The following is a 140,366-nucleotide window of genomic DNA, read 5'->3' on the forward strand; positions in this document are numbered from 1 at the left end:
CTGGTCAGGACCATTGGCCAGACTCTACTTCTGGGATAATCTATTGCTCCTTGGGGGAGCCCCACTCAACCAGAGGAAGTCTCTGGTTCTTCTGGGAGTGTGATGTGGTAGAACGTACCCGGCTTCGGGATAGGACAGACCCTTTAGGATCCCGGCTTCATGGCTTCCAAGCTGCGAGATCTCAGTTTTCCCGTCGGTAAAATGGGAATAATACCACTTCCTAGTGAGGTTGTGTCATGATTAAGTAATTTATGCAGAGAGAGGAATTGCAGACATACCATGGTCACGTGAAATATCAGTTCCCTCCTCTCTTTTCTCTGTCCCCCAGTCCCTCTGCTTAACAATTTATTCCAGGAGCGTCTCTCTACGAGGGGTGATGCTCCTGTGCAGGGGGCCTGCTACCTTGATGGAACCCCCTCCCCAGCGACAGCCCCAGTCCATTCCTCTGCAGCGAGTTTTACAGCCAAGCAGCCTCCCTGGTCCCTTGTGGGGGGACAGTGGAGAAGGAGCCTTATGGTATTTAGAGATGGGGCTTTGGGAGGTAATTAGGTTAGATGAGGTCACGATGATGGAACCCCCATGATGGGATTAATGTCCTTGTGAAAGACACACCAGAGAGCTTGTTTTCTCTCCGTGAGAAGACATCCACAGGCCAGGGAGACGACTCCCATCAGAACCCGACCACCCTGGTACCCTGATCTCAGACTTCCAGCCTCCATGACTGTGAGAAAATAAACTTCTGTTGTTTAAGCCACTCAGTCTATGGTATTTTGTTACGGCAGTGGAGCAGACAGCCTTCCAAACTGTTCCTCTGGAAGCTTCTGCCTTGCACGGCGGGAGCTACCCTCCAGTGTAGCTACAGGACTTCCCTTCCTGCTGGAGGCTGGGGCCCAGAACCCTTGGATGGAGGAGAAGCACCCTTCTTAGGAAGAAGTTGCTTGTCATTCGGCAGACGTTGGGGATGGTGGAGGGACAGGAACTGACTGGGTCACAGCCCTTGACAGGTGGTGGCCTCTTAGGATTGAGAGCAAGGCCCTAGGTCCCTTCTGAGCCAGGGCGAGTCTAAGTGTCTTTGGGCAGGGATTGGGTTTTTTTCTTCCAAGAGCCAGTTGCAAATTCTGTTCCTGCTGAGACCCTGAGGGCCTCTCAGAGGCTTAGGGAGGACAGCCACCTACCCTGACCCAACAGGGGTCTTCTCCAGCCTGGGGGGCTTCACTGATCCCTGCAGCTTTCACAAGGACCCCCAGAGAGTGGTTGGATTCCAGTTGGTTGCCTTCAGCTCCCCCCTCCCCCTCCCCCAGGCCCTGTCATCCCCTGGCCTCTGTGGACTCGGGGGTGGGGGCTGGGGGTGTGGGCAGGCTGTACCCCGGCACACTGTGTCCTGGGGGAAGTTGTTCCCCACCCGGACGTGGCCGAATCAGCTCTGTCCCTCCCCGAAAAGATGCTCTCTTTGTTGTTAAACTTACTTTTGTCTTGTCTGAGCTGATTTATGCTTATTTTCTTCTTTGGCTGGCCTCTGAGCAGGGACAGGGAAGGGGAACAAAACAAGGGGAAAGGATTTGCTCCCATTGTGTCCACACAGTGCCCATCTTCTTTGTGTGTTTGAAATGTCTGGGAGTCTGAGCTTTGAAAGCTTGTCTTAAATGGTCTAATTGCGCGATCTCAATCCTGGCGTGGTGCCTCGAATTTGGCTTTTTGTGGATTTGGCTTGGGAGGGGCAATTGGGGGGTGGGGACACTGTGGGCTGCCTAACTGGTGGATATTTTCAGCAAATCAAAGTCTGTTTTTCTGGGGCGATTCTGTTCTCCCTCATCGACTTCCTGACCTGTTGTCTCTGATCTTGTCACTTTCCTTGGTCTCTAGGACCTAGCATAAGGCCACCGCTGTGCTGCTGAATTATCGACAGGGCCAGCACAGTCCTGACAGGGTTCCCCGGGGACCCAAACCAGGAACACCTGGCCCAGCCCTCTTCACAGCTCCTGTCTGTGCTGGACATTGGGTGCCACGTATCAGCAGTTCCCAACCCGGGGTCCCCATGACGCTCCAAAAGTTTTTCTTTACACGCTTCAGTCGAAATTGGCCAAACGCAGAAACAGACACCAGAATCCAGCTGGCTTCGATTAAGCCAGACACTAAAAAGATTTGTGCTAATGTAAAACAATACCTTTCTGGGGCGCCTGGGTGGCTCGGTAGGTTAAGCCTTCAACTTCAGGTCATGATCTCGCGGTTCACGGGTTCAAGCCCCGTGTTGGGCTCTGTGTTGACAGCTCAGAGCCTGGAGCCTGCTTCAGACTCTGTGTCTCCCTCTCTCTCTGCCTGTCTCCTGCTCACACTGTCTCTCTCTCTCTCTCTCTCAAAAATAAACATTAAAACAAATTTAAAACAATACCTTTATTTTCACTAAAATTGCGTTGTTTTGGAAACTAGAATTTTTTTCACTACAAAATGTTACTTAACGGTAATGTGCAATAGTTTATCGCATTGACTATTTTTAAAGAGTTAAACAAAAATTCACATTTCTCAGTTAGTTTCTCACACAGTAACTATTGATCAATATCATGCATGGAAACACAGTTCTTGGGATCTTCAATAATTTTTAAGAAGGTAAAGGGATTCTGGGGCAAAACGTTTGAGAACCGCGGACATAATTAATATCATATAATTATCCAGCCACTTATCTGGGAAGCAGTATTACCCCCATTTCACAGATGGAAAAGTGAAGCCCCTGGCAAATGACCGGCTCATGGTTTCACAGTAAGTGGTTGAATTGGGATTTTGAAAAAAATTCGGACTTAAAAACAACTGTTCATATATACTAACTGTGAAACAAAATTGGAAAATGAAAAAAGTGTAACCCACTTATAAGTCAGCCATGCAATATTTTGGAACATTCCCTTCGTCTCCAAACTTAATTTATATAGTTTGGATCATCACGGTCGGCAGAGGATTTGAACCCAGAGCTGGGTCAGGGCGACAGGCTGAGATTGTGTCTCCTGGCCGAGGCGGAGGGCAGCTCCCTGTGCGGCAGGGGGTCCTGCCCGTGCGCCCTCCTGTCTCGAGAGCGTCCGGGAGCAGGACCCGTAGATTGTGTGTTCAGGCTGAGCTGTGTCCCTCCAAAGTTGGTGTGTGGGAGCCCTGAGCCCCAGTGCCTCGGACTGTGCGTCTGGAGACAGGGCCTGGAGGAGGTCAATGAGCTAAGACGAGGTTGGATGGGGGGCCTCCTGCTCTCTGTCTGGTGTCCTTAAAGGAGGCGACTCTGGGAAACACTAGGGGTGCGTGTGGTCCCAGGAGAGGCCCCGTGAGGACGTGGTGAGAAGGTGGCCCCTGCAAACCAGGGAGAGAGGCCTCGGAAGAGACCCACCCTGCCCCCGCCTGGATCTCAGACATGCAGCCAGGATGTGAGAGTGTAACTGTTTGGCTAGCGACCCCCTGCCCCTGCCCGGTCTGTCCTGCTTTGTGTGGCCGCCCCAGCAAACACACTGAGTCTGATCCCCTCCATGGGTGGGGCCTTCGGACGAGCGGGGCTCTTTCCCTGTGGGGGATCTGTGGGGTGATGGCCACGATGTCACCAGAAGCCGCAGGGGCCCGATCTTAGAACCCCTGCCCAGTGGGTTCCGCCTGCTTGGGGCCGGGGTCACCCCCTTTGCCCTGGGCTCAAGGTGCCAGGAAGCAGCTCAGAGCCTTCCAGGGGGCCTGGGAGCGGGTCCGCCCCCGTGAGAAAGCTCTGACCCGGTGGAAATGGCTCTTCTTCTGGCCTAGACCCCTGTTACCCAGTTACCACCGAAGAGCTCAGCCCGGCTTTGCAGGTGCCGTGACACTAACACCTGGGTCTGGAATGAGCGGAAAGCAGAGGGCCAGTCCAGGCCATCCCCCTCCCTTGCTGACTCCCAGCCTCTCAAGGACACGCGGAGACAGGCGCGGTCGGGCATCATCCCTGGCTCCCGGTCCTGCCTCCTTAATGGCCTCATTGACCTGAGCGTCCTTCCCGCCCGCTGGTTATCGCGTTGAGCTAACGTTCACTGCTTCCCTCTTATGTCCACACTTCCGCGCCCCCGTGCTCCTGACAACCCACTCCCATCGGCTTTGACCTTGGGTGGCTGGCCCTGTCAGTGCCGTCTCACACACGTGGGCTCTTGCTTCTTAAAGCCCCCAAGTTTCCTGGGTTTCCCTACTGGCCATGCCCTCCTCCCTCCCGCCCCCCAGCCCTGCTCTGTAGGACTTTCTGCGATGGGCGGGGGGGTGGGAGTTGCCCCCCCGTGCGCAGGGCAGTGAGGGAGCCCGGAGCCCGCACCCACTTACTGGGGTTTCTTTTCTCTTTCATTTTAATTAATTTAAATGTAAATAGCCACAGCGGCTGTTGGCCACCCCGGTTATGGACAGCGCTGCCCAAGGGGTCTTCAGACATCTGCTGCCGCCTTCCAGATCTCCACTCCCTGCTCTGACACCTGCCCCGGCCTCCAGAACCACCTCAGGCTGCCTTCCAGACAGCCCAGCAGGGTCCCTGGCAGGTGGATGGGCTTTACCAGGCCCAAACTCTGGCTCTCGCTGCCCCTTCTCAGCTACGGCACCCCACGCACCACCCGGCTCAACCCCCAGGCTCACCTGAACCTGACCTCTGTCCGGCTCAACTTTGGGCTCCCAGTCAATATACTTGACTGGCTCCGGGCTGGGTCAAGTTCATACTCTCTCTCCCTCTCTGCACCCCTGCTGGCTTGGCTCTGCTCTCACTGCCTCAGGACACTCCCCCTTCTCTCGCCTGTTGCCCTCTTTTGGGCAGAGGGTAGAAGGAAGGAGGGGGGAGCTCCTGAGTGAGAGAGGTGGACATCACATCATCCGTGTCCCAAGCTGACGTTGGGACTTGCTGCTCGTGCCGTGTCCTGCAAGGGGGTCCCTCTCTGCTCCATCACTTGGCCTGGCCCCACCCCTACCGGAAGCGTTCTTGGGAATATTTCCTGTTAGACCCAGTGGGGCCAGGGGCTTAGATTCGTTCTCTGATATCTGTAGGTTTTGGACACCCCCTCCCGTAGCTCAGGGAGCAAATCCAGCTGTTCTCGGGGAACGTGGCTGATCTGCCCTTACCGGGTTGGAGCAGGTGGCCAGCTGTCCTCTCTTGGAGGGAGGAGGGAGTGTACTTTGACGGGGGGCCATCCAGAGGCTTCAGGACAGGGTCACCTTGATCCAGGTCTGTCCGGAGCCAAAAGTGAGGACTGGGCTGGAGTCTGCCTACTTCCGCCGTCCCCTCCCTCCCCTTATGACAGAGCCCCATAGCGGCAAACCCAAACTTCTCTGTGAGCACAGTCCCACCCTAATTATAAGGCAGGAGAGCGCCTGCTCTCGTCAGCCCTGACATTAATTTCTCTAATTACAGCTGAGCTTCCGAGCAGTATTTCCCCCCTTAATCTGCTTAATGCAGACACACACTCCCCCTCCTCCCAATCCCCCCTTTCCTTGGCTTCTAACTTTAACCCCTTTGCTGCTGGGGGGCAGTTTTCTGAGTGGGCACCTGTCATGGGCTGAATTGTGCCCCCCTCCCTGGATTCACATGTTGAAGCCTTAACCCCCCCCCCCCCCCGCCCGGCACCTCGGGATGTGACTGTATTTGGAGATGGGTCGTTGAAGAGGTGACTGAGTGAAAATGAGGTCGGTGGGGCTAATCCAGTATGACGGGTGTCCTTATACGAAGAGAAGTTGGGACAAAGACAGACAAGAGGGAAGACTGCAAAGGTCCTAGGAACCAAGGAGAGAGGCCTCTGAAGAAATCCAACCCTGCCCACACCTTGACCTCAGACTTCCGGCCTCCGGAACGGAGTGAAACTAGATTTCCGTCATTTAAGCCGCCTCATCTGCAACACTTTGTTATGACAGCCCTAGGAGACGGGTCCAGCCCCAGAGGCCACTGCCTGAGAAGCTTCCCTATGAGGCAGGTGACCCAGGAGGGGTCAGGCTTCAGGACCCACCTGTGGCCAGTGGTCCAGTTGGAGCTGCCTTTTCTCCTCTGGCCTGGTCTCAAAGTGTCGGAACATCTGGGACCATCTGGAAGAGAGGGCCGGTGATGCCTCCCCGCTGGTCCATGCACGCAGGCGTGAGGTGTTCCCCGAGAGAGTGCTTGCACAGCATGTCTGTTCCTTTGCATGTCTCATGTTGGCACGTATACGAACAGGAAAGACCCATCAGGCTTCCTGATTCCGCCTTCCACCCTATGGAAGACTCAGTGTGCCCTTGCTTGTTTTATTTAAAAAAAAAAAGAATCAGGGGCGCCTGGGTGGCTCGGTCGGTGAAGCGTCCGACTTCGGCCCAGGTCATGATCTCTCGGTCTGTGAGTTCGAGCCCCGCGTCGGGCTCGGTGCTGACAGCTCAGAGCCTGGAGCCTGCTTCGGATTCTGTGTCTCCCTCTCTCTCTGCCCCTCCCCTGCTCACGCTCTGTCTCTCTCTGTCAAAAATAAACATTAAAAAAAAAGTTAAAAAATAAATAAGCTTTACTGAAGTATAGCTTTCAAAGTGACACATAAGTGTGTCAACATCGTACTCACCTCGTCACCAGCACCATAATCAAGGTATACAGTATTTTTTCCAGCCTTATTGAGGTATAATTGACAGATAAAATTGTAATATTTTTTAGAGCGTATAGTGTAGTGATTTGATACAGTGTATACACCGCGAAAGACTTCCCACCATCGAGTTAATTAACAAATCCATCACCCTTTTTATGTCAGAAGACTTAAGGGCTTCTCTCTTAGCAAATCTCAACCCTACAATACAGTATTATCAACTGTACTCACCATTGGATGCATTAGCTACGCAGACTTCACAACTTACTCGTCTTATAACTGGAAGTTTGTATGTTTCTTCCTTCCTTCCTTCCTTCCTTCCTTCCTTCCTTCCTTCCTTCCTTCCCATATTTACTTTTGAGAGAGAAAGAAAAAATAAGCGGGGGTGGGGGGGGTGGGGGAGGAACAGAGAGAGAGGGAGACACAGAATCCGAAGCAGGCTCCAGGCTCCGAGCCGTCAGCACAGAGCCCGACGCGGGGCTCGAACTCACGAACTGCGAGATCATGACCTGAGCTGAAGTAGGATGCTTAACTGACTGAGCCACCCAGGCACCCCAAATTGTCTCTTTTAAAATTACATTTAAAAAATCTCTTCCTTGGGGCGCCTGGGTGGCTCAGTCGGTTGAGCGCCGACTTCAGCTTGGGTCACGATCTCGCAGTCCGTGAGTTCGAGCCCCGCGTCGGGCTCTGGGCTGATGGCTCAGAGCCTGGAGCCTGCTTCCGGTTCTGTGTCTCCCCCTCTCTCTGCCCCTCCCCGTTCATGCTCTGTCTCTCTCTCTGTCTCAAAAATAAATAAATGTTAAAAAAAAAAAATATCTTCCTTGCTACTGAGTTGTATGAACTCCTGGTATATTTTGGATATTAACCCCTTACTGGATAGGTGGCTTGCAAATATTTCCTCCGATTCCATAGGCTGTCGTTCCCCCCTTGTTGACAGTTTCCTTCGCTGTGCGGAAGCTGTTTAATTTTTTTTTTAATGTTTATTTATTTTTGACAGAAAGAGACAGAGCATGAGCGGGGGAGGGGCAGAGAGAGAGAGGGAGACACAGAACCCAAAGGAGCTGTCAACACAGAGCCCGACGCGGGGCTCGAACCCACAGACTGCGAGATCATGGCCCGAGTTGAGGTCGGACGCTCAACCGACTGAGCCACCCAGGCGCCCCTGTGCAGAAGCTGTTTAAATTGCCGTGGTCACCCTTGCTTGTTTTTGCTTTTGCTGCCTTTCCTTTCACAGCGTGCCATTCTACGAGGATGTCAGAAAATCAATCGGTGTCTGGTCAGGGCAGGAGTGGCCGAGCTGGGCTTGTGTCCCCTTGAATGTGACTGTCCCAGACGATCTGTTCTGTGATGAGACAATGGGGGACAGAGATCGTATGGAGCTGATGGCTGAGCTCCAGCTCCCGGCAGGCCAGGTGCTTTCTGGGACTCTGAGTCATTCTGTTGCCGTCATTCCCCACGGTCACAGCCGTGCCTGCCCGGGACTCTCGTTGTTGGAGATCTTCTGAAGGTCACTGCCCAGTTGTGGTGGGCCCAGTTGTGATGCATGCCTGACATGCACTGGGTGTCAAAAGGAGAGGAGGTGAGTCTCGCCCTTGACAGTGACCCTCAAGAGAAGTCACAGGCGATGAAAGGTATTACAGAGAGGAGGGAAGGGGGTCCCGTGGAGAGGGTGGGGACAGGAGCCAGGAAGGCCTAAAGAGGATGGGCGTGGTCAGGTCCCAAGGCCTGGAGCTGCCCACAGTTACCCCGAGTGGGGAGCAGGATTTCTGCCCTGGGGCGCTTCTATCCTAACAGGGGAGAATGGCTGGGTGGCCCACAAAGAATAGACTGTCCACCCCATGCCTGACTCCTCACCGGGATGCTGAGCAGTTCTGTGAGGCCTGGATTCCCCGCAGCGTCCCTCTGAGATTCTATTCTACGTTCAGGTTCAGCCGCTGCGCCTCCCACCGGGGCAGCCCCTCCCCGTCTTCCATGACTGTTGTGCAGAAGGGGTTCTAAGTTTTCAGACCATGTATAGCCAAGGCAACCCATAAATACAGCACAAACGGATTCCTGTTTTGGATCCAGACAGTTTATATAAATACAAAAACATAAATACAAATATAAATATATAAATGTTTATTTTTTATTTTTATTAAACAAATTTTTTAATTTTTTTTATTTTTGAGAGACGGAGAGAGACAGAGCGTGAGCAGGGGAGGGGCAGAGAGAGAGGGAGACACAGAATCCGAAGCAGGCTCCAGGCTCTGAGCTGTTAGCCCAGAGGCAAATGCAGGGCTTGAACTCATGAACTATGAGATCATGCCTGAGCTGAGGTCGGGCGCTTAACCGACTGAGCCATCCAGGCATCCCACATATATATCTATTTAAGTTTATTTTGAGAAAGAGAGAGTGCGCGCGAGGGAGGGCGCAAGTGGGGGAGGGGCAGAGAGAGGGAGAGAAAGAGAGAATCCGAAGCAGGCTCCTCGCTCTCAGCACAGAGCCCGACTTGGGGCTCGAACCCACATACCCGTGAGACCATGACCTGAGCTGAAGTGGGATGCTTAACCGACTGAGCCCCCCAGGGCCCTCCCCAGACCGTTTTTACTGGCTTCCCATTTAGTCTCATTCTTTCTCCTTGGTTCCCCTGGGTTTTGGGGTCCCTGAGACCGCCCCCAGGTCTGGCGATTTGCTGGAAGCTCTCGCAGGTAGTTGTGCCCACGGCTAAGGTTTATTACAGCAAAAGGACGCACAACAGTACTGGCGAGGAGAAAGGTGTAGGCAGAGTCCGAAGACGTGTGCGTGCAGACGTCTGATGCTCTTTGCTCCCGTGAGGGGGCACCCAGAGCAAACAAAGACACAGTAATAGATGTGCTGTGCCTGTCCAGGGATACCCATCAGAGACTCAGCTCCCAAGGTTTCTGCTGGGGGCTGGTCACGTAGGCATCTATGCTGAGCACCTACCAAATTCCGGACTCCCCCAAGCAAAGCCAGTGTTCATCACAGACCACACTGTTTGGACAAACAGTGTAGGCGCGGTGAACCTTCCTTATCGGTTAGGGAAGGGAGGGATCGTTCAAGTGCCAAGTGCCCAGATGCCAGCTCCGAACCAATTCGCCAGCAGGACCTTCTTCTTCTTCTTCTTCTTTTTTTTTTTTTAATCTTTTTAATATCTATTTATTTTTGAGAGCAGGAGAGAGACAAAGTGGGAGCAGGGGAGGGGCAGAGAGAGAGGGAGACGCAATCCACGGCAGGCTCCAGGCTCCGAGCTGTCAGCGCAGAGCCCGTCACGGGGCTCGAACCCACAGACCCTGAGGTCGTGACCTGAGCCGAAGTCGGACGCTTCGCCGATGGAGCCACCCAGGCGCCCTGCCGGCAGGACCTTCTAAAGAGAGCAGCCGGGACCGAGTCAGGCCTCTCCGATGGCTAATCTCCCCTGCCCTCGTCTTCTTTCCCTAACAACTGGCCGAACCTCAGCTCCCTCTCTTCTTCCACCAGCTGTGACCCTGGCTTCCCTGCTCTTTGCCATGGAAACTTCTATTGTACCTCAGACACCGCTATTGCATGCGGACTGCAGAATCTGCCTCGAAAAGCTCCCCGTCTATCAGCCACTCTTCTCTTCCTTCCTGCCGTTAACCTGTAGCTGTATTCATAGCATACCTAGCACACTGGACACATTTTCCCGACTAATACCCCTCCACAGGCTCTTGGCTTGAGAGGCTTGGAGTCTTTCTTGAGGGAGGTTCTAGCTTGTGAGAGAAGGACCCCTTTCTGGCTGCAGACCTCTTCCAGTGCCTTCCACGAACTTCAGCTGACAGAGCCGTGGGCTCCTGTGGTCGTCATCTATTGCTGTGTTGCAAGCGGTGTGCAGAAGGGAAGGAGAGACAAGAAACTGGTAACGTAAGTTGTCTCCATGGAAGGTACTGGATGCTCCCCCGCCGGGGGGGCGGGGAGCAGGGGTGGAAGGGACACAAGGCGCTGAACACCCTTTGAGAGCCTCTTAAGTGTTGTACTGTATGCACACATCACCTTTTCAAACAACATTTTAACTGCCACAAAGGAGAGGAAGACGAGGAGGGCACGCGGAGGAGGAGGAGAAGGGGACGGGGAAGAAGAATCCACAGCAGCTGAAAGGTGGGAGCAGCCCATGTGTCCACGGGCGAATGGGTGGACAAGCGAAATGTCGTCTGTCCCCACAGTGCAACATTATCTGGCCATGAAAGAGAACAGAATTCGATACACGCTGCGATATGGATTGAACCTTGAAAACATACTGCTAAGCGGAAGGAAACCAGTCACAAAAGACCACATATGGTGTGATGATCCTACCTGTATAAAATGTCCACATCAGGCAAATCCGCGGAGACAGAAAGCAAATTAGGAGCTCCCAAAGGCTGGGGGGTTGAGGAGAGAACGGAAAGTGACTGCTTAGTGGGTGCGAGCTCTCCTTTCGGGGTGATGAAGTGTTTTGGGGACCAGAGGGAGATGGGGGTTGCGTAACCAGGTGAATGTCCTAAATGCCCCCGGACTGTATGTTTCATGTAAGTATAAAAGGCTAACTTTATATGATGTGAATTTCACTCTGATTTCAAAAAGAAAAAAAAAAACAACAAAAAAACCCATAAGCCAGAAAGAGGCAGCTCAGCAGGAAGGGCTCTCTGTCCACATACCGTGGATTCTAGAGGGACAGGAGTCCTGGGCGTCCTGGCCACGAGCACCCTGCTGTCCCGTGTCTCCGCTCATTGCCCGTTCCGCGTCTGGCTTTCCTGGGTTCCAGAAGCAAAGCGGGGGTATGTCAAGGGCACACTTCTACAGTGCAAGTTAAATGGAGCGGTACAGGGGCGCCTGGGTGGCTCCGTCGGTTGAGCGGCCGACTTCGGCTCAGGTCACGATCTCACGGTCCGTGAGTTCGAGCCCCGTGTCGGGCTCTGTGCTGACGGCTCCAAGCCTGGAGCCCGCTTCGGATTCTGTGTCTCCCTCTCTCTCTGCCCCTCCCCCACTCTCACTTTGTCTCACTCTGTCTCTCAAAAAGAAATAAATGTAAAAAAAAATTTCTTTTTTCATGTAGCGGTTACACCACAGTGGCCAAAATAGCACTCAGGGGCCGACTCCCAACAATGCCCCACAAACAACTATTTTCAAAATGCGTCAGGATATGGCCAGCTCTGCCGTCAACCTCAGGCTCGCGGGCACTTCAGGCTCGGTGGCTTGCAGCTGGGTTGTGCTGAGGGGGGCGGGGTGCCAGCATTGCTCAAGGGGCCCACGGCAAGTCTGATACTCCCTCAGGTTCCTCTGCTCGTGCCTGCTTTCTCCGAGAGACCGGAAGAAAGAACGTATTCATCTTCATGGGTTAGGCTTTTGGACTTCACTGGACCTGGTTGATAAACCGATCATATTAGGAGAACGGGGGCATCAACACCCAGTGGACAGACCCTACAAGCTGCAGGAAGCTTTCCTGCCATCAAGGTTAAGGTTCAAGCTGTTTAGGAAGACAGACGGACGACACTAGAGCCCTGGGGTCCCCAAGGATCGTATTGACTCCTCCCCTGGCCGAGGACAGAGTTACACTCAGGACACCCTGGGACAGGGCTGCATTTGATGGGCAGGCTCTGGGAGAATCCATTGCCTTGCTTTGTTCAGCTTCTAGAAGCCACCTGCTTTCCTTGCCTCGTGGTCTCTCCCTCCATCTTCAAAAGCAGCAAGGGACAGTCCGGTCTCCCTCACGTCTCATCACTCTGACACTGAGTCCCGCTGCCTCCCTCTTCTATATTTCAGGACTCTTTCGATTACATTAGGTCCAGCCAGACAATCCAGGACGATCTCCCTATTTTATGCTCAGTGGATTAACCTTAATTCCATCTGGAACCTTAATCCCCTTTGGCCGTGTTATGTGACATCATCACAGATTTCAGGGATCAGGGCGTGACCGTCTTTGGGAGACCACGATTCTGCTAACCCCACGTGCCTGCACTGACCTGTGGGACAGTGGTGCAGGGGAAACTGTCCAGAAAGAAAGGGGGGGTCTTTTTTTTTTTTAAGTTGCCCAGGTTGAGCACATTTAAGTAAAATAGCCGTGTCAACGTGGTAACGTATTTAAAATCCCTGAGTCATTTCCTGGCACATAGTAGGTGTTCAATAAACGGGATCTCATGACGATGTTGAATGAAGAGCTCACCCGTGTCTCCGGTTGCCGGGAGGGGGCCCACTTGGGAGGGTCCCCTGTCTCGTCTCCCCCCCGGCTCCCCTGCCGCCCAACCCCGATGCACACGCGCGCGTGCACACGTATGCACACGCATGCAGACACAGACGTGGGCACAGACAAGGCAGCTCACTTCCTTGCAGAGCAGGCAAAGTGCTATAGCTGTGTTCTTTCAGCTCCCACAAGCTGTGTGGCAGAATGGCCTTCTGGCATAAATAAAAATAAACCCCAGACGCTGCTTTTCAATCAGAGGATTAGCCTAAATGTTGTGAAACAGAAAGCATGAAATATGCATCGCAGAAACAGCTCTGCCGGCTCCTCGGCCTCCTTGCATGGCTCAGGGCGGCTGGCGTCCGCGTGGGGCGGCTTGTTCCCCCCCGGGGAGGCCGCTGATGATTTGTGCACAGTGTCAGTAAATGCTGTTATGACATTATTAATGCTCTGCACTCCGGCAAAGGACAATGGCCTATTGCCTCTTAATGTGCCGTCTGCTGCTGTAGACGGAGCACATTAAATGAGGATTTCAAACCCCGTGAACTGTTTGTTTCTTTTCTTCCTCTTTCCACCCGGGCCTGTCTGTGAGCTCCAGAAGCAACCTTGAAGCCTTGAACAGGTGGGGGCGGCAGTCAAGGCTCCGATATGCCCAGGAGGCTTCGGGGGGACGGGGGGGGGAGCAGCGAGGGGGCAGGGGAACTTCGGGGAACCCCTGAGTGCACGTAGGAGCGCTGACCTTCCCCCAGGGGTGTTTGCAGTGGGGGCAGGCCCCAGAGAAGTGGGGCTCGCCAGGCGGGCAGGGCTGGTGGGCTTTGCCCTCTGGTGACACCCCAGGGGACCCGGATGGCAGGCCTCCGGTGGATTTTATTGGTCTCGCCTAATGTTCTAAAAATACTGAGTTCACGTTTTACAATTATGCGACTGCTCGTGGGAAGTCCAGATTTCTGACTCTTGAAATAACCGGGTCCCTATTCACACGAGGCAACGGTGCCTGTCCCCGGGGGGACCTCCTTGGCAAGGACCCCTCCGGCCCCTTCCCACTGGGCCCCCGTAGTAGGTTGAACAGATGTGCGCCCCCCCACCCCATTCATGTCCGCCTGGAACCTCAGAACACAATTTTGTTTGGAAATAGGATCTGTGCAGATGGGATTCGTTAGGATGAGCTCATACTGTGGTAGGGGGGGCCCTAATCCAACGACTAGTGTCCTTATAAGAAGAGGAGAGGACACAGAGGGACACACACGGGGAAGGCCATGTGACGATGGGGGAGAGATTGGGCAACGCAGCTGCCAGCCAAGGGTCGCTGGCCCCCACCGGACGCCATGGGCCGGGTCCCCCCTCAGGGCCTCTGGGAGGAACCGACTCTGCCAGACCTTGATTTAGAACTTCTGGCCTCCAGAACTGTGAGAGAATCACTTGCTTTTGTGTTAAGCCCCTCATCTGGGGTAGTTTGTCATAGGAACCCTGGAGACTACTAGAGCCCCTTCCCTTCTTCGCCTGGCCCACCCCCTCGGTACTTTGAGCACGCACCCCTGCGTGCAGGTGCATCACCGGCTTCCCCCAGATCCCTTCCCCAGAGTTCTGCCCTGCCCTGCTGCCTCCCCCCTTTTCCAGACAGAGGCCCTCCAGCCTGGCCAGGGCCTCCTGATGCCCTGGGCTTCTGACCCTCCGGCCAGGCCGCAGGCCCGCGTGGAGGGCAGCGGAGGGTAGAGCCAGGAAGTGCCATATTCAGAGCCTGCACCCTGACACCCGTGTCGGGCCAGCTCGTGGTTCTGCTTGTAGCCTCGGGAGAGAAAAAGAGCGGAAAGGGGGATGCTTTTAGAATCTGGTATGACCTGCTGTGTCAGTCCTTGGATGTGCCACCCCCGCCCCCCGCCAGCAAATGTGCCCCAATTCCCGCTCCCCTAATCTCTTCCAGCTTGCTCGGGGCGACTCTGCTTCTTTCTCCGAAGGCCATGGTTCTCCCCCCCCTGGCCAGTTACGTTAACATAACCTAAAGTATTAAAAAAAAAACACAAAAAACCGGAAGGTGCCCAGGCCCCCATCTGCGGTACCGAACCGAGGCAGGGAGTTTCTGTTTTTTTACGTTCTGCAGGTGATTCTGCTGAGTCAGGGCTGAGAACCACTGGCCCGTAGGGCAGGATCTTGGCTCGGGTTCCCTGGAAGTAAATCCTCGGACAAGGACACAGGTGCCAGGAGTGTATTTCAGAGGTGACCCCAGGAACATGGACGGAAGAGTAGGGGGCGAGGCCAGGAAGGGAAGGAGGCCGGTATGGGTTGTGCTACAGAGCCGGCCAAGGCTGTGGGCAGCGGGGGGCTCAGTTTCCCTGGGGAGCGCTGGGAGCATTCCCGCCCGAGGGAGAGGGAAACGGGTATCGGTCCATTGCTCGAGGGCTGCTTCAGGGCATCGATTCGCTGGCGTTTCTGTGTTGGTCTTGTAGGTTCGAGCAGAAATAAAGCCGCATGTATTGTCAGAACCTGCCTTTCGGCCTCTAGAGGGGGATGCCCGGGGAATAGGGTGGGGGCCTCGACGGCACCCACCCCAGGTAGGCAGTAACAAGAAAAATCACAACCGCTAGGCTGTGAGGGCTCATGGCGCCAGGCAGTGGGCCGTTTACAGGCATCCAGGGGTGACTTCTCAGGTCCCCCTAAAGAGCCCGACTGAGGGACGCCTGGGTGGCTCAGTCGGTTAAGCGCCTGCCTTCGGCTCAGGTCATGATCTCACATTTGGGTTTGAGCCCCACGTCGGGCTTTCTGCTATCCGTGCAGAGCCCACTTCAGAGCCTCTGTCCCGCCCTCTCTCTGCCCTTTCCCCACTTGTGCTCTCTCTCTCTCTCTCTCAAAAAAAAAAAAAAAGAGCCTGATTGACAGCTGAGGAAACTGAGGCATGAAGAGGGTATATCTGAGGTTGCATGACCAGGAACTCGCAAACTTCCTCCTAAAGTCTACAACAGGCAGCAAGCAGGACCTTTCACACGGGTCTGTGCTGTAGGCAAGAGGCTGGCAGAAGGGGGACAGTCTGAAAGGAGGCGGCCGGGTGGTGGGGCTCAGAGAGTGTCTTTGACTGCCCCCCGCCTCCCTGCCTGGCCACAGCACGCTGTCAGATGGCAGCAAGCACTCTCCCCTGTCCGTCTCAAAGGCCACATGCGCGAGGGCAAGGCCCGGAGCCGGTGGGGAAGACCCTCTCCCACCTTGTGAGCCAAACCAGACATGGCTGTGCCCCTCCTCCCCTTCGGCCTGAAGTGCCAAAAGCCCGACCCCCAAACTTACATGAGAGGCACACAGTTGGAAGGGCCCTTTCATTACTGAGCGTGGATATGGCTTTCACCTTGCCATCCAGGGGTTAAATTCGTGCCTGGGTGTGTGGCAGGTGTGGGCCTGGCAGCGACCCGTGCCTTCAGATCGCTCTTGGGCCAGCCTGCCAGGATGCCCAAGTTTCCCCCCCTGCCACTCCCCTGCAGGGAGGCACGGTCAGCATGTCCTTGTTCAATGCAAATTTGTTACCTAGCTGAAGTCACACATTAATCCGCCAACACCAATTCATCATTGGCTTTCACATTAGCAGAGAGCAAGGCGATGAGATAATGGAACACGGGGCAGGTGAATTTTGATGAAGAAGGAGCAGGAAAAGCAGGAGCATGAGTCACTGCTGGTGAGAAATGGCTCAGAAGCGCGGCCGGCCGGGAGGTGCACTGGCAAAGGGGATGGGGCCCCAGTTGGAGGGGACCGAGGCCGGGTGCGTGAGAATAAAGGTTTTTCTCCTCTTCTACACCAGGCTGCAGAATCACTGCCAGGGATGGAAAGATTCAGGGTCATCCAGATCCTTCTAACGTGGCCCGAGGCCTTGGGCTCCTCCTGGCAGGTGCTTCCTTGTCTGTGCTGGGTCAAGGTCTGGTCTGGCAAGTGCTGTTTCTGCCTGAGTGCTTTGTCCGTTGCGGGCCTGGCTCTCGCGTCGCTGCACTGGCCTCCTGGGCCGGTAGAAGCCGCTGACCCACGCCTGTAGTGGCAAACACATCTCCAAAGTCGAGAAGTGGAGGGGGACGGGGTCGAGGGCACGTAAATGCTTTATCGAGTTGGAAAGCGCCTTGGCCAACCTCAGGTCACTCTCATTTCATAGTGGAGAAGCCGAGGCTCTGAAGTGTCCCTGATCTGCCGGCGTCGGCCACTTGTTAACGGAGCGTCTGAGACAAGAGCCCGGGTCAACACGGCGCAGCCTGGCTTCTGGGCTCAGTGGATGAGCCTAAGCGCGAGAGGCGGAGTTTGAACTTAGCTCAGTAAGCAAAGGGGGGCCGCTGCAGTTTCTGACCAGAGAGGGCCAGAGGATGGGTGAGGGCTGCAAAGCGACATCAGAGGTGGTGTGAAGGGGCCAGGACAGCAGGCCACCGGGGGAGATAGGGGCAGGGGCGGCGACTCGAGGAAGGGCCCAGGCGCCGGAGGAAGTGGGGAGGGGAAGGGGGAGGGGGTCTTCTCCCAGCGCCGACCTTTTCTGTGCTCCGCAGGAGCCCAAGCGGGGCTGGTGGCTCGCGGGATGCTCCCGAAGGCCTGGCCGGGGAGGTGGCACAGCTGGTGAGGGGAGGCGCAGGGACCCCCGCCTCCCTCCCACACCCGGCCCGGAGGGCGCGCTTCCGGGCCGCAGCCACGAGGTGGCGCCGGCGCGCCGAGGAAGCGCGGCGGCCGCTCCAGGGCCGCCCCAGCAGCGGCTCCTCCGCCTCCTCCGAGGAAACAATGCGGCGCCTCCCCGCGTAGCGCGGCGCGGGGCCGGACGCCGGACACCCGGGCGCGGGCAGCCGAGCGAGCGGGCGGCAGGGCGGGCGCGGGGCGCCCTCGCCGAGAGCCATGGGCGCGGCGCGGCGCGGGGCCGGGGAGCGGCGCGGCCCGGAGGCGCGGGGGGCCGGGACGCGGGCCCGGGGCCGCCTCTAGCCGGCACCGAGGGCGCGGGTCCGGGGATGAGGGCGCCCGCGGCGGGGAGCCCGTCTGCGCGCCGCGGCGCCGTCCCGCCCAGCGAGCGAGCCCCAGCAGGCAGACGCGCGGCCGGCGGTCGGGGAGCGCGCCGCCTCCCGGCCCTAAAAATGTGAAGCGGGGAGGGCGGAGACGCAGAGACGGCCCGGCTGGGCGCCCTCGCCGCCCTCCGGCAGCCGCGCCGCTCCCCTTCCCCGCCCGCCCAGGCCGCGCCGACCCCGAGCAGCGAAGCCGCCGAGCCCCCGCTCCCCCCCCTCCCTCCCGGCCTCGCTCAGACCCGGCTTCGGCCCGCCGCGGGTTCGCGGCCCGGACGCGGCGGGAGCAGGGCCCGGGACGGTGCGTCCGGCCTTGCCCGCGGCTCCTCGCCCAGACAAGTTTGAACAATGATCACAGTCAACCCGGATGGGAAGATAATGGTCAGAAGATGCCTGGTCACCCTGAGACCCTTTCGGTAAAGTTCTCTCCCGGCTGGCGCGGGGAGGTCTTTTTGTCCGAGGGGGCGCGGGGTAGGGGTGGGCGAGGTCGTTCCCCGCGAGGGTGCCCGTCCCAGTGGCAGAGGGCGGCGGTTCGTGTTTGTGATGGCCGGCGGGGCTGTAGAAGGGATGGGGCCGAGGTTCGGGTTCGGGTGGGGAGGGGCGTGTAATTCTGAGTCGTGTCCCGAGGTGGCGAGGACTCGGGGTGCGAGGGTGGGAACGGGGGCAGAGCGCACCCGGGTTGTGGCCCTGGGCCCGGGAAGTCGCCTCTGCCGGGGTGCCCCTTCCCCGCCCCTCAGGGTCCTTCCCACTTCTCAGACGGCCCCACCCCGGCGGCGAAGTTCTTGCGCGGTGCTGGGAGGCTTCCCCGCCCCGCGTGCGAGTCGAGCCCTGGGTCGAGTCGTCCACCTGTCCCACCGCTTTGCCCTCGTCTTCTGCTCGCGCTCCCGTTCTCGCGGCGGCGTGCGGGCCTGTCTCTAACGGGAGCTTCCCCGAGATGGAGCAAGGACACCCTCCCACCCCCCTTTCTGCTGGGAATTCGACCCTCCTTAGCGTCCGTGGAGAGTGGGTGGCAGGGGCGGCGCTGTGGAGCGCCGGGGCAGCGGGAGCCGGGACCTCTGGGAACGTGGAGGCAGGATAGAGGCGAAGACGGATCCTTTCACCCCAACCTCGGGAGGCCAAGTCTAGCTGGGGCCACGCGGGGCTGGCTGGGCTCTGTCGAACCCCTCCAGGCCCCTCCCCCCTCCCAGACCCCGGGCTCCTCTCCCTAGAGCCCGCGGAGCCCGCCTGCTGCTGGGGGTGGGGAGGAGACGCTAAGCGATGGGCGCCCAGCGGGGTCGGAGAGCCACCTTGCCCAGGGGGGCTGGGTGGCAGAGGGCGCCGAGGGAGCGGCGAGGGCGGGGCGGGGCGGTGGTCGCACTCCGGATGCGGCCACAGGTTCGGTGTGGACGCGGCTCCTTTCCGCTGGGGCAGGAGCTGGGCAGGAAGAGGCGCAGGAGGGCTGTGGGAGGGTCGGGTTTTGAGCCCCTCCCCTCCGGGCCTTTGGCCGGAGTCCCCGCCCCTTCCAGCTGGTCTCCCTCCAGCCCCCAGACGGGGAGACCTTGGCTCAGGTGTCTCCGGCCTCCCCAGCACCTCCGGCCTCTGGACGGGCTGGGCCTGTAGTGTGGAGCTAGGCAGCCTGCCTTCCCGACAGCACGGCTCATGATGGACCGCCGATGTCTGGAGGATGCGGGAGGGGAGGATCGTAGAGTTGGCGGTCCCAAGTGTAGGGCCTTGGGCAGGAGGCAGGGGGATGGCTTGACGCAAGGTTCGCGTGGGAAGCAGGGCGGGAAGTGGGCGTCCCTGGAAAGGACCTTACTCCTCCAGCGAAATCCTCGAAGGCCTGGCTGACACTGGCCGTTGAGAGGGTCCTCTCCCGGTCTCTGCCACCCCCTCCAGGTCGTCCCGCCCTCCAGGTCATGGGAAGGCCCGCCAACCGACCCGAGCTTTGGCTGGACGTTTTCTGGTGCCATTGGAGGCGGCTGCTGGAGCCAGCACCATGGACAGCGCCCACTCCCCAGAGCTCCTTCCCTCTGGGGTCCTGGCTCTTTCAGGCTTTTATCTGAAGCCAGGATTCAGAGGTGGTACTGCATAGACTCCCCTCCCTTCAAGTTCTGTTTATTCACCTAGGGTCTTCCTAGGCTACCCAGAGAGTCACAGCCAGCAGTGGAATCTTCGTGTCCCCTTCAGATGGAGGGGGGCTGGCCTCTAACCACATCACCTCTACCTGTTAATTTTTTTTTTTTTTTTTTTTACCCGTTAATTTTTAAGGCCAGGCTGGGAGCCCTGCTCCCTTTAGTTTCCCCAGAGCCCCATTCTGTAGTTACTCCTGGAATATCGTTTGAATGGATACACAGACGGACGAAACCATTTTTACTTGAATCCACCATCAATGGCCCTAGGATTGGGGTCTGGCAGAGAGAGATTCAGATGAGGTGTGTTTGGGGCGTCAGATTCTAGGCTAAAAGTTTAGATCCCTTTCTCATAGCAGGTTTGTTTGGGCCCTGGCTCTAAATACAACCCTGTAGCTGGGGAGGGGGGTTGAGGGAGCGGGAGACAATAGACTTGAGGAATCCGTCCTTGGCCTCAGGCCGGGAGACGATAGCTGATTCTTTCAGAATCTTCCTGGGTGTACAACCACCCGCCTCCTACACTGTTTCTCTGGCTGCTGTCCTGAGACCAGCCTGGCTTCATCTTGGGATCCCGGGGACCCATCCTCAAGCTTGGTGGAATGCAGTGAGGGTCCCTCAGAGGTGAGGGAGCAGTGTCTTGTGCTGGGTCGCCTGTCCTCCTGTCACCTCCAGGGGGAAGCCCCCAGGGCTTTCTCTGCTTTGGGGTTGTGCCCCCTCTCCAATTTAATCTCTAACAGCTTCATTTAAATATGGGGTGGGAATTTTGTTGTGCTTTTATTTTCTTCTGCAATTGTGTGTTTTCTTTAATGGGCCAAGTTTTAATTAAATACTGCTCTGCCAGCTTCAAATAATGAAGATTAAAATGCATGAAGCAAGTCTTGCATGGGGACGCACGCAAATGTGGAGTTGAGGGTGGCGGGTGGAGGTGAGAGGGCTGGAGGTCTCTAGCACGACTTGTGGGGCTCCCTGTGGTGAGCCTGGCCCCATATAGGATGGGGTTCCTCGCCCTGACCAGAGCGGCGGGGGTCTCCGTTTTTAGCTCTGCCAGTTCTGCAAGTCCTCTGATACATTCGAGGTCCCCGAGAAGCTGCTACCTCTGACCTCCCTGGGACTGTGCTGGTTAGCTCAGTTCTCCTGTTTGAGGCCCAGCACCTAGTACGGAAACGGCAGGAACGTGGGGCTCCCTGCTGTCCCCCTGGGGCTACCCCAGTGCCTGGCACCTGGGAACTAATCAACTATGTGTTGAAGGGACGAACAAGGGTCCTGTTTTGACCAGCTCTCCTGATCCGTGCAATAACGCGCTTCCCAGATGACACCCCGTGCTCAGGCATCCGCCTCCCTGATCGGTCAGTCCGGAAGCTGACGACTGCTATGCGCCTGCCCGGTGAAGATGTGGGTTGGGAGTAATCTGGGCCTGGAAGGTGGCCACATGGCCCTGGCCTTGTAGATCGTACCCTCTGGTAAGAATGGAGGCACACGCCACCCGCCTCGAACATGATAAGGAGGTGTTCAAGCCAGCTCATGACTGATTGCCTTGGCAAGACCTGTGTGCACAGTGCTGAGCTGAGCCCAGGTGATTGATGGGATCCAGGTGGGTTTTGTCTGGACCAATTACTTGCCCTCTGGCTGGCATCGGGTCCTGCTGTTTCCATCTATGCCCGTGCTTCTCAGACTTCAGCGCGTAGCAGGATTGCCTGGAGAGCTTGTTAAAACGTGTTGCTTGCACCACCCCCAGAGTGATTCAGTAAGCCTAGCATTGGAGCCCAAGACTTTGCATTTCTACCAATTCCAAGGTGATGCTGTTGCTGGCCTGGGGATCACACATTGAGCCTGCTTAGTGAGCCAGGCTCTGTCTGGAGTCTAGAACTTGCCGGATCTATGCCTGTATCACTGTCCCCCAGGGTTTTGCGTGAGGCTCGTGGCCAGCCCCTTGTAGTCCACTTCTCTTTATTCTGCTGTGACAAGAGACCTGGCCAGGAGCTCAGCCCCGTTTCATCCTCACATCCTCACCCATTCATTTGTACAGAGCCCTTGCTGGGTAGGGGTGCACTCCGCCGACCTGTCTCTGACCCGCCCTGTCGCTCCCTGCAGGCTCTTTGTCCTGGGTATCGGCTTCTTCTCACTGTGCTTCCTGATGACGTCTTTGGGAGGCCAGCTCTCTGCCCGGCGCCCGGGGGACTCCCCCTTCACCATCCGCACAGAAGGTATCTCGGTGGGGAAAGGTGACTTGGAAATGGGTGCAGGTGTTTGTGGGTTTGGGAGAAGGAGGCCTTTGAACCTAGCGAACTCAAGGGACTTTCTGGGTCTCCGTCCCAGGGATCCTGGCCACCTCGACTATGGATGTGTGCTTGGAAAGGGACCGTGGCTTGGGCCGCGTGACCTTGCACGCTGCTCTGGTGCCCCAGAGCTGTGATCATCAGGCTCCTTCTGGTGCAGACTCTCGGGCCAGGGAAGGGCCTTTGAGTCGGGGTCTCCCAGGCATCCGAAGGGGCTGCTTGAGTTGTTTCCTCAGTGTGTGTGTTGGGGGAGAGTGTTTCCGAATATGACGCTTGTCCCTTTGAGACACACATACTCTGTGCTTTTGACCCAGGCTGTGGCCACGGCTGAGGGGGTGGGAGGTGGGGGCCGGAGTCAGAGGGAAGACCCAGTCATGGCTCATGTGTCTTATCTCTGAACCCTTGGGACACAGTCCAGAACTTTGTGGCTCCTTGCCCACATAATACATGTGAGGGAGTGGAACAGAGGTTCAGAGCATGGGCTTTGGGGACCAGATGGACCTGGTTTGTACCCTGGCTCGTTATCCCCCAGCTGCATACGATTGGCCATGGCACTTAGCACACCTACAGAGAAGGGAAGTCATGACCGTCTTCGGGGGCTGGACTGAATGAGCTCACGGCGTTGGGGGCATGACGGGGTCATGACCAGGAAGAACCCCCAAGGATGGCCCTCCTCCCCTCTCTTCCTACTCCAGGAAGAGTGGTGAACAGTGCAGAGTCTTGCTCAGTGTTTCTTAGAGGCTCTTTTGGTGACAGTGGGCAGGAGACACGCGGGTTAGTGGGGCAGCTGAGACACATGAGGCTTCTGGAACTATTCATCGGGCTGGCTGGGTAGGCGACTCTGCAGAGATGTCTGTTTGAAGTCCACTTTCTCGCCCCGCCTCCCCCCTCCCCGCCCCGGGGCTCAGCGATGTGGCTCCCCTGTTCCCACTGGCAAATATACCCTAAGTAGAATGGGCTGTCGTCCAGGGTGGATGCTCTCAGGGGTCCTGGTTAGGCCATCTGGTGTCTCATCATTAGATTTCTTCCTTTGGTTTCACATGTACGTCTTTATATTTGCAAAAACTCCTGGCAGGAATTTCACATTTATTAGTCACTCAAACCTGGATGTACATTAACGTGTCCCAGCTCTGGCTTGCAGAGACTTGCTTCGGTCTCCCCGAGCTCCTCTTGTCTCCTCTGATAAACGGGGATCATGCCTGCGCCCCCCAGGATGGCCACCAGGAGCATTAAGATAACACGTATGAAGGGGCTCTCGCAGCGTCTGGCACAAGGCGCATGCTCGCATCCGTGTTGACTGGACGTGCTCAGTCTGAGACAGTGCAGAAAAGGTTGTCTAGGGAAGAGGGCCGAGGAGATGCTGGGATTTCTACACAGGAGATATACGTGTGAATAGGGGCTGGAAGACGGAAGGCAGGGCGCACTTGAGGGGAAGCTGGGGGGGGCGCTATGAGGTCACTGGTGGGGAGGGGGATGGATGAGTGTGAGGAGGTAGGTTGCACAGATCGCTGGTCAAGCTCCCTGGCTGCCACTCCTGGAGAGGGGGCGTGTCCGTCTGGGTGGCTGCGATAAGGGGCTTGAGGAAGTTGGGTCTCCAGAAAGGTCAGGGATCCAGGAAGGTGGCAGTTGGGGGCCGGGGGGGAGGGAGGAGGGGCGTACGCCTGAGCTCTGGTCCCCCTGCTCATCTCCCTGGCAAGGCATGGGTCCAGTGGCCCAGAGCACAAGGGGCTTGCGGGAGCCCTGCGGTGCTGTGCCTGCATTCTGCAGTTTTGCCTGCAGAGATGCTGGGAGTCCAGGGCCAGCCAGATCTGTGTCTTGGGGGTGGGCGGAGCCCTAGAGGGGAGAGGACTCGCCCAAGGTCACGCAGTTAGGTTAGAGGCATGTGTGTGTCTGCATGTGTTGTGTGTGTGCGCATTCAACTTTCTACTGGACTGTAGTGCCCCCAGACCGAACGCATCCATGCACCCAGCAGCCTAGATCAAGGAACAGAACGTGATCAGCCCCCGGAAGTGCCCTCCTGCCCCCTCCCGCGGATGACTGCCCCAGCGGTGTCAGGACCCTGACTTCTCCTAGCGCAGACGAGTTGGTCCTCTTCTTCGGACTGTCGGAGGGTGGAATTGCATGGGGGTGGGGGTGGGGGGCGGATTCTGTGTGTGCCTCTTCCTCTCAAGACTCTGTTTGTGAGAGTCGCCCGTCTCCTGGTGTGTGGCTGTCGGCATTTGTCTTCACGGCTGTCGTGCAAATTCCATTGTGTGGATGCATCATATTATGCTTATCCAAAAAAAAAAAAAAAAAAATCCTTGCATCGGTCAACAGAACCATCTGAGCCCAACTGGGGAAACAGTCTGTCCTCTCCCGGCTTGTCAAGCCTGTGAGGGCAGCGGGTCACCCCAGGACGAGGCTGGGGAGAGGTGGATGGAAAAAGGGTGTTCTCCACAAGGTGGGGGGGCTGACGGTAGCCTCGGTCGACGGTGGTCTCCCTGGGGAGGCTCCAGATACCCCTCTGGGCCAGTTTATATTTTGTGATAAAGTTTGCTATTTGGGGGATAAAAATCTCCTTCTATATGCTACGCACTCGTCTTAAGATCCTGGGGGAAGGAAGCTGGCGGGGAGCATGACTGGGAGAAGTGTAACCTAATTCCCTCTTGCTGCAAGGGGCTTGGGCCTTGGGGGGGGAGGCTTTTGGGCATGCGCCTCACCAAACCCCAGTCCCTCTTCCCTGCCTCCTGGCTCCACCTCCCCTGTCTTGTCCTCGGGAGGAACTTGCTCAAGGGGCCCCGATAGGAAGTTGTGTCCGAGGCCTCCCTCCCAGTGTTGCTGCAGATTCCCTTCCTGCTCCCCGCACCCCCAGCCAGGGTTTGAACCTGGGGAACATCAGAGAAATATTTCCTTGTTCTGTGGCTGTCTCTGGCCTCCGACCACGGTGCTAGGGGGCTGTTTCTCTCAGAGGCTGGTAATAGATGGGGGGCCAGGGAGGTCTCTTCTACCTGACACGACAGGGGGGGGGGTTCCTCCCATTTCCAGGAACCAGCTAGAAAGCGTAGGGGTGGGGACAAGAAAGGACAAGGCTGGGGGGTGGGGACAAGGGAGGATGGGAGACAGACACAAAGAGTGTGGAGGAGGGAGCGGAGGGGGCCTGGTGGGAAATCGAGCACCTCTGTCTGTATCTCCTGGCTTCCCAGCTTTCCTTATTTATGTGGAAATATGGAGACAACGCTGGGGCCTCACATTAAATACATTTCAATTTAGCCGACACCAAGAGCGGTGAGGTGACTCAGGGCAAGCCGTGGCAGGGGCTGCTCTGCTGACAGTCCCTGGGTGGGTGGTGGCGGTCAGGGGACTAGCTCCGTGCCCCGGAGCTCCTCCGCAAGTGGTGGGGAGCTGGCTGCCCAGGTCTCTGGAGCTTCTAGTCTGTGCCATTTGGAGACAAGAGGGGCCACCCTGAGTCCCCCAGGGGCTGGGGACGGTCTTGCAGTCTTGGTCTGGTCCGATGGAGGTAGCCTTACAGACCCATCGGAAAGGGGCCGTCTGTGTCCTTAGCCACGTCCCTCAGCCCTCGGGTCTTCTGGGGTTACCCTTTCTGTTGACATTTAAAAAAAAATTTTTTTAATGTTTATTTATTTCTGAGACAGAGAGAGACAGAGCATGAGTGGGGGAGGGGCAGAGAGAGAGGGGGACACAGAATCTGAAGCAGGCTCCAGGCTCCGAGCTGTCAGCACAGAGCCCGACGCGGGGCTCGAACTCACAGACTGCGAGATCACGACCTGAGCCGAAGCGAGACGCTCAACCGACTGAGCCACCCAGGCGCCCCATCTGTTGACATTTTTTAAGAACTGGCTTAATCCTTCCTATGAAGGGCCATCCCGAACCCCACATATCTCTGAGGACTCTCTGGGGGGCTTACGTTTCCCTGGCCACCGCTTGCTCTGATCTCCTGCTTCTCCCCTCCTACGTCCTCGGTGTCCCCGGCATTGACCTAGAGGGAAGGGCATGCTTTCCCAGAAGCCCCTGCACAGAGGTGGGGGTAACGGCATGGGGGCTGTGACCACTGCTCAGCAGAGCAAGCAGATGGCAGTTTCCTCCTGCATCCCTGCAGCTGGCGCTTCCCCCACCCCTGCACGGGCGCTGCCCTGCCCCCCCCCCCCCTGCCCCCTGCCTCGTTCTCCCTCCTCCTCTCCCAGGCTGAGCCAGGAATCTCCAGTCTCCCTACTTGAATATGCAGGGTCATTTAGCTCTTTGTCCCTCTGCCCTGGGCATCTAGCCTCTGCTCTGGCCCCGAGCTCTCGCCCTAAGGGGATTCGGCCAACTTTGAGAGGAACGGTTCTTTCTTCTCCTATCACCCTCATCTCCAGACACAATTAGGGGATGAGCCACAACGGCAGTCCCAGCCCATAGAACCTCAGGGTCCGGTAAGTCCAACGCCCTCATTTTATAGGAGGAGAAACTGAGGCCCAGAGAGGGAAAGTGGCGCACCTGTCGGTCCCGCACCCCTGCGGCTGGCGGCCGAGCGGGTGGAGTCCAGGCTTCGCGACTCCCACTCCGGCTTGCCCGGACTCTGCTTGGCTTTGGGGTCGCCGCATCTCTCAGTTATTGGCCCCAGCAGCTGTTTTGCAGCCTGCCCAGTGGGGCTAAGGGTGTGTCTGTGGGGAGGCTGTGTCCCTGCGGTCCCAGGGAGGGGCTCAGGCGGTGAGGAAGAGTGGAGGAAGCCTGGGATGGGCTCAGAGAGAGGGGCGGCAGTGTGACAGGGCCCGGGTGCCAGGCCCGAGGCCTTCCAGGGAGCACAGCACTGCTCCAGAAGCAGTGATATGGGCTCAGCATCGCCGGGGTGCCGCGTCTGCAGGAGATGAGCTGTTGCCCAGACTCTGTGGTCCGTCCAGTTGGGCCTGAGTGCTCTGGCCAGGTCATGGCTGGGGGAGAGGGGCTTGGTTAACGGGCTCTGACTGAGGGTGTCCCCAGCCGTGGTCTCATTCTCCTTTTTTCATCCCACACCTTTGGGGAAGAGGCCACCGGAGCCTGAGCTGTGAGCATCGGCTCATCAGGGCTGCCCCGGGAGGCCGTGCAGGTGGCGCACTGCACAACTCCAAGAGTGGTACTAAGCAGCGGCCAGATCAGATCATCTGCTGTTCCCCTATTTTTCTAGCTGAGATGATGGGAACCCCCCCTCTTGTTTTACTCTGTGCTCCGGGCATCACGTGAAAGCCAGGTGTTACATTTGGATGATGGACTTGGGTGGGGGTCTCAGGGATGAGAGCGATTTGAAAGACTAACCGTTGGCCCCGATTCTGCGGAGTTGAAAGAGAGAGGAAGCTATTTATATCTTCTTGGATTGATTGACTGGTTGAGTACTGAGTGAGTGGGGTGGGGCGGAGCGGTGGGAGAAACTGGCTTCACCTCACGCGATGGTGAAATCTCCTAATCCCAACTGGTTTGTTAAAAATCTACCCAGTCTTTCCAAGGGGGGGGGAGTGTGGGAAGACTTCTAGCTATTTCAGCTGCTGGTGCGGGAATGGAGACGGGGTGGAGACAGTGCGTCTTTACTTCCTTCCTCTAGATGTGCATTTTCTCCAACACCGTCCCGCCACTGTTGCTCTTGGGTAACTGTGTGTGTGTGTGTGTGTGTGTGTGTGTGTGCGTGCGCGTGCTTTGGAGCCCGGGACCCTGGCTTCTTTAAGGAAACTGCAGCTCTGCCTTGCTGGGGACTTGGTGGCCAGCTGGCACTTCCTTCCATAGCACGTGAATGAGCCCTCCCCGGCTCCTGGTGGCCTCCCTTCTGACCTCAGGTGGGCTCAGCTTCCAGGGGACCCCAGCCAGGAGGTGACTTAGTGAGAGAAAGTGGTAGCAGCCACTGGGCCAGGCCAGGCCCCAGAGCCAGGGGACACGGGGGACAATCCAAGCAGAAACGTCACAAGCAGCCTTGGTGACACGAAGCCTTCCTTGCCGCCCCCCCCCCCCAGCTCAGTCCTATGCCTGGAACAGAGGAGAACAGCCCCCTCCTGTCTCCCCTCTTCTCCCCACCTCTGCCCCCCACTTCCTAGAGGCCTGCCATGCTCTCTGCTGCCCCCTCTTGGCACTGTGACATCGGATTATTGTTCCTTGGGTTGGGGACACAGAGGCCAATAGTGTTGCCATGACTCACCCTTGGCCACACGGCCACATCGGAGATTGGTGGCAGGGGTGGGCGAGAGCCCCTCTGAGCTCACTGAGCCCCAGTGCCGCTGGTCCCCCGCCCCCCGGCCCTCACGATGCCCATGCACATGGGCAGACTGGCAGCGTCCGGTGACTGTGGTTCTTTGCCGGGGGCTTCCTACCGTCGCCGGAGCTGCCTGTGCCACCCACGGCAGGTGGAGAGTAGCAGAGCCGGGCTGTCCCTGGGAACAGCCCTCAACAGTGACTGCAGGAGATGTTGAGCGCATACCCTGGCTCCCTCACGGCCCCCCCCACCCCAGAGGACAACTCTGGGGGCAGGCTCTGCACCTGCTGGTTTCCCCAGTTTGGTGTCTCGCCCTCTCTGGGCTGCCTCCCCTTCCCTGTGTCATCTCCTCGCTCTCTGACCAGGGTTTCCTTCACCTCTCAAATAAAAGCCTTGCCCTTAAACTCTGGTCTTGGGCTTTGCTTCCGGAGAACCCGACCTAAGACCCTCCCATCCCCACCCCTGGAAACCCCGGGAAGCATTCAGGTCTCCATAACAGGGCTCATTTGCTGTGAGAGGTTCAGAGCCTGGCCCCGGGGAATCTCACGGAGCCAAGCTGGGGTTGTGGCGCCTGGAACCAAGTACCTGTGGACCGTTTGGAGGGGCTGTTAACACCTCCACGTGATTTGGTTGAAAAGGGAGGCAGGGACCTCTCTCCCACCCTGGCACGTGTGACACGATGATCGGGAATAATTAGGAAATCGTGGAGAATCTGGGCTGGTTAGTGAATGGCATCTCGGTTGAAGCCCCTTGCTTCTAGCTAATTTTACTCTTCACGAGGTCTCTCTTGCCCCTCAGTCCAGGAGTTGATCTTTGGGAATCCAACGGCCAACTGAGAGTCAGGACGAGTTCACGATGGTTTTCTATGCTGGGGTCCGGGGGAGTGGGGTGGGGAAGGGGTCTGGCCGGGCCCAGAGGCTGGCAGGAGAGCAACAGCGCCCCGAGCTCCTTGAACGTGGTTCACAACCTCTCCTGTGTATGCACACCATGTGGGTGGCCAGCAGCCTGCAGACCCCTGGGCCCCACACCCTACAGATGTGAATTGGCAGACGGTGACTAGGGCCTGAGAATCCGGATTTTAACAACCTGGCCAGGAGAGTCAGGTGCGGAGTGGGTGATTGACCACATTTTTGGAAGCCCTGATCCAGAAATCCTGTCTGGACCTTAGTGCTGGGGGACCCTGGGGTTCCTGCTCCCCCAACCGGCCCTTTCCCGTCTCCGCACAGACCTGAGATTATGTCTAAAGCTCCATTTTGCAGGTGACAAAACGGAGGTCCAGAGAGGTTAAGATGATCTCAGTGTCACCCAATTGGTAGAGAGCAGGTTGGCCCCGGGCTCTGTACCCCAACACAACAAAGCTGGGGGGGGGATCTCCTGTCCTGCAGGGGTGAGGGGTGGGGTGGGCTCACTCTCCTGACCCCTCCTTGGCCTGGGAGAGTGGGAGCGGGACTGGAGTCTGAGCAGCCAGGTTCGGGGGGCCCCCGGGCTGCGGCTGAGCCTGACTGTGCCCGTGGGCTGTCTGCAGTGTTGGGCGGGCCGGAGTCCCGCGGCGTCCTGCGCAAGATGAGCGATTTGTTGGAGCTGATGGCGAAGCGAATGGACGCGCTGGCCAGACTGGAGAACGGCAGTGAGCTGCACCGGGCTTCTGGCGACGGGCACTTTGCTGCGGACAGGTAAGGGGTCCCCGCAGGGAGAGTGGCACTTTGAGTGGGGGAGGGGCAGGGCGGGGGTGGGGGGGGAGGGGAGGGACAGCAGGGGACGACTGCTGTGCAGCCTCCAAATGCTCTCCCAGAGCTGGGGGTGGGGGGGCGCTATCGGTCAGCCCCCTTTCTGCTAATGGAGAAAACTTAAGAAATACGGAAGCCGCACAAGAATAACACCCCAGAGCGCGTTTCCACCACCAGATTCAGCGGCTGTTAACGTCTTGCCATGTTGGTGGCCTGACTCCCTCTTGTCCCTTCTTAATAAGGACCAGAGATGAAGGCCGGGGGGCGCTTTACCTCCTTCCCGGTGGAGACAGGTGCCTTCCCGAGTTAGGCATCACTGGCTCCCGGCACATGCGTGTTGTATAAGCACACGCTGGGAACGCGCGGTGTGTGGGGTTCACGGGCATCCCACAGGTGCATTTCCTGCACCTGCTTTTTTTCACTCGACACGGCACTTTTGAGCTCTGTCCCCGCTGACGGTCGTGCGGGGGTGGGATGGCCCCGGTGGTTACCCGTCCTCCACCGATGGGCCCGGGTCATTTTTTGCCAAAAAGGATTTCTTGGTTTATTCGTTCTAAATGTTTCCCTCCCGAGTCCAGAATATCCAAACATCTCCAAGAGTCTGGGCCACAGTCCCATGGGCCTCAGCAGCGGGCCCCCCACACCAGATGGTGTCTTGGGTGTTTAAGCGACCGGAACCCCAGAGAATGAGGAAGCGCGGAGTCAGGGCCCTCGGACTGGGCTGTGGAGGGAGGGGCTTGCAGCCCCCCCCCCCCCCCATCCCAGGGAGACGGGCTTCGCCTGATCTCTTTCCAACACTGGGGTCCCTTGTGACGTGGATTTGTGCAATGTGTTCTAACTGCTAAAAAGTAAGTTTGAACCCGGCACTCAACACGATTTAGGAAAAGCTATGCCTTGGCCCGTGTGATTTGCTAAGAATGTTCTACGGCTGAAAAACCCAGCGGAAATCCACGCTTCTAGACAACGTGTAGGAAAGACGTACCTCAGCCAGCACGTGGGAGGTAAAGGCCGAGGCTCCGGGCACCTGCTGTTTGGAGTTTCGCAGAGTCAAAGTTCAAGTGTCGGCGGCCGGTCCTGGTCATTGTGGGGCCCCGGCCGGCCGGGGGAGGGGGCGTGTGGCACGGACCCCTCCTCTGGAGCCGCGTGGGGTCCGCTGACATAGCCTGTGCGGGCCGGGCTGCCGGTCACGGGACACACCTCACACGGGCCCCGCTGACTGAGCGTCCTGACAGCCGGTCGGGTCCAACCCCAACGGTCATCAGTTCTACCCCCGCTTCGTGGGTGCTTTAATCTCTGCCGCGTCGAGGAGGGAACTGAGGTGCAGAGAAGTTCCGGAACTCACCCGAAGTTGCCCAGCAGCTGAGGGGCCGGGCCCGGCTCTGGACCGAGGCCAGCTAACTCCGGAGCTCACGTTTCTAACCCCTGTGCCCTTGGTGGCCGCTTACTGAACGTGTGGCTGCGTGGGGGTTAGTTTTTATTCCTTTGCAAGACTTCGCATCAATTAATTTACAGCTCAGGGGGAGAATATCCTTCACTAGATCTTTGCCTTGATTTTTTTTGGGGGGGCGGGGTTGGGACATGGGCAGTCCTGGAACCTGGTTGTGTGAGGAACCGGCCACAGTGCCTGGCTCCTGAGTCGGCTGCCTGGCTGGGTGCGGGGTGCCTGGTTAGACGCTCTCTCACCATCCCGGGATGAGCGCCTGACAGAACAAACTAGACAGATCCTCTCAGGAAATATATTTTGGACCCACTAAGCACCAGGCTACTGGTGCTGGCGACGCAGTGATGAGCTTGTCCTCACTCCTGTGGAGGAGACAGGCAGTAACTGAGAAAAAGAGGTAAACGAGATAATGTCAGATACCGATACGTGCTCTGAAGGGTTTGGGGTGGGTGTCCAGGAAGCTACTGTTCACACAGGGCAGTCTGGGAGGGCCTTTCTGAGTTGGTGATATTTCAGCTTGATTCTGAACAACGGGAAGGAGCCAGCCGCGCGAGGAGCTGGGAGTAGAGGATTTGAAGAAGCGAGAGGAACAAGTGCAAAGGCCCTGGGGTAGGATAAGCTTTAGTGTGTTGGAGGAAAAGAACCAATGGGAAAGGCAACATGGCGGAGGGTGGTGAGGGATAGGACAGGCTGACAGGGCAGGTGGCGCAGGGCTTTGTCAGCCGTGGTGAGTATTGAGGACACGATTCTAAGAGGCGTGGGAGTTTGCTAGAGGGCTCACACAGAGGGGGTGATAGGAGCTGGCTTTGTTGGGTTTTTTTTAAGGATAGCTCTAACTGCTGTGTGGAAAAGGGAAGCAGGGGAGCTGGTGGCAGAAATGGGGGGAGGGAGGCAAAGGTGTTGGGCTCCCATGGCGCTCCTTCCCTCTGGGGCATGAGATCATTTTCTTCTGCATGTACATGGCGTCCATCGTCCGTCCATCGTCCCTCTAATCCAACCCCTCACCCCCCGCTGTCTCCTCCTTGCTCCTCTCCTGCCTGCCCCCAGCTCTGCGGCCGCCCCTCCGGGCTGTCTGTCGGGCTGTCCACAGGTCACCAGGGCGAGGGCAGAGGACGCTGTCGCCTCTCCACTGAGCACCCAGCTGTGGGCGACAGAGCAGAGGGGCAGCTGGCCTGCCTTTTTGGACGCTGTGGGGGGTGGTGGGGGTGGGGAGAGCTATCGTCAGCGGCTCCACGCCTCTCTGGTTTCTTCCCGTCCTGGCCTCTCCCTCCCTCCCTCCCCTGCCCTGCCTCGGGGAGGAGGGGGAGTCCGCGCCACCTCCTAGCTCCCTCCCGTCCCGGGGAAGTAGCAACAATCCATCAAGACCAGCAGAGCCCATCAAACCCCATAGGCAGAGCCGTAAATTTCAGGGACATTGTTGTTTCTTGTTTCAGGGAGAGAAATGGGCGTGTCCAGGGCACGCAGTGTGTCTGTGTGTGTGTGTGTGGGGGGGTTGCTGGCTCACACCTCCCGTGTGCACAGACACTCCGGCCCCCCGCCCACCTTGACCCCCCCCCGGGGCTGACCTGGCTGCTGCTGTGCTTCCAGCAGACTCTGTTCCCCTGTGCTTGGATTCCCCCGCCTCAAAATGATCTGTGGCCTTCACTACCTCCTCTGTCCTCCTCCTGCCCTGCCCTGCCGGAAGCTTCTGGACTGTTGCCTCCCCCCCCCCCCCGCCCCGTGGTTGGCATGTCCTCTGGGAAAGCAAATTTGCTTTTTTAGCCTAGGAAAACCTAATTAGGGGTTATTTGCAGCTTTGCTGCAAATGGCATCATATTATGTACCCTAAAGCCAAACAGTAATGATCTCTGAATTTCCCATAAGGCTTCTCTGCAGCAGCAAAGACGGCCAACGTTTCAGGCTGTCTTCTTCGTTCGAGTCAAGCATGAGTCCGTATCTGCCGGGCGCTTACTGTGTGTGGAGTCTCGGCCGGGGTTTCCGGAATGGGTGGAGAGGACACAGGGGGACCTGGGGTGGAGCCCTGTTCTCCAAGAGCAGCACGTGGACCCTGCTGGGGAGGGGGATCCCGCACCTGGCCCGGGGCACAGCTGGAGAGTCACGACAGCAGGTCTGTGTTGGAAGTTACAGTAGCTCACGCCCCGCAGGGAGGGTCTGAATCCTGGCTGCTGACTGGGGCGGTGGCCCGGTGTGACTTCTCCGAGCCCCCCTGTCCTCATCTGGCGGGGAGAGATAACACCAGAGGGTTAACGTCTAGAGGACCTGGTGAGTGAGGGGAGCAAACCCCAAACTTGATGGCTGTGGAAACGGTCTGCAGACTCTAGATGCCCCAGTTTATGTCTTCAGTCTCAAATACCCACCTGCCCACCTACCTGGGGGTCCCAGGAATGACTCAAATGCGGTGTCTCCTGGGTACACCCGAGCCCCCCATCTCCCCAGCCCTCCCGACCCCAGGCCATGCCAGCCCCACTGTTTCCATTGCCCGGACCCCCAACCTTGGAGTCGGCCTTGACCCTTCTCCCTCTCACTTGTATCCAGTCCGTGAGCAAATTGTCTCCACCTTTAGAATGTGCCCAGAATCCCACCTCTCCCCACGGCCGCCACCCGTGTCCCCGTCCCCCCACTGATTCCCAGCTCAGCAACCAGAGAGATTATTTTAAAATACCAATTCAGGGGTGCCTGGCTGGGTCATTCGGTAAAGCATGCGACTCTTGATCTCAAGGTCTTGAATTCAAGCTCCGTATTGGGCATGGAGCTAACCTAAAAAAAAAAAAATACCGGGGCGCCTGGGTGGCTCAGTCAGTTGAGCGTCCGGCTTCGGATCAGGTCGTGATCTCACGGCTCGCGAGTTCGAGCCCTGCGTCGGGCTCTGTGCTGACAGCTCGGAGCCTGGAGCCTGTTTCGGATTCTGTGTCTCCCTCTCTCTCTGCCCCTCCCCTGCTCATGCTCTGTCTCTCTCTCTCTCTCTCTCAAAAATAAATAAACAAATTTTTTTTTTAAATACCAATTTGGTCAGGTGCCTCCTCCTGCATGGCTCCCTATCATACCCAGTGGCCTGTGACCCCCGTGTACCCAGCCCTGTTGTGTGTCTGGCTCACCTCCCCTGCTATCTTCCGTTTCACTCTCTGGGCTTTAGCCCACCAGCCTCTCCGCTGTTCCTGTAGCACAGTGGTCGCCCTCTGGCCACAGGGCCTTTGCACAGGCCGTGCCCTCTGCCTGGAATGATGCTCTTTCCTCAGATCCAGCCAAGTGAGTCAGTTTTCTTACTCTCACGGTTTCCTCTGGTTTTTGCTTAAATGTCACCAGTGAGTCTTTCCTTGAGGACCTATGTCAAGCTGCACCCACTCTCCTGGACTCCCCACCCCTCTTCACTTATCACCCCCTCGCCCTGTGTATTTCCATGATTTGTTTGTGTATGTCCGTCTCCCGAGCTGGAATGTATGCTCTGTGAGGGCAGGGGTTTTGCCTGTTTGACTTCTGGATCCCAGAGTTCAGTAAGTGCCTGCTGAAGAAAGGAAGGATGGGGCGCCCGGGTGGCTCGGTCGGTTGGGCGTCCGATTCAGCTCGGGTCATGATCTCACGGGTCGCGGGTTCGAGCCCCGTGTCGGGCTCTGTGCTGACAGCTCGGAGCCTGGAGCCTGCTTCGGATTCTGTGTCTCCCTCTCTCTCTGCCCCTCCCCCGTTCAGGCTCTGTCTCTCTGTCTCAAAAATAAATAAACATTAAAAAAAAAAAAAAAGAAAGGAAACAAGGAAGGGAGGAAGGAGGAAGGGAAGACAGGTAGTTTGGGTGCCCTTGGGAGCTCTGTTAAATGTGAACCCGGCACGTGTAGCGTCACAGGGAGACAGAAGCCACGTGCGCTGCGGCCATCCCCGTCCCAGACGACTTCCCGTTCTGTACACGGAGGAGGCTGGCCCACGTGGGGGTGCCTAGTTGCTGTCCTGTGGCGTCTGGGAGCAGGAGGCGCTTGAACCCCGGGGGCCGCCGGCCACCGTGTGAGTGTAGAACCCTAAACGTGGTCACGGCCCTGGACCTGGTGGTTTCGTGCTGGGAATCCGTCTTAGGAGAAGCATCTTAACTTGGAAGCGCGTTTGTGAACACGTTGGTCGCGGACGCCTTTGTTATAGCGTCAAAAAGTGTGAGCAACGGGGCACCTGGCTGGCCCGGGCAGTGGGGTATCCGACGCTTGATCTCGGGGTCGTGCGTTCGAGCCCCGTGTTGGGTGTGGAGAGATTACTTAAAATAAAATAAAGTCTAAAAAAAAAAAAAAAAAAGATGTTTGAGCAACGCTTGAAATGTCCACCAGCAAGGAAACGGCGCCCAGACCGTGGTGACTCGGTGGGGCTCATGCCGTCCTCAAATAGGACGTGGACGGGGACCTGCGGGGATTTCAGTGACAAGGGACACTGTGAAAAGAGCAGGTTCTGTAATTATAAACAGAGTTGGATTAGAAGTTAAACAGTGCGGCAGGGATGACCGAAAGGAGGTGTGTCGAGATTCTTGTCTGGGTAAGGAGAGGAGGGTTTTTCCATTTAAAAAAAAAAAAAGAGAGGGGCGCCTGGGGGGCTCAGTCCGACTTCGGCTCAGGTCATGATCTCACGGTTCGTGGGTTCGAGCCCTGCATCGGGCTCTGTGCTGACGGCTCGGAGCCTGGAGCCTGCTTCCGATTCTGTGTCTCCCTCTCTCTCTGCCCCTCCCCCGTTCATGCTCTGTCTCTCTGTCTCAAAAATAAATAAACATTAAAAAAAAAAAGAGAGAAACTCGAAAATGCTCCTAGATGCTGTTGGCCACCTGCGTGCCAGCAAAGCCTGTGGCCTGAGCCAAGAGGCCTACGTGGGAGGGTGGGGAGCAGGGCAGAGGGCACGTAACCTGGGAAGACCACTTTGGGGGCTGCTTTTATTTATTTTTTATTTTTTATTTTTTTGGGGGGGGGCTGCTTTTAAAGGCGTGCCTCAATCATGTCCCACCCTGTGCGGGCCCCCTCTCTAACAGGACAGCCTCCCTGTGGAGATCGGGGTGGGGGTGGGGGCGCTTGTCTGACCCCAGGGCTGGAGAGAGGCCGGGCTGGTGGGGAGGGACCGGCAGCTGGGTGACAAGGGCCGTCAGGCTTCCAGGGCGGAAACCTAGCAAATACGAGGCTAAGTGTGAATAGGTCAATCATCCTAACAAAGAGACTCTCAACATCCAACTGTATGCTGTTTGTAAGACAGGCGAGATACACCTGTACAGTAGGGTCTCCATGTGTCTTCAACAAAATATACATGTGAGATATTAAAAAAAAAAAAAAAAATCCCCCGGGGGAAAGCCAGGCCTGGGGTGTGGGGGTGGGAGCTGGAGTCTGGCTCCTGTGTCCCCGAGGCCAGCTTTGCCACCCCGCTTTGCCCCGCTCATGGGGCACTGACCCCTTCCCCACGTGCTGAAGCCGCACGAAGCCCGACTCCGGCTCTGTTCCCGTCAGTAGTGGGGAGGTCATCCGTCTGTCTGTCTGTCTATTGCTCTAATATAAATCTATGTGGATGGGTGTGTCTGTGTATTTCTTGGTGCAAGAGAGAATGCTCTCTGCTCTCCTGGGTCAAGTTCAGAGCCCTCCCCACAGCATCAGGGGCTCTGGACGGGGGTGAAGGGGGCCAAAGACGTGGAGGAGGAGAGTGGTAAAGTTGTAGGGAAGGCTGGACACTTTCCGTCCCGTGTGGTACGTGTGAGAGGGGGACAGACAGGGAGGGAGCCAGCCGCAGAGAGAACGCGTCTCCCCGTCCACGACGCTCGTGTTTCTGGCCGAACGTGTCTGTCTCTCTCGGCCGGCGTGTCTGTGGGCACCTGTGGGCTGAGTCTCGGTGTTTTAAAAGGAAAGCGACCGGTTTCGTAATAAAATAACAACTCCCAGCAAGCACGCTGGCCAGCTGTGCGGGAATCGATACCCTGTTAATTGAAGGCAACCCTCATAAATCATGGGAGGAACATGAAATTCAACCTCCTTCCCTAGGCGTCCAGGAGAGCTTGTTCAAGGGGCCAGGGAATGAGGGTGGCTCAGGGGCCGAGAGGAGGGGCTGGGGCCTCAAGGGGGCCTCTCGGGGGGATACGGCCTGAAGCCAGGAGATGACTGGAGCCCAGCCAGCCTGGCTGGCCAAAGGGACAGATAGGTGGCATCTGTGTCCTGGCCCTGTGATGACTGGCTGTGGTGTTCGCTGCCTCTCGGGGGGGGGGGGGGGGCTGGAGCAGTGGCCGGGGGCTGGCCTGTCCAGGAGGCCACCTGTGCTCTGGTGGAGGGGTTGGCGGTCCGCCTGTGGGTGCGAGGTGAGGGGTGCTCAGGCAGGAGAGCCGGAATACCGTGGATACTGGAGTATTGTCCCAGTGGCTCCCCGGGGCTGGGGAGCAGGGTGACCAGGGGCCCGGCTTGGCCTTCTTTCCCTTTGCAGGTAAGAAACCGTGGGCCGCATGCCTGTCGCTTCCTGGTTGTGCAGAAATCACACAGGCCCGTGTCCTGAGCTCCGGGCGTGCTTTCGTGTTTTGCAGACGCAGTGGGAAGGAGCAAGGGCCGGCAGAGAGGGCCACGGCCTGAGTCCCTGCCCTGTCCCCAGCCTGCATGCCACCTCAAGGACGTCGTCGTTGTGGTTTTGTCTTTTCCCGGTCAGTTTCCCCTCCATAAAGTAAGGGGCGAGGCCGGCAGGGCTCTGGGGTCCTCTCCGGCTAATTTGGGAATGCCGATTCCCAGACCCGGGCAGGCCCTCAGGGCCCTCGTGTGCCCACGAAGGCAGTGTGATGGGTTTGGGCACCCCGAGGGGGCAGCTCCACCAGGCAGGGCAGGTAAGAGCTCCTAGAGTGGGCGGGGGGGGGGGGTGCATCTCTTAGCCCTTTTCCGTGGGGTAGGGGCAGCGGTGGCCTCCTCGGAAGCTTGCCCGCGGATCCTGGGACATGCTTTCCCCTTCCCACCTCTGTCCTGCCTGCTGTCTGCAGACTTTGTGTCTCAGGCTGGCTCAGGCCCCCTTGGGCCCCTTTGCTGGGAGAGGGAGGTCGGGGGCCTCTTCTAGCCAACACCAGCCTGGGGTGGCCCTCCGCCCTGAGGGCTGAGTCCTGCTGTCCAGTGGACTTTGATGGAGAGCTGGCTGAAGCAACAGTAATAATAGTTAATGAAGATAATAAATAATAATAGCAGCCTCTCTCTGTTGGGTACTTATTATGTACTTTGACTTGACCAGTGGCCCAGTGAGGAAGGTTCTATCCAGGTCTGTGATTCGCAGATGAGGGCCCCGGGCTCGGGCAAGGAAGGGCCTGGCCCAGATCGTAGACCTGGAGGGGGCGGTGCCCGGCCTGCGTTGTCTGCCCAGCCCTGTGGTCCTGAGACTACTACGTGCCTGCCACATTTGGAGACAGGGGGCGGGACGTGAAAAGGTCCTGTGGTTCTTCGTGGAGCGTCTGCCCAGCTGGGAGGGACGGTAGGACCCAGCTGACCTGAGGGCCTGCTGGCCCTAAGAGCTTCCCTCTTTTCTGCCCCTGCCCGGCACCCACAGCTTACAGGTTGGGGCCGGAGAACCTCACTCGTCGTGGGGAGCCGCGGGGTCGGGCTCGGGAATAACGCGCGGCTACGGGGTTAAGTGCAAAGGTGCTTTCTCCCGGGGCCTCTCTGAAGTCTCCAGCCCGCCCTCCTCCCGCCTCTCCCCGATGTGACCCTGGGTCTCCGCTCCTCCCATTCAGGCTGCCCCCTCACAAGCCCACCTGTTCAGGCTCATCTGGCTCGACCACCAGATGCACACACAGAAGATTAAAAAAGGAGAGGAATAAAAATATGCAACAAGGAGGAGGGACTAAAAAGCCTGCAGTCACTCCTATCAGCGGGAGGAAGACTGGGCACCCGGGGTGGGAGGGGCCGTGGGCGTGGGCCCCCTGTCGGGCACACACATTTCCAGGTTTGTACCCTGGTGACGGGCCCTCAGAGTTAGGATTGATGCTGACGGGGGAAATGCTTTCTGCTACAGCTCTTACAGCCTTCACCACCTGCCCGGGGAAGGGGGGTGGGGCAGGGGCATTGGGCGGAAACGGTCCTGAGGGTTCCACCCCACGGATGTCACTCCCTAGATCGCGGCCTTGGTGCTGACAGCCTGCCCCACCCCCACCCCCTGTGCCCACCCTTGAGCACAGACCCCTTGCCGGTGAACTGGTATCTGATTTTTCCACTTAATAGCTCCGTGGCCCTGGGCAAGTAACTCAGCCTTCCTGTGCCTTGGTTTCCTCCTCTGTACGATGGGACCATTAGAAGGGATCCTGATGCCGCGGAGAGAATTGCCTGGGGCCCCCTCAGCGGGAAGCCCCTGCACAGACGTCCTGGTCCATCCCCCCCTTTTTCTTTGGCACTTGGGAGCTTCCGAGGCCGTGGCTGTGGTCTGCGGTCTCGTGGCGCCTACTTTCCCTGTCGTTCTTTAAGAGAGCTTCCCAGGGAGAGAAGACTAATCATATATATATATATTCTAACGTTTTTTAAATTTGTTTTTGAGAGAGAGAGACAGAGCGTGAGCAGGGGAGGGGCAGAGAGAGACGGAACTGAGGCAGGCTCCAGGCTGTCGGCACAGAGCCCGACGCGGGGCTCGAACTCACCGCGAGATCATGACCTGAGCCGAAGTCGGACGCTCAACCGACGGAGCCACCCAGGCGCCCCAAGACGAATCACATATTATTTGAAAATAAAAAAGCCTGGGTGGCTCCGTCGGTCGAACGTCCGACTCTCGATTGCATCTCAGGTCATGATTCCAGGGTCACGGGATCGAGCCCCGCGTTGGGGCTCCGCGCTGAGGGTGGGGTCTGCTTGAGCTTCTCTCTCCCTCTGCCCCTCTCCCCCGCTCAGTCTCTCTCTTCTCCCTTAAATAAAATCAAACACAGAAAATGAAAGTGCTGCCCACGTGCGAAGTCCAGGATAATGGCGGTGGCGTCACGTCTGAATTGTTAAGCCGGACGGATGTCACCTGCGCAGGTTAGAGCCCCTGCCAGTGATGCTGCCTGAGAAACGCTTCCCGTGCGAAAATCCTCCAAAAAGCGAAGTGCTTTGTTCTGCGGGCAGACTTGCGACGCTTCCTTTTGGGGCCGGGGCGATGGCTGCAGACAGGGAATAAAGGCGTCTCAGGCATTTATTGTGTTCGAGCGTCGCTGAGCACCTGATATCCTGGGCATCACCCTGTGAGGTAGTCGAGATTCTCCAGCTGTGGTAGGAGCTGGCCCCTGAGCTCAGAGAGGTTAGTGGAGAGAAAGTCTGACGGCAGGGGCCCAGGAAAGCCTGGACTCTCCTTTTGCGATGGACTAAAAACCATTTGCCCTCAGCTCTGTATTAGTGTCCTCGGGCTGCCACCAAAAAAATGACCACGAGCCGGATGGCTTAACACGACAAAAATTTTCTGTCTTGATTCTGGGGGCTCAAGTCTGAAATCTACGTATCAGCGGGGCCCCGTTCCTTCCTAAGCCTCCAGGGGAGGATCTTTCCCCGTCTTTTCTAGTGCCTGGTGGCTCCCGGCAGTCCCTGGCTTGTGGCCGCGTCCCTCCGGTCTCTGCCTCCGCTGTCCCGTGGCGGCCTTCCCCTGAGTGTCTCCACATGGCTCTCTTATAAGGACACCAGGAGCGGAACTGAGGGCCAACCTGATTCCGCATGACCTCGTCATAACGAATGATGTCTGCAAAGACCCTATTTCCAAATAAGGTCACGTTCTGTGGTTCTGGGTGGATGTGAACTTGGTGGGGGGCAGGGGGGGGGACACTACTCAGCCCAGCACAGTGCTGGAGCCCTGGGCACATGACCCATGCTGGACAGTGCCCACTCTCCATCCGGAAGCATGTTCCTGTCCTTGAGAACTTGGGACTCCACTGGGGATTTCTTCTTCCTCTATCTCCTTCTCCTCCTTTTTTTTTTTTTTTTTTAACATTTTTAAAAGTTTATTTATTTTGAGAGAGAAAGAGTAAATGAAGGAGGATCAGAGAGAGAGAGAGAGAGAGAGAGAGAGAGAGAATCCCAAGCAGGCTCCACACCCTCAGTGCAGAGTCTGATATGGGGCTCGAACTCACAAACCGTGAGATCATGACCTGAGCCAAAGTCGGACGTTCAACCGACTGAGCCACCCAGGTGTCCCCTCTCCTTTTTTTTTAATTAAAAACAACTTTTGGAAGTAATCTCTGCATCCACTGTGGGGCTCAAACCTACAACCGCCAAGTCAAGGGTCAGACGCGCTACCGACTGAGACAGCCAGGCGCCCCAGGACTCCGCCGGGGGTCCAGCTGGTCACAACCACACCCCAGCATGTGAGGGGCTCAGAGGAGAGATCTGGCTCCCAAAACCAGATCTCTGGATGGATAGAGCAGAGCCTTGAGGGAGAGGATCCTTCAGGAAGGCTTGAAGTGGGGTGAGGTCCCTTCCAAAGTCTCTGGGGACCTAGCAGGACCCCCGCCGGTCCCCTGACAGGGGTTGTTTGCGCTCTGGGGTCTCGGTTAGAAGTTGGGAGGGGTGCCCGGGAGCAACCCCCCTTGTGCTTGGCCGCCCCACGCTGGGCACCGACCCTGGCCCAGCAGCTGCGAGCTCCGGGCCCTCCTCCCGGTGGCTGCCTCCTGCGGTCGGCTGAGTGTTCCTTCCGGGAGGAGGAATGTCCGTGCTGTCCCCACATGTCAGCGAGGAAAGCAGTCCCAGCGTGCTCACTCAGAGCTGATGCAGAGCCCAACGGACGTCAGGGTCATGGAGTTCTTCCTCTGGCTTAAAGCAGGCATCCTCCGTGGGTGCGTATCACCCCCAAGGGTGAAGCCTGCTTCTTGAGGGGGAAATTACCTTAGACGTCCCAATGGCCTGTGGCCCTCCCCAGGCCACCGTGTGTAAACGGAGCGGCAGCATGTCTGTGGTTTTCACTGTCAACGGAGGAGGGCGAGTAGGGGAAAATGTCTCCCAGGGCTCCCTCGGGAGTGATGATGAGACAAGACAGACAAGCGCTGGTCTGGCCCAAACCCCTTTGGCTGCAGCTTCGGCCACACCGCGGTCTGGGCAGGAACGGGTACACGTGCAGGGCTGATCTCTGGCAGACGCAGACGTCCTTACTGCTCCGTATCCTCATTCCGGCCTCACGAGACTCCACCAGGGAGTGCCTTTGTCTTCTCCATTAAAAAAAGAAAAAAAAATTTTAATGTATATTTATTTTTGAGAGAGAGAGAGAGAGAGAGAGAGAGACAGAGCTCAAGCGGGGGAGGGGCAGAGAGAGAGGGAGACACAGAATCCGAGGCAGGCTCCAGGCTCCGAGCCGTCAGCACAGAGCCCGACGCGGGGCTCGAACACCTTGATTCCGGACTTCTGGCCTCCAGAGCTGCAAGAATACATTTGTGGTCATTTGTTTCAATGGCCGCAGGAATCCGGTACAAATTCCATTAGTGTTTTAGTTTGTTTTTGAGGGAGTTGATGGGATTGTGTATGTATGTGTATGCACACACACGTGTGCATGTGCACGTGTGTGTGTGTGGTGAGGGCTCGTCTGCTCCTTCCTGCCACCTTCTTCCTTTTGTTGCCACCCTACCTCCGTGTCCGCCTGGCCCCCACCGGCCTCCCACGCCCTCCGTGGATGGGGCCACTGCTGTCCTCTCCTCTAGGAAGGCGGCCCCAGGGGGCGGGCAGCTGTCACCGCTGTGCCTCCCCGGGCGGACAGATCCCCCGAGAGGAGCCCAGGTTGGAAAAGTCCTCCTTCCTATAATTCCCATTTTGTGCGGCACTCAAGCTCCCCGTCCTAGTAAAGGGATAAATGGAGCTCGAGCGGGGCCCTCAGAGCCAGAGGACGAGGTGCGAATCAGAGATCGGAACTAACGTGTTCGCGAAGGGCAGGCGACTTCTGGGGAAGACCCACGCGCCGGCCGGCAGAGCGGGGCCACCTCGGCAAGGGTCTTTGCAAGGAGACGCAACCTGCAGGTGATGCCTCATAAACTGCTCCGAGAGCCGAGCAGTAATCAACACCAGGAAATAAATTCTCCAAAAATAAAGGCGACGCGAGTATGGGTGGGGGGTGGAGGGCCGTGATGTTTGTGGCAGGCAATGTGTTTGAGATCCTGGGAACAATTCATGCCCAGGAGCCCAGCGATAATTTACTAGAGGCTTACTAGTCGGCAAGTCCCCAGGCGTCTTTGGGTGGAATGTATTTTGGCACGACGTAGCCCCTCTGGGAGGAAATGGAGAAGCAGACTCGGGGCAGCCGGCCATGCCCGGGAAAGGGCTTCCGTTGCCGGGGGGTCCCGGGCCAGATCCTGTCCAGGCTCTGGACTAGAATTCCTCTGTCTGCTTCGGCCTCAGGCACTGCCCTCCAACACGCAGGGCACACGCATGTGGGGATGACCGGCCGGCGGGCCTGACACACCAAGTGGGGGCTTTCCCGTGTGACGTGTGCGGTGGGTGGTTAGAGAGCCCCGGGGGCGGGGGAGGGCACACGCCTCCGTCTGCTGGCCCAGCGTCGTCCGTCTCCCTGTTTCGGTTCCTTGCAGGGCAGCGTCTGGGTCCCCAGGAGCACGGCAGGCCCGCTGCCCCTGCTCACGACGTGCTGAGTCCCTCCCGGGAGGGCCACCGTGGCGAGCTGTGCCCGCTCACCCCTGGCTTTTCCCACCTAGGTTTCCCCCGGGGGCCGGCCTCATGGAGCGGATCCAGGCCATCGCCCAGAACGTCTCGGACATCGCCGTGAAGGTGGACCAGATCCTGCGTCACAGCCTGATTCTCCACAGCAAGGGTGGGGGCCAGGGCACCCCTCTGCCTCCAGGGGGCCGGGGTACCGCGCGGCCCTGACCGCTCCCCGCGGCATCTGTCCTGGCTCCTGCCCCAGGCTCTAAGTGGGGTGATTTGGGGTTCACCCTGCTGTGACCTGGCGTGAAGACAGAGGTCTTGGAGGCCCTCTGTGGCCCCTGCATTTCTCCTGATGTGGAGAGCAGCAGGCTGGGGGTCCCCCTCAAAGAGTTTTGAGTACATTCGGGTGGGTACGTGAGGTCTGCCTATCCAGACACGGGTCCATAGCCATTCAAGCCAGCTCCTTACTGGTTCTGAAGCCGCTTTGGAGGGGGAGGGCTAGCGGCAGAGGGGGGAACCCGGGCTCGGGGGCCCTCTGGCAGGTGGCCTTGCAGGTGAGAAAACTCAGCGGAGGGAGGGCGGTGTGGGCTCCTCAGTGACCCCTTCCCATCGCAGACCAGGCCTCTCCAACACTTCACGGGGCCCCTCCGTACACCCGGGGCCTCAGCAAGCTGACCTTCCCTCCCTGTAGTGTCCGAAGGCCGGCGGGACCAGTGTGAGGCACCCAGTGACCCCAAGTTCCCCGACTGCTCAGGGAAGGTGGAGGTAAGGCCTGGGGCTGAGGGCGGGGGTAGAGGTGACCGGGGTGGGGGGCGGGGCAGGCTCCTCCTCAGGGGGCTCTGCCCCAGACTAGCCCTGACGTTCTGCTGGTGGGGGCTTCTCTGCCCAGCCCCCTGACCCTGGCACCGGCTGGCAGAGGCCAGCCTCAGGGGGATGGCCTCTCCTCTTGGGCCGCCTGCCTGGCCCACCAACCCAGGTTGCTCCCCATCCTGGCAACCAGCTGGGCCGAGAAAGCCCCCTACCCCACCAGCCCCACCTCTGGGGGCTCACCCCCAGGGGCCCGTGGCTGCACGAAGTCTGTCCATCTGGGGGTGCAGTCCCTGGCGTAAAAGCCAGCTCGTCACTGGTTCTGAACTCCCTGAGAGGGTAGAGCAGAGGCACTGCAGACCCCCTCCTTGGTGACATGTGGGGATCACTGTGGGTGGGGCCTGCTCTGACTCCTGTCCCTGTGCCCTTGGAGTCTGCTCCTGACCTTGGCCTCAGCTGAATCCTGCTCCCCATGACCAGCCAAGCCCTGAGCTGCTGTGTCTCCCACTGTTTGGCCTGGAGCTGTCCCTGAATGTGTCGTGACCTGGCCTTGTTCTCCCAGGGTCCTTTTCTTTCCGGGCCTGGGGGACGGTGGTCCTGCTTGGCCTTCCCTGAGGTTCTCAGCAGCCAGGACACAGGGCTGGGTCGTGGGGCCCTGGTCTACTTGTCTTCTCTGCTTCTGGCCCTTGCTGCTTCTTTAAGTGTGACAGAGGTCCCGCCCTGAGGGTCCCCGAGGACTTGCATGCCGAGAGCCTGCCGAGGGTGTGGGTGGGGCTGGTGCCAGCACCCTGGCCTGGGCTGGCCCTCTCCACAGTGGATGCGCGCCCGCTGGACCTCTGACCCTTGCTACGCCTTCTTCGGGGTGGACGGCACCGAGTGTTCCTTCCTCATCTACCTAAGTGAGGTCGAGTGGTTCTGCCCCCCGCTGCCTTGGAGGAATCAGACAGCCACCCAGATGGCCCCCAAGCCCCTCCCCAAAGTCCAGGTAGGCATGGGAAGTGGGTAGGCCCGTGAGGGGCTGGTAGACAAGCCAGCTGGTCTCCTCAGATGGGGCGTCCTTAAGGGTCAGCGGGAGGAACCCTGAGTGAGGCCAGCCAGCCGTGCCTGTCCTACCTTCTGGGGATGCTGCAAAGCGTGGCCTACTTGAGGGGCAAGCTGGGGCCCCGGAGGCACCCCCTAGATGGAAAAGAATAATAGTAACAATAGCTGTCGCTTCTGGAAGGCTTCCAGATGCTTTATATGTACTTAAACCTCCCAGCAGCCTTTATGCGACCGCATTGAACAGATGGAGATTCTGAGTTTAGGGAGTGGCGGTAACTTGTTCAAGGCACCTCGTTACTCCAGCTCCACTGAAAGGTGGCCCGGACTTCCTGCCATCCGAGTACCAGCTCTGACCACTACCCTCGCTGCCTCTGTGTCGCAGCTGAGACCCCTGGGAACTGTCACAGCTGCCCACCCCCAAAGGGCTTGTGACGGAAGGCTGGGCTGAGACAGAAGGTTGGGCTGGGGGGTTAGTGTTGGTGGGTGAGACCAGGGCTCCCCGACTGTGGGGGCTCCTTGGCCTCTACAAAGGGCAGGAGAAGCTAGAGCAGGCCCCAGCCCCCCAGGGAGGGTGCGGGCCCCTGTCCCCAGGGGCAGCAGGTGACAGTGGTGGTGGGTGCAGCTAGGGGCTGAGGGCTGGAGGACCCAGGTGTGGGCCCCCCCTCCAGGCAGTTTTCCGGAGCAACCTGTCCCACCTCCTGGAGCTGATGGGCAGTGGGAAGGAGTCTCTAATCTTCATGAAGAAACGGACCAAGCGGCTCACGGCCCAGTGGGCACTGGCCGCCCAGCGGCTGGCACAGAAGCTGGGAAGCGTCTGGAGGGACCAGAAGCAGGTACTGCTTCCCTGTGCATTCAGGGAGCTGAGCTCACAGAGCTTAGGAAATGAGCTTAGGGCCCCAGGTTTACAAGTAGGCACTGAGTCTGTCCTTGAAAAGGTTTTATTGAATTTATTTAAATTTTAGCTGAGACAGGGGAGGCAGAGTCAGGATAGATGCATATGGTGGCCCCGGCTCTTTTCACGTTTGGGGTAGAATGACAAGCCTTCCCCCATACTGCTTAGGGGTTCTGCCTTCTGTAGACATCTTGTGCTTTTCAGGCAGAAAAGTCATGGCATTTGCCTAGAATATTGAGAATAACGTAGCCTGTTTTGGGGAGATTTGTAGGTTCGTCCGTCCATCCATCCATCCATCCATCCATCCATCCATCTATCCAACCATCCATCCATCCATCCATCCGTCCAGACACCCATCCATAATATATTCATCCATTCATTCATTTGTTCACCTGTCCGTCCATCCATCCATCCATCCATCCACCATTCCATCTGTCCATCCAACCATCCCTCTGTCCATCCATCCATCCATCTATCCATCCATCCATCCATCTATCCATCCATCCATCCATCCACCATTCCATCCATCCATCTATCCATCCAACCATCCATCTGTCAATCCATCTGTCCATCTGTCTACTCATCCATCCATCCAACCGTCCATCTGTCCATCCATCCTTCCATCCATCCAACCACCCATCTATCATATATCCATCCATTCATCCATTTGTTCACCTGTCTGTCCGTCCATCCATCCATCCATCCATCCATCCATCCATCCATCCACCATTCTATCCATCCATCTGTCCATCTGTCCATCCATCCGTCCATCTGTCTACTCATTTACCCATCCAACCATCCATCTGTCCGTCCATCCTTCCATCTATCCAACCATCCATCCATCCATTCGTCCATCTATCTGTCCAACCACCCATCCATCATATATCCATCCATTCATCCATTTGTTCACCTGTCTGTCCATCCATCCATCCATCCACCCACATATCCATCCAACCATCCATCCAGCCAGCCAGCCACCCATCTGTCCATCCATCCATCATCTATCTGTGCATCCATCCCTCCATCCATCCAACCACCTATCCATCATCTATTCATCTGTGCACCCACCCACTGTCCCATCCACCCATCTATCTATCCATCCATCAATAAATATTTACCTGACTCTCACATCACCCTGTTTATTTCTTTCAGAGTCCCTATCATTTCATGAAATTATCTCTTGTCTGTGTTTACTGTTGTCTACTTCTTCCATCTGGAATGTAAGCGCCTTGAGAGCCAGATGTGAACATCTTGTTCACTTTTATCCCCAGTGCCCAGTGCAGTCACTCTGCCTCTTGGTCCCCCTTCTGGTGCCAGAAAACACCTGCCCAGGCACAGCCTGGAGACAGCATCTGCTGCTGGCCAGGTCTCCCTGGGGGTGGCAGGTCAAGAGATGCTGCTCCTCCGTGCTGACCCTGTGTCCTCCCTCCATGCTGACCCTGTGTCCTCCCTAGATCCTCGTTCACATTGGCTTCCTGACGGAGGAGTCTGGTGACGTGTTCAGCCCAAGGGTGCTGAAGGGCGGGCCTCTGGGGGAGATGGTGCAGTGGGCAGACATCTTGGCCACTCTCTATGTCCTGGGCCATGGCCTGCGGATCACAGTGTCCCTGAAGGAGCTGCAGAGGTGAGTGCTGGGGAGGGGAGGGCAGGGCAGGGAAGGAAGGGGAACCTGTCCCCCGGGGGCCACTGCTCTGCCTGCAGTTCCCTGGGAGGTTCTTGGTATACTGTGGATAGTGACAGTACTAATTTCCTGCTCCTCTCCACGTTGGTTCCTGGTCATGTTTGGGATGCACCAAGGAAGTATATTTGCATAGTGCTGTTCAAAGGATCCTTTTCTCCATCTTGGGCCAACAGGTGCCCTGGTGTTTGTACTCAGGGGCTGACAAATACCAGTTTGTGGAATCGAGCCATGTCATGTAGCTGGGGTCCTCTTTGCCTGCCATCTTTGTGGGCTTGATGGAGTCTTGGAATTTTTCTTCTGGAATTGGGCTCCTTCCTGGGCCTATTCTGGGGTTGGGGGGCTGGTAAGACCTGGGGGGTGGTAAGGTGGGCTGCTGATGCCTCTCCTTCCCCAACGCTTGCCTTTCCAGGGTCCCCCTGATGCTCTTAGAGGTGGGAGATGGTGACGAGAGGGGGAAGGATTGTGTGTATGTGTGTGTGCATGCCTGTGTGCAAGTGTGATTTGCTTAACTACTGCATCTGTGAGATATAGAAATACAGTTTTTCTTCATTTATTTATTAATGTTTATCATATAATATTTGACACATACAAAAATGTATGTAACAGATGTTAGGAAGTGCAAATATAGGGTGTTCTCCCATGATTCTGCCAGAATTCCCCCAATATTCCCGGGGCACCTGGGTGACTCAGTCGGTTAAGGAACTGACTTTGGCTCAGGTCATGATCTCACGGTTCATGGGTTTGAGCCCTGCATTGTGGTCTGTGCTGACAGCTTGGAGCCTGGAGCCTGCTTTGGATTCTGGGTCTCCCTCTCTCTTTCTGCCCCTCCCCCACTCATGTTTTCTCTCTCTCAAAATATAATAAAATAAAATATTAAAAAAAATTTAAGTATTAATTTAAAAGAAAGAAAGAAAAAGAAAGAGAGAGAGATAAAGGAAGGAAGGAAGGAAGGAAGGAAGGAAGGAAGGAAGGAAGGAAGGAAGGAATATTCTCAGGACTCCTGTATCCACCTGGTGCCCCTTCTCTCCCTGATCCCTCTGCCTCCCCCCCAGAGGAAACTTGCAACTTGGACTCTGTGTTTATCATTTCTTTGCTTTTAAAAAACAAATTAATTTTTTACATGGTCATGTATCCATAAACAGCATACGGTTTACTTTTCTTTTGCTTTGAGCTCTGTGCAAATGGCATCTACTGTATGTAACGTTTGAGACTTGCTTTCTTCACCCATTATTATGTTTCGATGATTCACCCATGTTGTATGAAGTAGCTCTATTTTTTTAAATTTTCACTGCTATATTTCTTTTTTTTTTAATATATGAAATTTACTGTCAAATTGGTTTCCATACAACACCCAGTGCTCATCCCAAAAGGTGCCCTCCTCAATACCCATCACCCACCCTGCCCTCCCTCCCTGACTGCTATATTTCATTATGTGGATGGTCCTTAATTATTTATCAGTTTTTGCTGACTGTGGACATCTTTTTCCTGCTTTTGTAACTTATCTTGAATGATGCTATGGTAGACACTCTTATACATGTCACCTGGGGAACCTGTGTCATGGTATAGACTGAGTTTCTCTTTGGGATGGACTAAGGTGCACAATCATTGGGACTAATGGTGTGAAATAATGCCAGCTGTTTTCCGAAGTGATGGCACCGATTTCACCCCACCAACTGGAGGTTCTTTCTCAGTGGCTGTGTTCTCACCCACACCTAGTGTAATCAGACTTCCTAACTGAGGGTGGGGTCGAGTGGTATCATGATATTTTGTTATGTTCTTAACGTGCATTTCCGTGACAACTAACGAGGCTGAGCATTCTGTCATAAGCTGGTCCTTCTTTCCCCTTGATGAAATGCCCACACACGTTATCTGCTCACCTTTCTGCTGGGTTGTTTATCTTTTCCTTATTGAGTTGTCGGAGTTCTTTGTATATTGTGGGTATAAATCCTGTGTGAGTTATATCTGTTTAAAAATCTTCTCCAAATTTGTGGCTTGTCTCTGTCATTTTTTCTTTTTTTCCCCCCAAGGAACAGAAAGCCTTAATTTAATGTAATCAAAAACATCGATCTTTTTCTCTTTATGGTTAGGGATTTATGGTTGGATTTTTTCTTCCTCTTTCTCATTGGTATTTGGATGAGACTGTTCTAACTTGGCCCCAGGGCATGACTAAGGAAGGCCTCAGAGTTGTTGCTACGCGTCGGCTTTCCTTCATCAGCCCATTAACTTACTCTGAGGTGGTTTTCAAGCTAACGTGGATTCCTGTCCAGAACTTGCCCGCCATCTTGATGGTCTATTGGTTCTGGATGTCTCTGATCAGCACTTTGTCCTGGCCACAAATGCTGATGCTCTATAGCACAGGAGCATTGGAGAGCGGAGGATACTGGCGGGGACAAAGCCATAGACAATCTTAGGTCAGCGTGGTTTGGGCAGCTACTCATCCTCTCAGTTTTCCCCTGAACTTGGAGTCTGCCAGTAACTCGAGTAGGGCTCCGTGTGACCTTGATCGGACGGTGGTACTAGGACCAGCTCTATGGATGGAGGATTACGGGGAGAAGGAGGCTGACACCAGGTTGTGCTGGGAGGCCACTAAATGACCTAGTGGCTTGAAGGTTTTTATTCCTGTGGCTTGTGATTCACTGCTGGAGTCAATGTTTTAGACCGATGCACTTGTCTGCAGTAGGCCTAGGGAAGGTGAAGTGTCTTCAGAGAGGAACAGTTACCTATAGGGTTCACTTTGAAGGGGGAGAAAGAAGATGACAGGGACTAATGAGGGAGCTGTATGGTGTGGCAGCACTGGGAAACACAATCACAGGTTGGGGGCAGCAGGTTCTGGGGGAGGAGTTGTCACCTGGGAGTAGCACATCCCCTACCCCTCAACCCCCCTACCCCCAGCCCCTGCCAAAATCTGGCAGGAGGTCGGTCACCAGAGTGGGAAGGAACTGGTCAGGGAGCTGTCCCTGAGTGCTGGTGCTGAACGTGCAGACTAGCTACTCAGCCCTGGGAGAGGCAACCAGCATGTCCCTCACTCTGACTCTCACCCTGGTGGCACTTTGTTGTCAGACCAAGCTGTTCACATTGTGCAGGGCTCTTCAGAGCTGAGTGTGCCCACTCACCACCCGCCAGCACACACTGCTGCTCACCTCCAGCTCCCTCTGAACAGAGGACTCAGATGCATCAACACTGTGGAGCAAAATGCTGCTAATGTTTTTGCAAATGATGAAAAGAGGCATCTTTGCCTGGCCTGGAAGCTTCCTGCAGGAAAGCCAGATAGGGTGGGGGTGAGGTGAAGAAAAGAGAAAAGGGAGCCTGTGTCTGCAAAGTCAAAGAAGTCTTGGGCAGTTTGTGGATGGCACAAGCAGGGGTTGTGGTTAGCCACAAGCCAGACCTGCCTTGGGCAGAGCAGCAAGCAAGGGTCTAGGGGCCCTTGTCCCCTCGGTCATCAGAGACCCTAAGATACAGCGGGAAGAATCCAGGGGGTGAGGGCTGTCCGGACCCCTCATCCCAGGCTCTGCCACACGCAAAGTCCCCTGTGAGTGTGAAACATCCTATCAGCATTACTGACACCCTGACCTGCCTCAAGGTTAGATGAATTCACGTTTATCAGATGGGGTTCAGCTTGATTCCTCCCTGCATCTTCTGGGGCCAGAGACAGGAGAACTTCCTTCCTTTACTGCTCCCTGAGGGAATGGGCAGGCCTCTCCCAGGCCTTTGTGACAGCCTATCAACCACCCTGAGCGAATCATCCCCCCAGGGGAGAGAAGGTATTCGACAAGTCTGCGTAAGAGATAGGAATTTACCTCAGTTACTCTGCTTCTCAACCTGGGCTGAGGTGTCTTCTCGCTCACCCGTCACCCTGAGTCCTTACCTGCCCAGAGCACTTCCTCCTCTGGCCACTTCTTGGGCCTGGCACTGAGTCTGTAGCTATTGCCACTGCTTATCCCAGGGCCAACGCGGTGCAGGTGGGGTTCACTGCACTCAGGAGGCCTTGAAAGGGAGGCGCTTGTGTCAAGTACCAAGGTCTGAAATACCTCCTACTGCCAGCTCTTTCACTACATGCGTGCGCCCACATGATGCCCATGTGTGCCCATGCATGCGTGTCCCAGCGCATAACCGTATATGCAATGCCCACGTGCGTGTGTGTGCACATGTGTGCGGCCCCTGTGCATACCTCATGCATGCACACGTACATGTCTATCCCGACACATACCCACACACAGGCAAACACATGTGCAAGCACACACACACACACACACACACACACTCACACGCCCCACAGGCACTCCATATCTTCCTGCCAACACATCCCCTCCTGCCAGGCTCCTGTGGATCTGAAATTCCCAGGAACAGGGGCTCCAGGGAAAGGTTGCTCCATTTCTGATTTGCAGTTTGTTAAATGGGCAGGCCCGAGGCTGTGCCCAGATAGCTCTGTCCTCAGTCCCCCGTGGGAGGTGGGTGTGAGCAGAAGCTCTTGCTCAGGGCAGAGTTGTGTCAACAGCCCAGACACCTCAGGGAACAGTCTCATGAAGGGGTTTTCTAAATCTGTTATCAGAAACAATTCCAAAACAACTAAAGGAATTAAAAAAAAAAAAACCTATCATCTCCAGGAGACATAATCCAGTTATGTCTACAAAATTAACAGCATCAGCTGTGGTTGGAATACATCTCAGGTGGGGATTCTTACCCTCCACCCGCCCCCCCCCCCCCCCCGGCCCTGTCACCGGCTGCAAACATACTAACATTTGGGCCCCACTCTTGGTGTCTCTATTTAATCGGTCTGGGGTGGGTGTCATTATTACATTTCCCAAGCTCCCCAGATGATCTAATGAGGAGTGAAGGTCGAGAAGTGGAAACATTGAGGCTGTGGTTTTTGTAAGCCTCCCCTGAGGCCCCCCACCCCCACAGTCTGGGCTGCTGTGGGATTGGGACTTTGTAGAATGTGCGAGCCGGCCTTCATGACTTGTTCACGAGAACTGCCCTCTGTGTCTCCAGTGTAGGTCCCGAGGGCCTGGATTCCTCCCCAGAGCACCCACGCTATGCTTGGTCGCAGGGGTGGGCCAAGGAGGCATCCCTTGGAAGTGGCCCAGACAGTGGGGCCTGTCACGCCTCCAGGTGGGAGCCTGCTGACCTGGCAGGTACTGTGCCCCATGCCCTCTCTTGGATATACTTTTCTCCCGTGACAGATGCAGGCCAGGGCTGTGAGCTCCTGAAGCTCATTCTGCCAAGACCACCCAACGCTACCTAAATGCAGGCCTTTCCTTCCGGCGGGGATGTAGACACAGCTGTGTATTTGCCGTGACAAAGCCCCCCAGACTGAGTGGCTTCGACAACGGCAAGCGGTTGTTTCTCAGTCCTGGAGAGGTCCTAGATCAAGATGTGAACAGGGCTGTTCCTTCTGAGGCTGTGAGGGAGAATTTGTCACAGACCTCTCCCGGGGCCACTGGCGGTTTGCTGGGGATCTCTGGCGCTCATTGGCTGGTGAAGCGTCACCCCGAGCTCTGCTTTCATTTTCATGTGGCCTTTTCTCTGTATGTCTGTGTCCAAATCTCTCCCTCTTACACGGACACCATTCCTATTGGATTAGGACCCATCCTAATGGTCTTATTTCAACTTGACTACCTCTTCAAAGGCCCTGTCTCCAAATAAAGGCACATTCCGAGTTAGTAGGGGTTAGAAGGCCAGCATGAATTTTGGGGGGACGCGGTGCAACTCATAACAAGACGGTGAGCACTTGAGCCTGGCAAGGGGTCGGGGGCAGAGATCCCACTGAATGCACTCACGGCGTTGCTGTGGGTCCTGAGAATCATCCGGGAGGGAGCCGTCCCCTGCAGGCAGCACCAGGTTGACTTGAAAATAGGTCAATGAGATGTGAAGGCAATCCGGATCCTGAGCCACAGCTCGGCTCCTGTGGCAGAAAAGTCTCCCCGGTCTGGCTAAAGGGCCGGTGCAGGGAAGGCAGTGGGACAAAGATGCCGCTTGGACCGTTACCGTGGTTCGCTCACAGATGTTCGTGGCAGATGTCTTGGCCACTGCCTGAGCAGCAAGGCTGGACGGATGAGCCGCCTTTCTCTGCTTCTCGTGTTTTGGTGTTTTAATTAACCAGCTCACTGGAGTGATGTTTGGGGGCCATGCACAGAGTCCACATCGGGCTTTGCTGCTGGTGGCGGGGCAAGAACAGTGCGCCCAGCGGCGCGCGCTTGCACGGCCCTGGCCACGCCCACCGCGCACCAGGGAAGGAGAGGCGGGCCCAGAGCCTCCAGTTGGCCACGCCCCGACTCATCCCGGGTCCACAGTGCGCATTTTATTTATTTATTTATTTATTTATTGTTTATTTATTTTCGAGAGAGAGAGAGTGTGCAAACAAGCAGGGGAGGGGCCGAGAGAGAGAAAGAGAGAAGGAGACACAGAATCCAGAGCAGGCTCCAGGCCAGAGCCGGACACAGGGCTGGAACCCACCAACCGTGAGCTCGTGACCTGAGCCAAAGTGGGCCGCTTAACCGACGGAGCCATCCAGGCGCCCCATATTTTATTTATTTCCTTATTTAAGTTTATTTATTTACTTTGAGAGTGAGAGCGAGGGAGCAGGGGAGGGGCAGAGAGAGGGGAAGAGAGGATCCCAAGCAGGTTCTGCACCGAAAGTGCAGAGCCCGACGCAGGGATCCACGCGGGGCTGGAACCCACCAACCGTGAGATCATGACTTGAGCCTAGATCAGGAGTCCCACGCTCAACCGACTGAGCCACCCAGGCGCCCCCACAGTGGGCATTTTAAATTAAGCCTTTCCCTGCCTGCCTGCCCAGGGTCGGCGGTGCTCATTAATTATATTTGCATAATTTCAAGCACCATTAATAGTACATGGCATGGGGAAAAATTGCTGAGCTCTTCCTCCATCCATGAGTGAAATTGGGTTTAGTAGAAAATTAGTTGACTTAACTGGCAAATGATGAAAGCTTGAGAGGAGAATGTTTAACTAAGGAGGACAAGAAGGGAAAACTCTCAGCCGTCAAGCACGGGGACCCCGTGGAAATCAGTCTCCTGGCCTTTTTGTTGGAGCAGCGTTGTTCCAGGGAAATACCGGGGAGGATCCCCAGAGAAGGAGGGAGGCGGGGGCCACATCTCGGCCCCCCTCGCGCAGCCCAACGCTCTGGGAGCCAGGTGAGGCAGGCCTCAGGGCGTGACTGGCCGTGACTGGCTCAGACTGGCCTGAACTAGGCCGAACTAGCCGGTTCAAAGCAGCCACCGGGTGGAGGGTTCTACCGTCCCCTGCCAAGTGATGGGAGGAAAGGCCTGAGCACAAAGCCTTAAGGAACAGTAACAGCGAAAGTCCTCTTGGAGAAAGACGTGCGCCCAGAGGAGACTGAGGAGTGGCCGGGAGGGTCTGGAGCCATGGGCACCAGTAGAGAAAGAAGATGCTTCTAGAAAGAGGGTGTGGCCAGTGATGTGAGATGCTCACCGAAAGTGAGAAGGAGACTGAATTTGGCCGCGTGGATGCCCTTGTTGACCCTACAAAGACCCAGTCGGTCGAGTTGTGGGGATGAACGGCAGACGTGGGGGGGTTGGAGGAGGAGGGGGCTGGTGAGGAAGCAGACATGAAGCCTCTTGGAGGAGCCTCGCTGCGAGGGGAGGAGAGGCCAGGAGGCAGGCGACAGCAGACTCACAGCTTCCCCGGGGGCTGCCAAAACAAAGTGTTGCGAAACTGGGTGACTTACTGTCTCACGGTGGTGGAGGCCACGGCGCCCGGTTGTGGAAGTCCCGGGGCCAGTGGGCTGGCTCCTTCCGAGGCTGTGAGAACCTGCGTCGGGACTCGGCCACCTTCTGGTGGCCTCAGGTGTGCCTCAGCTCGCAGGTGACCGTCTCCTCCTGTGCCTTCACGCCGCCTTCCCCGCTGTGTGTGTCTGTCTCTGTGTCTAAGTTCTCATGTCGAATTAGGGCCCAACCCTAACGTCCCTCACTCGATCACTCAAAGACCCTGTTTGCAAATGAGGTCACATTCCTAGGTGACCGGGGGGGGGGGGGGTTAGGACTTCAACACCTTTTGGGGGAACACGATTCACCCCGTAACGGGAGGTCTGCTCGCTTACCTCTCGAGGTGGGAGAGCATAGGCACGTTTAAGTGCTCGTGCGACGGAGCCCGAAAAGGGAGCAGTTGAAGACACAGGATAGGGATAGTGTGGTGCCTGGTGGCCCCCGGGGATGGCCCCCCGAGGAAGGGGGAGAGAGCAGGAGGTGGCAGGGGGTGAGGTGGAGGGCAGGAAATGTGAGGACAGCGGACAAGACAGACACACCCCAGGGCTCCACACGGATTTGCAGTGTGTTATCCCCTGGGGGGGGGGGTGGGGACAGATTTGAACCAAAGGTGGCAAAATGTGACGACTTGACAAGGCTGGGAAATGGGAATAGAAGGATTTGTCGTGTCGTTATATTATTTTCTAGAATCTTCCAGATGCTTGAGACATTTTATAACGTATAAAGTACGTGAATTAGAAACGGGAAGGGCGAGCCCATCTGGCATCTGTTTGGCACTTATCGGACTCCTGTAAACAGTGGCTATTTCTCTTTGCTGCCCGTTCCTCGCGGAGGCTTGAGAGGCAGGCGATTAATCTCTGCTAAAGAAACTCCATCCGCTCTCCCCTCTCCTGTTTCCTTCCCTTTCCTTGGATTCCAACGAGGCATTTTAATCTCCGGTGCGGTGGGACGGGGTCAGTGCCGCTGAGCGCCATGCAAGGTGGGGGACCTCTGCCGCGGAGCCCTGAGCCCCGCTGGCCTCCGCCCTGCATCCTTCCTCAGAGTCCAGGAGAGACGGTTGCTTACAAGGGCCGCCCGCGCCCTCCTGCTCCGTGCTGCCCTGAGCCGCAGGGAGTGGGAGTCTGTTTCTTACGAATCTGACCAAGTCTCGACACGGGCTGATAAACCTGACCGCACGCATGCAGCGGCTGAGTCACCTTTCCCAGCTCCCGCCTGGTCCCCGCTGGGCCAGAGGGCCGCAAAGGAGGAGACCTTGAAAGGGAATTGCAGGCTCTCAGGCAAGGTCCGTGCAACCCCGGTGGGGTGGGCAGGGCCACGGGGAGCGAGGTGAGAAATGAGGCAGAGGCTGCCTCCTGAGGCTCGTGAACAAGGCGAGATTTGTTCCTGGGAGGAAGCCTCGCCTGGGGGGCCCCAGGGTCTCGTAAAGGGAGGTGGGGTCCAGTGTCCTCTCCATACCAAGTACAGAGACAGAGGAGATCTTGTCACGTGGCGGCTGGAGAGCGGGTAGGTGGGCAGTGGAGGCTGAAGCCTCCGCCGAATGGAGGAAACCCCGCCGCTCCGGCCTCAGAACCGGGGCTCGGCCGGCCTGGGACTCGTTTTTTCCCGCAGAAGCCGGCAGAAGTGTAGTGTGGTACAAATGACCCCCTGTGGTCCTTCCAGCTTTCTCCGAGCTCCTAAAGGAGCTTAGGTGAAAGGGAGGCCTTTTCCTGGGAGCCGGACTCGTCTTTCCCAAGCTATTCCCCAGTGACCCAGGGCCCCTAGCCGTGCACGTGCAGCGCCCCGGGACCTCGTCTCTCCTTCAACCCACGTCTCCCACGGGGTTTGTGCTAACCGTGTTGAGAACAGCGGCTTACCCATCTTGTGCCCTCAAGGCCCCCGAAAAAGCTTTGTGGAACCGGATAGGATCGTGAGAGCCCCTGGCGCACAAGAATCACCCGGGGACCAGGAACCCAACATCCCAAAGCCCGGCCCCACCCTGGAGTGATGAGGCAGCCCCTCTGGGCCTGGGCATCCGGGAATCTCAGTGGTTATAACCTGCGCCAGGCCTGGGAACCACCGTCCTGCTACCTTTAAGGCACAGCTTGGACGAGAGACGCTTGCTTTGTGCATTTACAGACAGACATTCGTTATATAAATTGGGGCCTGTCTTCAAGGAAGGAGGCAGGGAACAGCCAGAGGGATGTGTTCCTGTTCTGACCACATTCACGCCGGCAGCACCCCCCGGGAACTGGAGGAAGGAATCCGTGGTTTCATCCCGCTCTCCTGGGAGCGGTGGCACTATTCTTAGCTGTTTGCTTAAATAGGAAGTCGTGCTGGGGAAGAAAGCATCAGCTCTGGACCGTGGTCCTAATGCCCAGGGCGGGGGGCGGGGCGGGGGTTGCTGCTTCCTGTGTTTCTCTTTTAGAACCTTCTGGCCCTTGCTCCTTTTCTGCCTTTAGTTCTGGCTGCTCTTGAGCTGGTCCTGGGCCAGAGAAGAAAACGCCGCAGAACAATAGAATTCTTTCTCTTTGGTGGTCCTGACCTCCCTTGTAAAGCAGTTCATTAGATGTCCTGTTAACTCTCTGGGGTCCTTTCTCTCTGCCTCCTTTGCTCTTGGGAAGAGGCAGGGGCCTGCCCTAGAAACAGGCCGTGGACGTAGACCTAGAGAGACAGGGGGGCAACACCATAGTGCCCAGGAGGCGGGTACTGGATGGGGTAGGAGGGATCGCAGGTCCCCTGGGAGGCGGAACAGTCCTGGGCGGCCCCGGCCGGTGTGCACCCAGCAATGAGAGGGGTCTGGAAAAGCAGAAGTTACCTGCGTGCGCCTAGCACCGGGAGCCAAAGATCTCTGAGCACTTGGTGAGAATTCTTTTTAATTAGGTCCTTCCCACACAGAGAAGAGAGGGAGGGAGGATAGTCTGTTCCAGAATGTAAGCACTACCTGGAGAGGTTATTTCCAGCCACAGACCAAAGGCACAGGGAGAAATAAAACCAGAGAATGTTTAGCCCAGAAGGGATCGTGGAGATCAGTCCGAGCACCACGTTCTGGGACCGGAGGCGGACGCCAGGATGATCTGAGGTCTGTGCAAGGTCACCGGGCACGTTGGCGCTGGAGCTCACGCCCAGGAGCGCTTTCCACGGAGCCAGAGCTCAGTGTTTCGATTCCCAGCTGAGGATTTTTTTTTTTTTTCCAATTGGGCATAGATTGTTTCCCCCCCACCCCCACCCCGGCCCCTCTGTTTCGCCTACTGAGTCTCCCCTCCTGGGAATATGTGCTGCACCCCTGCGTTACAGCCAGCTGGGAGTCTGGGGGAGCTGGGGGAAGGTGGGGACACGGGCACCTCTGGGAGGCAGAGGGCCCGGCACGTCCTTGTGGGGCTGGGCACGCGTGGTCCCTTGAGCGTGAACGGTTTAATTATAGTAAAATACACATAACAAAATTTGCTCTCCTAACCATTTAGAAGTACACGGTTCAGTATTACGTGCGTTCACAAGGTTATACGGGCATTACTGCCATCCCTCTCCAGGACTTTTTCGTTTCCCCAAGCTGAAATTCTGTCCCCACTAAACCCTGACCCCTCCACCGCCCGCCCCCCTGCAGGGTGGATTAATTCGGCTTGGGGTGTGGGGGCCCCAGGATCACCAGGCGAGCCATGGAAACGCTCCATTTCCCTAGATCCCTGTGCCCCTTTCATCCGGTATCCAGGCTCCCTGCTCAGGTGGCCCGGGGCCATTTAGAAATATAACCCAGGCACCCAGTTGGGCAATTCCGTGTAGACTCCCCCATCCTCCCGAAGCATTGTGGACGGTAGTGTGCGGACCAGAGGTGCTGAGTGGACGGTGTCATGTCCCTCCATGGGCAGGTGCTGCCTCCCCTAATAGACTGACCCGGGTCGGGGGGGACCCCACGGGTGCACTGGGGGTGGGGAGGCTCCTCGACCTCCCTCACCCACCCCACCCCCGACACAGCCCCGGGCTAAGAGTCCGAAGAGGAATCGGGAACTTGCACTGGAAACGAGGAAACATCTGGGCAGGCGCCTTTTGAGGAGCCCGCATGGAGGGTGGCGTTGCCCGGCCGAGCCTCCGTGGGCACCTTTGGCTGAAAGGCTGTGAGGAGGCAGCGGTTTTCAATTCCTCGCCGCTCAGTGTCCCTCCGGTCTTGTCTCTATTCTAGAGAGATCTTTCTACACTGTAAACCCGGTTCCAGTCCCTCCCAGAAGACTTCTCGCTTCCCGGCCCTTGCGTCCTCCTCCTCCAGGAAGTCTTCCTTGGATGCCCCGCCCCTGTGCTCCCCCAACCGACCAACCTTTGCTCCGACCAACCACGTAGCATAAAATTGCCCATAAAGGCGAACTTAACTGACAAGTGATGAAACCACAGTCCTCCCCCAACCCCCAGGCAGGGCTGACCCTCTCCGCTGTCCTCCGGGCGGGCCCTGAGTCCCTGTGACCAGAGCAATGAGCAGCCACACTTATCTCCAGTGAAGTCTCTTTAAATCGAAAACTCTTGTTTTCTAGAAAGGGCCGGGGAGACGGAGCGGCCCCGCGTTAACTCCTCCTGGGAGGCGGTCTGCAGTCTCTGGGCCAGCTTGTCTCTCTTCCTCTCCTTCCTGCGGGATGGCTTGCACACTTGCAGGGCACAGAGGTCCACTAGTGTGGGTCCCGGGGTGTCCCAGGACCCTTGGTCACTCCTCAGAAGAGCAGCGTGCTTCTTACCCCTCTGAGACACCTGTCACCCTCGGGCTCCCCTCACCCGGCGCCTCTCTCCAGACAGACTTTCCTTGGCCAAATTTTCAGCACAGGGTTCACCGGATTCATTGGTTTGTTTATTCCTTCCTGAACACAGCAGGGGCTTATCGGGCCAGATGCTGTCCCAGCTCTGGGCTTTCAAAGATGCCTGGGCCTATCCTCACGGGCCCGGTTGGAAGGAGGTGACTCAGGACAGTGCAGAGTGGCGGGGGTTGAAGCCAGGGGTCGGGGAGCACAGGGGCGGGGCGTCCAAGGAAGACTTCCTGGAGGAGGAGGACGCAAGGGCCGGGAAGCGAGAAGTCTTCTGGGAGGGATTGGAACCGGGTTTACAGCGTGGAAAGATCTCTCTAGGAAAGAGACAAGACTGGAGGGACACTGAGCAGAGAGGAGATGACCTCAAGATGCGAGGTGAGAAATGACGGGCCTTGAGCGAGGGGGCTGCGTGTGGTCCAGGAAGGAGTTGCCGGACCCACAAGTGCAGAAGGCAGATGCTGACAAGAAGAAACGATTAGTAGCAGAACGCTCACTCACCGCACCTCGGTTGATCCTACCAGGAACCCTGGGAGGGAGGCATTTTTGTCTTTTCCCGAGGAGAAAAACGAAATTCCTAGAGGCTTATGACTCCCCCGAGGTTAGCAACAGAACTGGGACTGGAGCCCAATCTCCGCTGGCAGCCGGGGCTCGGGTTTCGGGGATGTCTTTGCGGTCCGACCATCCGACCATCCGACCATCCGACACCGTGCTGGAGACGCAGGAGAGCTTAGCGGGTGGGAGTGGGGAGGGGGAGGGCTCTGGAGCCCCACTGCCTGGGTCCCAATCCCAGCTTCACAGCCTCCTGGCTGTGCAACCCTGGCTAACTTACTAAACCTCTCTGTTTTCCTAGCCTGGAAAGAGGGGAGCAGGAGAAGGATGAGTCTGATCTCCTAGGGTAGCTGCCCAGATGAAAGGATTTAAATGAATTAATAAGCTGAGACCGTGCGGAATGGTCCCTTGTTCAAAATGTCAGCCCCGTCAAGGGACAAAGATGATGAGGGCTCGTGCCTTAGAACGTCAGCGCGGAGCCATTCTCCCAGGGGAGAGCTGTGTGTGGCTCAGCTGGCCTCTCGGCGGCCGTGGTGTTTGGGGCAGGGGCCACGGCTGTGGTCGGGGTTCGGGCAACCAAAGGGAGCCCCCGTGACTTTGTCGGCACCACGTGTGGCCACAGAGGGACACGTTGCCTAGAAACCAACCACAAACGTAACGTGGGGAAGTAATCCTCTTACGGTGCCCGTAGCAGCGACCGGACCCACCTACAGTTTGTACTTTAGGGTTGTTAATTGATTTTCCCAGGCCCCGATTCCTGTGGGAGGAGAAGCCACCCCCTTCCTGGCTTCTGCCAGGAAGGGATAGGGGGTTCGTCGTTTTGTCCTTCTGTCCGTGGCTCCCCATTGAGTGCAGGGAATCGGGGGAGGGAGGCGGTGTCTCTCTCTAGGTAGCTGCTGCAGCCCGGCACAAAAATGATGCTTCTTTCTGGGGCATCAGTTTTACTGGAGGAGTTTTTTTTTTGGGGGGGGGAGAGGGCAGGGGGGTGCAGAGGGCAAGAGAAAGCCCGTGCTTGAAAGGAAACGACAGAGGTATCCTGGGGAGTAGAAGGCAAAAATCTGCTCCACACGTAAAAATATCACCAAATATTTCATGAAGTCTCCAGGCTGTGGGAGCCGTTTCCTGTGATGGTTCCAGACCCCTGCGGTCTGTGCTCATTCTGGGTTATTTCAACAACCACGGCAAAAGCTGACGAAGGCTGCCCTGCCTTAGAAGTCCTGGGTTTGAGAGTCCCGTGTGGTGGTCCAGTTGGAGAGGGGAGTCACACTCACACGGAGCTGGTCGAGTCGGGGAGGGGACCCTCGGCCACTGTTACGTATATAGATAAGAAGTGAGACACTGGGTGTTCGATTTTTGCATTCTCCTCTCGACGCTTCGCAGGGGAAGCTGGGTGGGGCTGGGGTGCGCCGGCTGGTGGGGAGCAGGCACAGGGAAAGACCCGCCCCCCACTTCCTCCTGCCCTTTTCTGCAAGGCACAGCCGACCCCTGATGTCCCCAATCCCCGTCACACACAGCCTCCCCTGACACCTTTCCATCACGGCCTTGTCATCAGTTACCATAAACGGCATTGAAAAGGCACGGCTTCTGTCACTGTGCGCTGGGGACGATGTACGCAGTGCCCCCCTCCCCAGCTTCTGATGGTGGCCGGCAGAGCATGAGCAAAGAGGACGCAAAGACGTCCAGGCTGGTACTTTTCCACCTGGCTTGAATTGGCTCTAGGTGCCCAGAGAGCTCATCAGTCGTGGCCTTTTGCCATCGATGAGCCGTGACCTTGTCAAAGCTCCTCCCCTCCCCTGCCTGAGTCTGCTCTTCATGTGGATCCCTGAAGGGGCTCACTGGGAGGTCTCCTGGACCACGCATCCAAGGGAGGTGGGACTCCGGGGGAGGTGGGTGGCTGCTGTGGGGTCCCCACAGGAAGCGGGGCTTTTCCACACCAGGCTTGGCTCAGGGGCTCAGTACAGACTTACTGAATGAGCGGTCTAAATGCCTCCTTGTCCCCTGCAGGGGGGTGGGTTTCCAGGCCGAGCCGGGGCTCCTGCGTGGTGGGCAGGGAAGTCCAATGCCAAGATTTTACACGGGCGGCTGTGGCCGTGTCCTCCGGGCTCCAGTGACATGACCCAAAGGCTCTGGCACTGGGTCACCAGAGGAAAGCTTCTGGGTAAATGATCTAGCAGGCTGGGTGACCCTGGGGGGCAGGGGTGGGCATCTCTGTGGGCCAGGAGCCAGTCAGCAGAGCTGAATTCTATCTTCTGAGGCAGGGCCTTCTGCTCCAAACACAGAAGACACGTTGAGGACCATAGTGGGCATTGATGGCGATTTGTGAGCGCTAGATAAAGGTGCCCCCTCTGGGCGGGCGCAGGCCTGCGGGGAGCACATTTGTGCAAATCAACAAAAGGTGCCCCTTCCGAGTGGCAAGCAGCCCAGGTGAGGGGCACAGCCTGGCAAGCTAGCCCGGGCTGGATCTCAGTCCTGTTTCCTATCGTTGAAGTCTCTTGTGCAGTGGAAAACTTACACGACTGGACATGGCCACCCTGTTCACTTCCTTTCCAAGTCTGCCAGCGCTCATGTGCCAGCCTCGCTTTCCTTTACGGTGCCCCCCCCCCCACTCCGTGTTTATCCTGGGCTGTAAGAACTGGGGGGGCTCCAGGTGCCCCAGACTCGAGGCTGGTTGGGAAGGTGGGGGTCTGCTGCCTGTGGGCCCCTCTTGGGGCTCAGGCTCTGAGGGGCTCTTCTCTCAGTAACTTAGGGGTGCCGCCAGGCCGGGGGAACTGCCCGCTCACCATGCCCCTGCCTTTTGACCTCATCTACACCGACTACCACGGCCTGCAGCAGATGAAGCAGCATATGGGATTATCCTTCAAGAAGTACAGGTGAGAGAGCTCCGGGTGGTGGAGCCGACACTGGCCCCAGGGTGGGGGGACTGCCTTGTCCCCGGACCACGAGGTCGCGGTCCGTTGGGGGGAAGCCTCGCCCTGCCTCTGTCTCCCCTCCCCCGCCACTGGCCTTCTTGGAGGAGCTCTGCCCCGCCCCCCTGCTTCCTCAAGTAATACTCGGAGTGGGGGGCTCCCTTCACTGCCCCTCTGCTGCAGGGCAGCCTGGGGGCGGGGCTCAGAGGTGACCTGGATGGGGTGGGCAGGGGAATCGCGGGGAGGAGTGGATGGAGTGGCACACCCCAGGGGGGCCACGACCTCGGCCTGTGGGGGCTCAGCACCCCCTCCTCCACCCTCCCTCCACCCCACTCCCCTGGGTTTGGGCGAAGGCCAATGCCATCGCTCCGGCTCCCGTCTCTGCAGCCAGCGGGATACTGGGTTTAATTTAGCACCGAGAGCCCTGCTATTTATTACATTTGCTCCAGTCCCATTGACTATCCCGCATGATTTTATTAGGGAAAAAAAAAGTGACAGGCACTGTTATTGCTTTTATTATTAATGCGTGTTCTTCTTGCGCTCGGTGCCGCTGCCTCCCACCCCCGGCCCCTCCTCTGGGGGAATAGTGCCGACCTCAGCAGTTTGTGGACAATTCTGGGTCACCCGGAAGGAAGCGGGGTGACGGAGCTTCCTGGAGGGGTGTCTGAGTCTCAGCAGTTTCCTTCTGGTGCCCACGCCCAGGGGTGGGACGGACAGAGGGGGAGGTTTTGGGGCCGAGACAGAGCCTCCGCCCGGCTGGGAGGTGTACCTGAAGTGGCCAAGCTGGCATTGCCTTCCCCAGATGTGGAAAGAACTGGACGGTTCTGGAAGGTTCCAGTAGGCTCCAACGTTGGGGATAATGGTAGTGGCTGGTCCCCCCGGGCCCTGCCCTCTGCATCGCAGCCCAGGCAGGCCAGGCGCATCCTGGGGGTGTCAGGCTCCTGAGCAGGGGGGCTGTGTACTCGAATGACTGCTGCCCCCTGCTCAGGAAAGTGCAAATCGTACAGGTGACCACCCCCCCCCTCCCCCGCTCCCGCCACTAGGCTCCCTTGGGGCAGCCGAAATAACGAACAGTTCCTGAGTGAGTGGTCTGTGGTTCACACAACCCTGGGACAGGTGGGCTTTTGTTACCCTCACTTGACCGATGGTGGGGCTCACCCAGAGAGGTTAAGGCGCTTGCCTGGGGTCACACAGCTAGGTAGTGTCTGAGCCCAAGCTCCGACCACAGTTGGAGTAGCACCCGGCCATTGGCTGGTTACAGTGTCCCTGCTGGGGCAACCCAGCCCGGGGAGACACAGGAAGGAGGTGGCTGACCCTGGTTCCTGGTACCCACCCCCCCCACCCCCGGGGCGGGGAGCAGATGCCGAATCCGGGTCATTGACACCTTCGGGACAGAACCCGCATACAACCATGAGGAATACGCCACGTTGCACGGATACCGGACCAACTGGGGCTACTGGAACCTCAACCCCAAGCAGTTCATGACCATGTTCCGTGAGTGTCCCGGGCACAGGATGTGGTGGTGGTGGGGGGGCGCGGTCAGGGGCAGTTGGGGCCTCCTCGTGGCTCTCAGGGGTGCATGGGAGGAGCAGGGTCCCCTATTCCTCCCTGGCTTTCCTCCCCCGGGCCAGTGTGGGAGCAGGGCAGGCCCAGGCACCTGCCTGCCCCAGGAAAGCCTTGTTCCCCCTTCAGCAAATGTGTGACCCAGACAGGAAGTGTCTTGTGGTGTCTGGGGAGCAGGCAGCGCGGAGGGAGCAGCCTGGAGGGAAGGGCGGGGGCGGGGGGGCTTCCAGCCTGGCTTGGGAGAAACGTGGTGACCTTTCCAACACGGAGGAAGTGGCCTTTGCCTCCAGAATCACAGGCTGCTCTCAGAGAGATGCTGAGCACACGTTCCAGAACAACGAGGATTCGGTGACCTTGTAGAAAGAGAGGCCAAAAGTACACTGGGGAGCTCTAGGGGGTGGCGAAGGGGCAGGACAGGCAGGCTCTTCTAAGTGGAGGGGCCAGATGAAGTGAAGGCAGATGTGGAAAGAAGTGGAAGGTTCTGGAAGGTTCTGGAAGCTTCCAGTAGTCTCCAGCATTGGGAATAATGGGAAGTAAGCCTGGGGGCTGGGGTCCCTGTGGAAACCCTCTGACAGTGGGTGCCAGGCAAGGAGTGCGGTTAGAGCTAAGCCTTAGAGCTATTTTTAATGAGACTCTAAAATATATACACACGCTGACCTGCCCTCTTACCTGCAGCGTGGTGAAGATAATTTAATCTTTTCTTGACAACGAAGGGTCAATTCACTCTGGCTCTGGCGCGCACGAGCCTGCCCTTCGGGGTTGGCAGAGGTGTGCGGAGCTGGGTCCCCTTGCTAAGTGGCCCCTTCTGCTGTCACTGTTTGATGTGGTGCTTTTTCTCCTCATTGGGCAGCTATCAGCTGTCACATTTAATTGTTGTCAGTGTGGCTGCCTCCAGCAGCGTCTTGCACAGCTAATTTATGGCTCTTTGAAGGCTCTGGGTTGGAAAGCCAGATAAGCACCTTTGTTAGGCTGTATCTAAATTCAGAGCAAACCAGGTTCCGAGCAGGGTCCCAGGAACTTGCGTAGAAGTCAAGTACCCGCCATTTATTTTGTCTGTCAAATTAATGTGCCTCTTTGGGGCGCTTAGGGTCCTTTTCTGTCTTCATCTCCAGGTTTTAGGACACATTAGTGGCAGATGCAATTTCTCGGCACATAGGTGATGGCTTGATTGGATCCCAGAAGGTTGGGAAGGTGGGATGGTTCCTTGGAGCCCAGAGGAGGAAACTGAGGCCCGGAGGTCTGAGGCCACATGGCTCTGTGGGGACCAGACTCTGGAGGGAAAGGAGGTGGGGATAGTGGTAAGGGGCAGTGGTAGAGGAGAAGGGGAAGCAGGATATGGGTTAAGAGGCTTCTGCAATAATCTACACTGAAAAAAATGGAGGATTTATGTGGGGTGGGGCCCGCTGGATGTGGAGTTCCAAACCTGGAGAACTCCTACTCATCCTCTAAAACCCCAACTCAAAATTTGTAACGTTTTATTATGTATTTTCGAGAGGCAGAGACAGAGCACGAGCAGGGGAGGATTAGAGAGAGAGGGAGACACAGAATCCGAACCAGGCTCCAGGCTCCGAGCTGTCAGCACAGAGCCCGACGCGGGGCTCGAACTCAAACTGTGAGGTCGTGACCTGAGCCAAAGTCGGACACCTGACTGACCGAGCCACCCAGGCGCCCCTGTTTTTATAACTTTTAAAACCATTTCTACGAAAGCGTTTATTGAAGTATATTAGAGTTACTTGCTCATACACTGATCTCTCCCTGATAGATTATGAACCGCTCAGAAGGGGGGCCACTGACTGATTTATCTCCCTGGAGCCTATCAGGGTCCTCGGGAAATGTTAATTGAGTGAATACATTAAAGAAACAGAACAAAAAAGGAAGAGAGAGTTTGCGGGTCCAGGGCAGAATTCATGAGCAGATTCATTTCCGCATCTAGCCAGGCGGTGTCCCCAGGGTGGCTGCCTCTCTGGGCTCACCCTTGCCCCTGCCCCCCACGAGCTCTTGGCTCTTGGTCTCTGTTACTCTAATTGATTGGACACTTCCCTGTCCCACTAGTTTGCTAACTGGGCAGGGTTGGTAGAATGAGGGATTCTTCAGCTGGGTGAGTAGGGAGGAAATGGCAATCAGGAGAGAGGCCTGGGGTGTCGGTGGGGGGAAGCAGGTGGGGCCAGAGGGAGGGAGATGGGGCTCGGCGGGCAAACTGGGGAGAGAGGGTCTGGTCTGTCCTCCTGGGCCCCCCCCCTTCCCAATCTGGGTGGAGCCTCCTGAAACAGGAGAGCTGCCCGCATCCTGACCATCACAGAAATAAACTCCAGGCCTCCGGCGCCCCTCCTTATGCTCCGGAAGCTCTAGAAGAAAGATCATTTTGTCCTGGGGTCAGCAAAGGCCCTCCCTTCCTTACAGTTGGGAGTTTCAGACCCAAGAATCCACGAGCTTTCTGGGGGCACTTAGGCAGGAAACCTTTCCTTCTACGATGCTCCAGGCATTGGTTGTGACGGTTTGTGGGTAGAAATAGTACGTGAAATCGACACATTGGATCGAAGTATACAGCTCCGTGTCAGAAATGCTAAAATGTGAAAACACGCTCGCGGGATGAAGAAATGGCGTCTTTGGCGCCAGGGCTGTTCTGGGAAATCGAGGACGCGTGGTCTCTGCCAACCTGCTTGCCGCAGCCCCTCCCACCCCGGAAGGCGGAGTGGATGTCGTTGGGCTCAACAAATGTTCTGTCCAAGGTCCTGAACACGATGGGCGGGACCCTGTGCCTTGCGAATCGGTGGCACGGGTGCTGAGGCAGACAGAGCTAAGTAGCACGACCGTGGAACAGCGAGAGAGGCTGAAGTGCATTCCCTGCCCCCGGTGCGCTGGGTTCTGGGGACAAGGGAGCAGGTCAGAGTGTGGGCTGTACCGTAGCAGAGGCAGAACCACGGGGGCGGGGCCACAAAGAGAGGGGCACTGGAGCCCAGAGGGGGAGGTGGCATATGAGTGGGGCCCTGAGGCCGGAGAGCATTTTCTCATCCACGTCAGGGGAAGAAGGCGCTCCAGGCAGAGGAAACGGCTGGGGCAAAAAACTTGGAGGTGGGGGAAGTCAGGATGTGCCCACACACTCATGAGCCAGCGCGCCAGGCTCCCCCTCCCAGGTGCCGGGGACAGCGAGGTGAGCCGAGCAGAGCCCCTGCCCTCACGGGGCTTACGTTCCAACACCGATAAATGATCCATTTGATGTATAATATCATGTTTGGGTCAGCAAGTGCAGGGTAAGGGACAGAGAGTGACCAGGGCCAGGAGGGACCTCTCGGCAGGGTCTTGTAGACAAAGCATGCACGGAGAGAGGGAGTGCACCGGGCAGGGTCCCAGGAGGTAGTGAGAGATCCTGCCGAGGGGGGCACGGGGGCAGACCCTGGAGACTGTTGTAGGGACTTTGGCTGTTGGGGCCACCGCAGGGTTTTGTGCAGACGGACCTGGTCTGACCTAAATTTGAAAGGATTGCTCAGGACCTAAAATTGAAAGGCAGTGCCAAGAGAATGGCGGAAATGGGGGTAGGCAGCCGTCACAGTGGCCCAGGACAGAGGATGGTACCCGGGCCAGGGCGGCAGTGTTGGAGGCCATGTGGGACATCCCACCAGGTACCGGCTCTGCTGATGGGTGTCGCCAGTGAGAGAAAAGGGGAGGAGCCAAAGCCTCGGTTCCTGAGCGAACCTGGGAGGGAGGGCTCTGACCAGGACAGGGTCCTGGCTGTGCCTGTCTGCAAATGAGCAAGGGGACCTCCCAGGGTTCCCTCTGCTCACAGCTCCGCTCTGGGGAGGGAGAGGCCCGGGGCCAGGACACTGATGGGTGCTCTGCCCCTCCTCCACCAGCCCCCTGTCCCCGTCCCTGTCTAACGGGGCCCCCTCTGATGGGGCCAGTGCAGGTAGACCCGGGGCGCGTCCGTGGCTGTGTGGCAAGCCCCTTCCTGACCCCGTGGTCTGGCCGCAGCTCACACCCCGGACAACTCCTTCATGGGCTTCGTGTCTGAGGAGCTCAACGAGACGGAGAAGCAGCTCATCAGAGGCGGCAAGGCCAGCAACATGGCTGTGGTGTATGGCAAGGAGGCGAGTATCTGGAAGGTGAGAACGCCCCCCCCCCAGAACTCCCACCCCCCAGCTCTGGATGTAGAACTGTCCCCCACTGATGGGTCAGAAAAGAGAGGTCCCTAATTGCCACTGAAAATACCCAGCCTGGGGGCTGCTAACCTGCCCCCCTCGGCCCCTGCTGTGCAACGCTCTCAGATGTCCTTTATCAAGGACTGTGCCTTGACCCGCCACCCTCCCTAAGAACAGATCGATAAACACTGTGAGCCCGGCAAGGGGGCTTAGGCTTGACTTGGGGGCGCTGCGGGGTGGGGGCAGGAGTGCAGAAGGCAGGAGAGGCTAAGGATTAGAGCCCCATCTTCCGGCTGGGTCCCCGGGGAAGCGGTACTTGTACGGGAGGTCATGTGCTCACTGCTCACTGACCTGTTCTCTCTCCTCTTTTCTCTGTGCCCTCCTGGCAACGAGGCAGCTCCAGGTATGGTGACCGCTTGCCATAGTCTCTCCTCCTGTTCCTCTCTGTTCTCAGTAGGGCATCCCCTGGCGGGGGGGAGGTGCTCTGGAGTCCCCCCCCCCCACCCCGACCCCACGGGGTGTAGGGGGAGGGATGGAGGTCATTCTCATGTGATGCCAAATGAGCAGGCTGCCACGGGGCGCTCGGGCCGGGGGTAGCACCAGCCGCATCTGCTTCTTCCAGAACAACACTGCCAAAGAGCTGCCCCAAGAGGTGAGAGGTTATGAAGTCTGGGAAGAGAAAGGCTTTATCTGTAGCTCAGGCGTCTCTGTGATAGCCGGGAGCGACGCTGTTCTGCAAGGGACCTCAAAGAAGCTGCCTCCCAAAAAAGACATCTTTGCTCTGGTCTCTGTGGCTGGGGGAAGCCGGAGGTGGCTTGATGAACAGCATGAAAGGAGCATCCTGGGACAGTCGCCACCCAGGGTTCAGGAGGACAGGTGGCACAGGAGTACGGGACGGGGGAGACTGAGGCCCTCACCTCCTCACGGGAGCAGCAGCTGGGATCAGGGTGAGGCCTTGGGTGAATTTTGTGCCAGAGGCCCATCTTATCTGGGTGCCCAGAAAACAGGGCTTGTGGCTCAGACCTGGGTGCTATTTTGTGAGAGCGTGTAGCCCAGGGAGCAGGCGTAGGACAGAAGGTAGGCCCGCCCTTGCCGCTGGAGGAAACAGGCCAGTTATCAGAAGACCCGTCTGGGGGACCTTTTCAGACGGCAGGTTGGGACCCATGGATAAATCGCGAAGTTAGCCCAGAGCTCTGGAGTTTTTCTGCTCGGCTTTCCTGAGGAATAATTGACAAGGGAAAATTGTATGGTTCTTAGGATGTACAACACGATGGCTTGATATACACATGTATTGCGAAAGGAACGCCACGATCAAGCTGATTAACACACCTGCACCCCACATAGTCATCTGTGTGTGTGTGCGTGTGTGCGTGCGTGTGTGTGGTAACAGCACTTAATATCTGTTCTCTCAGCAAATGGCAAGTGCACCCTACAGTATTATTAACCACAGTCACCACGCTGTTCATTAGGTCCCCGAACTCACGCGTCCTCCAACTGAAAGCTTGTTCCTTTGACCAGCCTCTCCCCACTTTTGCACCCCCAGCCCCCAGCAGCCACCATTTCTATGAGCTCCCCTCTTTTAGATTCCACGTATAAGGGAGATCATGCCGTATCTGTCTTTTTCTAACTTAGAGAGTCTCAAATACCCTTTTAAAATGAAATAGGATCACAGAAACTGTAGAATAAAGGAATATCAGAGGACCTTTATGTATTAAGGGGAAATGTAGTTTTAAGATTTTATTTTTTTATTTTATTTGCTTAGAATTTTTTATGTTTTTTTTTTTTTGAGAGGGAGAGAGACAGAGACAGAGAGTGTGAGTGGGGGAGGGGCAGAGAGAGTGGGAGACACAGAATTTGAAGCAGGCTTCAGGCTCTGAGCTGTCAGTGCAGAGCTGGACACAGGGCTTGAACCCATGAACCGTGAGATCATGACCTGAGCCTAAGTCGGATGCTAAACTGACTGAGCCACCCAGGTGCCCCTTAAGATTTTATTTTTTAAATAATCTCCACATCCTGGCACAAAAACAGACACTCAGATCAATGGAACAGAACAGAGAAACCAGAAATGGACCCACAAACGTGTGGCCAACTGATCTTTGACAAAACAGGAAAGAAAATCCAATGGAATAAAGACAGTCTCCTCAGCAAGTGGTGCTGGGAAAACTGGACAGCGACATGCAGAAAAATGAACCTGGGCCACTTTCTTACACCACACACAAAAATAAACTCAAAACGGATGAAAGCCCTAACGTAAGACAGGAAGCCATCAAAATCCTCGAGGAGAAAGCAGGCAAAAACCTCTTTGATTTTGGCCGCAGCACTTCGTACTCAACACATCTCCAGAGGCAAAGGAAACAGAAGCAAAAATGAACTATTGGGACCTCGTCTAAATAAAAAGCTACTGCACAGTGAAGGAAATCATCAGCAAAACTAAAAGGCAACCGACGGAATGGGAGAAGATAGTTGCAAACGACATATCAGACAAAGGGTTGGTATCCAAAATCTCTAAAGAGCTTATCAAACTCAACACCAAAAACACAAAGAATCCAGTGAAGAAATGGGCAAAAGACGTGAACAGACACTTCTCCAAAGAAGACATCCAGATGGCCAACCGACACATGAAAAGATGCTCAACATCACTCATCATCAGGGAAGTACAAATCAAAACCACAATGAGATACCACCTCACACCTGTCAGAATGCCTAACATTAACAATTCAGGCAACAACAGATGTTGGCAAGGATGCGGAGAGAGAAGATCTCTTTTGCACTGCTGATGGGAATGCAAGCTGGTGCAGCCACTCTGGAAAACAGTATGGAGGTTCCTCAAAAAACTAAAAATTGAACTACCCTATGACCCAGCAATTGCACTACTAGGCATTTATCCACGGGATACAGGTGTGCTGTTTTGAAGGTGCACACGCACCCCCATGTTTCTAGCAGTGCTATTGACAATAGCCAAAGTATGGCAAGAGCCCAAATGTCCACCGATGGATGAATGGATAAAGATGTGGTGTATATATATACAATGGAGTATTGCTCGGCAATCAAAAAGAATGAAATCTTGCCATTTGCAACTACGTGGATGGAACTAGAGGGTATTATGTTAAGCGAAATTAGTCAGAGAAAGGCAAATATCATATGACTTCACTCATATGAGGACTTTAAGACACAGGACAGATGAACACAAGGGAAGAGAAGCAAAAATAATATAAAAACAAGGAGGGGGACAAAACATTAGAGACTCTTAAATATGGAGAACAGAGGGTTACTGGCAAGGTTGTGGGAGCAGGGGGATGGGCTAAATGGCTAAAGGGCATTAAGGAATCTACTCCTGAATTCATTGCTGCACTATATGCTAACTAACTTGGATGTAAATTAAAAAAAAAAAAAAGAGAGACTAGATTTGAAAAAAAAAAAATCTCCACACCCAACATGGGGCTTGAACACATGACCCCGAGATCAAGTCACATGCTCTATCAACTGAGCCAGCCAGGTACCCCAAGAGTACATCTTGTTTTGTGAAACTGAAAATTTATATGCATGTGACGCCTGGGTGGCTCAGTCAGTTAAGCGTCCGACTTGAGCTCAGGTCATGATCTCATCGTTGGTGGGTTCGAGCCCCGTGTCGGGCTCTGTGCTGACAGCTCAGAGCCTGGAGCCTGCTTCAGATTCTGTGTCTCCCTCTCTCTCTCTTCCCCTCCCCTGCTCACCCTCTCTGTCTCTCTCTCTCTCAAAAATAAATATTTAAAAAATTTTAAAAATAAAGTTTGCATGCATGCGTGCACACACACATCCATAACACACACACGCATTATCCACACCTACATAATGCACATTCACGATACATACGTGCATATACACGTGCATACGTACATAAATACGTGTGTGTATGGGTGAAAAAAGGCTGCTGAACAGTATATATAACGTGAACCGTTTGTGCATGTGTTTTAAGGAAAATGTAACTATGCTTTGAGTGCATCAAATATCTGAAAAGGTACACAAGAAACCGTTCTAACAGCTGCCTCCTGCGACAGAATGAGGAAGTTGGTGGGGGTGTAGACATATTCTCTGTACACTTTACATTCATGGTTTGCTTCTCCTTCTGTGAGCACATTTAGTTTTACGAGACGTAGTCCTTTCATATTTAGTGTGATTTCTGATATATTTGGCTTCGGATCTACCATTTCACTAGCTGGCTTCTATTTCTTTTTCTTTCCTGTTCCACGTTCTTTCCCCTCTCATTTCTTGTCTTCTTTTACACCGATCTGTGTTTTGAAACTCACGCCCTCTTAGCTGACTCGTACTCTCTCCTAGTCTTGTAGTGCCTGCTGTAAAGATGGTAACATGCACCCTTGACTTATCACAGTCTAGATAAGTCAGTACCTTTACCTTTTATTAGACAATAAAAGAACATTAAAGTGTTTAATTGCATCTCCCCAACGTAGGTGCTCTTATTTTAATTCCCTGAAAATGCCTTTACTTCACCCTTACTCCTAGAGGATATGGTTGCTGTGTACAGAATTCTAGCTTGGTGGTTATTTTCTTTCAGCATTACGAAAATACTGTCTTCTGGCTTCCGTCCTTTCTGTGAGCCTTGCCATTCCTTTAATGGTAATCTGTCATGGGCGCCTGGGTGGCTCAGTCGGTTAAGCATCTGACTCTGGCTCAGGTCATGATCTCACAGTTCGTAGGTTCGAGCCCGCGTCGGGTTCTGTGCTGACAGCTCAGAGCCTGGAGCCTGCTTCGGATTCTGCGTCTCCCTCTCTCTCTGCCCCTCCCCTGTTCACACTCTGTCTCTGTCTCGAAACTAAATAAACATTTAAAAAATATATAATTTATTTAAAAATTAAAAAAAAAAAAAGAAAGGGGGTGCCTGGGTGGCTCAGTCGGTTGAGCGTCCAACTTCGGTTCAGGTCGTGATCTCACAGCTCTTGAGTTCAGGCCCCATGTTGGGCTCTGTGCTGACAGCTCGGAGACTGGAGCCTGTTTCAGATTCTGTGTCTCCGTCTCTCTCTGCCCCTCCCCTGCTCGCACTCTCTCTCTCTCTCTTTCTCAAAAATAAATAAACATTAAAAAAGAATAAAGGCAAACTGTTGTCCTTCTTTGCTCACTTTTATGACCTCTGTGTGTTTGGTTTCCAGTAGACTTACTATGGTGTGCCTCGTTGTGGCTTTCTCTTGATTTATCCTACATGGTGTTTATAGAGCTCTTGAATTTGTGGTTTGATCTGTCGTTTGTCTTAGAAGATTTTCAGTTAGTTATCTAAGTATTGCTTCTGCCTCTCTCTCTCTCTCTCTCTCTCTCTCTCTCCTTTGCTTCTGGGTCTCTATTTCCACATACATTAGACTCCAGCATAGCCTCTTTGTCTCTTACATTCCTTTCTGTAATCTCCACCCTTGCGGTGTGGTTCATTCTGGATGTTTCCTTCTGTTCTTTCACTAAACGAATTCTCTCTTCAGCTGGGTCCAATCTGCGGTGAAATCCATCCATTCAGCTCCTAATTTCAGCTGCTATATTTCTCACTTCTAATATTTCCATTTGGTTTCAAACCTCGTCTTCTATTTCCTTGACTACATTCAGCAGACTTATCTTGAGGTCTGTATCTGGTAACTCCAGCTTCTAGAACTTCTATGGGTCTCTTTTTATTGTCTGTTTCTCTTGGGTTTTGATCATATTGTCATGCACCCGATTCTTCTAAAAATCAAGGTGTTTAAATTTTTTCTTTAAAAATCTATTTTTGGGATGCCTGGGTGGCTCAGTCGGTGAAGTGTCTGACTTCGGCTCAGGTCATGATCTCAAAGTCTATGAGTTCGAGCCCTGTATTGGGCTTTGTGCTGACAGCTCGGAGCCTGGAGCCTGCTTCCGATTCTGTGTCTCCCTCCTCTCTCTGCCCCTACCCCGTTTTCACTGTTTCTCTGTCTCTCTCAAAAATAAATAAACAGTAAAAAAAAAATTTAAATCTATCTTTAACAGGCTTTACTGAGCCTGGACGTGCAGTCCACCACACGTTTCAAATGGATAGTCTCGACATACGTGTATATACGTGTGAAACCATCGCCACAATCAGGATAGTGCCTCTGTCACCCAGGTTCCCTTCCTCCTGACTGTCCCCTACTCCCTGCCAGACAGCCCGTGAGCTGGTGTCACCACAGGTTAGTGGTGATATCACTTTCTATGATTTTATATAAATGGACTCCTCTGGTACATGCTCAGTTTTTGGTCTGGGTTTTCTCACCGAGTATAATTATGTCAAGATTCATCCGTGTTATCGCACGTATCAATAGCTGATTCCTCTTTATGGCTGAATAGTGATCCATTGTATGGAGGTACCCAGCACATAGTTTGTGTGTGTTCATCTGTTAGTGGACGTTGGGGTCGTTTTCAGTATTTGGCCGTTACAAGCAGAGCTGTTATGAACATCCACGTACAAACGTCTGTACGGACATATCCTTTCATTTCCCTTGGGTAGATCCCTAGGCGTGAATTGGCTGAATCGTAACAGTAGAACTACGTCGAACGTTTTCGGAGCCGTGGGGAGCAGTGGTCGTACTGTTTTATGATTCTGCCGGCAACGTGTGAGAGTTCTGGTTCCTTTGCAAATTCGTCAATACTTCCATGGCCGGTCTTTTCCATTTGAGCCATTCTCACAGATGTGCAATGATATCGTACGGTTTCCACTTGTAGTCCCCTACGTCTGATGATGGTGAAGATATTTTTGCGGCCCTATTTGTCCTCCCTATATCTTTTTGGGGGTCTTTTCAAAGTCTGTCCATTTAAAGAATTGGGTTGTTTTATCATTGAGTTGTTGAAGTTCTTTACACGTTCTGAATAGAGGTCCCATATCAAATACATGCTTGGCAAATTTTTTCTGTCTGAGGCTTGTCTTCCTTCTCCAGAGAGCAAAGTTCTTTATTTTTTTTTTTAACGTTTATTTATTTTTGAGACAGAGAGAGACAGAGCATGAACGGGGGAGGGGCAGAGAGAGAGGGAGACACAGAATCGGAAGCAGGCTCCAGGCTCTGAGCCATCAGCCCAGAGCCTGACGCGGGGCTCGAACTCATGGACCGTGAGATCGTGACCTGAGCTGAAGTCGGACGCTTAACCGACTGAGCCACCCAGGCGCCCCACAAAGTTCTTTATTTTAACGAAGTCCAGCGTTTTATGGCTTGTGCTTCTGGTGTCGTATCTAAGAAATCTTTGCCTCACCCAAGGTCACAAGGGGTCTTCCCCTGTGTTTGATAGTTTTAGGTTTTACATTTAAGTCTATGATCCGTCGTGAATTAACTTTTGTGTATGATGCGAAGGGCAGATTAAACTTCTAATTCGTTTTCTTCTTTCGCACGTGGACGCGCAACGTTCCGTGACCATTGGCTGAAAACACGATCCTTCCTCCCCTGAAATGTCTTTGTGCCTTTGCCAAACATCAATTGGCCATGCGCCTGTGGGTCTATTTCTGTACTCTCTGTTCTATCCCATTGATCTGTCTTGACGCCAACAGCACACGGCCTTAAGTACTGGACTTTTACAATAAGTCTTGAAATCAGGTAATGTGAGTCTGCCCGCTTTCTTGTCTTGTCAAGTTGTTTCTCCTAAGCCTGCTGGGGTTTTGACTGGGATTTCATTGGTGGTGGTAGTGGTGTGGTGGTCCTTCTCCTCCTCCCCCTTCTTTCTCCTCCTCCTCCTTCTCCTCCTTCATTCTGGAAAATGAATATAAAAAAATTGTAGAAATAACTCGAGGTCAAGGATGATGCCGTCTTCTTCCAGACACTCTTGGCTTGTGGCTGGGGCCCCAGCAATCTCAGATCAGTGAGAATGATCGAGACTATTTAAGACAGATTCAGCCCCTGTAGGGGCTGCTCTAGTTCCGGCCCACCCTTTCTACCAGCGTGTAATTCCTCAGAATTCCAACCCGAAGGGTGGAGTTTCCATCAGCACCCCCGCCCCCCGCCGCCCAACTCAGCAGACCCCAAACTCTGACTTGTCCCCCAGCTCTGCAAGGTGACCAGAAGCTCTGCTCAAGCCTCCTTGCTGCTGACTCTGGAATCAGCAGGTGCCCCTGTGGGGGAACCCTGGTCTCAGCAGCAACCTCAACAGTCTCCTGCCCTTCTTCTCTCAGATCTTGGCCTTGTAATTCTTCATGCTTTGGTAGATTTTCACCTTCGCACAAGGTTTTGTACTTCCACATCTTTCCTGGTCGTTCTCAGAGGCAGGGCTGATATCCTTTACCTACTACACCATTGCCCGGAGCGGAAGGCTTCTTTACGAAAAACGTGTGCAGTTTGGAGTCTCAAAACGTGAACTGTTCCTTATCTTGATGTCCATTGATAACTTTCTTCAAGAGCCGCGGTTTACAAGACAAAACCTGGGCTGAAGCTCCTTGCTGTCTGACCTCATGGCTAGCCAGCGGGACAGAGAGAACCTGCCTTTTTTTTTTTCTGGCCTGTTGGCCTGCTGAGGACCTGCCCTCCCTGAACAAAACCCCCTCCCTGGCCCGGCCTTCTCTATGATCGCGAAGTTCCTCTCTTCTCAGCTTCTCCTTTCCTCTCTTCTGTGAGTCTCAGAAGCCCCCAAGAAGTACAACCCAGGGGCAGATCCCAGTCTTACTCCTGATGAGATCCTACGCTGCCCATACCTCCCGGCTCAGGGCCCCGGCCATGGGGTCCGACGGGTGCCTGGTGGCTGAGCTGTTATCTCCTCCTCTGTGCCCTGCTTCCTGTTGTCCCCCTCCCCCCAGGCTGGGCCTGTTTCCACATCGAAAGCAGAGCCTGGAGCTGGGACTCGCGTCTGGAGGGGCTGAGCCTTTGCTAGTTTGGGGGCGTTCACTCACAGGTGTCCTCCTTGAGGACGAAGGCCCTGCCTGAGCTCAGTGCCAACACATAGCAAGTGCTCCATAAAAATGTGCTCCGTGGGTGGATGGACGATGGGTGGAGGACGGAGGGAGACAGAGAAGGAGGGATGAGATGACCTTGGCCCCACAGCTCCTCAGATGTTCTTAGAGGTCATCAGGGGTTCCGGGGAGGCGAAGCGGCTTCATTTGGGTGTATCGAAATGTGAGTCCCTATACGGTTTCTTTGCAAAGGAAACACTTCCGTGGCTAAGAATAGTCCTGCAGCCTCTCTCGTCTAGTGCAACTTCTGCAACTCACAGATGAAGAAAATGAGGACCAGAGAGGGCAGGGGCCTTGCCCGAGGTCACGCAGCTGGCTGACGGCTCCGCAGTTTCTGGCTTCCACACCGGGGGTGTCTCTTTGGACGGCCGTGCCTTCCGCATGTGGGGCGAGGTTCCCATGTCCAACCCTCCTCTTCCAGGGGAAGGACAAGTTTCTGGGCGTCCTGAACAAGTACATGGAGATCCACGGCACTGTGTACTATGAGAGCCAGCGGCCCCCCGAGGTCCCGGCCTTCGTGAAGAACCACGGTCTCTTGCCGCAGCCTGAGTTCCAGCAGCTGCTGCGCAAGGCCAAGGTGAGCCCCGCCCCCCCCCCCCCCCCCCCCCCCCCGCCGTCCTGGGCCAGGCCTTGCTGTTAGAGCCGCTGAAGGCATGGCAGGCTGAGGGCATGCCCTGGCTGGAGTTCCACGGACTGACTGCTTCTGGAAGTTCTGCACCGTATTCCTGGAGCAGCAGCGGGTACAATGGGCATTGACTCTGGTGCCGGGCCCTGAGGGATCGGGGTCAGCTGAGGCTGGAGGGCCTCCAGGCCTCTCCTGCTCTAACCACAGCTCTTCCCGCAGGCCCCCTGGATATGTGTGTCTGTGGGTGGGCTGGGCGAGGAGGAGCGGCTTTGTGCAGTCGGCAACTTGAACAACCTTACACTGCAGCCCGGGGTTCAGAATCATTTATTGATCGCCTTCCAGCGGGGCCAGCCCTGTGAGCACTCCTGGCGCAAGTTAGGTGCCGAGTGAATCGTTTTTAGGATGTGTGGGTAAAGGTCCTTTAAGCTCAGCTGTAGGTGTGGGTCTGAAACCTCCTAAGCTTGAGACCCTCACCCTTGTCTTTTCCCCTCCAGAGTCCTAGCCCGCCGCGGCAGGAACGGGCCATTGATATAACCGAATCGCAGCTCCTCTTTCCAAATGGGGAAACTGAGGCCTAGAGAGGGGGAAGTGTGTGCCGCGGCACATGGCCGCCTCCTGTGGATGCCCCCGCCCTGGCTCCCTGGGGCCCTGGGCTGCGGTGCCCAGGCTTCCCTGACCATTGTGCCACCTGGCTTCCTCAGCTCTTCATAGGGTTCGGCTTCCCCTACGAGGGCCCCGCCCCGCTGGAGGCCATCGCCAACGGCTGCGTCTTCCTACAGGCCCGCTTTAGCCCGCCCCACAGCTCCCTCAACCACGAGTTTTTCCGAGGCAAGCCCACCTCCAGAGAGGTGAGTGGGGAGGGTCTGACGCGGGGCCCCCCGCATCACCCGGAAGAGGGAGACAGGCCTGGGGTGAAAGGACACGGGGGACAAGCTGGGGGGGGGGGGGCGTCCCCTCAGCCCAGCCCGGCCAGGCAGGCACAGGGGGAGATGGCTGCTCTCTCTGCCCCGCCAGCTGTTCTCCCAGCACCCCTACGCAGAGAACTTCATTGGCAAACCCCACGTGTGGACCGTCGACTACAACAACTCAGAGGAGTTTGAAGCGGCCATCAAGGCCATCATGAGAACCCAGGTGAGGCTCAGATCCAGTCAGGGCCGCCATCAGCCACCACTGCGGGTCGTAGCCGTAATTAGAAAAAGGTGCCCCTCTTGGTGAATTCAGACTCGTAAGCTTGGGCTGGGAAATTTGATGAGGGGTGGGGTGGTCCCCACTTACCAACTCGAGTTGGTGGGGGAGAGAAAAAAAAAAATACCTTTGTGCCGTGAGCAACCTGCACAACCGTACGTGGCAGCCCTGGATCCGGAATCATTTATTAAGCACCTTCGGAGACAGAGCCCTGTGAGCACTGCCTGCACGTGTCAGGCGCTGAGTGAATGTTTCTCAGGAGTAGCGCTTGGAGGGTCTTCGAACTCTGCTGTCGGTGTGGCTCTGTGGCCTTCTGTCCGCATGCCTCAAACTATAAACGTGCCGGCAGGTCATCTGGGGGTCTTGTTAAAATGCGGGTTGGGATTCAGCGGGTCTGGGGTGGTGCCGGGCCCAGGGCCACCCTTCGCGTAGCAAGGGGGAGAACTTTCCGGGTTTCCTTCGGCAGGTGTGTGGGCATTGCCATGTGTGGGGGCACGTGTGTGGGAGCGGTGACTGTTGACGGCCCCCTGTGCTCTTCTGGTTCCCTCATTTTGGAAAGGGGTCCGACTCTGCTCACCATGATCCCTCTGGACCTGTCTCCCTCCTCGCCCAGCACCGTGTTAATTGAGCGTGCCCTCCCCCGGGAGGGGAAGGGGACGCACTGCTCAGGGTGAACTTCTGGGTCTGGGGCAAACCCGGAAACCTGGCGAGCCTTCACCTTGGTGAGGCCGCCACAAATGAGTGACAGGAAACACCGGTTCCTTCTGCAAGGACAGCCATGTCCCAGGAGGACACTGCTGCCCCAGGGGAGCTGGGGGACACTGCCAGACTCAAGGGCAGAGACCGGCAGGGAGAGACCCTCCACCCCAGCCCCGGGGGACTTACGGGCTTAGCTTTGGACCCAGAGCCCCGCCTGGTTGTTCTGACCGTGAGGCAGGCTTGCGTTTTCTTTACGTTTATTTTTTTTGAGAGAGAGAGAGAGAGAGAGAGAGGAAAGGGGAGGGGCAGAGAGAGAGAGAGGGAGAGAGAGAATCCCAAGCAGACTCCAGCTGTCAGCGTAGAGCCCGACGCGGGGCTTGATCTCACGAACCGTGAGATCGTGACCTGAGCAGAAACCGAGCGTCGGACGCTCAACCGACTGAGCCCCCCAGGCGCCCGTGGCTTGTTTTTAATCGGCCTCCTTTCACCACCAGTCACTCCCACGCGGAAACCCCAGCCTCTGTCCCCCCTCGTCAGAGGCCCCCCAGAAAATCCCCGCCTCCCTGGCCTGCTCCGTTCTTCCACTGACCACACCCTCGTCCTTCCCTCCTTCTGTCTGGGGGCGATGTTTGTCTAGTAGAACATAGCTGCCCGGAAGAACACAGCTGTGTCACAGCCTGCGCCCGTCGGTAGTCGTCACGGACACGGGCAGGTCGACCTGCCAGGTGGCTGAGCCCCTGGAACCTCCCTGAGCAGTGAGGGGGTGACGCCCTCCACTCCGTTCTTCAGCGTCAGCTTGAGGCAGTCTCTGCTGTGAGTCCCTCCAGGCCACGGACCGTCTTAGATCGGGTTCCTCCAGGAGGTGACCCGGGGGCACAAGTCGGTTATTTGGAAAGTGATCCCAGGAAGGAGCGTCCTGGAGTGACAGAATGAGACAGCGTCTAACCGAGTAGGTCACCCCAGCTGGCCCCTGGCCCTCAGTGCTGGTGGGGACCTATGGGGTAGGTCACATCCCAGCGTGACCTCCATCGCTGGGTGGATGAGGGCTGCACCTGGGGACCCTCGCAGGGCGGAGCCAGCCAGAGACAGTCGTAGTGGGCGAGGGGCTCCCCAGGCGGCCTCAACGCAGGAGAAAAGCCGGAAACTGACCGACCCCAGCCCCCAGCGGTGACACGCGGCCCATTCTGCGTTCCAGGTGGGCGCGGCATGAGAAGGGCCCCCCACCCCCATCCTCCTCCCGCTCCTCCCCTCCCCTCGAAAAGCAGTCCTCCAAGGCTTCTAACCCAGGGGACAAGGTCAGGGGGTAGAGGACATACCAGCAAGCCCACCCCCAGGGCTCAGGTCCGGCCCAGCCTGCAGGAGACATCGCTAAGCTCCGCGAGCACGTGGAAATATGTTCTGTCCGCAGAACAGAGCCGGGCTGTGGGGGGGCCTGTGAGTGAACGTGCTCTTCAGTTCGTGGGTTCTTTGCGGTCGGACACCCAAGAAATCGGTAACGGATGCTGCCCTGGGGAAGGGCCTGGGTGTCCGGGATGGGAGGAAAACTTACCTTTCGTTGTTTTTTCTCTTGATCTTTTTGTTTTGTTTTGCTCCAACGTCTGTTTAATTCTGGGAATGAGTTAATTTAAAAAAAATCACGATAACAAAAGGGTCAAGGAACCAAGGTTTTGCCGATCTGCCAAGCGGAGACTGACGGGTGGTCCCCCGAACCTGCCCGCCTGCTGCCTTCAGCCCCTCCGGGGGTCCCGCCACCCCCGCCTGCCTCCCCGGGCGGTTCACACCCCCTTACCCAAGAATCGCCCGGGCAGGTGTTTAAAATGCAGGTTCCTGGGCCTGGCATCTGATATTAAAGGACCGGGTGTGGCCCTCGCAGCTGCCTTTTCACCAAGCAGCCTGGGTATGTGTCCCAATCCTATTTTGGAGAACTGATTTGGGGACAGCTGGCAGGAGCCGAGAGGACCAATGAGGGCCACCCTCAGGGGACACAGCTTGTGCGGCAAATCCCAGGGCCTTTCACAGGGAGAGGGGGGAAGAAAGGTGAGGAACGGGGAGGAGGTGAGAGAGACCCCTGTCACCCCCCCCCCCCCCCCCCCCCCCGCCTCCCGCTCTCCCTACAGCGCAGGACCAGCACCTGCCAGCCTGTTGAGACGGATTACACCGTGAGCACCTGTAATTAGGCCTAATGGGGGTAATTTCCAGGCAGGCTGGCTCCTCTGGTGGAGATTCATGGCAGGCGGGACGCGGCTGGCTGATGCGAATTACGTGTGATGTGGGCTTCAAAGCACAGCGGGAGTGACTCGGGGTGGGGGTGGGGGGCTGCTGTGGAGCAGGCCAAGTGGCATTTGGAGGGGAACTCTCTCCTCCGGGCGGCGGGGGAGTGGCTCTCTAGCCGGGGCTTGAGGTCTTGTACCCTGGAGGTGTCCAGGGAACCGCTGGGCAGGAGCCGGCTGCCGGGGCCATCGTGGCCATCAGCCCCGGGGCTGAGGGCAGGTCGGGGCCGGGCCGTGCACCGCTTGGGGCCGCAAAGGCTGCCGGTGGCTGGGGTATAGGACCTGGATTCTCTCGGGTTCTGGAACCGCCCGCGGATGAAGAATAGTGCTCTCAGCTGCAGGGAGAACGGGGGTTCTCCAGACCAGATGGGTGGGCTCTCGTCCCGAGAATCTTCTGGAGGCCTGCACTCGTTTCAAGGGGAGCAGCTGCTGTTTCCCTGGGCGACCCCCTCAGCCTGAGTGTCGGGGATGCCCCCCAGGCAGAGGGCCCAGGATGGGCCTCCAGCCCTTCGAGGTGGGGTCTACGGGAAGCAGGACCCCCCCGGTGCACCTGAGTGCCCGTCTGTGACGGGGGAGGGAGGCCGCTCCCACTCGGGCAGAGCTGTCAGATCACAGCACCTCGAGCTGCGGGCAGGGAAAGGGCGTAAGTTGGAATCGGGCTGGGCCGGGTGTGGCGCCCACGCCCCCACGTACACACAACACACACACACACACACGCACCTATGAGATGCTCTTTGCATCTTATCCACACACGTGCACACACACTGGGGAGAAGCGAGTTCGGAGGCCCGAACAGGCTGCTCTCTGAGTCTGGGATGGGCTCTCCCCACGGCCCCGTCCAGCCAAGGTGGCTGTGTGCCGGGGTCACCAGAGAGGGCTTGGTCAGGAAAGGCTCCCAGGTGCCTGGCCTGGGCAGGAAGCCTTACAAATTCTCCTCGCTCCACCTGACCGGGAGATGCCCCTGTGTTCCTTTTCGCGAACGTTCTACCTTCTGGGCAGAATATACGGGCAGAGCTGGAGGTGCTACTTGCTGAGCACCTACTGTATACCGGGCATTGTGCCAGGCAGGTCCCGGTTCTCCAGGGGGGCCTGTAACCTGAGAGACACGAGGGACAGATCGGAAATGATGACACAGGTGCCAGTTCCACCCTGGAGGAACTCTAGGGTGCCACCCAGGAGAGTGGTCCTGGACAGGAGTGGGGCTGGGGCTCAGGGAGGGCTTCCTGGAGGAGGCGTCCCCTAAGAGGGGAGGGTGAACCCATCTGGGCTGGCTGTGGGAAGGGCAGGCATCACAGCCCAGGAGGGGATGGGGGCTGAGCTTTAGGACAAAGGGAGGGCAGCCGGGAAGGGGGCAGGCAGGGGGTGGGACGGCCCCCAGGGCCACAGGCAGGTGTTCCAGCTGATCCGGGTAGACGGGGTAGAGGGGCCGGGTAGATGGTGTGGGGGGAGGGGCTTCCGGGCGCACCAGATTTTGCCCCCAGTGCTGAGCAGGGCTGGCCCCCCGCAGCCGGGTGGGGGAGGGGCCCGGCGCTCCTCCTCCCCCATGTGTCCGCCCGTCTCTCCCACAGGTAGACCCCTACCTGCCCTACGAGTACAGCTGCGAGGGGATGCTGGAGCGAATCCACGCGTACATCCAGCACCAAGTAGGTGGGCCCCCCCGCTCTCCGCCCCCAGGGGTGGGTCCTCCCCAAACCCCATCAGCCCCGAGGAGGGGGCCTAGCCCGCTCCACTGTCTGAGCACGCTGTCTCCACCCAGGGCTCTGTGTCCGTTCAACCCCCGCCCCTTCTTCACCTGTCCGTCCGGGTACTTTCCCCGGAGATGATGCAGGGGAGCGGTCCTGCACTGCTCAGGCCAGGAGGCCAGGCCCGGGGGTGAGGTGGGGGGGCGGCCCTGGGCGTCCAGCTCGAGAGCCCAGCCCCATACCGCAACACAGAAACAGACTTATTTTTACTTTGAGAAAGAAGTCGTGGACAAGTCTGGTAACTGATTGGCTGGTGAGTATGGAGGACCCCCCCCCCCTCCACCCCCAGGGATGAGACTGGGCTGGGGACCAGGTCCTCCGCCCTGAGAACCCAGGGGATCTGAGCCTCCTGAGGGCCCACGGGTGGTCCTTCCAAGCTCTAGGGCCCAGCTGGGCAGCGAACTACAGGTAGATGGCTTTATAACTACTTGATATTCAGACCGATAGCGTGTGGCCTCTGGCTGCATCTTGCCCCCAAGCCCTGAGGGCTGGAGGGTGGTTCTGGACCATTGCCTCACCACAGGAGCACTGAGGCCTGTAGCAGAGAGGGCTTGGTGGGGTCAGGGCCAGAAGCTAGACCCTGGGACTCTCAGCTCCCAGCCGCTCTTTGGGATGTCATCAGGAAACTCACAGGAAAGCATTTGCTGGGCCCTACGGGTGGTCCCTGGAACTGATCCCTGCCGGGAGAGCCCCTCCGGCCAGCACCAGCCCCCCGACCCCCGTCCACACCGCAGGTGGGGCACACGGGCCTCAGGGTAGAAACCCTGAGTCTAGCCAAAGTATGAGGTAGCACCGGGTGGATCAAACCCTGCCATCCAGCTGTGACGCCCTGGGCAGATTCCTTGACCTCTCTGAGCCTCCGTCCCCCGCCCCCCAACTGCTGAAATAGCTGAAGGCATAGTGGTACCCTTTTGATGGGGTTGTCACGAGGGGGAAAAAAAATGGCATGACGCATGGCGGTTGGCCTGGTATTCGGGAAGCTCCCGATATGGTACTATGGTACGATTGTTGTTGTCGTCGTGGCGAGGTCACACCCCCCGATGTCAGCGTCCCATTTCCCCTTCTAACGCCCGCTTTCCTCCTGCAGGACTTCTGTGCAGCCCCAGGCCCTGTCCCGCCAGGGGCCCGAGCCCCACAGAGTCCCTTCGTCCTGGCCCCCAATGCCACCCACCTGGAGTGGGCCCAAAACGCCAGCTCGGCGCCCGGGGCCTGGCCCCCAGCGCACTCCCTCCGAGCCTGGCTGGCCGCCGCTGGGAGGGCCTGCACGGACGCCTGCCTGGACCGTGGGCTGATTTGCGAGCCCTCCTTCTTCCCCTTCCTCAACAGCCGGGACGCCTTCCAGAAGTGAGTGAGCCCCCGCCCCCGCCCCCACCTGCCTTCCGTGGGTGGCCCAGTGCAGCACGCCTGTTGGTCCTCGTGCCATCCCTGCCCCGCCCCCTGCCAGATCCCTGCCCCGCCCCCTGCCAGCCCCTGCCCTCCACCCCTCCCTGAGCCTCTTCTAGGTCCAGGCCAGGAAGGCTGCCCCGGGGTCCTCCTGGTGGCTCAGCCTGCAGCCCCACCTGCCCTTTCGCATAGCGGGCAGAGGGGGGCGGCAGCCTGGCGTCTGTCCCCGGGCCTCCTGGAAACGGGGAGGGGAGCGGGCGGTACGAGGCTGGGGCAGTGAGCGCCGCCCGCCGTGCCTGTCCAGGCTGCAGGTGCCCTGTGACAGCACCGAGTCGGAGATGAACCACCTGTACCCGGCCTTCGCCCAGCCCGGCCGCGAGTGCTTCCTCCAGAAGGAGCCGCTGCTGTTCAGCTGTGCCGGTTCCAGCACCAAGTACCACCGGCTCTGTCCCTGCCGAGACTTCCGCAAGGGCCAGGTGGCCCTGTGCCAGGACTGTCTGTGAGGGCACCCGCCCGTCTGGCCCTCCCTGCCGCAGGAGAAAGCACCAGCAGATTCCGAGCTCCAGCGACCTGCCCGCCCCTCGACACCCCCAGACTGGAGCTTCCTTCCTCGGCCCGGAAGTGGCCCGGACAGACATGTTCGCGGGGAGGGTGGGGGGCAGCTTGTTCAGGTGGCGGGTGCCCGCCCCAGGCAGGCTCCTCGTCCTCATCCGGGGGCTCGTGACATCGTGGTGGCCAAGCAGAGGGCCCCGCTGGCAGGAGCAGGGGGTCGGGGCCCCTGGCTTTGTGCAGGGCCCCTGTTGGACCAGATGGAGAGAGGGCCCTGGTCCTTCTCGGGCCCACGATGGGGCCTTAGGATGTATGGGGAGGGAGCAGGGGCTGTGCTTGCCCGATGACCCACTGAAGGGTCCAGAGAGTGATGTGTGAGGGGTCAGTCTTGTCCCTTTGTGGTCAAGAGGGACAAGGGACGGGGGGAAGGCCAGGCTGGGGGACCCTGCTCATGCCTCCTCTCAGCCCCATCCCGCCTGCCTTTGCAACGCCCCCCCCCATTCTATACTTGGGGGCACAGTGGGAGTGCGGGGGGCCGCCTAGACCCTGGGTTGAACCGTCTCCCTCTCCCGCTCGCTCGAGCTCTCTCCACTTCGGGCTTCTGCCCAAACTCATCTTGGCATGACTGTGACTCCAGGCCATGGACTTGTCCCCAGAGCCTCAGTTCCCGGCCCAGCAGGCTCTGGGACCCCCACCCCTTAGCATCACTTGTAGGCAAAGGCTGGGGACGGAGCTGTAGCCCATGATACGTCCAGTCTAGTCCCTGGCTTCCCAGGCCCGCTAGCCCCCAGGTAGGCCCCCCCCCCACCCCCCAGTGCTGCGTGTCCCTATCTCCAGCCTCCTCTAGCCTCCAACCGCCTCTGGACCCAAGCATCATCTCTGTGTGGCATGCCTGCCCCGGCCCCAGGACGCCCCCTCCTCCTCCTCCCCAGGCCCAGAGCCCTGCCCGAATAAACAGGTCAGGCCTCCAGAGACACTGCCACCCCAGCCCCTTTTATAATCCCACCCCCACCCCCCCAGCCAGGCCTGACCCTCCACCCTGCCAGGGAGGCAGCCCAGGGCCCCGAGAACCGGGAGAGGGGAGGAGCGAGCCGGCGTGGGGCCGAGGTGGGGTGCCTCCCAATGCCAGACCCCTCTCTGGGCCTGGATGGCCCCTGTAGCCGCAGAAATTCAGTGGTCGCCAAGGACCTGGCCCGTCGGGGGAAAGCAATAGAGACACTCTTTTCTCTCTCTCTCTTTTTTAAAGATTTATTTCTTGAAATAATAAATATTTTATTGGGATGTGAGGTGCAGAGAGCAGTGTGCTGTTTCCTATCTTTTCCTGGGACGGCCAGGGCGTGGCGGGGGCGGGGTGGGGGGGCGGGCGCGGATATCCTGGGGCCCTGGGCCCCTGCTGCATGTCTCTTGGAGCACACAGGGTGCTTGGGGCTAGAGAGTCGGTGCTCCCTGGGTCAGGCTGCCCAAGGGAAGTCCCTGCGGGTGCCCCACGCCATGACTCCAGGGACCCTGCTCAACAAGCAGGGCGGTACCCGGTTCTGTTCACCTCGGGCTGGCCCCCGCGAGGTCAGAGAGCACAAATAAATTTTGATAAAAGCCTGAGTCAGATCATGACAAATACTGGCTAATACTGTACTTCAGACACAGGGCTGACGGTCGGACACACAACTTGTCATTTTTTAAAAATTTTAATTAATTTATTTTTTCAGTTTTTTTAATGTTTATTTTTGAGAGAGAGAAAGAGACAGAGTGCGAGCAGGGGAGGGGCAGAGAGAGGCGGAGACACAGAATCCGAAGAAGCAGGCTCCCGGCTCCCGAGCTGTCAGCACAGAGCCCGACCTGGGGCTCGAACTTACGAACCGCGAGATCATGACCTGAGCCGAAGGCGGACGTTTAACCGACTGAGCTCCCAGGGGCCCCTCTACTTATTTTTAATTGATTTTTAATTTGCAGTTTCCTGATGGCCTAGGATGTGGGGGCATCTCTTCGTATGCTTACTCCCCATCTGTGATCTTCTCTGTGAGGTGTCTCTTCAGCTCTCCTGCCCAGTTTGCAATCAGTTCTTTGTTTCTTACTGTTGGGTGTTAAGAATTCTTTGTACAGGAGCCTACTTCTGAATGCTGTCAAGCTTTGAACTCGGGCGGGGTGGGGCGGGCAGAGGGTGTGGGGCGCTGGCCAGCGGGAAGGGGAGAAGAGGACCCTGGGAAGAGCCTGCAGGCCAGATGTAGGACCAGATGCCGGGGTGGCGGAGGCTGTGAGTTCTACGGCCCTTCCCCCCTGGACCGGTGCCCGGCCCCCCTCCTCAGCGCCCACTGGACAGGGGAGGAAGTAACGGGCCCAGGCCGGCCTCTCCACCACCCCCGTAAGGTGATGTCATCCTCCTGCTGACAGGTGAGGAAACCAGTCTCCGATGACGCCCCTCCCCAGCCTTTGGAATCACCGGGGGAGCGTCCGCCACCCCCACATCCAGGCTGCATCCAGACCAGTGAAACCCAGTCTCTGAGCAGGGCCTGGCATCCGAAGTTTGAAAAAGCTCCCCTCCGGGTGTTTGTACCGAGCATCTGATGTGAATCCCTGGGCTGACATCCAGAAGGGGTAGCTCCTCTCCGCAGCCCCACCTCCCGGCTCTGCTCCCAGAGGGTCGATGGGGTGATGGGGTCGAGGACCTACCCTCGTAGGGAGGCCTCACTTGCCCTGCCCCTCCCTCCCGTCTCCACAGCCCAGGGCCCGTGGGGGTGCGGCCAATGAACCTGGGAAGGAAGAAGGAGGAGGCTGGGGCCAGCCTAGAGCAAAGAAGGCACACGGGCCCCAGCTGACTCCAGGACTTGAGTCCCAAGTTCGAGGGCAGGAGAGAACCCTGGGAGGCTGTTGACAAGCACCCCTCCCCAGGACTGGGGAGGCTGGAGGGCGGCGGAGGGGGCAGGGTGCCCTGCGGTCTCTGCAGAGGCCTGGGAGGCATTGCCAGTTTGGTTTCCTGCAGCCGGAACCTGGTGGGCTCAGCTTCTCTGCGTCCCCCCGCACCGCAGCTGACCGCTTTCCCTTTGCGATGCCAGGGGCCCCTCAGAACCCCAGCCTGTGGCTGTGGGACCCCACCTGACTCTGTGCTCCTGGCTCCTCCTGCACGAAGTACGGGAAATAGGACACACAGGGGGGTTGAGGAGGAAACAAGGTCGGGCAGGTCTGGGCCCGGGTACGAGGAGGGAGGTGAAACAGGAATGGGCAGTAGGGGGGCTTCTGGGCTTGAGGCTCAGGACTGCCTTCAGGTGCTCCGGGATCAAGGGGCTCAGACCTCAGGCCTCAGACCTGGGGCCTCCATAACGGAGAGAATAAATTTCTGTTTTTTTCTTTTTTTTTTTTTTTACTTGTTTTTCCTTTTCCTTTTTCTTTTCTTTCTTTTTTTGTTTTTAGTTTTTTTCAAGTTTATTTTGAGAGAGAGCGTTTGAGAGACAGTGCGCAAGCAGGGGAGGGGCAGAGAGAGAGAGAGAGAGGGAGAGAGAGAGGATCTCAAGCAGGCTCCGCACTGTCAGCACAGACCTGCTGCGGGGCTCGAACTCACGAACCGCGAGATCATGGCCTGAGTCGAAGTCGGACGCCGAACCTAAGACTGAGCCGCCCAGGCGCCCCAAATTTCTGTTGTTTTAAGCCACCCAGTTTGTGATCATTTTTTTTTTTTTTTTTTACAGCGGTCACAGGAAGCTGTTCTGTTCCTGTTCATACAGAACAGGTCAGATTTCTGCTGCCTTTAAGGACGGATAATCACAGCAGAGGGAGGTCACCACCAGCCCAGAGGCTTGAGCTGAGTGTCCCCAGGGTCATGAGCCAAATGGCCCCTGGCCAGACGGTTGGCCCCAGCACACAGCCCAGCCCGTCTTTTCTCTGGAGGGCAGGACGGTGGTTGCTCTGTAAAAGTTCCAAAGGAAAAAGAAGGTTGGCCCCAGGGATGCTGGCCGACTGTGGTCCACACCGCTGTCCCCTCCAGACACACACAAACACCCAAAGCCGGGGGCCCGGGGCCTCTGGGGGCAGCACCCAGGTACTTGGAGCAGGAGGGGGACGTGCCTGGAGCCCGACTTCCCAGCTTGAGTCTGGGACCGCAACCCTCCAGCTGATTGAGCCTTAGATGGCCTCCCTCTGACTCTCTGCTAAAAATAGCCCAGCCCCGGCTTCTGCACATATTTGGATATCGGGCTCTGGAGACTCATGATGCCGGAGGGATAGCGAGGCAGATTCTTCCCATGTTGGGTGTGAAGCCAGAACAGAGGCCATTTGCTTTCCTGGTCAACTCCCAGCTACCCACGCCGGCCCTGGCCACCCAGGCCTGACCCTTTCCTTGTGGACTCTGTTGGGGGGGACCCCAGGGCTGGCGGGGGCTTGGGCCTTTGGCTTTTGGAGTTTCAGGCTGGGGCAAAGCTGCGAGGGCTCCGTGGGGAAACACTAGACACCCCCAGAGGCTCCGTACCCTCGCCCTAGTTCCCCCTTGTCCCTTAGAACCTTCACCTGGACACATGGGTTGTGGTGTTTCTTCTACTTCCTGGCGTTTTATAAAGCAAAGCTCTCCATGGGGCGCCTGGCTGGCTCAGTCGGTAGAGCGTGCGACTCTTGATCTCAAGGTTGTGAGTTCGAGCCCCACATTGGGTGTAGAAATTACTTAAAAATAAAATCCTTTTTTTTTTTTTAAAGAAGAAAAACTTTCCAGTTATCTAGGGTGATATGGGGTTAAGTTGGCGACCTTCCAAAGGGGGGTTTACATTTAAAGAGTGGCTTCTCTCGTGGAGTAAACATGTGCTCGTGCGCGCACACACACACACACACACACACACACTAACTTGGGCCTTGGAATCAGCCAGCCCTGGGCTCAAAGTCTGTCTTTGACACTTGTCGCTGGCTGCAACCTTCAGCAGTCAACTTCTCTGAGCTTTAGCCCAACGTTTAGGTAAGTTCGGATGCAAAATTTTTTTTTTTAGTTTATTTATTTTTTGAGAGAGAGAGAGCGGGGGAGAGGCAGAGGGAGAGGGAGAGAGAGAATCCCAAGCAGGCTCCGCACTGTCAGCGCAGAGCCTGAGGCGGGGCTCGAACCCACAAACCGGGAGATCATAAACCGAGCTGAAATCAAGAGTCAGATGCTTAACTGACTGAGCCCCCCCGGGGGGCCGCTGGGTAAATGCAGATAATACGTATTAGTATTGATTCTCATCACTGCCGTAATGAGTGGCCGCAAACTTAGTGGCATAAAACAACACTAATTTATTATGTTATTATTACATATTATTTTTCAGTCAAAGTCCAAAATGGGTCTCATGGGGGCGCCTGGGTGGCGCAGTCGGTTAAGCGTCCGACTTCAGCCAGGTCACGATCTCGCGGTCCGTGAGTTCGAGCCCCGCGTCAGGCTCTGGGCTGATGGCTCGGAGCCTGGAGCCTGTTTCCGATTCTGTGTCTCCCTCTCTCTCTGCCCCTCCCCCGTTCATGCTCTGTCTCTCTCTGTCCCAAAAATAAATAAAAAACGTTGAAAAAAAAATTTTTAAGAAAGCCTTGGTTAATGTTATTTTCACTAGCGGCATCATGTTCCAAAAATAAAATAAAATAAAATAAAAAAAAAAAACAAAAAACAAAAAAAAAACAAAATGGGTCTCATGGCTAAAATAAGGTGCCTGCAGGGTCACGTCCTTCTGGAGACTCTAGAGGAGAATCTTTGTCCCCTGCCTTTTCCACCTGCTAAGGGCCACCTGTGTCCCTTGCCTTGTGGCCCCTTCCTTCATTTTCAGAGCTGGCGATGGCTGGTCGAGTCCTTCTCACATCTTATCACTCTGGCACCAGCTCTCGTGTCTCCTCCTTCTGCAAATAAGACCCCTGTGATCACACGGTACCCCCCAGATAATCCGGCACAATCTCCCTATTTTAAGGTCAGCTGATTAACAATTCAAATTCTGCAACTTGATTCTTCTTTACCACGTGTGCTAGTCAGGGCTCTCCAGAGAAACAGGAGTGTAGACATATATAGACATCTACATGAGTATAAAGAGAAAGAGATTTATTTTAAGAAGCTGGCGTACGTGATTATGGAGAGCGACTAGCACGAAAATCTGAAGAGTGGGCTATCAGGCTGGAGACCCGGGGAAGAGCTGACCGTGTAGCTCAAGTCCGAAGAACATCTTCTGGCAGAATGTTCTCTGTCTCAGGGGAGATCAGTCTTTTGTTCTACTCAGGCCTTCAACTGATAGGACGAGGCCCACCCACACCCTGGAGAGCAATCTGCTTTATTCAAAGTCTACCTATTTAAATGTTAATCTCATCCAATCTCATCTCATCTATGTTAATTCTCTCATAGAATCATCCAGAATCATGTTTGACCACATATCTGGGCACTGTGGCCCAGCAAACTTGACACACAAAATGAACCATCACATAATCTAATCTAACATATGCATAGGTTCCGGGGATTGGGACACGGACATCTTTGGGGAACCATTATTCTGGTGACCACAACCACCTCTGTATTAGTTAGGGTTTTCTAAAGAAACAGAACTAATAAAATGGAATATATATATATATGATTTATTATTAGGAAGTGGTTGATGTGATTAAGGAGACTGCCATGTTGGGCCAATGGTTTTAAGCGTTTATCTGAGTCCAAAGTCCTAAGAACCAGGTGAGTGTGAGTTTCAGTCCCAAAGCCAGCAGACTTGAGACCCAAGAAGAGGCAATGTTTCAGTTCAGGTCTGAAGAAGGAAAAAGACCAATGTCCCAGCTCAAGACAGTCAGGAGGGAGGAGACCCCCCCCACCCCTTACTCATAATAGGGTCAGCCTTTTTGTTCTTTTCCGGTCTTCAACTGATTGGACATGGCCCACCTACACTGGGCAGGGTAGGGGGGCATTTGCTTTACTCAGCTTACCAATTCAAATGCCAACCTCATCCAAAAACACCCTCGCAGGCATACTCGGAATAATGTTTGACCAAAAACCTGGGCACCCCGTGGCCCCATCAACTTGACATATAAAATTAACCATCATACCTCCTGCAGGGAAGTTTTGAATCCTATCACATACCAGGGTCCTGGGGCTGGCTAGCTCCCACTGGCCTGCAGAGGTGCTTGTTAAATTTTTCAGGAATTTTACAAGCCAGTTGCTAAATCGTTGGTATCTCGAAACTGGCCGTGGTGGGAGTATCTATACTGTGCAAATTGGCACGCGTTACAAATCAGGGCTTTTATGTGTCATTTGCATTTTCTTTTCCAGAGAGTGGGTCTATCCCCCACGCAAGGTGGCCCAGCCACTGTTCCATAAATAGTGATTCTCTTCCCTTTCCCCCTTCGGCCAAAGCCACAAACCATCCCTCCCTGATGAAGCAGCTTCTTTGTAGGCGAAGTCTCACCCTGGTGGAGGGCCCCCCCCCCCCCCATGCCTTCTCCGCTTTCTTTCCCACCGCGGTCTGGAGGTCCTGGCGGCATGGCCCGCTCTCTCTCCCACCCCAGGCCCAGGCAAGCCTGGTCAGGGCTGACCCAGGCCACTCCTCAGAGCCCCACTCATCCAAGGGTTCGATGGGCAACGTGACGCTGTGGGCCGAGTGGGGCCCTGCTTCCCCCTAGCCACGCTCAAGAAAAGAACTAATAATAATCAATGAATAAACTGTGTTTATGGAGAGCGGTTTACCACAAAAAGCCTCATTGCACTCAAACATAATTAAAAGTGGCGTCTTTTAAACATTGATTTGAAACAAACAAACAAACAAACAAACAAACAAAGTTGGCTCTATTGCCCAGTGCGGGTACCCCCCCACCTCCCTCTGATCCTGGCTTTGCGGATGGGCCTGGAAAGGTGGGAGCGAGGGTCCTCATCATGGGGACAAGGGTGCAGCAGGGAGGCCTGGGAAGGGTCCAGGGGAGTGGGGCCCCAGCGATCAGAGTTGGTCTTCAGTTCTGGGAGGGCTGGTGCCTTGTGGCCACCAGTGGGGATGGAACCAGATGCCCTAGAAACAGGGGCCCACCCTCCATGAAGGGGCGGGACAAAGCCCCAGGGGCCAAGCTCAGACCACTTGGCCCCTTGTGCCAGTTGATTACAGAGGGAGGTTTCCCTATTTCCTTTTCTCAGTGAGCTGGGCTCCTTCCCTAGCCCGTGGTGGTCCGGATGCACTCCTTCATTCAGCAAGTGTTTATGGAGAAGTTACTACATGTCAAGCACTGTTCAGGGAATACGGCTATACACAAACGAAGGCGCCCCCTGTCATGGAACGTATATCGTGTCTGGTAGAACACAGACAACAAACTAATACTGAACGCCTGCTATAGAGAAAATCTCTAGCAAGGAGGAGAGGGAGAATGGGCGATGGGAAGGTGGTGAGAGGTTTATAAGAAGACCTCTCACTGAGACGACATTTGGGCAGGAAGCTCGAGGAAGTGAGCCAAAAGGAAGAGCATCCCGGGCGGAAGGATCAGCCCGTGCAAAGGCCCTGAGGCAGTTGCGAGGTGGAGGAAAGAGACTTGCATGGATGCCGCAGAGCCAGGGAGAAGGAGAGTAGTGATCAGAGTCCATTCTCTCTACAAAGAATCCTAAACTCCAGCCCTGTGCTGGCCTTGGACTAGACCTTTGAGTGGTTGATCCCCAAATGGAGAGGCATTTAAATGGCAGGGAGAAATGCTTTAATGGAACCCTGACCTGCCAGGGCTTCTGATGATCGGTCAGGTTGGGGACTGCACCCTAAGAGCCTGGGCATCCCAGGCTTGAACAAGGATAGGTGGAGCCTGGAGAACCCGTCCCTCTACATCCCCCAACCTCTCAAGAGGCCCCCAAGGTCGGTCTGGGAGGCAGCTTTCCCCAGGGACTACCTCCCGCTCAGCTTTCCATCTCTCTCCAACCCGGTCCTCTGCTCGCTTCCTGGTTACATCAGCCTTATTCTTTTCCTGTTGAGACCCCCTTGGGAAAACCCGCCACATGAGGCTATGAGTCACTCTCGATAATGATTTCATCCTTCCCCTTCTCTTGGGGGAAAGGATGGAATTAACAGGAGACATCAGGGTACCAGGGCCCCTCCCAGAGTTCAGCCTGAGAACGTGGACCGTTGGCAGCTGCCCTGCTCGCTTTTTCTCTATATTTCTCTAAAGTCAGGAGATGCTTATCCCTCTGAGTCCCAAATAAAGCTCATGAAAGCTGTGTTAGGACGACAGAGGACCCCGGATTTCTGCCAGGAGTGGGAGAAATAGGAAGAAGGATTAGAAGGGTGTCCACGCCTGTTAGAGTGGTCACTTGGCTGTCCCTAAAGGGTGCTGTGCTGAGAGCTGTGGCCCCACCTCTCTGCTTCCCCCTTATCAGTAAGCTGTCGTTTTAAGAATCCTACCTCTGGGAGAAGGCAGGAAGCAGGGCAGGTAACATCTCATTGGGAGGTCATGTGGCACTGGACAGGAAATAAAGGAAAAGCAAAATCTTTTTGCCCAGGTTCTTAGCTTCATGGTGTCCTGAAATTTCAATTACCTTTTGATAAAAGAAACAAAGTTTGCTCTGACCCAGAAAGTAGCAAGGGTCATACCTAATTTTGGAAGCTTCCAAACAGCTGGTTTGGCCTTGTTTCCATTCATCCTACCACCCATCCATCCATCCATCCTTCCATCCAACCAGCCATCCATCCATCCATCCAACCAGCCATCCATCCTTCCATCCAACCAGCCATCCATCCATCCATCCATCCATCCATCCATCCATCCTTCCATCCAACCAGCCAGCCATCCATCCATCCTTCCATCCATCCATCCATCCATCCTTCCATCCATCCATCCTTCCATCCAACCATCCATCCATCCATCCTTCCATCCAACCAGCCATCCATCCTTCCATCCAACCAGCCATCCATCCTTCCATCCATCCATCCATCCATCCATCCATCCATCCATCCATCCTTCCATCCAACCAGCCAGCCATCCATCCTTCCATCCATCCATCCATCCTTCCATCCATCCATCCATCCATCCATCCATCCATCCATCCTTCCATCCAACCAGCCATCCATCCTTCCATCCAACCAGCCATCCATCCTTCCATCCATCCAGCCATCCATCCATCCATCCTTCCATCCAACCAGCCATCCATCCATCCTTCCATCCATCCATCCATCCATCCATCCATCCATCCTTCCATCCAACCAGCCATCCATCCTTCCATCCAACCAGCCATCCATCCTTCCATCCATCCATCCATCCATCCATCCATCCTTCCATCCAACCAGCCAGCCATCCATCCTTCCATCCATCCATCCATCCATCCATCCATCCATCCATCCTTCCATCCAACCAGCCATCCATCCATCCTTCCATCCATCCATCCATCCATCCATCCATCCATCCTTCCATCCATCCATCCATCCATCCAGCCATCCATCCATCCATCCTTCCATCCAACCAGCCATCCATCCATCCTTCCATCCATCCATCCATCCATCCATCCATCCATCCATCCTTCCATCCAACCAGCCATCCATCCTTCCATCCAACCAGCCATCCATCCTTCCATCCATCCATCCATCCATCCATCCATCCATCCATCCTTCCATCCAACCAGCCATCCATCCTTCCATCCAACCAGCCATCCATCCTTCCATCCATCCATCCATCCATCCATCCATCCTTCCATCCAACCATCCTTCCTTCCTTCCATCCACCCGTCCTTCCTTCTGTCCTTCCTTCCTTCCATCCACCCGTCCTTCCTTCTGTCCTTCCATCCATCCTTCCATTAATTAAAAAGCAATGTCTGCGTGCACAACCAGAGCCAAGCACTGTGAGTTATGCCCTCAAGACGTAGCTTTGTCCCCTCTGTCTCTGGAGAAGGAAGGCTACTTGAATGTTTAATGCTCCAGCAGAATTACAATTATGAAAAGCACACACTGCAATTCAGGTTTAGGTTGAAAGTATTAATTTCCTGGTTTTAATTATTCAATAGAAATTAATGAAAATGCGAGAGGAACCTCAAAGGAGTCTCTAACCAGCGGGGGTGGGCATAGGCAGAGGAAAGTTGCCAAAGTGGAGTCTGGGGAAGCAGGGTCAACTCAAAGGCCGAGGGTTCCAGCACCTATCCCCAGCCCAGCCAGGGTATGAGCTTCCCAAGGGCGATGACCCTCCAGCACCAACCCAAGACTTGGAGTTTGCACTTTCACCTGGGGGTGGGGGTGGGGTGAGGTGGGGAATGCACTGTCTCCACCTGTGCCCGTCACTGTGCCAGATCCAGATGCTGGGGAGATGAAGAGGACCCAATCCTGCCCTCAGGGAGCTCACAGACCATGACAGGGACAGATGAGTGGCTTTCCCACCCCACCATAAGAGCTCCAGCCCCGGTGTGATGGGAGCACAGGGCAGGGTGGCTCAGCTGGCCAGGGGCAGTGCTGGGAGTGGGGAAAGGAAAGCTTTCCCCCAGGGGGAGACTCCTGGCAGAATTCCAGGATCTCTCCCTCTTGGGCGAACTCAGAAAAACCCCCTTTGAACAAAGGCACTACTCTTAGGTCAGGCAGCATGTGTCATCTGTTTTCCCCGGAAAAGAATTCGAACTAGGAGTCCACACCAAAGGGCAAGGGGAGTATTTTTTGAGTCCAGAAGACCGAATTATTGAGGGGTGGGCAGCTCTGGGGCTGGGGGCACGCAGAGAGTAGCTTCTCGGGAAGGATGTGCAGATGGGTCCCCAGAGCTCTGGCCTTGGGAGCCCTGGCAAAGGAGTACCCACACCCAAGCTGAGCTCCAGGCATACAGCTGCCAGTCTTTGAATGGGCCACGAGAACCTTGGATGATGAGCATCTCCATGGGGACCACGTGGGGATAAAGATGGGGGCTTCGCCATTCTTGTGTGACCTCTGAGAAGGCAGAGGGCACAAAAAGTGACCAACTCCAAACTTCTTGCCACGCCCAGAAGCAGGGTTTGGAGTAAGCTTTAATGTGATTTAGCAAAACGTTATCTTTGTCAAGAGAATGAGAAGACAAGTCATAGATTAGGAGAAAATATTTGCAAATGGCACATCTGATACAGGACTGTGACCCACAGGGCACCTGAGTGGCTCAGTCAATTGAGTGTCTGACTTCGGTTCAGGTCATGATCTTGGGGTTCATGGGTTCAAGCCCCGCACCGGGCTCCGTGCTGACAGCTCGGAGCCTGGAACCTGCTTCGGATTCTGTGTCTCCCTGTCTCTCTGCCCCTCCCCCCCACTCACACTCTGTCTCTTTCTCTCTCAAAAATAAATAACCATTAAAATTTTTTTTTAAAAAAGACTGTGATCCAAAATATGCAAAGAACCCTTAAAACTCAACAACAAGAATATGAACAACTGTAACAACTAGCTCCCACAGATCTTCCTCGTTGTCCTTTGCTTTCTGCTGTGATCATAAGTAGCAGTTCCTTGATCACAGGCCATTAGATTTCAAGATCTCCTTTTAAAATTTTGGTGTTTGTTTTAATCAGGGTTTTTGGTTGCAAATAACAGATGTTGCCCTGGAATTACCACTAGAGCTGCCCATCACTGGTCTTGCTTCTTCCAGAGAAGGAGATCCCTTCTCTGATTGGTGGAGGTGAAGGGGCGTCTCTTCTCTGATTGGTGGAACTGCGTCAGGTGCGTGAGTTCCAGCTACAAGGATGTCTGAGAAATCGACCAGGGCGTTGCCCATGCCTGCCAAGCTAGGATGTTCCCAGACTAAGGAAGGGCTCAGATGCTGGGCAGAGAGACACAATGACAGATGTCTACAACACTTAACATAGAAACTTTGGAAAATCTAGACCGGTACAGACAAGCAAGTAAAAAACCACCTACTCTACTGTTCCCTCTACTGTTAGTTTCAGCATATTTTCTCCCGCCTATTCTGTGCAGATACGGATATGTTTCCACAGCTGATATCCTCCCATCTCTGTGGTTTTGTTTCTTGTCCTTTTTCCCGAAGGGTAGCACCGTATGCTACCCCAAAATATGCCACTTTGGCATCGGGATTATTTTGGGCTGAAGGCGACTGAGAAGAAGCAGGCACAAGAAAAATTCTCTGCTCTCTCCCTATTTGCCTAAATGCATGATAAGCATTTGTAAAGGTGTTGCCCCCGCCCCATTACCAGAAAGGAAGACACACGGACCCTTCCCAGCCCAGAGAGGCACCAGAGGAGTCTGGCTAACAAACCCTGTGGAAGGCAGCCCCTATGTCTTCCATCGGCTTCCGCATATATTTGCTTCCCCACAATTTACTGCCCTTAGCAGCTCAAAGCCCTTGGTCTTGTCACTTCTCTACAGCTTTGTTGTTGTTTTGTTAAAATGCTGTAGAAGCCAGAGTTCCAACCCCTTTGAGTTACTCCTCGCTGGGCGCTCCCGCATGTTAACCAACTCTGGGTTGTTCTCCTCTTGTGAATCGCATAGACCCCAGCTGGAGACCCTAGGAGGCTTTTCCTCCCTGCGTTCCTTAACAGCCTATCACAAGCATTTTACTTTGTCCTTAGAAAGCCTTGGTTAGGGGCGCCTGGGTGGCGCAGTCGGTTAAGCGTCCGACTTCAGCCAGGTCACGATCTCGCGGTCCGTGAGTTCGAGCCCCGCGTCAGGCTCTGCTCAGAGCCTGGAGCCTGTTTCCGATTCTGTGTCTCCCTCTCTCTCTGCCCCTCCCCCGTTCATGCTCTGTCTCTCTCTGTCCCAAAAATAAATAAAAAACGTTGAAAAAAAATTTTTAAGAAAGCCTTGGTTAATGTTATTTTCACTAGCGGCATCATGTTCTATCCTCCAGGGAAGTAAATGATCAAATTCCACCTACGGAGCACAGGCTGCAGCCCCAGTGAGCCCTCTCCAGCCCCACCTTGTGGTAGGAGGGGAGGGTCTAAAGCCAGCCCTTCAGTTGGGAGACGACTTCCAAGAGCTTGTCCTGGCTCGAGAAGGAGGCCACGCACAAGGCAATGAGTGATGCAGATGGGTCAAGGGTGCTGAAGCAGAGAAACCCGAGCCCAGGGGGAGGAGAGAGCTCTGTGGGCCGTGCTGGGCAGAGCAGGTGGGATTTCAGCCGTGCCCGAATGTTAGGGGCCACCAGGTTCCCTGCAGGCCAAGGCTAAGGGACATGGGGGGAAGAAGCCGGGCTCTGAACAAGGGCAGACCTGAGCTTGAATCCTACCTTCTGTGAATCTCCGTGTCCCAGTTGGAAACGTAGGTATTTCCACAGCACTCGTGTCCTGGGGCTTTTGAGTGGACACCAGTGTCTTCCTGGTGACCCAGTATCTTAGCCTTGTTTCTATGGTAACAGCATCCCTATTTTCCTCGGGAAGTCACCTGTCTCCCTTGCTGGGCCTTTTTGGGGACATACGACCCAAAGCAAATCAAAAGCTCCTGCCTCTCCCCTCCCAGGACACCAACCATGATCTGCAGTCACCGGCCCAGGAAGCTGGCCGTCCCTAATTTTGGCGCCCTCTTGCAACCTCAGATCAGCCACAGAGAGCCCAGGATGCACCCCTAACCCATCTCCTGGGACCCCCTGCGCCTGGCTAGGCAGCCGCTGTCGGGTGCCCCCGAGTGAGTCTTTTCCTTCCGTTTCACCAGGAAGTTTCCTGCCTGGGTTTCTGCCAAAACGAAAGTGATGGGGCTGCAGCAAACTGAATCCATAGTATTTGCCTGCTCGGCACAATGCAATGGCTTATTGCCCGTGGGCAGCTTGTACATTCATTTCAGTATTCCTGACTGTCTGCGTACCTACCCTACGTTCCTTTTTAATTTTTTTAAATTCAAGTTAGTGAACATACAGTGTGCTCTTGGTTTCAGGCGTAGAAGCCAGGGATTTATCCCTTAACATCCGAGACCCAGAGCTCATCCCAACAAGTGCCCTCCTGAATGCCCATCCCCCATTTAGCCCATCCCCCCACCCAACACCCGGCCAGCGGCCCTCAGGTTGTTCTCTGTATTTAAGATGTTCTTCTTCTTTTTTTTTTTAATGTGTATTTATTTATTTTGAGAGTGGGGGAGGGCCAGAGAAAGGAGGAGAGAGAATCCCAGGCAGGCTCCACGCTGTCAGAGCGGAAGCCTGATGCGGGGCTCCATCCCATGAAGCCGTGAGATCACGACCTAAGCCGAAATCAAGAGTCAGACACTTAATCGACTGAGCCAAACTGAGCCACAGTTTGAAGGTGGGTACTGTTATCATCTGTCGTGTTATAGGGGAAGAAACTGAGGCACAGAGAGGCTAAGAGGCTTGCAGAAGGACTCACAGCAGGGTGTCTGGATTTGGACGTGGGAATCTGGTTCCGGATTGTGCCTCTAAGAATACTTGAGCTCTGTTACTTATTAGCTAACCCCACAAAATAGGCCTGGTGTTTACAGATGAGAAGCACAGAGTGGTTCTGTAACTTATCCCGGCACACGAGGCTGCTAACTGGATGATTCTACAACAGGACGGACAGCTGTCCCCAGTAGTGCTGGTGTGTGAGGGCACCGGTCAAATATTAATACAAATCATGGCTAATGTTTATGGGGTACTTTCTAAGCACCAGATCCTGAGCCACGTGCTATACCCAGATCAAGTCATTTACCCCTCCCAAAGGCCCTACAAGGCAGATAACTAAGAATATATTTTTAAAATTTATTTTATTTTATTTTATTTTATGTAATCTTTATACCCCACGTGGGACTCAAACCCACGACCCCCAGATCAAGAGTCGCAAAGGCAGAGAATTTCATTATCCCATTTTACAGACAGCGAGACTTGGAGGCACCCTGGGAGTAAATTGGTTCTCTCTTCATCTCTGGACTTATTTGGGGCTGAGCTTTGCAAGCTGCGGTGCCTCCCCCAGGGCCCCCATCGGGGTCTGCCTTCAGATCTGCTGTGCGTGCCCCCGGGCTCCCCCGAACCCCCAGCCCGGGCCTCTCCACCCCCACCACAAAGACTCAGTCCCTGGACTTCCGAGAGTCTGGACACCGGACACAGACTGACCTCCACGGCCGATCCCTCCGGCTGGGCTGGGCTTTGGGGGGCCCCCCGGCCTTGAAAATCTGCTAAATATCGCGGGGTGGGGGCGGGAGCCCAGTGTCCGGGGCCTCAGTGAGGGGAGGTGGCGGGTCAGGGATCGGAGGCGCCGCCAGCTCAATCTGTTTCCTAGGGACTCGTCGAGCTCAAGGGAAACGAGCCGAGTAGCTGCGGGGGCGGGGGGCCCGGGGGCGAGCGGGGCAGCCGAGCTCCTGGGTCGACTGCCGCGTGATGAGGTATTAAGGAGGAAACGCCCGGAGCAGTCGCTTCGTTTGCAAGGGAAATGACTTGACGGGGGCCCTTCATTTGCAATCTCTGGGCCCGGAGTTTTTGATTAGCTGTTGGGAAAAAGGTCCCTCCTGTTTTATGCATGAGGGGCTGTGTGCGGGGGGGACGAGGGGAGGCGCCAGGGGACCGCACCCGCCTCGGGCCTACTCCCACCCTTGTCTCCTCTCCCTCCCAGGTCGGGCAGGAGCCTCCCCTTGGTGGTGGGAATGGAAAGTTCCCAAAGCGAGGCTTCCTCCTGCTTTGCCTGCAAAGTGTCAAATAGACCTCCGTGCGGGGACTGGGTGGGGGGGTGGAATTTAATGAACTCGGCGCGTGGGAAGGAGCCCGGCTGGGGGCAGGCGCTCCTCTCTGGTGCCAGCCACCCACCCGGTGACTTTGTGGAAGCCCCTCCCCCCACCCGCTCCTCCCTCCAGCCCCTCCCCTTCCCACAGCCCCTCCTGGTGCTACCTCTGACCCAGACCGCCCCCCCCCCGCCCCCCTTTGGACACTGGGGACACACGTCTGCTGGGAAAGCCAGGGGGCGGGAGACTAAGTTTAGGTGTTTTTCAGAAATGCTCTCTGCAGCGCCTGGGTGGCTCGGTCGGTGGGTTGTGTACCTGCCTCCTGATTGTTGGCTGAAGTCGTGATCTCTCCCGGTTGATGAGTTCGAGCCCCCAGCGGGGCTCTGTGCTGGCCTGCTTCCGATCCTCTGTCTCCCTCTCTCTCTCTCTCTCTCAAAAATAAACATTAAAGAAATAATAATAATAGGGGCACCTGGGTGGCTCAGGTCATGACCTCCCGGTTCAAGCCCTGCATTGGGCTCTGTGCTCACAGCTCGGAGCCTGGAGCCTGCTTCCGATTCCAAGTGTGTGTGTGTGTGTGTGTGTGCCCCCCTCCCCTGCTTGCACTGTGTCTCTATCTCTCTCAAAAATAAATAAACATTAAAGACTTTCAAAAATAATAATAATAACATTTTTAAAAGTGTTCTCTCCAACATTGTCGGAACAGTCCTTTAAAAGTTGGACATTACTGGGGCGCCTGGGTGGCTCAGTCCGTGAAGCGTCCGACTTTGGCTCAGGTCATGATCTCGCACTCTGTGAGTTCAAGCCCCGCGATGGGCTCTGTGCTGGCAGCTCAGAGCCTGGAGCCTGCTTCGGATTCTGTGTCTCCTTCTCTCTGCCCCTCCCCCGTGTGTGCTCTCTTTCTGTCTCTTAAAAATGAGTAAATGTAAACAAAAATTTTTTTTAAGTTGGACATTACTTTCTGGTCCTTTCCTTTCACATTACACTCTTTCCTCCCTCCTTGGGTTTTGCCCACCTTCTGTAACACTGTATTTGCTGGCCCCCCTGCCCTGCAAATGTGATTAAATGCTGCACGAAACCCTGCTCGGTGTTGCGAGGGCTGGAGGCCGCACTCCTGGCTGGGGCAGCCACACAGGGTTAGGTGGCCTGCAGGGCCCAGCAGGTGAGGCAGGACTGAGCCAGAATCCTGACCAACAAGAATGTGGCTGTGTCTCCAGGCAATGGGTGTGGGGGGTGGCGCCCAGGATTCACCCTCCAAAATTGCTGAGGGTCACAACCGTGGCCTTGGGAGTGCCCAGGCGGAGGGTCACGTGAGTTCAGGGGCTTGGCTGCCCCTCAGGGCCATTGCCAAATGGCAGGGGGTGGGAATCCTGTCATTGTGTGTAGGGCACCCTGCCGTGTGTGCCTTTCAGACCCTGCTTAAAGTCCAACTCTGCCACTTACCAGCTGGTGGCTTATCCTCTGAGCCTCAGTTTCCTCACCAGATGATCGGAGATGATCGTCCCTACCTGAAACGGTTATTGAAAAAGTAGAGATGATGCGCGAATGCCATGGGCCTTCGATAGACAGCAGCTACTGCTCTGAAACTCATCAGATGGTGTTTCCTCCGGACCAGGTGGGGGATGGTGGGGAACAGCTCTGCCTTAGCCTCAGGATCCCTGCCCTGCCAGGCACCCACCCCTGCGGGGGAGCTCTTCTTCCTCCTCCAACCCTGAGGGAGGCTCTAATCGACGTGAATTAATAACCTGGAAGAGAGGAAGGAGCCAGGTGCAGCCCCACAGCTGTCCCGGGATTGGTCAGAGGGATCCCCAAGGACCCCTTTCAAGGGCACCCAGACCCCTGGAGGGAGCCCGGTCTCCACGATTTTCCTGGAACATAAATGTGGGTGGGGATTGAGGCTGCACGGCCTGGGTGTTCAGGAACATCTCCCCTGCTGCCTGGCGTGGACTTGACTGGTTTCTGAAGGCTGGGCTGTATCGCCCAGTGGATGAGGGTCCCGCAGGGACCTGGAGGGGCGGCAGCCCCATTAGCATCTGGACCTTGGAGTCAAAAGGGTGGAAAGTTGGAATTCCGATCCCTCCTTTCTCTAGCCACATGGATTGGAGCAAGTTACTTAATTTTTTAGTTTTATCTTTTACTTTTTATTTTAGAAAGGGAGAGAGTGTGTGCGAGTGGGGGAGAGAGAATCCTTTTTTCTTTTTAATTTTTTTTTAGTTTAGTTTTTATTTATTTTGAGAGAGAGAGAGAGAGAGAGAGCAAGTGAGAGAGGGCCAGAGAGAGAGGCAAGCACAGAATCCGAAGCAGGCTCCAGGCTCCGAGCTGTCAGCACAGAGCCCTATGCGGGGCTCAAACTCACAGACTGTGAGATCCTGACCTGAGCCGAAGTCAGATGCTTAACCGACTGAGCCACCCAGGCACCTCTCATCTATCATCTTCTTTTACCCAGATGAGCTCGTCTCATACTCCTTGTCCTGCAACCTTGCTATTTTTTAATTTAACGTTAAATCTCAGAGATTGCCCCATGTAAATACATCCACAGTTTTTCCATCCTTCGTCAGAGCGGCGTATCCTGCCATGGTGTCCACGCACCATAATTGACGTCACCATTTCCTTACCGATCTACATTAGCTCCCGATGCTTCTCTCTTACAAGCAACAACGCCACAAATGCCTTTGTGAATCCATGTGCCGGAGGTCAACGTTTAACTTTCAAAAAGTGAAAAGCGTGGTTCTTCCACCAATAGAAAGTGATTGCGTATCTAAGGCTTCTTGAACTCATTAACGAAGGAACCGGCAGGCTGATTCAAAGAGAATCCAAGAGCCTGGATACATACAGGCTCGGGGAGAAATCTGGAGCAAGACAGGGGTGTTAAGTTCAAAGCCCGTGAATGTCCTCCAGGGTAATGAAACTGTAACCTTTGGGACTAGCTTTTCCAGGGGAAAATCATTTGCATCTCTCCCAGACAAAATTCATTTGAATGGTTATTAGACAAGAATCGTTTGCATAGTTAACAGGTTTTTACAAGTTGCTATCTGCCCTTCAGAGCCGCCAAATACCCTAATTAATGGTAAAAAAGTAGGTCACAGCAAGGTGCAAATGTCTATATAATCAGATGACCCTCGTGTGCAGGTGGCAGGCACATCAAGTCCCAGCAGGAACAGAAGGCCTGTTTCCTGGTTTCGGATTAGGTCTCTTAACGTAGGCCAGCTGTGGGACACGCGACTGGCTGGGTCCAAGGGTGCACGCGTTTGTAGTTTCCATAGAGAGGGCCTCGAGGCCCCCGCGGAGCTCATACCGGTCAGGCTCCTCTGTGATCTCTCCGCTCCCTGAGATAATTGCACCCATCGGGATGCTGAGGGTTAAGTAAGGCCGAGTGGCCTCTGTTGTTTTGGGGAGGGGGGAGGGGGGAGGAGGGGAGCAGAGGACGGGGGTCCTCTGCCCCACCCCACCGCTGTCAGTCACTCCAGTGGGCCCGTGGCGCTTTCCACCGCTGACTGTAGCTCACAGAAAAGTCACCACCGCGCCTTCTAGTGACATCGGTGGCCTCTTACCCACACCTCCCGCTCTGGGAAACCTCTTCCAGGCCCCCCTGGGGATCGTGCTCGCCTGGCAGTTTTCCATCCTTACTCGGTGTTCCTCCTGGAACACGCCCGTGTCTCTGGCCTTTGGATGCCTCCTTCCCTGGGCCACATGGAATTGTGGCCGTTCTAGCTCAGTGACACGGGCGTCGCCCTCCTGTGCTTCCAGGACGGTCCCAATAGTGTAGGCATCATCCCCTGGGCTCCTCGCTGGGGGTGGGGAGGGGATTCCCCGAGTCCCGGAAGATTGCTCCCTCCCCGGCTGCGCGTTCCGCGCACGCGATCACACACCTTCCACACCGAGTTCCCTGTGCTCTCTTCTGGCTCCCGCAGGGACAGGCTGGCTGGCTTCCCCAGTTCCTCTGGGGTGGGATCCTTCTCCTCTGTGTCCTCAGCTGAGCTGAACTGCAGCTTGACCCTACTTCTCGGGGGCCAGGAGGGGCGGTGGGGGCGGCTTCTGCAAGGGATGTGTGTTTCCGCCAGGGAAACTGTCTTCAAGTCTGGAGGGTGGCGGTGCGGGCCCTTAGCAGCAAGGTGTGGGCCTCTCTACCTTTTCCCAGAGCGCCACTGTCCCGGTCTGGTGTCTCCTCCAGGTTTATCAACTGCCAGAGGATCACACCAGCCGGAGTGCTCTCTTCCCCCGCTACGCCAGTTCACCACGGGTAAAATCTTAACAAATGTTCTTCCCTGTGCCAAGATCTACCTGGGCTCCATCCATTACCACGACCGGGGTCCGCGTGGCCAACCGGATGATAGATGACCCGGCCCCAAATGCCAACCTAGCGTGGGTGTTTGGGGACCACTTCTGGCACCCACTGTCACAGGTTGGGTTCTCCAGGAGGCAGACTTCTGAGTCAGAGGTGAGCATCGGAAGAGTAATCTGACGTGCTCTTGGGATGTCCCTGATGTGATGTTCTTTGGAGGCGGGGCCTTCGGGAAGTAATTAGGTCATGCTCTCCAGCAGGGGATTGGCGCCCTCAGAAGAGGCCAGAGAGCTCACTCGCTTTCCGCGTCGTGAGGGCCCAAGAAAGAGGCCTTTTGCAACCTGCCCCGCTCTCGGTCCTCACCAGAACCCAGCCCAGCTGGTACCCTCGTCTCCAACTTCCAGCCTCCAGAACTTTGAGAGTCAATTCTGTGGATAAGCCACCCAGTCGATGGAAGTTTGTGGTAGGAGCCGGAACCGACCAACAGACAGTCAGCCGGGAGGAACCAGCGTGGGGGCCTCTCAGGAGGAAGGACAGTGCAAGGAAACCAGGCTCCGGGGAGGAGGATCGGACCTTCATCATTTGCAAAAGAATCCCAGTGGATGGCACCCCCAGGGGTTGCCTGATGACACACAGCAGATGGGGCTCCCCCAAAGCGTCCCAGGCCCCAGAATGCTAGTCACATCGCACGTACTGGTGTGTGTGTTCACAGCGGGGCCTGTGTGAGCAGGGAGAGCGTGTGCCCACCGGCTGGGCCGGGTGCACATCCACTCGGGAGACCCCAGCCCAAGCTCGGAGAGAAACCACTACTCTACCCTCAGCACTTCAGGCTCAGCGGTCACGGAGGGTTGGCTGGGAGACCCCGAGACCCTTCAGAGACTGTTCTCAACCTGGGTGGGGCCGGGGAAGGAAGGGACGCACTTTGTGAGGGCTAAGCTTTGACGTGTGTTCACAACCAAGTGGTCAGAAAAGGCATCTTCTCGACCCGCCGCTGTTCGCGAGACGCACCAGGCAGGCTTTTGCAAACAGCCTTCCTGAGAAAGCGGGGAAAGAGACCCACTGGCCACCTTGCTGTGCAGGGACATGGGGCCCCACAGTGACCAGGTAACTAAGGGACACTCAGAGCCCTCAGGGACAAGAGCAAAGCTCGGATCCTAGATGTGTGGCACCAGTTTGACCCCCGCTGTAAAGAGAAGTCAAGACAAGTCCATCTCGGAGAAGGCAGAGAACAGGCAGGAAAAAACAAAACAAAACAAAACCCACATCCCTGTATTTTCTGAACCAAAAATTATGGCCCCGGATTCCCCGCTTCAACTTGAGAATGCATTTAAATGAGAAAGGTGATAAGAGCCTGCACCACGTGGTCTGCCCCTGCCAGCTCTCCCAGGCCTGGGGGTGCCCGCTATGCCGGGGTCCTCGGCACAGGGTGCCTGCTACTAACCACGCCCCCCCGCCAACCCCGGGACTTGACGCAAGCACAGCGCGTCTCTGGAGCCCCGCCAAGTCAGCTATAAATGTGAAGTCACATTCTGTTATGCATTTGACAACCCTCCTTTACTGAAAAGAATAAAAGCTCACGAGCAGAAATAGAAAATGCTACAAAAATATATATCCGTTAATATAATAGTCGAAATTGCAAGGGTTGCAGACCACCCAGGAGGAACGAGGTCTGCATCTTGGGGACCCTGCCTCAGGGCCGCTGTCTGATGGGTCAGACGCAAACAGCTTCCACCTCCGCCCCCCCTTTCCCCTCCAAATCCTTTCGAGCCCAGGTGGACTCCACCAGTGCAGTAGGGAAGGGGTCCCTGAAACCTGGGAGCGAGTCACAATTTTGTGAATTGCATTCTATTTCCGATGCCCCCTCCCCAGGGGCGGGTGCTTCCTGTTTAACAGGGAACATTTAGGCAAGGTAAAAAGAAATGATTAGAATGCAAATAAGCCCTCTCCATTCTATCCTTTTTTGGGGGTGAATCTGATTTTCGCTTTTCTCTGTGTTCAGAGCTGGGAGCAGCATCATCGTCGCGAGGGAAAACCTAGGTGGGTCGCGCGATCCAGCCGAATGCCCCCCAGGCAACAGGCAGCACCCTGCGTGCGCTTCTGCGGGGGAAGATGATGTTGGGCTTTGAGACCCAGCCAGCCCTCAGGTCAAGGGCGTGGCCTTTGCCCCGAGACACCTGGTTAGCCTGAGAGATGGTTTAGCAGAGCCACGATGCTGCCTTTGTTAGCATCCTTCTCGTCTATCCTGCCTGTCCTTGCCCAGAGCCCTTCTGGCCACCCGGACCAGCTTGCCGCCTTCCAGTCCCATCCATGTGCTGTCCCACAGTGAGTCACCCCAACTATCCACCCCTTACGACTCAGGACCACCCTTAGACCCAGGCAAGAGGGACCCCTTCCCTGGGCCCCAACTTTAGAAGGCCCCCACTCTCGTCCTCCCCTGGGGAAACCCTCCCCAGGGGCAGGGAGTCTACCCAGAGTTGTGCCAGATGTCACAGGTTTCTGCAGGACTGTCCTTGCTTCGGACACCAGCTGCAGGTTTGGGGGCCCCTAGGCCACCCTCACTTCTGATTAGCTGGCTGCAAATTTGGGGGTTCCAATACCCCCTAATTTTTAATAAGTCGCTAGAATGGCTTACAGAACTCTGGAGAGCACTGAACTTCTGTTTACAGTTTAATTATAGCAGAAGGACGCAAATCAGAACCAGGTACAGGGAGAGACACCTAGGGCGAAGTCTGTGAGGTCCCAAATGTGAAGCTTCTGCCACCTTCCAGAACAGGACACCCTCCAGACATATCAGTAAGTGACAGAGGTCATGCTGAACACCGGCAGCGGGGAAGCTTATTTGTGCCTCAGTGTCCAAAACTTTTTTTTAAGTTTATTTATTTTAAGAAAGAGAGAGAGAGAGAGAGAGCAAGCAGGGGAGGGACAGAGAGAGACAGGGAGAGGGAGGATCCCAAGTAGGCTCCACGCTGTCAACATGGGACCAAGAGGACAAACCCGCTGTTTAAACCATGCTCTGGAGCTTGGGGTTCCAGAAGCTCTGCCTACCCCGAGGTGCTACAGGTGGTCGGCACCCAGGTGGATGCAGCCCGTCTCACAAGCGGCATGGACGGAGCTGGGATGTGGGGCTGGGGGTGGGAAGGAAAAGGGGGAAGGCCCAGCCGTCTCGCCTGGTGCCACCACGTTCCAGCACAGCTGTCTGAAACTTCTGAACTTGAATCTGTCCTTCGAGGTGTGATAAAGGCCTATCATTGAGGTAGGAAAATAGACTAGATCATATTTTATTATTGAAAGGTTTGTTAGCTCGAGTTAGAGTCTGTAAATGTTCAGACCTGACATGTGCACACGTCCCTCGTCCTCTTGTCCAAACCTCAGGCCGGGAGCGGGGAACCCTTCGGTGGGTTCACTTTGCCCCAGGATTGAGTCTCAGCTCTGAGGGAGGCACCAGGCACCCGGCTGTTATTTCCTGCCTCATCTCTGGCCACCCCGCCACCCCCAGCTCCTGCCCGAGGTCCAGCCTCCCTCGTTGTCTGACAGTCCCCCCCAAAGTACCAAGATGCCAAGGCTCCCAGTTTGCTCCCGTCGTCCCCTGCCTAGGAAGCCCTCCCGCCACCCCCTGGGCGCACACAGAAGCAGGGGAAGGCTCCGGCAACCCCCACGGGGCTCTGGCTGGCTGTCTGACCGGATCCCGGACCGGCGATCCCGGGGGACAGGAGTCGCCTCCTTCACCTGTGTGGGCAGTCGGGAGGGGCTCCGGGCCTTTGGCTTCGTGGACGGCAGAAGGGAAAAGCTGTTAGAAGTCAACGTGGACGTCTTTGGGGGGGCTGTTATCCTACCGACGACACCCTGCGACTGGCTCTTGGGTTTCCTGGATCAGGACCCAGTTTGGTTCAAGTTTTGTGGGCCGTGGGGATGGAGGGCCCTGCGCCCCAGACAGGCTGGAAGACCGAAGCTCGAGTCCCAGGTCCTGGGGTGGGCGTGCCGGAGACCGTGACGTGGGAGGTGGAGGGGTTCTTGGAATCGGTGACCACAGTCCCGCCTCAGGATCCGCAGAGGTGGGCTTCTTCCAGCCTTTCCTTTGCGGCCTGGCTTTGCTTTTCCACTTGGCCTCTTCCTCAGATACCAGGAAAATCACCATCGGTTTTGCATAACTGTGAAGGCAGCCGCAGATGCCAGGAAATCCCTCTGAGGCCTCCCATCCACCCTCCTCCCAGCCTCAGGGACCTGGCTCCTCCCAGTCTGTTCTTGGGAAGTTGGTGGATGTTTATTTGTTTAAATGCACAGCTCCACACGTGCTCCGCCTCCCAGGAGAGCTGGAAACGGGAGGCAGCACGCAAGCACATTTGGAAAGAACCGGGAGCCGGGTACAGCGCCAACCCGGGGCCCCCCAGAGGTCTTGGGCGATTTTCTCATCCTGCGCCTGCGCCGGCCGGGCATCCATGTGTCCCCCTCACCTGGAAATGGCGGGAGGAGACTGGGAGAGACAATGGTCATTTGAGCCTCAGTCTTCCTGCTGAGGATCAGCGACATCCATCATTGTTCCCTACAAATGAATAGTGTGGCCCATCCCTGTCGCTGTAGCAACCCCACCCCCAGTGCTCCTGCAATCATGGAATGGAATTTATGGACATGCCATTCAGTGAACTCTTCTCCAGACAAACAGACCTGGGAAAGAAATTACCGGAAGCCCGGCACCTCCGAGCGGGTCTTTGTTTCCAGGAGAACCATTCGATTGGCTGATGAGGGACCCAGAAACCACCGCTGAAAAGGACAGATATTAATTAAGGAGTGTTCCAGAAGTTGACCCGGCCACCGCGGAGGAGTGGGCTTTGTAGATCCCACACAGGGTTCCTGGCACCGCAATTAACCCAGAGCCATCCAGAAATTTCCGAGACAATGAGGTTTTATTTTTCTCCTACTCTCCCAGTGTCCTGGGCTTGATTACAATATTTCCCACCTCAAATTGCCTTCCTGGGCTCCTGTCCCTGGGAGGGATGCCACGTGCAGAGCAAATGTAGCTCCAAAGGAGAAAACCTAGGAGCCGCAGGCTGGAGGCTGCTTGACGGGTCCACGGAGGCGCCTCCAAGCAAGCAGGATGTTACGACTCTCCAGGACTGGGCCCCCACAGAGAAAAGACCCCCCTATCCTGCGTGCATACTTTTCACGCAATTAAAAAATGAAAAAAGTATTTTTTTCCAATTATGTAAGTGATTCAGATCCCCGGTAGAAAAAGTGCAAAATAGGGAAAACCACACGGAATAAAGCATAGCCAATTCTCATGGTTACCCCCCCCCCCCCCAAATAACCACCATTCGTGTTTTGGTGAATATCCCCAATCCTGCTTCGAGGTGTAATGTCCCTGTTGACTCTTGTCAAACGAAGCACTTCCTTATCTGTGTCCCTTAGCCCCTTAATCACCTTCCCTCCCCCAGGGATGGAAAGGCTGGCAAATGCCATGGCTTCTGGGCAACTTCTCTTAGGTGACCGCACCATGGTCTCTTCGGGTCACAGAGACAGTCTTAGGATACTCAGCCCATGACATCAGCCACATCTCCCAACTGACCTTGGTTGTCTTTCCCCTCCCCCAGCTCAGACGTCTCCAGGCCAGAGGCCTGTGATGGGGAGGGGAGGAGGTGGGGCTGTGTCCCACGCGATGGAAGGTTCCAGGGACCTTTCTGGGGTCTCTTCCGTAAGGGCGTGAGTCCCATTCACAAGGAGTTCAACCTTCATGACCTACTCAGCTCCCAAAGGCCGTACTTTCAACCACCACTGGGGTTTCAACAGATGAGTTTTGGAGAGACACAAACACTCAGTCTATAGTATACTTATGCAGCATTCTTCCTACATATAAAATTGGGACATAATGGTAGTTACATTTACGGAGCGCTCACTATGTGTCAGGCACCATGGTGAGCGCTACGGGATTAGCTCATTGAATCCTCACGACCCAGGAATTCGGTACCGTGTAGAGAAGAATCAACCTCACCCGGCGAAGGGTCTGGGCTCTGCCCTCAGCTACCCAGGGGTGATCTCTAGGCCCCTGCGAGGTCCTGCCCGTTGGGCCTCTTTTTTTTTCCTAAACGTGGCCATAGCGCTATTTTGGGTTCCCAGTGCTCTTTCTAGAACCCTGCCACTCCCGATCAGGAGGCGAGATCTATTTCCTCTCCCCTCGAACCTGGGCGGGCTTGTGAGCACAATGAGTTGCAAAGGATGCTGTTTGACTCCTGAGACTCGACCAGTAAAGGCCGCGTGCCTTCCCCGGGGCGTGGTTGCCACCAGCTGCGCGTAGCCGTTGAAAACAGGACATGTGGCTAGCGTGGCTCGTCCCCTGAACTTCAAATTTTATTCAGTTGTAACTGAATTTCATCGAAATAGCCACAGGTGGCGCTGTCTCGCACGCGCGCTCTCTCCATTGGCCTGTGGAGCCCTGAACCGCTACGTAAGGGGTGCCACGTCGTGGAAACCAGGTAGAGAGACACAAAAAAAGTTAAATAGCCCGGGAGCCCCCGGCTACATGCAGTCACGAGTGAGCTTTCTGTTTGCAGCTCCAGCCACCGACGGACAGCAACCATACGAGAGATCCCAGGAAGAGCCCCCTAGATGGACCCAGTCAACCCCCAGGACTGTGAAAGACAATGCTAACTATGGTGGTTGTTCCAAGCGGCTGAGTTTCGGGGTCATTTGTTATGCAGCGATAGGTAACCGGAGAGGGGGTGAAAAACACAAAGAAAGGTCTGCTAGGCTGTCCCGTGACCCAGCAGTATCCACTGCCCCTTCCTTCGGCAGAATATGGCCCCCTGCCTGGTGCGATAAATAAAGTTTTATTGGAACACGTGTTCATTTGCGTTGGTCCGTGCCTGCTTTCTCATTAAGTGGGAGAGCTGAGTGGCTATAACGGAGACCATGCAGCCCACGGCATAAAACGTTTGCCGTGTGGCCAACTTCTGGGGTAGGGGATTACATTTCTCTGCTTTTTGAAACCACGGGTATGCGGGTGACCTGTTCCAGCCAGCAGAATGTGAGCAGAATGACGGGGTCGCTTTTGTGTGCAACTCTGAGAACCAGCTCATACTTGGTGCCTTGTTTTCTTTCCCTTTGATGAAAACCCCAGTGGTCTGGGGACAGGCTGCTCCCTCAGCCTGGGTCCTAGAGCAAGGATAAAATCTGTGTTGGGTTCCCGTGGTTGCCCTAACAAAGTACCACAAATTTAAAGCGACAGAATTTATGTTCTCACAGTTCTGGAGACCAGAAGTCAGAAATCAGGGTGTCACAAGGCTGTGCCCCCTCTGAGGGCTCTAGGGAAGACCTCTTCCAGCTCCTGGCGTCCCCTGCCTCCAGTCTCTGCCTCCACCGTCTCCTGGGGCCCGGCTGTAGCCGATCTGTGACGGGCTTTCAGCATGAGCTAAAAACAAACCTTGTTCACAGCGAGCCACTGAGAGTGGAGGGTCGCACGGCCTTGCTGAGTCGTGCTGAATGTAAAATGACATCAAGGACGGAGGCAGGCCGCACGCCTCCAAGCACAGGGGCACTGGGAGTGGCCAGTGACCCAGTGACTCAAACAGTGACGCGCGACCAAAATGCACGGCAGAGGAATTGCCCCAGCTGTGGAAATAGTTGCTTTGCGTTATCTGAAAAGATTTTTCTTTTCTTGTCTTTTAAATGTTTATTTTTGAGAGTGAGAGACAGAGAGAGAGTGGAGGAGGGGCAGAGAGAGAGAGGCAGAGAGAGAATCCCACGCAGGCTCCGCACCGTCAGCACGGAGCCTGTCGCGGGGCTCGATCCCATGAACTGTGAGATCACGGCCTGAGCCGAAATCAAGAGTCAGATGCTTGACTGCCTGAGCCACTCAGGTGCCCCCGATCTGATTTTCTTCCATGCGTGTTCTTTTCTTTTCTTGTTTTTCAAGTGTCCATTACAGTTTTAAGGAGCGAAAAGTGAGCGGCAGGTTGGGGCTCTCCGGGACAAAGCAGAGACCATTCGACGCGGCTTTGGGAAGAAACCTTGACCTTCCTCCCCCTGCCCCGCCCAAACCGAGACCCCACATCCTGACAGTTCCTGGTCTGCACCACAATCTGCTGCCAGCTTTGTCTTACCTCAGCTTGGGACCTGGCTGGAGACCAAGCCTGATGTACCAGGAAGACCGCAGATCTGCCTGAATTTACATATAGATTTCCCAGGGCAGGTAGGTGCCCAGCTTCTTCCTGATGAGGCAAGTTTGTTCTTGATTTTCTGATTACCCAGAGGTCACGTTGATTGTGCAGCTTTTTTGCAGAGCAGCTTTCTGGGTTTGGGGGTGGGGGGAGTGGCGCGGCCCTGGGTAGGAATTGAACAATGGGATTTGGTGATCTTTGGGGGGTGCTGGTCAGATGCGCTCGCTGGGGATTCCTCTCCACAACCTGTCAACAACGTTTCTTGTAAGGAGCAGGGAAGAAAACGAACTTCCCATTCTTTCCCTTCCGTGTTCCAGAATCACCGCCTCGAAGACAAGCTTCTTCTACCCCACCTCCCCGGCAGCGGCTTCTTACCTCTTCCTTCTGGCTAATTCTGCGTCCCTCTTCTGAGGCCGGGCGGGTCAGCGTAATGAAGCTCACAGATTTGCTACCAGATGAATGGTAAACCATTAGCTGCCTGTTTAACAACCATATTTCTTGTCCTGATGAGGGCTCGAGATCTCTCCCATGAAATATTGCTTAAAGAGCCCCCATCCCCGACTTGAAGTACCGGGCAATTACTCAACAACGATTCCGGAGCTGCGGCAGCTTGGCGACAGCTGCCTCTTCTGTCTCCTCGGTTTGATTGGAGATCGGAAGCGGGCAGGCTTCCATTTTATGAGAGATTGATGCCTTCTCCCTAGTGCTTTGCCGGCTGTCTGTGAAGCTCTCCCTCCAGCGCCCTCTTTCTGGCCCAAATTCTAAAGCCGTGGGTCTCTGTGTGCTCCCTGGGGGCTGAGATGGTCTGCAGGCTGGATCTCTGCCTGAAGGAGGTGGCCCACCTGGCCAGACTGTGGTGCTGACCTAAGGTAATAACTGCCATCCTGACTCCCATGAGGTCATGCCAGAGTTGAAAAGAGATAATGCTGAGTCAGACACAGGCCGTCTGCTCTTTGGAGGGGTCTGTCAAATCACCCTACCTGGGTTGCCTACGCAAGTAGGCCCTTCTCAGACCCCGAACGGGGCCTCCCCAAATCCACCCCTATGGAGATCGCCCCCACGACCACTCAGCCCATGCGTCCTTCGGTCATTACTTACCCTCCTCTCCCTCGCCGACCCTTGCCCCTCCCTCTGGCCTCCTCCATCTAAGGGCTTTTTGCAACCTGTGTCTATATCAAAACCAGGTGGAGGACAGGTGAGTGGAAGGAGAGAAGGGCTTCCCAGCCACATGGCAGACCGAGAGAATGGGGGCTTTTCTGTCCTCTCCTAGTGCAAAGAGGAGCAGAACAAAATATACCACCACCAGCAAATGGTTTTCATAATGAGTATCCACACTCAAAAGAAAGAGAGGAGAGTCCTCAGGATGGGAAATCGAGGGGTAAAAGCTGGAGCAGGAAAGCAGAAGGCCAACATCCTGCCACTCTTCGGATCTGGGGATGGGGGCTGAGGTTCTAACACAGGGACCCGAGGTGACATCTAGAGTCACTCAAGGTGAGGTAGCTGGCATGAGCCCCAGCTTAAAGCCTGGAGTCTTCAAGAGGGTTCACTGCTGTCCTGAAGGTGGTACAAAGAGAGCTAGCAGAACTCCACCGCCTGGGCCAGGGATTTAGGGACTTGGATAGAAACGAACTCACCCGTCAGAAATCAAAACCCTGGGCCGGCGCCCAAAACGGGAGCAAGGTGCGATGATGTTACACTGCCAGGCGGAGAAAGCCCAAGTCTCAAGAGCAACAGAAAAACTGTTCCCGAGCCATTTAAATGCCTGAGTCCTGGCAGAAGCAAATACGAAATTGCTCTACAGGGACAATTTCGTGACCTAGAGCGCACCAGACTGCCGCGGGGCTGGGGCAAACACTCTCATGTGAACCTGCAGGGGAAAAACTACAAAACATGCACGGAAGTAAACCACCACCAAGAAAGAGACGTTAGAAGTAACAAAAGAAGAATCAGCTCGCCCATAACTGAGATTCACAGAAAATCTTAACTTTAAAAAAACAAATCTGCCAGTTATTTGCCCAGCAGAAATGGGTTCCTTCGGAAAACAGTGGAGAACTGCATTACAAGAAACGCAGGGACTGGCAGAAGCACAAGCAAGTCTCCAAAACAAGGGGCGGAAGTTCTTTTATAGAGGAAAGGGGGCTGTTGTAAACAGAAAGTCCATTGGAGTCAACTGGGAGTATGGTAGTTTTTCATTGGCTGGGCTGTGACTCACGCGCACACACAGGCACACACACACACACACACACACACACACACACACTCTCTCTCTCTCTCTCTCTCACTGGCTGGGCTCTTACTCTCTCATTGGCTGAGCTGTGACTGTCTCTCATTGGCTGAGCTGTGACTGTCTCTCATTGGCTGAGCTGTGACTGTCTCCAATTGGCTGGGCTGTTGCTGGGGGAAGAGGAAACCTTCCTTCCTCCTAATGGGAGAGTAAAATGGTAGCTAAGGTAGTATGGACTTGGGCTGTGGTCTTTTCCTATTGAGTCGTAATGGACAAGAGTGGTAAGGAGTGAGACCTTCCCCTGCGGCCTCCAGGCTTCATTGTAAATGAAGTTTCCTTTTATTAATTTTCACAATCTGAACATCCGAGATACAATTAAAGTGTATTGAAATAAAATGACATAGGAAGTAAAAGAGGGACTCGGAGCCATGAAGAAAGAATAGGACATTTTGAAAAGAGTAACAGGACATGAAGATTAATCAAGTAGACCTAGAGGTACAATATATCTTCATTGGAATTATAAATTAAATTTATGAGATAAATAGAGGTAACAACACTAAAGAGAGAATTCGAGAAATAGAAGATAATGAAGAGGAAATCATCCAAAATGCAGCACAGAGATATAAAGAGATGAAAAATAAGAAAACACAATTAAGAAACGTGCACAATAGAATGAGTAGGTGGGGCATACATCTTATGGGTGGTCTAGAAGGAGAAAATTAAGACGGGGGGATGGAGGGACAAATTTTTCAAAATGGGAAAGTGACAGGGGTTTTCCATAATTGCAGGAATGAGTATTTAGAGGAAGTGTCCCATTACCCAAACAGGATAAGTAAAAAGAAATACACATAAAAACACATCGTGGAGAAACCAGAAAGCATCAAAAATGCAGAGATCTTCAAGGAAGCCAAAGAGGTAAGACTACCTACCTGAAAAGAAATGACAATTGGATTGATGACATTCTCAGCATCACCACTGGATGCCAGAAGACAGTGCCGTTGTGTCGGTGAAGTACTGAGAGGTATATCTGTTGTCCTAAACTATATGTCCAGCTAAACTATCATCCGAAAGTGACGGCTGTGATGGATTTTGAGAAAGAAACAAACGAGTCTACCAAGAGCTCCCCTCTACTTGCTGGATGGGATGCTGCCTGACTTATGAATCTCATGATAAAGACAATTAGATCTTCAAATTAAAAAAAAAAAAAAAAGTTTGCTATTCATGGATCCCCACTGAAAGAACTTCAGTTGTAGGGTAAATGAAATCCAGGAGGATTTAAATGATAGTCAACCTAATAAGCATTGGCTATAATTAATAGTTATATCGGCAGTTACAATCATGCTGAATCAAGGGGGTTAAAGACAAAGTGAAGCTAAAATGTTAGCCAACAATAATATGCGAGATGGGAGAGGAAAATTGGAAAAAAGGCTTGATAAGATAATACATGTCAGTCCAAATACACCAGTTAAGTCCATATATGTTAGTGATTATGATAGTAAACATATTAAACTTGCCTATTGGGGCGCCTGGGTGGCTCAGTCGGTTGAGCGTCCGACTTCGGCTCGGGTCGTGATCTCACAGTCCGTGAGTTCGAGCCCCACGTCGGGCTCTGTGCTGACAGCTCAGAGCCTGGAGCCTGTTTCGGATTCTGTGTCTCCCTCTCTCTCTGAACCTCCCCCATTCATGCTGTCTCTCTCTATCTCAAAAATCAATAAAGGTTAAAAAATTAAAAAAAAAAACTTGCCTATTAATTACAGAGATTGGTTGAAAAGAATCTATCTATACAAAGAATCTATCTAACCCACACAACCCAAAGAGGTTGAAAATAAAGGTTGAAAAAAATATGTATAAAAAAACCTGGGGCACCTGAGTGGCTCAGTCGGTTAAGCGCCCGACTTCGGCTCAGGTCATGATCTTGCGGTTGGTGAGTTTGAGCCCCACGTCGGGCTCTGACAGCTCGGAGCCTGGAGCCTGCTTCGGATTCTGTGTCTCCCTCTGTCTCTCTGCCCCTCCCCTGCTTGAGCTCTATCTCTCTCTGTCTCTCTCTCAAAAAATGAATAAATGTTAAAAAAAATTTAGATAAGTAAAACTGCAAAAGAAATCAACAACGCATAATCACAGGGGAAAATTTTCACATGTCTCTGTCAGAAAATCACAGCTTAATTTAAACCACATCATTTAACAAGCTTGACCTAGATGGACATAGATGCTAAATATTGTCTTCAGACTCGAATCTGACATTTAACAAAATTGAATTCGACATCAGGTTGCAGAGGAAATCTCAACTGATATTGTACAGATCACCTCCTGACACTAAGTAATAAAATGAGAAATCCCAAATGTTTGCAAGCTAAAAAGCACATTTCTAAATAATTCAGATGATAAAGCATCATAAAAAGTCTCAAGTATTTAGAACTGAAGACAGTGAAAGGACAAGATTTCCAAACATGGAAAAAAGTAGCAATGAGAGGAACTAAAAATAGTCATTGGCAAGTAATAGTGAAAATAAAGTATTTAATGCAAGATGTTAGAAAAAATAGCAGGAAAGAAAATGTGTAACAAAAGGAAGAACATGCTAAAGATAAGTACAGAAGTTAGTGAAGCAGGGAATATACAACAGAAAGAATTAACAAGTGCACAGTTAATTCTCCAGGAGGACAAAATGAATAAACTTCTGGAAATAAAGATCGCAAAAAAAAAAAAAAAAATGGAGATCACAAATGAATTTTATCAGGAGCTCAACGGTAGACGTAAACACACAATCGAATTCTTTAGCGAAATAAGCACGATGGACAACTTTCTGTCAAGCAGATTTAAGAGCTGTGCAACATGAAATAGACAAATGCATAGAAAAAAGAAAGATGATCAAAAAGTAATAGGAAAGCGGGAAGCATTTAGGACATTAAGTCAGTAGAGTCATAAATCTACTTGCAAAAAAAAAACAAAGCATCAAACTGGACAGCATTACAGGCAAGTTTTATCAAGCCTTCAAGAACACATAACCCCTATTCAATACAAATTGTTCCGTAGAAATTTCCTACGGGGAAATATGGGACAGGGGCGGGAGGAGGGGCTCCCCGGCTCCTCTTATAAGGGTAGCAGAATTGTGATGCCAAAAGCAGGCAGAAACGGTACCTACAAGGAAAATAGGAACACAGATGCGCAAATCCTATATCAAAATTAGCAAACCAAATCCAGCAGTCTATATATAAATGCTTTATCGTGAGCACAGAGTCTTTAACTCAGGAATATAAGACAGTTCAACACCGAAATATCTGCTAAAGTAATTCACCACATTAAAAGATTAAAGGGAAAGTCCATATACATAATCATCTTATTCGATGCAGAGAAGGCATTTGCTAAAATACAATTTCCACTCACGATTTTTCCCACTGATGAGTTTTTAAAGCAAATCCTCTTCGAACTGAGAATAGACACAAATTTTCTTTTTTAAAACATTTTTTAAATGTTTATTTATTTTTGAGAGAGAGAGAGAGAGAGAGAGAGAGAGAGAGAGAGAGAGAGACAGAGCTCAAGCGGGGGAGGGGCAGAGAGAGAAGGAGACACAGAATCCGAAACAGGCTCCAGGCTCTGAGCCGTCAGCGCAGAGCCCAACGCGGGGCTTGAACCCACGAACCGTGAGATCATGACCTGAGCCAAAGTCAGATGCTTAACTGAGCCACCCAGGCGCCCCTAGACAGAAATTTTCTTAAACTGCCAAGAAACACCTACCAAAAAGCATCATACTTAATGATAAACCACTAGAATTATTTTCCTTGGCGCCAAGAGCAAGATAAGGATGCCTGTTCTATCGTTCTGATTCGGTATTTTACCAGGACCTTCAGCTAAGCTAATACACAAGGGAAAACACATTTCTTTGGGTAAATATTTGGCTGCATTGAATTGGCATCAATGCAGATTGATGGTGAAATTGAAAATGGGGATTTCTTCCTCACGTGAGTGTCTGAAGGTGTTCCGGAGCCAACACCGGCGGTCCATGAGGTTGTCCAGGGAGCCACGCTCCGTCTGTCTGGGTGTTTCACCATCCCTAGAGTGCTGCCCTCAGCCTGTGGTCCACGCCCCGGCCACCACGTCTGCAGGTAAAAGTCCGAGAACCACCAAGGCAATTTTGAGGACGATAGATGAGACATTTGCCCTTCCAGATGTATATACTTGCTCTAAAGGGATATGCGGTAATAAGCCAGTGGTGGCTTGCATCTAAGAAAAATAGACCAACAGGGTAGAACAGGGAAGCCAGAGGCAGATGGTCAGTCTGTGACAATTTGGCAAATGCCAGTACAGATCAGTGGAGGGCAAGAGTGAGCAGTACCGGAAAGGCAAACATAAAATGTATATTTCCCTTATACGACACGTGAACATAAGTTCCAGATGAATTACAGACCTGAATGAGAAAAAAGCAAAACTCTCGATCTTTTAGGAGAAAGCACAGAACATCTTTATGACGCCAAGACAGAGAACGACTCACGATTCCCCAAAGCGCCAATGGTGCGGAATCCGAGAAATACATTGGACTCGGTGGAAATTTAAGGACAGTGTAACGAAGTAAAAGGACAGTGTAACAAAGTAAAAAGACAAGCTTCACTCTGGGAGATGTTTTACAAGCACCATATTGCTCAATAAATTTTGGATGAATAGATGCATGGAGGGACGGTTGAAAAGAGATATTTGTTTACTTCTCCTGCCTCACCTCCAAGCGGGCAGGGAGCCCGAGTGTTTGTTACGGTTTTAAAACGTGGTGTGCTAGCAGAAAATTCGAGTTACGGTAAAGAAATAGATCAGGAGGCGGCTACCATTGGAAAGAGAGTTCATTACACACAGTTGCCAAGAGAGGCGGTATACCTCTTGCCAGGGAGCCTCAGGGGGAAGCACCAGGCTCGGTCAGGGGCACAGGGAGAGGAGGGAACTGTGCGCATCTGCCTTTAGCGTAGTTTCCATGGAAAGGAATGTTCGAGGCAGGATAAGCAGGTTTAGGATTGGCTACTTTGAAAAATCTCAGCAGGCTCTGGGGCACAGGAGACACCCCAAGTTGTCTGATAGCTGGCCTTGGAGTGATCAGGACAGGTGCATAGTGATACAGAAGGATTTTTTTTAGGAGTGTGGGGGGGGGAGGGGGCTCTGGATTGATCGATCTGTGTTTGTATAGTATTTTTTTAAGAGAGAGAGCAGGGAAGGGGCAGAGAGAGAGAGAGAGGAAATCCCAGGCAGGCTCCACACTGTCAGCGCACAACCTAACGTGGGGCTCGAACTCACGAACCGTGAGATCATGACCTGAGCTCAAACCAAGAGTGGGACGCTTAAACCACTGGGCCATGCAGGTGCCCCTTGATCTGTATTCGAAAAGCACGTCCCCTCTGACCATAGGGTGTGGCGGAAGAAGGTCAAGGGAAGCGGGAGGCCGAGGCGAGGGGACCCAGGGACGTCCAAGCACATGCACGCAGGGCAGAGGTTCGGACATCGTCTCCAGAAACTGGAAATGCGGTCGATACAGTTACACGCCGGCTACCGCTCCCACCTTCCGACCTTTTTTATTGCCTCGCTCTGAATTTCCTTTCCTGGTAAACAGCTGCTCAGTCTGGAGCTTCAGGGGAAAAGGATGAAATTAAAGTGTCAAAACCAAAAATTTATTCCTGTTTGTGCCTTATTTTTGGTGCCTGGCACACAGGGCCTGGTAGACAGGCCCAAAACACTGGTTTCTTACCCTCACCTGCTTTGCCTGACGGAAAGACAAGGCCTCTCCCCGTCTGCGGAAGGAGGGACACACGACGGCCCCTTCTGGAACAGGCCCCTCTTTGGATCAGCTCGTTCCCTTGCCCACACTCCTCACGCACCCAGCCCACTTTGTTCCCCAAATGCTTTTCTGCCAAGCTCACTACATGAGCAAAGTAATGGTTTTATTTGCATGAGTGAGACTCTACCCTAGATTAATCTCACAGCATCGATTTTAGGATATTTAAGTGTGAACCCAGCTGTCATACTCTCCCCCAGGAGTGGAGTTCGGGGCCCGACGCTCGCTCTAGCCGCCCACGAAACGGAGCGTCCCAGCCTGCCTGCCAGCTACCAGCTTCCGGAAGAGGTGCTGACCTGGAACCGGAAGGAGGAGTTCCTCCCCGGCCTGTTGGAGGCGGGAGGGCGCTGGCTTTGAATCTGTCGCAGACCTGACCAGTCTCGGCTGCCTGGGAAGCTCCTCCATTCGGCCACGTTTGCAGGGTCCTGTAATAGAGCAGGAACTCCCTGGGAAGTCGGGTGTCGATAAGACAGGGCCACGTGCCTGCGTTCCAGAAGGAGCGACAGCCAAGAGAGCCCCCAATTCCGATATGGAAGGGGCAGGACCAGCGATATAATTCACAGCCCCCCCGATGCAACATGAAAATGTGGGGCCTCTTGTCCAAACATTATTAAGGATTTCAGCCAGCGGAGCATTAAACACAGAGGGGGCCCCCCAGGAAGCCGGCCCTGGGAAGGAAGTGTGCTCCCTGTCCTGCCCCCGGAAGGAAAGAACAGCATTTATCACCAGAGGCGGGGATGGCCGAGTTAAGTCGGCACAAACGAAACCTCACCAAACAACCCTACCTTCCCTCGGTTTCCCCCATGTGTTCACCTTCTGCCCCGAGGGGCTCACAAGCACTTTTCGTCACCTTGTCCCTTCTCCATAATCTATTGCCTTCTGTTGAAGTGACACGTTAAGTCCCCTGAGTGTCACTGCCCTTCTGGGCCTTCGTCCTCTTGCTCTGATGTCCTTCGTGCACCTAACAATGAGCATTCTAGCATCAGATGAAATCTGTGTGCCATTTCTCTCGCGCACGGGCCTTTGACAGTGCAGCTCCTAGGCCCTGGCCCTAGAACCTTGTTCTTGAGGGGAGAGAGGGAAGCTTTTCCTCCCCTGAAACCTTTACAAGCGGAGGCCCTCCCCTGGCTGTGATGGGAAAGAAAGCTCGGCGTGCCGTGACATCGCTGGCTTTGAAGGTGGAGGAAGGGGCCGTGAGCCAGGGGATGTGGTGGCCTCTGGAAACTGACAACAGCCAGAAAGAAAAGAGGGTCCTCGACGCTACAACCACAAGGGGCTGAATTCTGCCACGAGAACGTGCAAGGACGTTCTCCCCAGAGCCTCCAGGTCCTCCCCAGAGGTCCTCCCCAGAGCCTCCAGAAAGGAACCCAGGGGGACCTGTATCTGACTTAGGAGCCACAGAACGGTCAGGTGACCTGTGTGTGTTGTTTAAGCCACAAGTTCATGGTCACCTGTTACAGCAGCAACAGGAAAGGAATACGGGAACAGGCAAAGCATGCTGTCTAATACAGGAGGATAGAGAGCGGGAGCTGGGGGAGTGGGGAGGGGAGGGGACGAGGTCAAAGGGAGCAGGTGAATGGGGATAGAGCCCTTCCCCTGCCCAGAGGGCCACCAGCTTTGGGGCATGGCCGTCAACAGCCGGGAGGGCTGGCCGGCCTCACCCTGGAAACCGAGCACTGAGTGCAGAGTCCCTGGCGATGTAGGCCTGGGAGGCACCGGGAGTCTGCACGTCTGCATGGCTGGGCCGATCCTGATGGATGTTTATGCCAAGGGGTTCATGCCATGGGATTCACCAGCCCTGGGCCTTCTCTAGCTGCACAGAGAAGCCCCCCAGAACCTTTCCTGACTTTCATTAGGGTGCCCCCCTCACCCCAGGCTCCCTCCCGGAGACCGCTCGAACCTCTCCCATCGACAGGCAGTATTTAGATTCTCTACCGAGGTCTGTCCCCCATTTAGCTAGTGGCCTCGAGGGGGGTGGCATTACCGTCTGGTGATCTGATGGCCGAGGCCCTAGGCCAGCTGCTCAGTTCCCCTGTTAACTACTCCCCACCGCTGACTGCGGTCTTTCAGCGCCCAGGTGCTGGGCAGGCCAGGTCAAGACAGGCCGAAAGGCCGGACTGCGCACGAGTGACTGGAAAAGCGCCTGCTAATTACTTCCCAGAGTGCTTTGTGACGATGAAGCTGTTTCGGGCCAACCCTCGGGAAATCCAGCTTGCCGTTTCACATCGGACCCGCTTTCTGGGCAGGAGGTGGTTAAAGCAGCTCCAGACCAGTCCCAGCCTGCAGTACCACATGTCCCCCTGTCGTGGTGCGTTTTCTTCCAGAATTAACGTTCCAGGCGTGCCCTCAGAAAGGCCTTTGGAAAAAAAAAAAAAACCAAAAAAACAACAAACCGTGTTAACCCAAACTTGGGACGCAGCTAGGCACATTCTGGTATTTGAGCATGGTGGCAGGAGGCCCAGAAATCAAACATGAGAACATGCATACAGGAATATTTAGGTAAAATAACATAGACTCTATTTTTATTTCTGTGCCGGGATCGTGCGTCGGCTCATGTCATTTACGTTCAAGGGGCGTAACTGCAAAACTCCGGAGAGATTTAAATCGTGTAGGAATCAGTGCTGATTAAGTTCTTGTATTCGTTCAGGGGTTAATGAAAGCAAGGACCACGTTTACAGAAAGATGTGCCCAGGGGCAGGAGGGACTCTGGCCAGAACAGATATGAGACCTCTCTCACCTTTGCTGGATCTCAAAACAGAAACCCTCTCCCCAGGAAGTGAGGCGGACGGGATCCTACGTGTGTTGGTGGCTGCAGCCCCGAACCCTCCTCCAGAGTCAACAACCTCGTCTCCGTCAACCTCCGGAACTGGTACCGGTGCTGAGGCCGTGACGTCCAGAGGGCACGGGCTCTGCCTGTGGCCAGAGAGAACACCCAGACGGTTGCCTCCTGCCCCCAGCCCCCCTCACAAGTGCCCTGTGCTCAGGGCTGCAAGCCTGGCCTGCCCAGGATGGGCTCATTCTTCAGAGCACAGTGCCCACAGGACAGACGGGTCCCCCTTGGGGGACGCAGGTGGCACGGCCTCCTGCCGTGAGGTGTGGGAGGGACACACACAGAGCTCTGCTCCCAGGTCTGCCTAACAGAGCACCGCAGCCTGGGGCTCGACACGACAGAACTCCCGGAAAACAAGATGTCAGCGGAGTTGGTCCTTTGGGAGGCGGGAGGGGACAGTCTGTCCCAGGCCGGTCTCCCAGCTCCCGGGGGGCTGCCGGCCACCCTCGGCGTTCCCGGGGCTTGTGGACCCATCGTTCAATCTCTGTTATCACGTGGCACTCTCCTCTGTCGTCCTCCCCTCTTATTTTTTTTTAATTTCTTTTTCTTTTTTCTAACATTTATTTGTTTTTGAGAGATAGAGAGACAGAGCACGAGCAGGGGAGAAACAGAGAGAGAGGGAGACACAGAATCCGAAGCAGGCTCCAGGCTCCGAGCCGTCCGCACAGAGCCCGACGCGGGGCTCGAACCCACGAACCGTGAGATCATGACCGGAGCCGAAGTCCGACGCTTCACTGACGGAGCCCCCCAGGTGCCCCCCTCCCCTCTCCACTATGCTTCGTGGAGACCTTAATTCCGTCTGCAAAGTTACTGCTTCCAAATGAGATGGACGGACCTCGTCGGTCCTGGCCTGCGGGGACAGAAACCTAAAGGCTGGGTGGTTGGAACAACGGATATCTGTTTCCTCACGGTCCTGGAGGACAGAAGTCCCTGGTGCCATCAGGGTTGGTTTCTGGTGAGACACCCTCTTCTGGCTTGTAGGTGCTGTCCCCCGGCTACGTCCCCACGTGGCTTTTCGTCTGTGCGTGCCTGGAGCTGGAGCTCTGAGGTTCTTCCTCAGCCTAGAAGGACAGTCATCCTTAGGGATCGGGATGAGTGTCCCGATCCATAGGGATTGACATTATTTAACCTGAATTTCCTCCCTCAAGGCCCCATCTCCAAATGCAGTCACATGGGGGGGGGGGTTAGGGCCTCAACATATGAATTTTTTTAGTTCTTTTTTTTTTTTTTACTTTATTTATTTTTGAGAGATGAGAACCCTTTCCTCTCTAAAGTGCCCCCCTCAACACAACGCCTTCTTCCCGTTCTGTCTTCCTGAATCCTTCAAGGCCAACTCAGTGCTGTCCCGTCCCGAAGCTGTCGCTTTCTCTGAGTTCTTTGGCCTCTGTCTTCCCACCCCGTTTCTTTCTTAAAATATCATCTTGGGGCGCCTGGGTGGCTCAGTCGGTTGAGCGTCCGACTTCAGCTCAGGTCACGATCTCGCGGTCCGTGAGTTCGAGCCCCGCGTCGGGCTCTGGGCTGATGGCTCAGAGCCTGGAGCCTGTTTTGGATTCTGTGTCTCCCTCTCTCTCTGCCCCTCCCCGTTCATGCTCTGTCTCTCTCTGTCTCAAAAATAAATAAACGTTAAAAAAAAAATAAAAAAAAAATATATCATCTTACCCTAGTCCCTGCAAGTGTAACGCTTGTCCCAAGCTTAACGCAGGAGCACTTTCTGGGAAGCCGGGAGATCGGCCGTTTCTGAGGCAGGGCCGACCACAAGGTCCTGGGGGTGAGGGAGTAGAGTGTGGGCCCAGCCCTGCCCCTGTCCCTGCCGCCGTGTCATCCAGACATGGTTATTTACCTTCCTAAGCCTCATTTCCCCCATCTGCAAAATGGGACCATAGGATCATCTGCCTCCCCGGGTCAGTACGAAGAGAAGTTAAGAAGTGAATACTCAAAGCCCTCATGCTCCTTGTGATGGGAGCTGACGCCTCCCAGGCCCCTGAGGCTCAGCCAAGACTCAGGACCCCAAACCCACCGCCCCCAACTAAGGACCGTCCAGAGCCAGCAGGCCTAGAGAACCAGACTCACTGTCTCCGGAGTCTGCACCCTTGACCTTTCCAGTATAGAGCCCCAGGGCCCCAGGGTCTCCCCTCCACCACGACCCCCCTTCCCTGCCCTCAAACTTGCCTCCCGGGAGGCGCTTGAAACACTCCCCACTCACACAACTCCGGCTTTGAGAAGCTTTCCGTCCGCGGGGCACCTACACCCACCCAGGACAAGAGCCTTCGGGAACCTGGGGACTCCAGCCAGCCTGGTGAGGGAGGGATTTGGGGACAAGGGATCCCCCACGAGGACTGCCCACCTGTTGCGCACTTGGAGGGTGCTGATGGTCATTGGCTGCCTTGCTGTCCCCTGGAGGGAAGATTCTGCAAAGCACAGTGTTGGACACCAAAGGGAGGAGGGCCAATCTTCCTGAAACCCCAAGCGTTTCTACCATCAGAGCTCAGCGGGGCTGCTCCAAGCATACGCCCACGGGCCGCCTTCCCAGCTGCCTTTCTGGAACCAGAAGCTGGGCCAGTCTAGCCTCCCCGTAACCACTCTCCTTCCTGGGGTTTCTATGAGCCCCAGGCGGCCCTGCAGGTGTGGGGAGCTGGGCTGAACACCGTCTGTCACCACCAGCATCTGGTAGGAGCATGTCAGCTTCATTCAGACGCCTTCTGCCCACGCCTGGCCGGTGGGGGGCTCCAAGAGTCGGAGGGGCTAACAAGATAGACTGCCCCGAGGGTCGGACCCTTCTCTGCCACCTGCCAGCTATGAAGTCTGGGCCCGGCACTTAACCTTGACGAGGCCTTGCGTTCTCGAGTGTGGAAACGGGGAGTGATGTTTGCTGCGAGGTGTGTGTGTACGTGCGACGTGGTCTTTGGGCAAGTCCTCCGGGACAGAAGCTGCCTTCACCCGCTCACCCTTGCGTCTCCATTTCTGAGGTCAGGGCCTGGGCTTCCGCAGGCACTCGGTGCCCATGGGACAAATGGAGACTAGTCACTGGACGAATAAAAAGAGGACAAGTAATGATAATGAAAGAGTGGGGTCATCATAAATAAATACTGAGTGAATGACTGGAAATAATTTAACAAACATTTAGGTGGAGCGTCCTCTGGGCCGGGCATCATTCTGAGAACTTTACAATTATTTCTTCGTTGGGGCGCCTGGGTGGCTCGGTCAGGTGGGCGTCTGACTCTCGATTTAGGCTCAGGTCATGATCCCAGGGTCGTGGGGTCGAGCCTCATGTCAGGCTCCGTGCTGAGCGTGGCACCTGCTTAAGATTCTCTCTCCCTCCCTCTGCCCTTCTCCCCTGCTCGCTTGCGCTCTCTCTCTCTCTAAAATAATTTAAAAAGCTATTCTTTTATCACATGCTTATAACCACCTTGCAAAGCTGATGCCGTTACTATCTCCATTTTACAGAGGGGGAAACCGAGGCACGGAGGCTAAGGCATTTGTTCAAGACCCCCACAGCCGAAAGGGGGCAGAGGCCAGGGCTGGAAGCAGTCTGGTCCTCCCAACCCCCCTGTCCCACCAACCCCAGCGAGCCTTAGGGTTGCAACAGCTTCACACCCCCGGGAGCAGGGGGAGGAAATGTAGATCAAGGCAGTGGGCAAGGCGGGGCTGGAGGCTGAGTCCAGGCCCAGAGGGCCAGGCCCCGGCAGTGGGCGGTGGTGGGGCGGTGGGGCGAGGTCCAAACCGTCCCGTGTTTGTATCCCTGGTCCCTAGAATCATGGCGCCCTCAGGTTTGTAAAAAGAAAGAGAAATAATAGAGGCTTAGGGATAGGTGTTTGTGTGGAGAAACCAGTCCTTCTGGTGGAGTCCCAGCCTCTGCACCTGGAGAGGAGCCGGCGTCACCCTGGGCTCCCAGGTAATCTCGGAGGAGGGGACAGGGGCCAGCAGGTGGTCCCCTCCTTCGCTGTCAGCTTCCCGTCTTCCAGAGCCCGCCCTCATTCAGACTCGCTGGGGTCGAGCTCAGTCTTGCCAAGGGAAAAGGCTGAATTATAGATTTTGGACAATTGAAAAAAAATTGTGTTAGGTTTTATTTTTTATATTTGAGAGAGAGACAGAGAGACAGAGAGCGAGTAGGGGAGGGGCAGAGAGACAGAGACAGAATCTGAAGCAGGCTCCGGGCTCTGAGCTGTCAGCACAGAGCCCGAAGCGGGGCTCGAACTCACGGACCGTGAGATCATGACGCGGGCCGAAGTCGGACGCATGACCCAGCGGATGGCCTAATAAGCACGTCATTTTGTGATAGTCACTATGTAATAGTAATAACTGTAAATGAAATTTCAAGATTCCCACAGGAGCTGAGTGGGGACGGGAAAAGACCCGGAGTTGTTATTGGTGACCAAGTCAAAGGTAAGTCTAATAAACACCACTGTGGTCCTGCTGACTGCATTTTAATGGAGGGAAATGTTAAATTTCAGGTAGACTTTTGTGAAAATAAAGAAGTAATCCACCCCCCCCCACCCCCGCCAGCCAAATTCACGGACTCCCTAAATCCTATCCACAAACCTCTCGGGATCCCTGCACATCAGGTTCAAAACCCCAGCTCTACACAGCTAGCCCTCCCCTCCCCTTGCCTGTGACTCTCCCCAGACTGTCCTCAGAGGAGGGAGCTGGGAAGAGAAGTGGCTCCATCGGTCTGTCGTGAACTTCTGCTTTCTTTCCCAGGAAACGAAATACGAGAAGAGAGTGTGTTAAGAGGGAAGAACTTTTGGGGCGCCTGGGCGGCTCAGTCGGTCGGGCGACCAACTTCACTCAGGTCACGATCTCACAGATCGTGAGTCCGAGCCCCGCATCGGGCTCTGTGCGGACAGCTCGGGGCCTGGAGCCTACTTCAGAGTCTGGGTCTCCCTCTCTCTCTGCCCCTCCCCCACTCACGTTCTATCTTTCTCTTTCAAGACTAAATAGACATTAAAAGAACTTTTGCCGACCACTCCGGGGAAGTCGGCCCCGTGTTGTCGAGGCGCTCATTCAGCCCCATTCAGAGCTCCACGTGCCAGGGGCCTGGGGCATCCTGCCAACAACCATGGAGGCCGCGAGGCCTCCCGTCCACAGCTGTGAGAGGCGCCATCTTGGAAGCGGATCCTCCAGCCCCAGTCGAACCTTCGGATGACCGCAGCCTTGGCTGATGGCTTGCCCAGAGCCTCGTCGGGGAGCCTGAGCCAGGGCCACACCAGCTAAGCCGCCTCTAGATCCTGACCCTCACATGAGGGGGGATAGTAAATGTTTGTTGTAAATGTGAGATAGTAAATGTTTGTTGCTTCAAGCGGCTACATTTTGGAGCGTTTTGTTAAGCAGCTGTGGACTACGAATACAAGAAGTATGAGACAGGCAAATCCTGCTCCTCTCTAGAGGGCTGGGGGTGAGGTGCTGGGGATGGGGAGCGGCGGGGGGGCGGTTTCCCTGAGGCAGCGCTCTTGAGGGTGAGACCTCCCAGGGGGCCTCGGCACATGCTCAGGGCAGATGTCACACAGGCCTGCTGATGGAGCCTGCGCCTGCTGGCCACCCGCTGCTTCAGGGCATGGCGTGTAACACCTCCCGTGTCAGTCCCGTCAGCTGCAAAGGGCAGTCGTGACCCAGCCTATAGAGCCGCTGCAAGGACCGAAGGAGGTGACACGTGCGGAAAGTGCCAGACGCCCAGTAATGAACGGTGGTTCTTAGTGGTGACCTCCCCGGGCCCTCCCTCCACCACCAGACCAGATGCCCAGGCATGACGTCCCCGAGAGAAGCCCACTGTCCCGTGACACCCAGAAGGTCCTGGCCCCCAAGGGGGGTGGGAACAAGAGACTTCAGGGCAGCTCTACGTGAACCTTTGAGCCTCGCCCTGTCCCCTGTCACCCTCTCCTGGTTTGGAACTCACCCTCAAGAGCATCGAACAGGCGAGAAGAAACTCAGCCTCAGCCTCGACTAAGGAAAGGCAAGTCAAAACTACACGGAGATGGAAACACCCGGAATGTCCACCAGTGGAGGGGATGGGTGGATCAAGAAAACGTGGCCACGGAGAGGAGGGAGGCACCGTGCACACCGCGACGTGGGTGAAAATGGAAAACTTTATGGCAAGTGGAGGAAATCGTTTACAAAGGTCCACATATTATGTGATTCCATTTACACGAACTGCCCAGAAAAGGCAAATCTGTAGCGACGGGCAGCAGATTGGCGGTTGCCGGGGGCCGGGGGTGGGGGAGGGGGGGAGGGGGAGGAGGGGGAGTGAGTGGTGATGGGTACGGAGGTTTATTTTGGGGCAAAGACAACGTTTTGGAACTAGATGGTGGTTGCACAACACTGACAATGTATGAAATGCCACAGAGCTGTTCGCTTTAAAATGGCTAATTTCGGCAAAACTACGGAGACGGTAAAAAGATCAGTCGTTGGGGGGGGGGTGTGCATGGGGGGCAGGGTGAACCGGAAGCTCAGGGCCGCGCAAGTCCCGCGTGACCCCGTGATGCCACCGTGTGGCCACACACGTGTCCAAACCCCCGGCACGCACACCACCAAGGTGAACCCTGAGGTCCACCCCCGTGTCCGCGCAGCTTCCCCCGTTGGGACAAATGTGCTGTGTGACGCGGGGGAGGCCACACGTGCGTAGGGGTGGCCGGTATTTGGGAAATCTCGGCACCTTCTGCTCAGTTTTGCTGGGAGCCTGAAACGGCTCCGAAAAATAAAGTCTGTAAAAAAAAAACAAAACGGTTAGCTTCACGTTCTGTGGTTTTTACCTCAATTGAAAACGACGACACCAAGGTAGCATTTTCCACCAGCCTGCCTGTCAGAGGAGTAACCAGGCCGGTGGCCGTGGCAGCCGGTGGCCGTGGCAGCCGGTGGCCGTCAGCAGGGCGGTGGGGAAGCGGGGTCTGCAGGAGCGTCGATGGGAGAAGGTCCAGGGGAACAGCTCGGAGATCAGACAGCCTCGGTCTCAGGCCCAGAGCTCATGGGCCAGGACTTCTGCCGAAAGGCACTTGTCCCATACATCCGCCAGCACACACGAGCAGGACGCCGTACGTGAATATTTCTTGTAGCGTTACACGCCGTGGCAAAATATCGGACACAACGCGAACATCCAGTTAAATAAAGGGCAGCAGCTCGCACACGAGTATTACAGGGAGGAGGCCACTCTTCGCGGGCTGGCTCAGAGAGGAGAGCGGGTTGGTACGCTTACGAGCACACGCACGTGGCCGTCCGCACACACGGGGAGTCCTGGAAACACCCACAAGAGCTAGGAAGAAGAATTCTCCCCCGGGGGGAAGGGAGAAGCTTCTGGTATTCACACACTTGTCCGGTCCCCTCTGTCACAGCAGCAGCATGTCACGGTCTGTGCGTCCGAGGGAAGACAGACCTCTGGGGCTGTGCGGCGGGCTGGATGGGGTCCTCTCCTCAATTCACACGTGGAGGTCCTCACCCCCAGCACCTCAGAACGCGACTGTATTTGGAGAGGGGGGCTTTACAGTGGTAATTAAGGGAGGGCGCCCGGGTGGCTCAGTCCATTAAGCATCTCGGCTCGGGTCACGATCTCATGGTTCGTGGGTTGGAGCCCTGCATCGGGCTCACTGCTGTCAGTGAAGAGCCCACTTTGGATCCTCTGCCCTCCCTCTCTCTGCCCCTTTCCCATTTGCATTCTCTCTCTCTCTCTCTCTCTCAAAATAAACATTAAAAAAAATAAAAATAAAGTGGTAATTAAGGTAATACGAGGCCATATGCATGCCCCTAATGCTATAGGATTTGTACCCTTATTAGAAGAGGAGATCGGGGGGCACCTGGGTGGCCAAGGCAGTTAAGCATCTGACTGGTGATTTTGCCTCCAGTCATGATCTCACTGTCATGAGATCAAGCCCCGAGTCAGGCTCTGCGCTGGGCACGGAGCCTGCTTGAGATCCTCTCTCTCTCTTCCTCTGCCCCTCCCCTGCTGGTGTGCATTCTCTCTCTCTCTCTCTCTCTCTCTCTCTCTCTCTCTCTCCCTGAAGGAGAAGAAAAAGAAAAGGAGGAGGAGGAGGAAGAAGAAGAAATCTGGACACGGAATCGCACAGAAGGAAGCTCGTGTGAATACACAGGACGGAGGTGGCCATCTGCAAGCCAAGGAGAGAGGTCCGGGAGGGAACCAACCCTCCCCCCACCTGATCTCAGATTTCTAGCCTCCAGAATTGTGAGATAAGATTATTTCTGTTGTTTCGGCCGCCCAGTCCTGCGGGGCTTTGTCCCAGCAGCAAATGAATACAGCCTAGCTCAGAAGAGGCACTGTGGCTTCCAGCCTGGCCTCCCTGTCCTACAACACTCGGTGTGGGGGAAGCCAGCCAGCCCACTGCCACCATGTGAGGACACTCAGGCGGCCTCGCGGAGAAGCCCCCGAGGTGGGGAGCTGGGGCGTCCTGCCGACAGCCTCGTGAGTGAGCCACCTCGGGGTGGCTCGTCCCACTAGGTCAAGCCCGGACAGCCACCGCCCTGGCCGAGAGCCTAACTGCAATTTCTTGAGACATCCTGAGCCAGAAGCACACAGCTAAGCGACTCCAAGGTATCTGACCCGCAGACACCGTGTGAGACGATAAACGTTTGCTGTTGTGAGCTGCCGAATGTGGGGAGAATTTGTTACACGGCAGCAGCTAGCCATTACAGACGCCGTGCACTGTTACACCCGTGAAACGCTGAATAAAGCTCCAAAAAAACATCCAGCTCCTGGTCCCAGGATGTGGTGAACAGAACCTTATGTGGCAAAAGGGATTTAGCGGATGCAACTAAGTTAGTGATCTTGAGCTGGGGAGATGATCCTGGATTTTCTGGAAGGGCCTCGAATGTCATCACAGGTGTCCTTATGAGAGGGAGGCAGAGGGAGATTTGACCTTAAGGAAAAGAGAAGGTGTGGGGAACCTCAGAGTGACAGGGGCGCGAAGACGCCACCCTGCGCCTTTGAACACAGGAGAAGGGTCACAAAGAATGCGGCTCTAGAAGTCAAAACAGACCGACTCTCCCCGAGTTTCCGGAGGGAGTTCAGCCCAGCCGACTCCTTCATTCCAGCTCAGTGGAACTGGTTTTGGATTCCTCGCCTCCAGAACAAGAGATGAAATGTGCGTTGCTTTTTTTTTTTTTAATTAATTAAAAAAAAAAAAAAGGTTTATTTTTGAGAGCCAGAAAGACAGAGCGTGAGCGGGGGGCAGGGGCAGAGAGAGAGGGAGACACAGAATCCGAAGCAGGCTCCAAGCCATCAGCACAGAGCCCGACGCAGGGCTCGAACCCACGAACCATGAGATCACGACCTGAACCAAAGTCGGGGACGCTTAACCGACTGAGCCACCCAGGCGCCCCCGAAACACACATTGCTTTAAACCACCAGGCTTGTGTGATTTTTTTCCAGCAGCCTTAGGAAACTATCCCGGTACCTCCTGAGTTTTGTCCCAAGTGTGTACCTCTGACCAGGCCAGTTTTGGCCCCGTGCACCCTCAGATCCATTCCTCGCCTTCTGGGACTGAAGCTTCGGGGGGGTCTGAACGCTGCCGGCTTTTCCTGGGGCTTCCGACTGGTTTCAGGCCGAAGGAGGTGCTGGTGGGAAATGGGAGGGTGGGCGTAGGCAGAGCTGCCCCGCCTCCCTCTGCCTCGGGCCACACCCTTGCGGTGGCTCTGCTCCTCCCACGGCCTCACCAGGGACACCTGTTCCACGGGGTGGGGAGGACCCGATGCCTCCCCGCCGGCAACAGACAGAGGAGGGTTTGCTCTAGAGGCCGGCTAGCGGCTGCACCTCATTCCTGCATCGCGAGGGCCAGGTGGGCGGGGGACGTGGGGCGCCCCCAAAGCAGCCCGGTGTGGCCACAGTGAGAGCCACAGAGACGTGGAAAATACAAAACAGCAGAGCACTGTTGAAACCCCCGCACATGTCCGTGTGGCCGGTGTGGTGAACTGGGGCTCGTCCCCCGGAGGTGGCCTCCACCCCGGGTCCGAGGCACCCACCCGCTTTCAGAGCGGGACCGATGGTCCCTTGCCCGCCTGGTGTTTCGCTTTTAGGGTCTGACACAGGAACATTGCTAGGTGACCGTATTTTTTCAAAGCTCAAATCGAGACAGATGGTCTGCCCAGAGATGTTTTCCTGATTTAGCCCGTTTACTTATATAAAAAGCTTCACGAAAAGGGTGCACGCCAATTTGCATTTGATTGTCCATTTAATGAGTCACCTTTCACAGGCAGGATTGAGCCTCGACCCCTGGGGGACGCGGTCTGGCCTGGATAGGGGACGGGGCTGTGGGGGTAGAGGGTGGGAGGGGTCTTCGGAGAGGGGCAATGCCGGGGCTGGGGTCCCAGGTTCAGGGCACGATTGGCAAGTGGCTCCCTCCGGGCCTGGAGGTGGTAAATATTTGGTAGAGACTCTGGGAAAATCTCCGCGGCTCCTGAGCGGTCATTTGACCCAAACTACGACCCCGGGTCGTCGGTGGGACCTGGGGAGGGACTGGTGGGGAGCCCCACCTGCAGCTCAGAGGGCCTCCCGCTCCCTGGGCCCCTGCCAGGCTGGGAGAAGGGCCGGTCGGCACCCAGGGGCCCCATGCCACTTGTCACAGAGGCATCCCTGTCCAGAATTCGGGACCCATCGGCCAAGTGTCCAGTCAGTCCTATACATGGTGCCTCAGACATCAGCCCCCGTGTCCTCATGTGCCCCGCGGGGGAAGAGGCCATCGTTAATAGTTTACTTTGCAAAGAGGCACAGAGAAGGCAGCAACTTGACTGAGGCCACACAGCCAGCAGGTGGTGGCAGTGGGACTCAGACCCAGGCCCGTGGGGCTCACCCCACCCTGCTGTGCCCCGCCTGCCCTACGTCTCCTACTTCCTGTCCGTCTGGACTCGCGGTTCTAGGTGCTCAGGTAAGGACACTCTTCCTGGCTCCCTTTCCCCTCCCGTGCCTCAACCAGCCCCCAGCAAATCCCGGCTCCCCCTTCAAAATACACCCGGAGGGAGACCAGCCCTCCCCCCACCCCACCCCCAGCCACCACTCTCACGGGTCACAGATGCAACATCCTGATGGCTCTGGGGCCACCACAGCCCTCCTAGTGCATTCCCGGCACAGAGGACAGGAGCCTTGTCACACGCGGCAGCCAAATGCTCGGGCTTCTCCGTGGGCTCCCATCTTACCCCATAAGTGTCCTTGTGGAGGTTGCCCAGCTCTTCACAATCTAGCCCCGTCGCCTCTGCGCCCACGTCTCCTCACTCACTCTGCCCCGGCCACGTGGGTCTCCTTATCGTTCTTCAAACCCGCCAGCCGCGCTCCTGCCTCAGGGCCTTTGCACTGGCTCGTGCTTCTGCCTGGGGCAGAAGTGTCACCTTGTCAGTGAGGCCTGACACCCTATTTCGGGTCGCGTCCTTCCCCCCGACACCGCACACTCCCCCAGCCCGCGGCTCCTCTCTGCCCTGCTTCGCCACGGCACTTAGCATGCTGCTTGTTCGTGGTCTCCGGCTGCTACCGTGTCAGCTGTCGGAATCTTTGCCTCTCCCACAGCTCCGTCCCAGTGCCCGCACCTAGAGACCTGCTCGGCACATAGTATACACTCAATAAATACTGAATTGTCCCTAGAAGCCTCAGAGTGGCCTTCATCTCCTTTTGCGGATAAAGTTCGGCGTCCGACCCAGGGGCACACGGCTGAGAGGAGCAGAGCGGGGACCGGGCCTGGCTTTTTCCGCACAAGAGGCTGCCTCGCGCTTTGGCGGGCGGACTGATTTCCTCCACGCTCCCCTCTACCCACACCCTTTGTGACAACACGGAGTCTGCTCCCTACCCCTTCGACCTGGCTGCCTAACTCACCCCAAGGATGGGGCCAGAGTAATGTCGGCCCCAAGCCTCGGCCTCCGCTTTCTCCTGGGCCCCCGCCACGGGCACAAGCCCCAGGCTGGCCCGGGGGAGGATGGCAAGGACGCGGAGGCCAGCTGTGGCTGTCCGAGACCAGTCAGCCCCCCAGCCACCTGCCAACTGCCAGCAGGTTGGGTTCCCCTTGAAGCAGAACCTGAGGCCAGGATATAGAAGTGGGTCGTTTAGGCGCCTGGGGGGCTCAGTCGGTTGGGCCTCCGACTCCAGCTCAGGTCATGACCTCACGGTTCCTGAGTTCGAGCCCCGCGTTGGGCTCTGTGCTGACAGCTCAGAGCCTGGAGCCTGTTTCAGATTCTGTCTCCCTCTCTCTCTGCCCCTCCCCCGTTCATGCTCTGTCTCTCTCTGTCTCAAAAATAAATAAACATTAAAAAATAAAAAAAATAAAAAAATAAAAAAGAAGTGGGTTGTTTATCTGGGGAGACCCCAGGAGGCAGGACCACAAGACAAACCAGAGAAGGACGTGCCGGAGACCCAGGCTCAAGCCTGTTGGGGCCCCAGGAGCCACATGGGCTGTGCCCCAGACTCACCCACCACAGGGCAGGGGACTGAGACTCCGGTCGGGGGCCGAAGTTGTCTCCGGGGGCGATGGCACCCTCCACGTTTCAGGGCCTCTCTGAGCGTGAGCAGATGGGGGAGATGGGTCAGGGCAGCCCCTGGCGGTTCGCGAGGACCTGGCCCCATCGCCTTACTCACCCCTACAAGACTTAGCTCCCGGTCACCTCCTCTGTGAAGCTGCCTTGACCTTCAAGGGAATGGCCATTGCTTCCTCTGCCCCCGGTGGCCCTTTGCACAGGCCTCCCTTGTGACAAGCTCAGTGCTAAGCAGTCCCCTCACGTGGCCCCTTTGAGGCCACGACCGTCTCACGTACATACAGGAGTATCGCCACTTTATCCTCCAGGGGCTGAGGTTCAAGGTCTCGGGGCCACAAAGTGGAGGAGGCCGCATTCGAACCTCCAACCCAGGGGCTGGTGCTGGAGCCATCGCCCTCGCCACGGACGGGGGTCTGTCTGCTCCCCTGGACCCCGAGCGCCCCGTTCATCGGCCGGGCAGCCAGCGCACGTGGCGCGCACCCCCGTGGGAGGCGGGCACGCCCGCCAGCAGATGGAACGCACGACTCCAGCCCGGTTCCAAACTCACACTCCCACGCGGCCGGCAGCAAAAGTAGCCAGCTCATTTGAATGGAATGACAGGAGGCAGAAGCGAGGGCCCAACTTCAGACAAATGGACGCTCTGAGAAGGGGAAGGGCAGCCACCAGGCCTCCGACAGAACACAGCTCCAGCCCAACAATTTAGCGCGATT

The 140,366-nt window shown here is 55.7% G+C and overlaps 1 protein-coding gene and 1 long non-coding RNA gene across 3 annotated transcripts; one reads left to right on the forward strand and one right to left on the reverse strand.

Annotated features, from left to right (window-relative positions):
- The first annotated feature begins 18,062 nt into the window (after positions 1-18,062).
- MGAT5B (alpha-1,6-mannosylglycoprotein 6-beta-N-acetylglucosaminyltransferase B) lies at positions 18,063-88,228 on the forward strand. 2 transcript variants are annotated; one of them, XM_042967172.1, is made up of 18 exons: positions 18,063-18,130; positions 21,914-22,026; positions 29,814-29,961; positions 44,052-44,167; positions 44,693-44,766; positions 45,623-45,793; positions 46,518-46,682; positions 48,196-48,365; positions 64,212-64,343; positions 65,740-65,873; positions 69,912-70,042; positions 70,476-70,481; positions 79,390-79,545; positions 80,295-80,441; positions 80,608-80,724; positions 85,316-85,390; positions 86,577-86,833; positions 87,177-88,228. In XM_042967172.1, the coding sequence occupies exons 1-18, from the start codon at positions 18,063-18,065 to the stop codon at positions 87,373-87,375; spliced, it is 2,379 nt and encodes a 792-aa protein (XP_042823106.1). In that variant the 3' UTR covers positions 87,376-88,228. The 2 variants fall into 2 exon arrangements, with proteins under 2 accessions (XP_042823106.1, XP_042823107.1); XM_042967173.1 differs by lacking the exon at positions 70,476-70,481.
- On the reverse strand, positions 81,886-84,296 carry LOC122233672. Its single transcript, XR_006211337.1, has 4 exons — positions 83,645-84,296; positions 83,267-83,487; positions 82,794-83,085; positions 81,886-82,393 (listed from the first exon to the last, which is right to left on the reverse strand). It is a non-coding gene; the product is annotated as an uncharacterized LOC122233672 (long non-coding RNA).
- Positions 88,229-140,366: the final 52,138 nt, after the last annotated feature.

The sequence above is a fragment of the Panthera tigris genome, chromosome E1 (assembly GCF_018350195.1).
Source record: "Panthera tigris isolate Pti1 chromosome E1, P.tigris_Pti1_mat1.1, whole genome shotgun sequence".
Taxonomy (NCBI): domain Eukaryota; kingdom Metazoa; phylum Chordata; class Mammalia; order Carnivora; family Felidae; genus Panthera; species Panthera tigris.

Coding starts and splice junctions, on each gene's coding strand:
- MGAT5B (XM_042967172.1), top strand. CDS start 18,063: ATGATCACAGTCAACCCGGATGGGAAGATAATGGTCAGAAGATGCCTG. Junction 45,794..46,517: donor AGCCCCTCCCCAAAGTCCAG/GTAGGCATGGGA, acceptor CCCCCCCTCCAG/GCAGTTTTCCGGAGCAACCT. Junction 46,683..48,195: donor TCTGGAGGGACCAGAAGCAG/GTACTGCTTCCC, acceptor TGTCCTCCCTAG/ATCCTCGTTCACATTGGCTT.